At 44.1% G+C, this 142,404-nt stretch overlaps 1 protein-coding gene and 1 pseudogene across 3 annotated transcripts; one reads left to right on the forward strand and one right to left on the reverse strand.

Moving 5' to 3' along the window:
- Nucleotides 1-610: 610 nt before the first annotated feature.
- ARID1A (AT-rich interaction domain 1A) lies at nucleotides 611-69,762 on the reverse strand. 2 transcript variants are annotated; one of them, XM_080801135.1, is made up of 20 exons: nucleotides 68,622-69,762; nucleotides 43,662-43,874; nucleotides 41,861-42,313; nucleotides 40,513-40,620; nucleotides 17,156-17,396; nucleotides 16,783-16,872; nucleotides 16,085-16,252; nucleotides 15,116-15,428; nucleotides 13,380-13,525; nucleotides 13,178-13,287; nucleotides 11,744-11,953; nucleotides 9,054-9,261; nucleotides 7,587-7,719; nucleotides 7,239-7,411; nucleotides 6,739-6,889; nucleotides 6,523-6,657; nucleotides 6,342-6,438; nucleotides 4,990-5,881; nucleotides 4,507-4,637; nucleotides 611-2,704 (listed from the first exon to the last, which is right to left on the reverse strand). In XM_080801135.1, the coding sequence occupies exons 1-20, from the start codon at nucleotides 69,759-69,761 to the stop codon at nucleotides 974-976; spliced, it is 6,843 nt and encodes a 2,280-aa protein (XP_080657261.1). In that variant the 5' UTR covers nucleotide 69,762; the 3' UTR covers nucleotides 611-973. The 2 variants fall into 2 exon arrangements, with proteins under 2 accessions (XP_080657261.1, XP_080657260.1); XM_080801134.1 differs by having other exon boundaries at nucleotides 7,239-7,414.
- Nucleotides 69,763-90,269: 20,507 nt separating this feature from the next.
- LOC308342020 (transcription and mRNA export factor ENY2-like) lies at nucleotides 90,270-90,557 on the forward strand (annotated as a pseudogene). The gene has a single exon. The product of its transcript is annotated as a transcription and mRNA export factor ENY2-like (transcript).
- Nucleotides 90,558-142,404: the final 51,847 nt, after the last annotated feature.

Below are 142,404 nucleotides of genomic sequence, written 5' to 3' on the forward strand. Positions count from 1 at the left end.
TTGTGCAGGTCACCAACTTGTTAACTCGTCATACTATAAAGGGGCAGCTGGGAGGGGGACCAAACTGTGGGGATCCAAGGGTATGTGCAATGTACAACGTCATATATATACACACGTGGCAGCGCAGCCGCTGCAGCTAAAGGTTAAAACCAGTTCTAAGAGGTGATCTCAGGGTTATTCATACAATCAAGGAGGAGAGAAAGAGGTCAGGGTGTTGTAGGTTCACACATGATACTTTGGGGGAAAAGCCTTTTTTTTTTTTTTCTCCTCAACATTTAACTAAAAACATTTTTAAAAACTACAGCTTGCTGCTGACCCAGCGCTTCTCTTGTTTCCATGTGAGACATTATTATTACAGTATGTTTACAGTATCAGGTGTACAGTACAGTACATGGAAGGGTCTACACTCTACTGCACAGGCCTCTCCAGTGAACAGGGTCTGTCCACAGCTGCGAACTTCTCGGCTCCTGCAAGATTGTGAATGTACAACAATAAACCACACACAGTTCAGCAGTCACCTTTTTTGTCCTTCAGAGGTTTTTTTTTTTGTATTTTTTCCTTTTTTTTTTTTTACCATTAAAAACAGTTATGAAATGTGGCATCCCGTTGATGCAAGGGCCGGGAAAGCCATTTTTATTTTATTTTTTTTTTCCCCAAACTCACTGTAAACGACAGTAACTTTGGTTAAAATAAAAAAGTCTTCTATGTAGGCAGAGCTTTGTCTTTTCAAACAGGGTGGGGTCCTGAGGGGGGTAAGGTGAGGACAAGGAACAGAAAGGTGTGAGGTGGGGGGTGGGGGGTGTGGAGAGGAGGAGGAAAGAGAAACAGGAGAGACTTTTTACCCAAGGGAGAAGCTGGACAGCACAGGGTAAACTGGATTCTGAGGTGGTTTTGCATAAATAAAGGGCAACAGTCAGTTTCTAAGTTCTCCACACACGCACACACACACAGGGAGGGAGGTGTCCCACGGCTGTCATGACTGGCCAATCAGAAACAGTACATCACAAATGACTTGTGAAACCAAGGAGTTCATCAGCGGCGATACCGAGATGTCCAACAGCCGTGACTCGTACAGCGTGAACTCCGAGTGGTTCTCGTCCACCTTGGCCAGGGCCAGCAGTGCGCGGGCAGCCCGCCGCATCATGTCCACACTCGTCGGCTCAAAGGGCGGGTTCTGCATGTGGAGCAGGCTGGCCTGGCTCTGCTGGAACTGCGTGGCGGCGAGGCTGTCCTCCAGGAAGCCGAGGAGGTTGCCGATGCTGCCCTTCTGCACGGCGATGGCGCGGGCTGCCAGGCTGTCGCCCTGAGCCAGGTTGGCCAGCAGCACCACGGCCATCTCCCGGCACACTGGGTTCTTTCGGTCACTGAGGAAGCGCACCATGGTGCTATACAACTTCTCCAGGCGGCTGAAGGGGGGCGTGGCCAGGATCAGGTCCACATTGTTGTCCTGGATGCTGAGTTTGCTAAGGGTTTCCAAGACCAGTCTCTGGGGGGAGAGGACGGCGTTGGGGCCCAGGGTGGAGAAGGGGTCCTGGGCTTCAGCGGAAGGGCAGACGGCCCAGTGTAGGAGTCCGTCCAGGACAGGCAGGCAAATGCTCTCAGGGTATGGGGAGAGGTCCAACTGGCCCGAGATGTTGGCAAGCGTGACCAAGGTGTTTTCCCGGAGCATCTCCAAGCAGTCCCACCACCACTCCACTTTGTTGCAGCTCACCCCTTGGTCCTGCTCCTCCTCCTTCTCGTAAGTCAGTGGTGCCTGCTTCCGCTCTGGGTGCTTATGGTGTAGGAGGATCAGCTTGCCCAGGATCAGCAGCAGCCCTGGGTGTTTGGACATCTCAAAGTCGTTGCCGGGCACAAACGACAGGCTTCGGATGGTATTGGAAACACAGACACAGCGCTTGGCGAGGGAATCCTGCCAGTCCAGAAGGGTACACAGTGGGGTCTCATCTTTACTGTGGGGTTCGTCCTCTAGGATCTTGATGTTTCGGTGGCTCTGTGCCGGGCTGATGCCGAATGGAAACTTGCTGCTCTCCTTGGTGGCCTCTGCACTCTTAGCTCCCTCCTCGGTCAATGTGCTAGACCGGGTGGACAACATGTCATCCATTGTGGCTGTGATCCGTTTCTCTGGAGGGCCATCAGGCGGGGGGCCCTCCTGTTCTGTTGTCCCTGGCGTACCCTCTGCTGCCGTGACCTGTTTCCGGGTGACTGGTGGGCAGGGCACATGAGGCCGGGTCGGCAGCAGCTCTGTCTTGCTCTCAAAGTGGGTCTGGATATGCTCAGTGGTGTCCCCCCCACCAATCCGCCAGTGCAGCAGGCCACTGTCAAACTCCTGCACGCGCCCAAGCTTATCTGAGCAGTCCACCACAAACGGGTCATTCTTCTGCACGATCTTTACTGGAAGCTTGTCAAACTTACTAATCAGTTTCTCCTCACTACTCTCTGAGGCTGCCTTGTCCTTGCCCGAAAAGGCCATCTCCTCGTCATTTTCGACTACTTCCTCCTCCTCTTCCTCCTCTAGTTTAGGACCTAGAAGGTCTTCCTCCTCCTCCCCCTCCATGGGGGCTGGACTAGATGCTTTGCTGAGTCTCCCAGGGTCCAGTAGTGTTCTCTGTCCTGGGTCACCCACCTCATACTCCTTTAAAATGCCAAAGATCTCGATCAGGCAACGTCGGAAATATTCCACAAGGAGCTCTAGCAAACCTGGGAGCTAGAAGAGAAAAACAGGAAATAAATGGAGAAAAGGGGGGCCAAAGGAGAGAATCCGTGACCTGAGAGGCCTCCCGTGGTCTTTTACCTAATCTCCCCCTCTTTCTTTGTACGTCAGACAACCGTATCCCTGGGAGAGACGGAGTTGCTCCTTTCCCAAAGGCTCGCCACAGAGCAAATCATTCAATCTTTCCTGTGCCCAGCACACAGTTCTTCCTTCTGTTTGGCCGACCTTCATGTAAGCCTGCCTTCAGCAGGACGGACATGTTGACCAATAGCTCTGCACCTCACCATCTCTCGGCCTCCTATTCCCAGCCAATCCCTGCTTTTCCTCACCGGCTTTACCTCACCCTGCTTTTCCTCACCAGGCCCAGCTTCCTACCTGCTAGTCATTGCCAATGTCCCTCTTAGGACACTATACTCCATTGCCAAGCACAGCCCAAGGCTTCAAGACGAGCTGAGAAGGGGTAAGCAGTGTGGACAGATGTTCACCTGCTCTCTTCTCCAAGCTCCCCAACGATCCAGGAGGTGGACCTCCATGAATCAATCAGGCAACACAGTGAGTGGGATGAGGTTCAGTCCTCCAAACATGGGACCAAGCTGGTGCTAGGTGGGCCCAAGTTCCAGCTTGGATCCTGTATAGGCCATCTACCTCTAGAAAAAAACACTGAATCTCCAGTCAGATTCATCTCTGGCTGAAGAGAGTAAAGCAGAATGGAAAAAATAAGGGCTTTAGAATTAGAAAGATCTAGGTTTCCATTCTGGCTTTTCTAGGAACTAGCCATGTGACTTAAACTCTCCAACTTGTACTACTTTTATCTTTCCATTGAACATGAAGGCAATTCCTACACTTGACACGGTTGTTCTGAGGTCTAAGTGGAATATTCCAAATGCCTGGCATATGGAAACTGCTCAGTCAATAGCTGTTCCTTTGCCTTCTCATGGGGGGCAATTTTATGAAATGGACATAAAGTCAGGCTTTGGAATCAGAAAGACTGCTGACAGCAGTGTGAACTTGGGCAAAGATAAGACTCTGAGCCTCTTTACTCATCTCTAAGAGGCCACATTGTCTCGGAAGGCTGTTGTCAGGATGACATGAAAGAAAATACGAAGGACCTGGCACAAAGTAGCAGCACAAGAAACGGTTAACTCTTCAATGCCCCCTAGTCAGCTCGATAGATGGGCTGGTAGGTACTAAGGATGATCAAAAGAAAGAGTGGGACGGCGTAGCAGAAACTCTTCCCGGCTGTGGGGAAAACCCAAGGCGCACATCCTGTGGAGAGAGGACCTGGAGAATCGCCTCTGCAAGAGTGTAGTTAAGATACTGCCACCATCACCGCACACAAGCACTTCACTCCACTTCCCCTTTACACCTCAGGAGAAGGGGGTCGATAAGGACCTCCGACGTGCACAGATGAAGACAGGGCAGAAGAAACTGCATGGCTCACTAATAAACACCACAGGTTTTTCTCAGTAGTCTTGAAAGTTGGTGTCTTCACTCACATCAACCAAATCTGCATTTCGTACCAGTACCAAAAATTTCTCCCCAATTCCCTTTGAAGTCAATCCTCCTGATACCTTACACAAATTATTATTGTTCTCAGTGTTCTGGGCCCATGGCCAGTGGCAAAGTACTGGCATGGAATCAAAGCACTGGCACAGAAGATACCAGAGAGTGAGCGAGAGAGGGGAGACCATGTTGGCTGGGGCTGGCTTAACTCCCCATGTCACTTAGCACAGTCTACTTCAAGAAGATCCCAGGCCCTCCCATTCTGCCCATCTTTCCCAGGCACCTGTACTCACCTGACTGAGGTTGAAGGTCATGATGCTGTTGTCATCGTACAGCAGGATGTTAATGGTGTCTAATGCCCACGTGCTCTCGGCCAGCAGCCCAGACTTGAGGGACATCATTACCCGCCATGCCTCCGGGGTTCCTGAAATAAACCTCCATGTTGCCCATCTACCAAGCCCAGGTTGGCTGGATGCTCCCCCAGGGCTGCCCCATAAGTCCAGCTACTCTGAAGGTTAACACATGGCGGGAGGCAGTTCCTAGCTAGGAGAGGACATGCATCTGCTTCTAGGCCCCCTTCTAGGACATCACTGCATGGAGCCTGCCTTTTGGTAAAGACTGAAATAAGCCTTTTTCCTTATCCAAAGTTCTCTGGCTTTATTTTAGACAACACTGTACCGGGATCTTATTGCATCCAAAATACTAGGATTAAGACAGAAAAACAGACAAGATTTTTAGGGGCAGATGAAGCAACCTGATCAGGGAGGTCTCCTTACCGATGTCTTTCATTGTGAGCCGCCGCCTCTGCTTCAACACAGGCTGTGTGGCTTCAACAGAGCCAGGTGGGAAGGTGATGTCCCGCCGGATCATGGGTGGCTGCACGGGGGCGGGTGCTATGTGCGAGGCAGGTACCGGGGGACCTGCCTTTTGCATCTTCATCCCAGAGTGTAGGAATGGAGACTTGCTAGGAGAGGTGCGATTCTCCATTGGCCGGGGCAGGGGAGCGGGGCTGGATACCTGAGGAATGTGATTCTGCATGCTTGGCGGGGGCTGGTAGTTGGATGGAGGGGGCCTTGTCATGGGGGGCACGGGGGCAGAGGGACCATATGGAGGCTGACGCGTGCCATGGGAAGGCCACGGGCCTTCATGGTTGGCCCTCTGATCCGTATGCAGCATTTCATCTGTTCGGTTCACGCCATGATAGGCGGGGCCCTGGGGGGCAGAGCCAGTGCTCTGCCTGTTGGTATAATTGTAGGTCATGTCATTACGCCCCTGCCACATGGTGCCTTGCTGAGCGACCTCAGCCGATGCTTGGATGGGGCCGCCCATCATCTGCGGTGGCATGTTCTGCTGGGCATTGGAGCCGGGGGGTGCAGAGACACGGTCTCGGCCAAACTGGAATGGAAACTGGTTCTGGGGGCCGCCCGCTGGTCGGCGCTCAGTAGCAGCGGCAGCAGTGGCAGGATAGGCGTTGCCATACTGGTTGTACACATCTTGCTGAGGGGAAGGCTGGGCAGCTTGCTGCTGGCTGGCAGGCTGGGGCTGGGCTGGGGGCAACTGCTGCTGCTGGGGCTGCCCCTGCCCCGTGCTGTACGGCACGCTGTACATCTCCCCTTCGTGCCGCTTGGCGGGAGGGCCGTACGTGCCATCCATTGGCCGTTTGTAATTCTAAGACAGGGACAAGCAGAGGGGAAGTTAGTATTCTGCGCGCAGGGACCCAAGACCCACAGCTGCCAAGACGGCTACAGCAGACCCTTGCCGGGCTTACTTCTGTGCCTCCAAAAGAGGACATGGACTCCAAGGGAAGAAAAGAATCACCTTTACAAATGATCTTTTGAAGCTGTTTCTGAAAGCAAGAATCAGTCCCTATTTCCCCCTGGTTCTCCCTTGCTCTGGGAAGAAAAACGTAGAAAAGTTCAAAAACCAAAACACGGTTGGTTTCTGGCTCTTTTGGGGAACCGGAGAGACTGGACTGGAATCTAAACCGGGATGAGATGGAGGGCTTGGCTCTTCAGCAGAACTATGTGGGTGGGAGAAAACCGAAGTATCTAGAGCAAGCCCTTCTTACACTTTTCAACTTAGGCCTCGAACCGGCTCACTGTGTGTCAGTGTGCCCTGCTGTCCTCACCTGCTGCTGCTGCTGATACATTGTGGTCTGCTGGCTGGGGAAGGGGCTGCCGGAAGGGGTGCCTTGAGTGGAGAACTGATTGCCATAGGAATCATGTCTGTAGGAGGGAGAGAATCAGAGGATCAGGGTGGGAAATGGCAAAGCCTGAGCCACAGAGACACTAACACCAGCCTTCCCTCACCGTTGCTGCTGCTGCTGCTGCTGCGGGGGGTAGCGGCTGGGAGAATACATCCCCGAGTCTGGGTTGGAAGGCATGAGATTCGGCTGTGGGGCTCCAGTGCCCATGTTTCCCTCGGGTCCTATTCCAGGCTCCGTCCTAAACACAATTGGAGAAGTGGACTGAGTCCACAACAGCTGTGGGGGGCTGGGGTGGGACAGGAGCAGGGGCCATGCTCACCTCACTCTGTCATAAGGACCTCCATAGGGATAGTGCTGTCGCGGTCCCATCGCCACATTTCCCAGCCCAGGGCCGGCAGCTCGGCTGTAGGGGTCTCCCATTCCGCCATTGGGGCCCTGCCCTGAGGACATGAAGGGATCGCTCCCTGGCGCTGCACGTAGAAAGGAAAGCAGTGAGCAAACTGGTAAGCCAGCAGGCCCAGCAACCCACACCTTGCCTGCCCCAAAGACCAAGCCCTCTTCAGGGCTTCAGCTTGTTCCTACGGTTTCCCTGACAGGTTCAGAAGAGATCTAAAGAGGCTCCAATCAGCAAAGAGCTCCTACTTGTTGAGGTGTGATCAGGTGTAGCCAGGGAGAGGGAGACAAGGAAGGAGGTAGGGATGAAGAGTGGTACTTAGGTCTGGAAAGGCCGTATCTCCAAGAATGGCTTGACAAGAACAACCCTGAACCGCTCAAGATATCCCCCCATTTCCCTGGCTCTGTCCTCAAGCAGTTGGTCACCTTTCCTCATGCCGCCATAAGGATCCTTATTTGGCTCGTAGGACATGCGCCCCATCATGTCAGAGGTATTCATACTGGGCTGGTACCCAGGGTTTGGAGTCATGGAATTCCGCTTCTGGAATGTGGGGTCACTTCCATCAGGAAAGGCATCCTGGATCCCGACCGAATTGCTCCTGCTCCAGAGTGAGGAAAGCCAATTAAACCCCAAATAAAGCAATTCCTCCAGTAAGCAGGTCACGTGAGAGTCCCTCGCTGGGCGGGCAGAGCAGGGACACCTTGGGCTACACAGAAGCTCCTGCAGTTCCACCCAGGCCCTCCCAAGCCCCTTGCCCCTGCTCCTGGTCTTACCTCATGCCTGGCAAGGGCGGGATCTGACTGTGTGGTGTGGATGCTGGAGTTGGTGGCTTCAGGTCTCCTCCTTCTGCCATGGAACTGCTAGTTGACTGAGGTGTCTGCGGCCCCTGCATAGACCCAGATCCCGCTGTGGACAGAGATGTAGGGTGAGCCGGCAAGTCTTTAACTCTCACAGAAATACACAAATGCCCTGGGGTCTCTTTCGAAAGGATCGTTATAAGGCTAAAGCTGGACTTCTTTAAAGTCTGAATTGCCCTTCTCAGCAGGGGATATGTAAGGCCAGGTAATAAAGAAGGGAATTTGAGTTTTCTTTTCTTTTCTTTTTTTTTTTTACAAAGGCTCCGTGCCCATTGTGGAGCCTGATGTGGGGCTTAAACTCATGACTCTGATCAAGACCTCAGCTGAGAGCAAGAGTCGGATGCTTCACTGACTGAGCCGCCCAGGTGCCCCAGGGAATCGGAGGTTTCTGTTGCTCCTTGCTACTGTTCACATGTGGAGACTAGGAGTAGCGTGGAGATGCCATCACCATGCTAGGGATTTCCTTAAGTCTCTGCCAGCTTCCCTGACTACTTTTCTTTACTTCCCCAAGGACCACGTCTAACCTATTAAACCCTGTAATGCTGGTGTACAAGTTCCCAGTCAGAGCCCCTGAAATCCTAGGTAGGAAGGCTCCATCTTGTCCCAGACCTGCAGTGTACTTTAGGAACCTAGGAGCTCCCACTCAACAAACATCTAGCACAGTGTCACCTCTCAGGTTTCAATGTTCCTCCAAGCTGATGCGAGCAGAACTACCAGTAATTAATGTTTCCATGAGTTACCATTCCCAGCAGCAGATATCCCACTGCTTAGGCCTCCCCAGCTGATGAGTCATCTCAGGCACTCATTACACCCTCAGAGGTCAACACCAGGGCACATGTGTTTACACCCACCTTCTAGGAGCCCTGGCCTTCTTCCCTCCCCATGCTTGCTCAGGCCCCAGCCTCCTCTCAGAAAGGAGGGTGGGCAGAGGCACTCCCATCAGAGAGTTCCATTCATATCCCCTCCCCAACCCCTCCTTCCCATTCATTAGCATCTCCGCTCCCTGGGGAATTCAGGGCTCTAGTCTGAGCTGCATTCTAAGGCGCTGACATCAGTGGGCCAAAGCTCCCAGATGGCCCTGCCTCACTGTGATTTGTCAGACTTCCCCACTCCTCTGGTGTCCCTCCTACTCGCTAGTTTACAAACATTTGGCAAGACGCCAGGTGCACAACGAAAATTAAAACTTAAGGGCTGCTACAGACTACCTCTCAAGGGAGTCGCCACTGGCCGCTGCTCTTCAGTTCGATCACCGCGGTAAGGCCTGGGGTACGGCAGGGCAGAGCAGCCATCCCTAGGGCCAGGCACTGCCGTGTATTGGAGCCTGGACCCTTGAATGCTACCCGTGAAGGGTGAGCCTTAGTGGGCTGCACACCCGATCCTTACCAGGAGAGGGAGGCTGGATTTTGGGCTGGGACTTCTTGGAATCAGCAGCTGCAAAGATGTCTGGGGGAGGGTCTTCTCCCCGTTCAATCTTGCACTCAAAAGCATAGAGACACTGGATGTACTGCTTTTTCAAGGAGCTGGCAGCACTGCTTGAGGTGCCCACGTTGAGGTTGGTCGCAAGTTCCCGCCATTTTTTGTTCTTGTTGACCTGTACAACCAACCAGAAGAGTCGAGGTCCATCTTCTACCTGGTCTTCCTGCTCACAAGCCCCAAACCCTGTCAGGCTACCAGGCACTCATCTCTCATGGAATCGAAGTTAACCAACCAAAGTTAAGCCCCCTTGGTGCAGAGTCCACAACAAATGTTAAATCCATGGCTAGCTTCCCTCTACCCTCAGCAGGCTCTATCCACAGATCACAGCAACTAGCAGACGGTGCTTATTCAAAAAAGGGCAGATTTCACATCACTATTAATGGGAGAGAACAGAATTCAGAAGGTATGATGCTTAACACAAGTACAGTACTGAAAAGGGCTATGCAAGTCACCATCAGATCCAAACCCCTTCAAAGGCAACAATAAAAATCAACATTTTCCAAAATGGAGGCATGGCAGTATCAGCTACCACTCTGCTTGACTTACTTCGTCAAACTGGAAGTTTCCATATCGGGGGTGTTTTCTCACTGTGGGGCTCTTTGCAAATTTTACATTCTTGTGCCTCTGCTGTCCCGCTTCTCAGTGACATGTCACAAACCACAAGCTCCCTTTCCTCACCAGTCACTGTCCTGGTTGTCCAGGAGACCCTTCAGGCCCTCTAACTTCTCTGTGCCCTCCCAGCGGCCAGCCTACACTTGTCTCCTTTCCTAAGCTTCGGGACACACTGACCAAGACCATTCCCCAATCCCTACAATTAGATGGTCTTGCTGCTCTAGCCAGGCAGGTGTCCTTCTTCATGTATTCTCACGCTTACTCATCTACCTCGAAGGCTGGGAACACCAGCTTTCTAGTCCCAGCCCACATAGGAAGCTCAACATGCTGTGGTCTGTCTGCTGACCTGGTACCTACGATACCAGAGAGAAGAGTGATAACAAAGCAAAGAGAGGGACAATCTAGATGGTGGGGAGGTGACCAGGAACACTTCCAGAGCAGCCTACCATCTGAGCTGAAGCCTGAAGGTCGGAGATGGCGCTGGCCAGGTATACTCCAGACTGTCTTATATCCGTGCCATGCAGGCCAGTCAACTGGATGACCCCTCCTCTACTATACCCTACTAAGCCTTCACAGAGGCTCAGGACTCATCTTCTGCCTTCTTGGAAGCTTCACAAACTAACTCTCTCCTCTGAACTCGCACTGTCTTTAGCATTCAATTACATCCTAGCCCCTAAAAGGCTGGCATCCTTTCGCCAACCAGAAGACAGGCGCAGGCTTCGGGATTCCCTCTGGACCACATCCTAAGTTCAGTGAATCCAGAAGCCCATCCAATCGAAAGTATGCTGAACCTAACCCGACGCCCCCTCCCTTTCCCTACAGGCAGGAGAAGCCCGCTTTGGAGAACTCAATACCGGGGAGAATGGCAGGAATAAGCCCAGGGTCACCTCAGAAGCCTGCTGTGGCTTTGCTTCCCACGCCAGTTATGTGGCAGTGTGCACGTGTCTTGTTTTGTTTTGTTTTCCTTTGTGGGGGAGGGGAATAAAGCCTGAAGGGAGAAGGAATTCATAACTGACTGTTGGTTGGCTTCATTCCAATCACTTTCTTTTCTGCTGGTGACAGCTGTTTTCCTCTTCTGATTTAGAAGGTTTGGAATACGTCTCTCCCCGCCACGCCTCCCCCTGAGCTCAGCCACAAACTCAGATCCAACAGCAGGCTCCTGATCTGATGACTACAGAACACACATCGGAGGAAAGTTTGCAAAGCACAGCACTGCCTCCACTCTTCGCCTCCAGGGCTGAGTGTGAAGCAAAGCTCTAAGGCCTCAGAGCAGGGGCAAGGCTCAGGGAGGTATTCAGTTCAGAGGTTTTTAGCACAGACTAATGCATTCACGTCGGTATGCCATATGGAGCACCTAAACACAACTTTCCCACCTGCTTCATCCCTCATAAGCTATTTCTATCCAATAGCTCCTGAAATCCCATCTTCACTGGGATTGGAAGGAAAGGTCAGCAACTACTCTGGCTATGCCCATACCATCTTACAGACCAATTTACACGGCAGACATCTTGCTGCAAGCTTTGAGTGTTAGTTCTAGCTTCTGACGGTCTAGCAGGATACACACTCTCCCTACTTTACAAGTAAGAAAGTTAGGGCTCAGAGTGGTCATACACCTTGATTAAGGTCACATGTGTTGTTAAGTGGCTAAGAAAGAATTCAAAACCAGACCCATCTTTCCAAACAGACCCATCTGTCCGTGCTTACTATGCCAAACTGCCTCCCGCATTTTCCCTATCTTTGCACCCCAGTGAGACCCTAGACATATGGTAAACTCAATGCTAATACATCATACTACCCAGGCAGGTCTCAGCCTCCTGTCTTTGTCTTATCTTCTAGAAGCCCTGTGCTTCCAGTCTGTCAGTATGTGCCTCAGAGAGCAGGAGACGGTGATGTCCCTGTGGGAGGCTTGGCACCAGGTGAAGCCACTGAGTACCTAGAGAGAGGCTTGTTGAAACCACAGAGGAAGCCAAGTGCTAGGCACTCACCTGAGTCAATCCACCAATCTCCTTCACAGACACATAGAGGCGATAGAGGTCCAGAGGTTTCCTACCCACAGCAGGCAGATTTGTCATGCCCATGGCCTTCTCCTCCGTGAAGGCCAGATAACGGTCCACCCACATCTTCCTCTCAGGCTCACCACCCAGCTCATACAACTTGGTGATCTTCTCATTGGTTGTAGTAGAAGAACTGGATTTCTGGAAGGGGCAGGTCAAGATTCATAGGAACCGGTCAGATTCAAAGCCTATGCTAAGGGTGGTCTCAGAAGTCCTTTGATTAGGGCAGTGGTAAAGCTTCTTATTCTGGGGTAGTCACTAACATGTACCTTGCCTTTTGCAAGGTCAAAAGACCAAATGGGAGCTAGAAATTCTTCCTGTAAAGGAAGGAAGCTAACACTGCCTATGTATTATGCATTGGGTGCCATGCTAGATGCCTTTATATATTAAGCATTATTAATTATCCTCCTCTTAAAAGATAAGGAAGCAGGCACAAGGAGCCCATTCCTAAAACTCACTGCTCTTAAGTAGCAGAGCTAAGTGTCAAACCCTTATACACCTGACAACAATGTCACTATACTACCCCCGTGCTATTACCCAGGAGCCTGGGCATGCTGTCAGAGACTGTTTCAGAGAACTCAAGAAATTCAAAACGTGATTTCGAGACAATGGGATGGACTCAAATGAAAAGAAACTTCCTCCTGTCAAGAAAGGAAGGGTCTTCCGAACCTGCCTGAAAGGCTCTGGATGTTAATTGTCCTGTCCCAGACTGGAGGATGGCTACAAGGGCCTGAAAGCCAGAGGTGAGGGTCCACAGAATGTGGCAGCAGTACATTTTTATTTCCCCTGCTTTAAGAGATAGGGAAAATGGGGTATGACAAAGGGCAGAAATGTTTCGAACACTGAGCAGGTCCCCAGACTGCCATACAACCCAACAGACAGCACACTCAGGACCATCCTACTGGGAGGCCAGCAAGGACCCAAACCCCCACCTGCCTCATCCTCCTCTTTATAGAACACAGGGCACCAACCATTCCTGCTGCTCGGAGGAAGGTCCAGGAAGAGAAGAGCAACCAGTGGCCCATGGCACATACCACCTACCGATGCATGAGGACAGGGTGCACAGTTTCCCAAAGGGCAATACAGAGAATTCTACACTGCAGGCCTGGCATTTCCTCTATCACAGACAGCTGTGAGAATATTGTGTTATTTCTATCAGGATCCTTTAGGCTAACTGAAATCTAATTCAATGAGCTATTAGCCTGGGACCCTCCCTTCATGATTAGAAGAGGCAAGAGCAGACTTTTCTGAGATCTAATCCATGTCATAAAAGGCTAGAGTCTAGTCACCCTCTTTTCTTTTTCCTTCCTATTCCTGGAGAGGATGGGACAGAGAGGTGAGAGGAGTCAGGATATAAATCATTACCTTGGATTTGGATTCTGTCTTGGGTGTCCCATCTGCCTTATTGTTCATTTTGGTGGCTGGAGTTAACTTGACATCCCCAAGGCCCATCATCTCTGGGCTGGCTGCCATCCCTATAAAAAAGAAAAAAGATCACAAGTCCAGTAAGTTTGACATGAAGATCATTCTAGAAGAAATTCCTGGGTGAGCAAAGGCTTGGACTTACCTGCTGAATTGTTGGCCATGGTCCCACCCATGGGATACGGGGGTCCCTGAGGGTTGATCATGCCAGCCATACTATTAATCCCTTGTCCGTAGGGAGGTCCAGTTCCCATCATGCCCCCCTGATTCATATTGGGGTAGCCTGGTGGCCTGAGGAAGAAGATGGAAAGTGACAGACAAGAGTTAGAGACACTGAGCTTTCAGATTTGGACCTGAGCTAAATAGAGTTTGTGAACTAAGATCATCTAGTAAGGCTTACAAGGAAAAAGTTTATGGGTTTCCTAAACCACAACCATGTACCACTTGACCTAGACATTCCTATCTACTACCTCCCATGAAAGGTTCTAAGATGGTTCAGGCACCAAACAGGAAACCATAGCTCAATTTTAAAGGATACAAACCTTGAAGAAGGGACCCCTACTGTGTCTCTTAAGTACCACCTTCCTCCAGGCACTTCCAGTGTCAAATGTGTTTCCATTTAAGGGCCCTCTTTACGGCAAAAGGCCTAGATTTTACCACTTTGTCATGTCAAATCCCAACCAATCTGGACCCCTCACGGCATAGCACCTAGAGGTGCTTTTTTTTTTTGTTTTTAAGGATTTTTTAATTTATTTATTTGACAGACAGAGATCACAAGTAGGCAGAGAGGGAGGCAGAGAGAGAGGGGGAAGCAGGCTCCCTGCTGAGCAGAGAGCCCAATGTGGGGCTCGATCCCAGGACCCTGGGGTCATGACCTGGGCCAAAGGCAGAGACTTAACCCACTGAGCCACCCAGGTGCCCCCTGGAGGTACTTTCTTGATGTACCTACTGCTCTATGCTTCCATCATTCTGAAGTACTACCAAACCCATCTCTTTACCACTAATTACCCTATTCTACCTTAGTTCATCAGCATTCCAGTAAGACAAGAGTCACTGTAAGAACTGTAGCCACCAACAATGGGGTACACAGACAGAGCCTTCAAAAGCCAATGGAATCATATTCACTGAAGTGAAGAGCCACCAAAGTGAGTGTCCAAGGAAGAATGGATGAATCTTCAAAGTCATTAAACCAAATCACATGAGCTCTCTGCACTTTAGTGCCAGATCCAAACACAAAGAACCACACAGAACAGTAGAGAAATGGCAAACCACAACCCTACTATCCTCTATTTCTCACACTACAGATCCAAGTCATGTGTATCATTAAAATCCCTTGGGAAACAAAAAAAACCAGATTGACAGAAGAAATAGAGAAACTCTGAAAACTTATTTTACTCATCAAAATAAGCTATGCTTTTTTCTTTTTTTTTTTTAAGATTTTATTTATTTATTTGTCAGAGAGAGAGAGAGAGAGAGAGCGAGCACAGGCAGACAGAGTGGCAGAGGGAGAAGCAGGCTCCCTGCGGAGCAAGGAGCCCGATGTGGAACTCGATCCCAGGACGCTGGGATCATGACCCGAGCCGAAGGCAGCCGCTTAACCAACTGAGCCACCCAGGCGTCCCCAAAATAAGCTATGCTTTATAAAGTTCTTTACATATAATGTCTGATCATGTGAAATTTGATATCAACTGAAGATGCTTAAGAATCAGCACTTTTGTTGGTTTTCTTTCCACTGCAAGGAAACCCAGTTTTCTAAAGAGCTCTCAATAAAATACGCATTTACCAATATGGCATGGTTCAGATCCAGAAGCATCTCAACAACCCAAATAATTTTGAATTTATTTCCTTCTTCTGACACCCTCTTCACTTCCTAGGCCTTACCTGTTTTGGATAGAGTTGGCAGCAACATGCATGGCGACAGCAGTTTCTTGAGTTTTCCGGTTCATGCCCCCTGGTGGGGGACACATCCCTGACCCAACCTGAGGTGGCATATTGGCCATGTTAGGGCCATAAGGCCGGTTGCCCATGGAGGGATGACTTATTCTCCCTGGAGGGAGTGTGCCATAAGGTGGGATGCCAGGTTGCCCATGCATCTGACCTCCAGCACCCATAGGGTTCATGCTTCCGGCCATGCCTGCACTGGGGTAGTTAGCATTGGGCAAGGCGTTATAGTTTGGCTGCCTGGGGTAGCCTCCTGGAAAGGAAAGAAGAAGAGAAGATGCAGAGACTGGTTAGTGATTCACTAGCAATTCCTTAATCTTGTTCAGCTCTAAAACTCCACAGATAATAAATGATAGGAATCACTCGCTATTTGATTTGATAAAAGACCAACTTCATTGCAGCCTTCACCTCATTTTTTAAAAAGTGGGGGGTGGAGAGGCAAGGAACACAGAAAGGCAGGCCTCAGTTGTCCTCTCTTCCTAAAGCCAGCACAGCACAGAGCAAGGCTGGCTGGCAGGCAAGAGTGGCTTTGCTGCTACCCAGGCCCCTCACCTCCCAGAACTCCTTCCTTTGTACATAGGTAATCTGCCTTATCTCCCATGCTCTGCATGAGACATTCAGCTTTAGATCTGTCCAGAGCTCATTTTGAGCAAAGATACATTTTATTAGGACTAATTTACTTTAACGGCCATTAAGTGTCTGCCCAGTCTTGGGCAAAACGCCTTCTCCCCATTTTACAGATGAAAGAGAGGCTCAGGGATATTTAGGGACTTTCCCAGGGTGATAGTCCTGCCTTCTTTTAGGGCCTGGCTTTGGTGGATTTAAGGCAAAGGGCAGTCCTATTCTTAAAACCCAGAGAGCAGTGTATGTATACACCTCTGTGTACTCCTGACTGGGTAGCATACTCACCCTGTGGGCCATACTGACTCCCCTGGGGACCGTAGCTCCCCATGGAGTTCTGCTGGTAGGAGCCCATGCCTGTGTGCATCTGTCCACCTGAAGGCTGACGCGGAGATAAGGCCGAGCCGGGCTGAGGGGAACTGTACTGGGGCATCTGGGGGTTCCTCTGCATGTAACCTATTTGTGGGGAGTGTCCATATATTATTACCTCAGTACGATGAGAACAAATGTTCTCCCTTATCATAGGACCTCATCATCTACATTTTCTTTAGCAACTACTTGCACAAAGTCTGTATCTTATTTGCTATATAATTATGTGCTCTTTTAGGCACCCTCCAAAGTGACATAGCCATTAACCAGGGCATGGCAACTGTTTCTACTAAATGCGGGTCTGAAAGACAAACAGCACTGACAACAAAATGGGACAGCATTTAAAGAGTGAAGATTTGATGTCGAGTCTTCAGTATTTGCTGACCAAATTAGATGCCGTGTAGGGAGGAATTCAACAGAACACAAACAATGAAAAACAAGACTGGGGGTAACACAATACTGGAGCCACCAGCAGGCTCAAGCCCATTCTAACTTCACATTTCACTGCTGGGACTGTCCTAAGCTTCCTTGTCAGACAGTCCTCCAAAAACTATTGCACAGGATAACCAAATAGCTCCCTTAAACTTCCGCACCTCCCTGAAAGCCCAGGGTCTTACCTCGATCTTGGGCAATGCTCGATTGGTTCATGGAAGGATGCATTATGCTGTCCGACTGGCCACTGGGTGGCCGAGGTGGCATCTGGTTGCCTGCTCCAAACACAGAAAGAAGCCAATCATGGCTAAGCCTGGAAATTCTAGCTAGGAGGTCATTTCAGAGCTGAAAATGGCTCCTGGAGAGGCTAAATCTCCCAATACCACATACACAGAGGGACCCCACCAAGGGGGTCCCAACTCTCTTCTTCGAATGCTGAAGGGAAACTTCGCAGACATGAACCAGAGATGCTCTTTGTGGCAGGGGAAGGCTGGGGCCCTGCTATCACTGGGGGCCAGTCCCTTTACCCTCTCCCGGAAGTCCAGCACTTGAAGGTACCTGGCACTGCAGCAGGCGAGAGTGGTCCTGAGCGAGACTGAGCAACACTGGCGGGAGAGCCAACAGGGGATGGGGAGGGGCCTCGGATGCCAGGCAGGTGAGGGGAGGTATGAGGAGAGAAAGGAGACTGAGCTGGATTACTCTGCTCTCCTTGGCTGCTGGAAATCCCTGATGTGCTCACTCCAGGGCTCAGAGCTCCTTCTGTCCCCATGGGGAGATCGTCTATTGAACCAGACAGATCCTGAAACACACACAAGGATATGGATTAGCAATGTTAGGCAGAAAGACTCTCCTTTCAACAGTTGTACTACACAATTAATATTTTCCCTAGACAACCAAGAGCAAACACACTGCACAAGTTATATAGTCATGATACTAAAGCTTACAGATGGCAAACTATTCAGAGTCAGATAGAAAATATCTTAGAGACTGAGCCTTTAGTCTTTGTCACAACTATTCAACTCTGCCACCATAGTGCAAAAGCAGTCACAGATAATACATCAAAAAATTCGTGGACTGTGTTCTAATAAAACCTTATTTATAAAAACAAGTAACTAGGGGTGGCTTGGTGGCTCAGTGGGTTAAGCCTCTGCCTTCGGCTCAGGTCATGATCTCAGGGTCCTGAGATCGAGCCCCACATGGGGCTCTCTGCTTAGCAGGGAGCCTGCTTCCCCCTCTCTCTCTGCCTGCCTCTCTGCCTACTTGTGATCTCTCTGTGTCAAATAAATAAAATCTTTAAAAAAAATTTAAAAACGAAACAAGTAACTGGCCCATAAGATGTAGTTTGCTGACCCATGGTCTATCTACCAGAGCAGATCATCCAGCACTTTGATCTTCTTTCTTGTCCCCAACTTCTATAGTCGTAAGAAAGCTGCTCTTTCAGTAAGGCTTTAGTTCTTTCCGATAGGGAAACTTAACAAAATACTACCAGGATGGCACCAGGAGCTAGCTATAGGAGAATGTTAAACAAGTTTGGGCAATGTTCATGGATCCCCTCTCCATCAGATTCTTAAAACCTACATTTACCAAGGACACACTTGCTCCAAGTTACCACATAGTAAACATAAAGGGTAGGACGTGGGAAAGGGATATATTGTATAGGAAAGACAATTCCTTAACTGCCAAGGAGATTTGGAACTATATTCCTAACAACTGGCCCACAACAGGGATGAACAAATGTTTACAACTGAACAAATCAGTTTTCCTCCCAGCTTTTTCAGTGAGAACTTGATGTTTATTGGGAGGCTTTGCTTACCTTGAATTCATCAGTAAAGAGTTCACTCTAGGTCAGTAAACTCCCAAGATTAGCAACCAGGAGCTCAATATGAGAAATGTTCACCACAGGAAATGCACACCCAGCCCCAACCTCATTCTCTAGCAATATCACTGGTTCAACACCACACATTAACTTCAGGCTGGGAACTACTGTAAGCTGAACAAAGGATGAGAGCTTTGGGTAGGCGCTCAGATCTGGGAAACCCTAATGATGAAATAGTTTAAAAAGTTCTCAAAGAACTACACCTGAAGAGAAAGGAGATCCGAAAAGGCCTGAGTTAAGTCCATTCTTATTCCTACAACAAGCTCACCCTAAAAAGATTAGTTCAAGATGACACTCACCCTGGAGTCTGACAATAACACTGAAGGCCAGAGGGTATCTCTTGGGCTCTCCCCCCATGTATCAGGTTGGTATCAGGTTGGTTGGACTTCCTGCAAACCATGTGGTTACTTCACTAAACTGGGAACATTTCTGTTGAGTTCTATGGGAATAAAACTTGCCCTGAAGGCAAGGCAGGCAGGTAAGTATGCATTTGTGCCTGTGTCCAGGTCTCCAGTATTAGCTCAGAAGTCAGAAAATGCTAGCTTTCCTAAAAGAAGCAGACCTAGCACACCATAGCATGCTTTAAATACTCAGAGAGAATTAGTCCCAGCATGGACAAGAAGGCCGTCCTGTAGGTAACACCAGAGGGTGTCTTTCCTTGCAAAGGACTGAAGTACCTGGAGCTCTAAGAAGCCCTGGGTTCATCCCGAGGAGGGAGGATTCCACACTCATGTGGAGGGCTAAGCTATACCAGGGACATCTGGCTTCTGATACAAGGAGAATAAACTCAAAGAGGCAGCAAGAAGACAAGAGAAGCCAGTGGTGTATAGCTTGAAAGCCACTTGTTAGGCCCGGATCAGTAACAGAAACCATAGCTCAATGCTCTCGTTCAGGGACCAGTAGGTTCCCTCAGCATTCCTTCCCTCAGTACTCATTCCTTCCTGGTCTGCCAGCTCCTGGTGATATGAACGACTTGCTTACAGAGAAAAGAAATCAGTGTGTGTTTTTTTGTTTGTTTTTGTTTTTAAAGATTTTATTTATTTATTTGACAGACAGAGATCACAAGCAGGCAGAGAAGCAGGCAGAGGAGGAAGCAGGTTCCCTGCTGAGCAGAGAGCCTGATGCGGGACTCGATCCCAGGACCCTGGGATCATGACCCGAGCTGAAGGCAGAGGCTTTAACCCACTGAGCCACCCAGGTGCCCCAATCAGTGTGTTTTGAAGCAGAATAGGAATCAAAGATCCATCCATAAGAACTTGGCCCTATTCAAATGGCTTTGGAAAATTAAGTGTTTTGAACACCTTTGTTTTTATTTATTTATTTATTTATGAGGGAGGGAGGGAGAGAGGGAGGGGGGAGAGAGAGAGAGAACACGAGCAGGCCCCTCCTTGCACATGTAAGTGTGGGGGGTGGGGGGCGAGGGAGGGGGAAAGAGAATCCTCAAGCAGACTTGCCGTGGAGGGCAGAGCCTCATGCAGGACTCAATCCCAGGACGCTGAGATCAGACCTGAGGCAAAACCAAGAGTCAGATGATCAACTGAGCCACCCAGGCACCCCTGAATATTTCTGTTTCTAATTAAACAAAATAGGAATATTCTCATGGCAAAAACAGTTCAGACAGTATAGGTAAAGCCAAAGTTCCCCTCTGTTCAACTTGGTATACACCCTTGGAAATCTTCCAAGGAACTGAAGAGGGCGGGATGGGGCGTACCCAACAGTCCACCAAGCACTGCTATGGGTCGGGACAGGGCCTATGGACGGCTCCTTCAGCCACACTTCTGTTAAAAACCAGATTCTCCACAGATCCACAAGTGAATGTGCTAGTCCAGCTGAGAGATCCCAGGAGCATGAAGAAAACACTGGTGGCCGCTGGGACTGGGCTCTCAGGACCCTGGGGGTCTCTGCGGCAGCAGCGCGGTGGCCTCCCTCACAGAGGTACTCTGAGGAGCGCTGTCAGTTTTGGTAAAGTGCCCTGAGCTCCTTGGAGAAAAAGTGTTAAATAAACCACTGTCAACAGCAGCCCCACGTGGGCAGGGATGCCTGGGCACAGAGTAATAGTGGGGAAGGAAGCAGCGTTAATCTTCTTATCTCTCTGATTTGGTTGGTTTGAGGCCAATCTCTCAAACTGTCATTTTCAGCAGATGGCAACTGGTCAGCATGAGGGTAGTTGATTTAAAAGTTGGTTTTTTTTTTTTTTTAAGATTTTTTTTTTATTGGGGTGCCTGGGTGGCTCAGTTGTTAAGCATCTGCCTTTGGCTCAGGTCATGATCCTGGGGTCCTGGGATGAGCCCCACATCAGGCTTCCTGGTGGGCAGAAAGCCTACTTCTTCCTCCCTCGCTGTTAATCTGTCTGTCAAATAAATAAATAAATGAAATCTTAAAAAAAGAGAGAGAGATTTTATTTATTTATTGGTGGGGAGAGAGCTAGAAAGAACTAGAGAGAACACAAGCAGGGGGGAGGGGCAGAGGGACAGGGAGAAGCAGGCTCCCCACTGAGCAAGGAGCCTGATGTGGGACTCGAGCCCAGGACCCTGAGATCATGACCTGAGCCAAAGTCAGTCACTTAACCGACTGAGCCACCCAGGCATCTGTGTTTTTTTGTTTTTTGTTTTTTTTAAGAACCAGAATGTTAGCATAGGGACAGGGACAAATCATTTGCCATTTACCATTTGAGCAAGTATAATGTGCCAGGCACTTTATGGAGTTCCTTAATTTTCTACTATTCTTGGAAGCAGGTACTACTACCATTGACATGCTCAAGATGCGCACGCTGATGCTCAGAGGGACTGGGTTACACGCCCAAGTCATCCAACAAGTGAGCATCAGAAACTAGATTTTTTTTTTTTTTTAAAGATTTATTTATTTATTTGTCAGAGAGAGAGAGAGAGAGGAGCGAGAGTGAGCACAAGCAGACAGAGTGGCAGGCAGAGGGAGAAGCAGGCTCCCTGCCGAGCAAGGAGCCCGATGTGGGACTCGATCCCAGGACGCCGGGATCATGACCTGAGCCGAAGGCAGCTGCTTAACCAACTGAGCCACCCAGGCGTCCCCAGAAACTAGATTTTGAACCCAGGTCTGCTGAACCCCAAAGCCTATGTTCTCTCTCCACTATGCTGTGATACTATCTGGACTAAAAAAAAAAAAAAAAATCACACCTTTGAGTTAGGAGACCAAGGCCTGGTTCTTGGTACTTATCAGTTATGGCCTTGGACAAGCTGGCAACAAACTGGGCCTGGTTTTCTCAGTTACACAATAGGGGGACTGGACAAATCTGAGTTTGTGGTAACCCTGGGCCATATGCATGAAACTCCACTGGCACCATATGGTTGGGGCCATATGGAATATGCAGTACCAGCAGTTAACAGCCTGGAATGAGAGATATGACAACACATAAGCAGTGTAAGATGTAAGACATATCGATCAGTCCCAGTAGCTTAATCACAGTAAACGTCTTCATTGGGAAATGGCAGGGCCTGGTGGGGAGGAAGACTCCAAAATAAGTGTCTCCCCTCTATCTACCCGAACAGACACTGCTCTGAACTCCATGTCCTTTTATTACATGGGACACACCTCTGCTTTCTACCCCACAAAAAGCCAGTTTTTCAGGTCTTTTATTCCACAAAAAGCCGGATGTCTGGTTGTTGAGTCAGACCTCAGTGTGCTGAACAAGTCTGACCTTCCACAACAAACCTATCACACAAAGTTCAATCAGCCCAAGCCCCTACTCTCCCTGGCAGGGGCTACTTTTGCATTTCAAAACTCAGGGTGTCTTGGTTCTTCCTAAAAGGCCCACCTAACAGGTATCTTCCAGGAGGTCTATTGAAAGAACTGTAGCAATGCCCCTTAAGAGGAAAGATCTCTTTTCCCAGGTTTGCTCTCTTCCAAGCATAATCCTGCTGAGAGACGGGAGGTGAGGATCAGCCCACTCAGTGCCCTGCCAGCTCCAAGGAAGCAGCAGGGCCAGGGAGAATTTCCTCACGTGTTTCCAACGTGTTTCATGCATTTTATTGCTCATCTACCATGCAGATCAAAAGCGCTGGAGCACGTCCAACTATTTCACACAGAATCTCACACTCCAGGCTGGCTACAGCCCCGAAAGCCTTCGTTTCTTCACTTGAAATACTGCCCAATGTTATTTTGGGATGTGACCTGATAGAGGAAGCCCATAGGGACTCCATGACGATAACCGTTCCAGCTGTGATTGGTTGCCCAGCCCCAGCAAGTGCCAGCATGGGTTTGTCAGGCTCTGCTGACAAACAGAACTCGGCAGCTAACACCTTCTTTTCACACCACAACAAAACCATGCCTGAAATCACACAGTCCATACCTCGTTGGGGGGAGGGAGGTTGGGGGAGGCCTGCTAGTGCTCTCACAGGAAGGGCTGCAAGTTCTAACATGAATTGGCTGCCTCATGAAGTACATTTTCAAGCAGGAAGATACCAGATCAGGGTTAGAGGAAGGGGGTTTAAACAGTCTCCTGACAGAGCCTGAGGATGACATCAGTTCATTCTGCCGAGCAGATTAAATAACATCAACAGGCAGTTCTAAAGAACAGGCTCATGAAAATGCTCAACTCAGGGTTTTCTCGTAAATTTGGATGAGTCCTCGAGAAATGGAGATTTTGTTAACCCCCAGATGGAGTTCTCGTCCTCTTTCAGTTGAGAAGAGCTTCTGCCAAGTTGTGCTGACTACTGGCGGGGAAACCACCCACCAAGAGAACCAGGTAAATCCTACATACATACTTTTTTTTTTTTTTAAGATTATTTATTTATTTATTTGACACAGAGAGAGAGATCACAAGTAGGCAGAGAGGCAGGCAGAGAGAGGGGGAAGCAGGTTCCCCCCTCAGCAGACTGCCTGATGCGGGGCTTGATCCCAGGACTCCAGACCACGACCCAAGCGGAAGGCAGAGGCTCAACCCACTGACCCACCCAGGCGCCTCCCTACATGTATACTTACAGGGTGTGTGTGTGTGTGTGTGTGTGTGTGTGTTGGGAACCTTGCAATTCAGCCATACTCATTTAAATGACTTTTCCTAGAATGAAAGAAGCCCCAAGGCACAGCCTGAGATGACCAATCTGCATCTGCCCTGGCACTTCTCAGGTGCTCTCCAGCCACGCACCTAACAGATCCATGGCCGCAGCAGGAGGCTGCTCCCATGCAGGGGAGTGGGAGGAAATCCTGAAGAACACAGAAAAGGTTGGGAAACCTGACCCTTGAAGAAAGGCAGACAGCACTTCTGTCTGGAAAGGGGAGAAACTTCAAGGAAAAAGGAGTACGGCAAACACAAGGCAAGTAAATTTTGGGGAGACCTGGTTTTTCATAGAGACTTCGTTAAGCAACTTATTTGTCAAGTGTCAGGGGAGACGAGGCTACCTCTACCAAACACTTCTAAGAAATATTCAGTACAATAAAGCTCCATTCGTAGGTTCTCTTTCCCTTAGTCTTTGCTAAATGGAAGAAAGGGTAACCTGACCCCCGCCCAGACTGGCAGGGACTCCAGAGTTACAGAACTCTGATGAGCGGTCACGGCCCGAGAGGTGAGCTGCCATCTCTGTCCAGGGAGCGGGCTAGCTGGTGCTGGTGAAATGGCAAGAACGAATTAATACACAGAATAGGCTGCCTCCTACTACTGGTAGTACTTTCGAGTCAGGGGCTAAGCAGGTGGTTGAGAAGGGGAAAGGAAAGACACAGAAGCTGGCACCATCTTTCTAGCTTAGGACCAAACATCTCCTGCTTGAACTACACCCACTGTGTGGAACAGCAGAAACTGCTCTGGGAAAGAAAGACTAAGAGAACTTGATTTCTTAACTCCTACCCCAAGTTTCCCAAAACATAATACCATACTCCCTCTTCTCCTTTTCAACAATAGGCTATTATTTTGGGGGGATTAATGGGTCACTTCTTCCTGGTACCTTCTGGCTGCCTGATGGGGGATGCACAGTAAAGAAAGGTAGAACTCTTCTGGTCTCCAGAATGCTTTTCAGGGGCCCACCTCCAAGAGGAAATCCCCGAAATCTACACATCAGAATTCATAAATAAAACTCAGGGAGACCAAATCTCTAAATCCAAAGGATGCTGGAAAGAGGAATAAAGGAAGTCTCTTCGTGTCTCCCTCTTGAAGGGAAGCAGAGCGGAACACAAATGTGTCACTCTCATGTGCTTAGCCCTCAGGTACATGGCTGGCTCACATTTAATTCTTACAACCATCTTCTAGATGCAGGTCTCTTCCTTGTTTTACCAAAGCAAGAGCTCAGAAGTTAAATGGTGGCGCCTGAGGACACAGAGCTGTTACACAGAAGAACTCGAGTTCAAACCCACGTTCCTCTGATTCCAGAGCTTGCGTTCCTACTGTAAGGTGGAAGCTTGCCGCTATCAGAAGCGAGGTGCTGTGCTCCGAAGTCTGGCCACAACCTGTGTCTGGACATACTGAGTGACTACAGCCATGGCTCTAACAAGTTAACCTCACTAGGCCTTGCTTGGCTCCTCTACAGAAATAAAGACCAGAACTAGATAATTTAACTCTACTAGACTACAATGCTACATACTCCCCTCTTGCCTAGTCACTTTTCCTATCAAATCGTTCTTCCTTTCTAACCCTTCTTTCATGGTTTATTTCAAATCAGCCCTTTCACTTGCTACACTAAATGGTTTAGTACATTTTCTCACCTCTGGGCCCTTAGAAAGGTACTTAATGTACATGGAGTAGGGGGAAGCGGGGAGTGACTTAGAATCTAGGGAGACCCTCAGGAAGCTAAGTCCCATGTAGGTTGTTATCTGCTGGTATTCCTACTGAATGTGCTCTACCCCTATTATCGGGCACAGGGGTGTGGCCCAGAGAGAGAAGTCAAAACATCCGTGGCCTCTAGATGGCCTCATCTCAGGCAATTTCAAATCCTCACCCAGCCCCGCTGTCACCCTTCCCAACTGCAGGAAAATTAGGCCTTGTTTAGAGGGCCCATTCCCCAAACAAGCTTCAACGCCCTGTCCATAGCTGTGATCCACCAGGTGTGGGGGTAAGGGGAGGCACCAGAACTCTCCTCTAACACAGAAGTGTGGCCCATTTCCCAGTCACTGAAGAGAACTGGATGGGAAGGCCAACTACTTGAAGTCAAGCTACAGGTGCTGTAAGACTAAAATCACTTTTGCCTTGGAGACAAGACAAAGCCTCCACGGTCAGCACAATCTTCCTGGCCCTTCACCCCTCACCCAGGGGTGATGCTCAGAGTCCCTCCAAGGGGCTCCTCCTGGATCCACTGTTGCAGGACTGATGGCACTGTGCTGAATATGCCTGTGAGACCACAGCAGGACCAGGCTAGGTCCTCCTATGTTACTAGAGACCAGAAAAATGCCAGGCACACAAAAGACAACCTGTTTGAGAAGTTATTCAATGAATAATCTACTCAAAAGCATCCTCTGTAGACCCAATCTCTATCAGTCTTCTCTTTTTCCTTTAACCTTGATCCCCCCACCATAATCCCATACCTGAGCTCTAGACCTCCACATGGAGGGAGGGATTCTTGGGTGCTGACATCAAGGGAATGAACTCTCCTGTCTAAAACTGTCAGGTACAAGCCCGAGTAGGCCCTGGCCACTTGGGTAAGAGCAGCTGATTGAACTGCAGTGCGGGGAAGGAATGTCTGGAAAGGAGGCTGTCAGGAGGCGGGGCTCTGTGTCACTGGAGAAATTTCAATCTAATTACAAAAATACAAGAACCCGCTGTTCTAATCCACCTCAGCAAAATCTCTGGAGGTAGGTCTGCCCCTTTGGGTGGGGGCCGAGGGCGTTTCTGAGGTGAGAAAGGGGAGAAGAAAGACTGTGGGGCTGCCTGCACTCCTGCGGTGGGAGCCCCTGCACACAGCAGCTTGGCCACTGCGGCAGCCATTGATTTTCCAGGGGTCGATATTCTGCTCCCACAGATCTGCTCAGCTAGAGGTTTAATCACATTGAGTGCTTCTGCTCAACATCTCCCCTGCACTTCCCCCTCCCCAAACCAATAAAACAAACACCAAACACAAGCAGAGTTGGCAATGGGTAGATGTCTCTGGCCACAGCTGGCCTCCAACCTCAGAAAATCCTAAATACCAGCTCCGAGGGAGCCAAAGCTACATGTGCAGTCCACACGAAGCTGCAGGGACAGACCCACAGGTGCCAGAGAACCTTTTAACCCTTGGAACAACACTCTCATACAGATCCTTCTACGAATTCCGAGATTTTACATTAAAAACTCCCAGTTTCCCAACTCCTGAAAAAAATAGATCCTAGAACTCCCCACAGTGTAGCAATCAGTTGAAACCTTGTTTTCCAATTTTGTCACAGTCCCCACCAGGCCTGTAAAATACCATGTTACCGATCTGACCAGCCTTGGACACACACCCCCTCCTCTGCAAAGGCTTCTCACTTGGGTCAGGAGAGAATGTCTTATCTAGTCAGAAACCACCTCTTGGCCAAAAACGTACAGTGTTTTAAAGGTCACTAGCTAACTCAAATCTGGGGGGGAAAAAAAAACAACCAAAAAAAAAAAACAAAAAAAACCCTGAAACTGGGTCAGAGCTGGGCCTGAGTTAGAGCAGTCAAGAACAGTGCATATTTATGGAAAGGGGCTGTTCTAATCCCAGCAGGAAACAAGCACTGTAAAGCTTGAGAAAGCAAAGAAGTTAGGAACTCCCTACTTTCCCCAAGTTAAGCATTTCCTGTTAGGAAAGTCAACCACATAGACCTTGTTCCATCAAGATCATCAGCTGAAATCCTAGAACTTGATCGAGGAAGGCAAGGGGAGGGGTCGAGGAAAGGGAAGAGGAAAGAAACACAGAAAAGAAGGCAGAGTTCTAGATACGAGAAGTGTAAGGGAGAGGGAATGTGTGGCCTCAGGCTTCCACCTCACCTAGCTGCCCCTCAGCAACCAGAAAGCAAGCAAGGATATGACGTGCGTAACTAGTGAAGGCAAGGTTGGCACTGTGCTGAGCACAGCTTAGACCAAGGTCCAGGGAGCTCAATGGCCTTCTGGGTTTGGTATTTAAATCCCTAAATATGTATTTGCCAGTGGTCCTCCCTACCACGACCTACTGGTCTAGATAAAATCCAAAGGTTTGGGGGAAGGTATGCAACAAACAAATCTGAGAGTAGAGACTAAATAGCATCTTAAGCCAGAACAGACAACCATCAACCCCAAAGGCCTTAAAACCAGAAGAACAACTCTGAACATAGGGAAAGACACAGTAAAGTTCTAAAAGCAGATGAGGGGAAAATGACCAAATATTCTTGATAATAGTTCCTCTGAATACTGATTGATTCAGTTTATTTGGAACTTGATTTTTCTCCTACCTTCCCCCGAATGTCAGGAAATTACCTTCTCTTATCTCCGTAAACAATATTTAATATTCCTCCCACATCAAAGCTGGCCTTAAAGGGACAGGTTTGCCGACTTTCAGCTTGAGCCTTCAACTCTTAGTTTCCACTTTCAACAAGGCATGGCTTCTTAGCTTCCTTGGGAAAGGTCAAATGGGAAGCAAGCTAGGCGATTGAAGGTGAGCTCCGCCCAATGGCAATCAGAGACTATGTCACAATACCAGCCAATTCCGTGCTGACACCAAGTGGGGAAGATGGAAGAGCTTCGGGCTGTGGAAGTGGATGCCGCAAGAGAACAAGCCCAAGTCCCCAAAGACTGAATGCCAAATATCTTAAAAACATGGAAAAAAGACAACAGAACTAGCTCTATGCTTAATTTATCAGGTATGTTAACAAAGCTCCATACCCCGAGGTCCTCCCCTCTGCACCCAGTTTGGTGGAACAGTTTCTCGCTCTGGTGCAGGCGGGCCCTAGTGGTTCTGAAGGACAGCATATGTAGGAGGGCGTGGTTTATTTCTTGTTCAAAAAGCCCAAACACCCCTTTAGCCCTCAGGACAGATGAGACACAGCTTGGCAATCACACATCTGGGAGGCCCCGTTTTTTGATTTTGTTGGGTCTTTTTGGAGAAGGACAATGGCAGAAGCTGGGGCATGCACTTCACTGAGGTAATCTCCCAAAGAGCTCTGCAGAAGGTTTTAAAGCACCAATGGGGTGCTCCTGGGTGGCTTGGTTGGTTAAGTGTCTGCCTTCAGCTCAGGTCGTGATCCCCGGGTCCCTGGGATTGAGTTGCACATCGGACTCCCTGCTCATCGAGGAGTCAGCTTCTCCCTCCCCTCTTCTCCTGCTCGCTCGCTCTCTCTCAAATAAATAAAATCTTAAAAAGAAAAGAAAAAAAAAGGCACCAATAGGAGAGAAAGGGAAGTGGGGTGGGGGGGTGGAAGAAAGCCATGATCACCAAGGCAACGGAGTTCATCCATATGCTGACTCAGGAATTGCAGGAAATTCTGGTTTTTGAGGTTTCTTCCTTCCAAAGTATTTCCTACATCTTCCTGGAGAGTAGACCTAAACCCAGAAACTATAGTATCACTACCTTTGCCTAAAAATCTCAGCCCCACATCTCTATATACCTCCTCCTCCTCTCCAAAGCGAGTATGGCATTCTTCTTTCTCATAAAGGAGCTTTTCCCTGATCCTTTATAGGAGTTGGTCCTAATAGTAAAAGCACTGGACTGGAAGTCCAGAAATGGAATGTTTTCATTTACTGAATGACCTTGGGCAAGTCCTTTACCCTTTCTGGGCCTTAGGTTCCTCATCTGTAAGGTTAGGGAGTAAGAGGAAGGGGTGTCATGTTTGTGTTAGTGTAGTGAACTTTCTGTGGACCAGCTCATGCTGTCTCCATTCTACTCTTTTTATTTTTTTTTAAAGATTTTATTTATTTATTTGATAGGGAGAGAGATCACAAGTAGGCAGAGAGGCAGGCAGAGAAAGAGGGGGAAGAAGGCTCCCCGCTGAGCAGAGAGCCCAATGTGGGGGCTCGATCCCAGTACCCTGAGATCATGACCTGGGCTGAAGGCAGAGGCTTTTTTTTTTTTTTTTTTAAGATTTTATTTATTTATTTGACAGACAGAGATCACAAGTAGGCAGAAAGGCAGGCAGAGAGAGAGAAGGGAAACAGGCTCCATGCTAAGCAGAGAGCCGTATGCGGGGCTTGATCCCAGGACTCTGGGATCACGACCCCAGCCGAAGGCAGAGGCTTTAACCCACTGAGCCCCCCAGGCGCCCCCATTCTACTCTTTTCTTAATTGTAGGGGTTTAAAAGCTAAAAACCATGTTTCCCAAAATCCCTTGTGAATGGGTTTAGATATAATTCAGGTTCTACTAATTAGGAGCAAACTCAAGATTAGATCAAAGTATGGCAGAGACCGTATTTCTGTCTCCTTCACTTGTTTCTGCAACAGCATTCTGGCTTCCTCTTTCAGTAAACTGGGTGCTGGTTCTGGTGGCAGCAGCTGCTCCTTCTTGACTCTAGCTTACGCATCCCTGACAGCAGATGTAGAGCAATTAATATAATATGATAGTGGTTTAAAGGTAGGAGTTTCCCGGGTGAGTGAAAACTAGTTTTAGGTCCTGCTCCTGAAGGACAAGCCTAGAGCATGCTCCCTCAATCTTTCCAGCAATTCTGTAAGCCCAAATCCCTATACTAAATCCCTCTCTATTCAACATACCTAGGCCTACGGTTCACTGTAGAAACCACTCTTATCTGACGCGGGATTATCAGATGATCCCAAAAGAATAGTTGTGAAGGAAGAAAGGAGAACAGAGTTATTCACAAGGCATATTCTCTGCCAAGACAGCATCTTCTTGGGAAAAACGGGCAAGACGGAGGAGTTTTAGAACTTTAAAATACATTTGTCCAGAACAAGCTCCTTTACTTCTTCCCTTTTTTACAACCTCCCTGTACTTTCTCCCTCCCACTCTAACGCCAGAGTGGGGGTGGGGGGCTGCTGAGCTGCTCTCACGGGACAGAAGGCTGAGTCAGCACATGCTTTCTTTCCATCGCTATATTCTCTGCAAGCTTTTACTCTGCTGAGGATAGCACTACCTGCTCAACCCCGCGTAAGTGTTCTCCAGACTTTGGGAGGTCTGGGCTAGACGGGGTACCAAGTATCTTCTGCAGCGGCGAGAAACACGTTTATAAGCTCCAGGTGATAAAGCAGCAGTCCTGACAACCCCGCGCAGCTGGGGAGTGAAGACAGGTTTAACTGTCAAAGATCCCAGCTCGTCTTCTTAGAGCAATTTCTGGTCTAAGCAACGAGCCACCGGCTTCCTGTAGCAGGGCTGGGGACAACCTGAAGAACAAAGTCGAATCCAAGGGGTATGGTTTTCTTGGTGGGAAGGAGGTGCTTCCTGCCAGCCCTCAGAAGGGCAAACTCACCCCAGGGGCCATCACACCAGAAGTGAGGCTCAGTTCATTTTCAGACTGAAGTTGTTCCGAAGAAAACAAAAGGTTCTAGCAAGAGGAATCTGTGTGAGACACACAGGCAGGAAGCAGAGCTGAGCCACCAGTGACTAGAATAGAAACAGGAAATGGGCCCAGGAACAAGCATACAGTAGTGCGGGGCGAGCCGCACAGGCTCCAGCAGGCACCAGGCAGTATCAGGGCCCGGCAGCGTGACTAAGATGGAGAAGCGGATTGGCCAGCCCTGCCCGAGAACCAGCCGGAGAACCAGCGTTTGAGAGAAGGGACGGCTACTTGCACAAAGCACACGCTGCTCTGAGCAGTCTGGGCAGATCTGACAGAGGGGGTGGGGATTTCCTTTCTGAGACTTTTTGAGAGCACCTGGGCTACAATTCAAGGGGAACAAGCACAGATACACAGTCAGATATAAAGAAAACAGGTCACCAACCTCAGAAAGGCCCAGGTTCTCTGAGTACCAAAATTGCCAGTGGCATTTTTGTTATTAGCCCCTTGAAAATAAGCCATCAAAAAAGCCTAGGCAAAAACTGTTGGCCTGTTTCCTTTTACCATGAAATGTGACAAAAGGCTACACAGTGTAAAGTTTAAATCCTTCGAGCATTTCAATTTTTTAAGCCTTCAGAGGATTTCTGTCACTTCCCCCAGTAAACCTAAACAAGAAGCAGGCCGCCAAGCTTAGGTGGGCAGCAAGAACCTGGACTGCTCAGCACAGGTTTCCCGAGTAGCCAGCTGCCTGGCCCAGGTGTTGGATGTGGACCCAATGCCCATGCAGAGGCGTCCGCATGATGCCAGGCCAACAGGAAGAAACTGGGGGAGTCCCAGAGAAAGTATTTCAGCTGGGTTTTGAAGCCGAAGCAGGAGTTTTGCCGGACATTAACAGAGCGGGAAGGTGGATGGGCAGACATCTCAGTACGAAGACAATGGCAGGAAGGACTGGGCGCTGTGAGGAGCTTGAGGCACGCCAGAGTGGCTGGAGATGAGGCTGCACAGGTCTGCTGGGAGCTGCAGGTGGCCCCACAAAGGGGTCTGGGCTGCAGGCATGGGGAACCAGGGCCCCCTAAAGCACCACAAAACAAGTGGTGGTGGTCTCCCCCTCCTATGCCCCCCACTCAGAGTGTTTAAATGTTACTAGACAGTCAGTAAAACTCATTGTATTCCAAAGTCCCCAGCTTGATATTCATCTGAAAATTTTACTCTCCGTTCTCAGGGTCTAACTCCTTGCTTCTAAACCATTAGACAAATGAATCACCTGGGGATCTTGTTAACACTGCTGGATTCAATGAAGCAGGGTGGGACCTGAAAACCTGTGTTTTGGTTTTTTTTTTTTTTAAAGATTTTATTTATTTAATAGAGAGAGAGACAGTGAGAGAGGGAACACAAACAGGGGGAGTGGGAGAGGGATAAGCAGGCTTCTTGCCAAGCAGGGAGATTGACGCAGGGCTCGATCCCAGGACTCTGGGATCACGACCTGAGCACAAGGCAGATGCCCAAGTCTGAGCCACTCAGGTGCCCCAGAACCTGCATTTCTAAGACAATTCCCAGGTGACGTCTGTGCTGCTAGATAATGGACCACATTTTTTCAGTAACAAGGCTTTACCTGATCAGCATTAGCCTTAATCAGGACACTGTGCTCTAAGAAGAAAGGCACAGAATAGGACTTGCTCCTGTCCAACTCAGGGGGAACCAAACTCTAGTCAGCTTTCCACTTTTTGAGGGGATTCCCTAGTTGGTTAGTTCCTCTAGCAGACCTGCCCTATCGACTTGGACATGATCCCTCTCCCACCCTTCCCTGTACCACAGCTGCCCTTTTCACAACTCATCTGTGCCTCCCTGACAAGGAGGCCTGAGAAAACAAAAGTGAAATGGAAATCCTTTCAGGACAAGTCTGGTAAATATTAAACAGCAAAGGGGTTGAGGCTTTTGGCTAAACTTGAATAGAGGATCAGATTGTGTTTCTTCTGCTGGGTGGGATGCTATGGAAATATTTCATCTGAAATATCAAGAGATAGAGAGCTGGATTCAAATCCTGATTCTGACCCTTAGTTTCTTCTAATATAAAAAAGGAGTGGTTACTCAGTACATTTGAATTCCCGCTCTTCTAGGAGGACTGGTGGTACCTGTAAGCTCCCTTCCTGGCCTTACTCCTGCCCTCTTAAGATTTGGATTCTACAGGAACAACATAGTTCCTCCCATTTCCTCTTTCCAGATCACTGTAACCCAAGCTCTCTGGGTATGAGAACACCACAGTAGTAAAACATGAGTGCTAATAGCTACAGTTTTATTAAGTGAAATCTAAAGATGGCCTTGGAAATGCAAGTGATTTAAAAGAAAAAAACAAAAAACTACATATAATTTAATAGAGATTAAAAATCCTAATCCTATTCTCCACCTCATTCCCAGCATCAGTAACTTCCACGCCTACCTCACTAGAAGAAACAAGTATGATCCAGCCCTTCAACGGCAGCCTCTCAGACTTTTCCAGTCAAGGGTACAGTGTCCTTTGTGAGCTAACCCAGTGAGTGCCCTTGATTCCTTTCTTTCACAACTCCTGAAAGATAAGTCTGTTTATACCCTCCTAATACTCTGCCAGCATCTTCACCCTTCAATCCACCTGCCTTATACACATGCGGGTCTTCAGATGAAGCAGAGGAATGCGGGCTGATTCAGCTGCCCCTTCCTTTCAATGCCTTTCGAGAATTCTCTTTACCTTTATGCTTTTCCCTTGTTCATTTCCTTTCCTCCAGCCCTCAGACATCAGGTCCTCTCCATACGTAAAAAGGAACCCCATAATGGGCTTCCTGACAAATCCAACTTTATATTCTCTGAACTATAAATGTGATATGGACCATCCCCCCCCTACCCTGGGCTTCCATAAATAGACACAACTCTTCCTGGTCCTCCTCCAAGCTGACCAGCTATCTGCTGGGCGCTCCTACCTGGTGACCACAGACACTGTCCAGGACTCCTACTGGCTCCTCCCTCCATAAGCCAGGGCCTCGGAGGCCTCCTTCATTCCGCGGGTTAACGATGAATCACTCCACAGACTGCTCTATGCTGACTTGACACAGACTCAGCTCTTAACCCAAGGTGCAGTCTCCTGTCTCCAACTAGCCGCTAAGCATTTGTTTTTAAACATTCCACTACATGGAACTTAGCTGTTCCCCAAAATGAGTTTTCCTATTAACCTTTCTATTTCTGTCAATGAGATCTCTTTCTCCCCACCCCCCTTCAAGATCATTACATTTTTCTACCCGTTTTCTCCCAGTTCTACAGAATCCTTCCTGCATAGCTCAGAACCAGGATTAGCTGGCTATGCAAACGGGACAGAGGGGGCACAATTCCACACCTCTCACCAGAATTATTTCAACAGTTTAACTTCTCCCCTCACTTCCAGACTCTCCCCTTTTCAAACCACATTATACATGAATGGATTATTTTTTGTAACATTAATTTTATGTTACTGGACAGCCTATCTGCAGGACTCTAAGATCAAATTCAAATGGCTTACTTGGCCCACCAGGGCCCTAACCCCTGTAATCTAGCTTTCCCTCCTGCTACTCCCTATCCTCTAGAAGCCTGATCCTGACCAGTCCCCCAGTATCATCTATACTATACCTCACCTCCACCTGGCCTCTGCTCAGGCTATACTTTTCCTTCCCAACCACCCAAGTATGTCCATATCTAGGTCATTCTAAAACTTCTGCCATGTTTTTCCTCAACTGTTTAGACATAAATGATCATTGTCTTCCCCAAACTAGGAAAGCACCCATTGTAACATTCAGGCATACATTCTTCTGTTTTACTATATAAACAAAGAAGAATACTTGAGGGAAGCAACAAAGTGATATTCAAATCACAGGCTACCTCAGAAATCATCAAAGTCTAACCCTTGTCTAATGCCTGTCTGCCTTCCATAGATTATCACAGCAAACAGTGTACTAGCTTTCACTGGAGGGATGGGAAACTTTTTAAAAAATATTTTATTTATTTATTTGACAGGGATCACAAGTAGGCAGAGAGACAGGCAGAGAGAGAGAAGGAAGCAGCTCCCCGTGGAGCTCCCCCATGGAGCAGAGAGCCCGATGTGGGGCTCAATCCCAGGACTCTGGGATCATGACCTGAGCCAAAGGCAGAGGCTTTAACCCACTGAGCCACCCAGGTGTCCCCACCCCCAGTTTTGTTTTGTTTTTTTAAATATCCTTATCCTCCAGATCACAAAAGAACTTGTGTCACACTTGGGCTTAAACCCATAGGCAACAGGTAGCCAGGTTTTTAAAGCAGTAATGTTCACTCGCCAGAATTTTTTTTAAAGATCTATTTATTTATTTGAGAATTAGAGAAAGAGAGAGAGAGAGAGATAAGCAGACTCCCCACCGAGTGGGGAACCTGACAACGATGCAGGGCTCAATCCCAGATCCCTGAGATCATGACCTGACCCAAAACCAAGAGTCAGACATTTACCCGACTGGGTCACCCAGGTGCCCCTGGATTTGATTTTTTAAGATGAGTACTCTGGTGATTATGGTGAGGACAGACCTGGAAGGAAAAGGAATAAAACAGCCAGGGGCAAGACACTAGGTGGGAGGTAACAGGGTCCTTTAAAAAAAAAAAAAAAAAAAAAAAGGGCAATGGGTAGGACAGGGGGAACCAGATTCAAAAACCATTTCTGAGGTAGACTGTGATTTGGTGACCAACTTCTGGAAGGAATCCAGTGAGTGCCACACAGAGAACCCCCAGGGTGGTACTGCAGTCAAAGGCTGCCCTACCCAGGAACAGACTGCACTGGGGCCATGGCTGCAGGCAGTTTGTTTCGCCCAAGTCTCTTTTCTTTCTACCATTTTCAAGCCACGGCCTTCCCTCCAGATCACCAAGAGTTACACTACAGTTTAAGTCACCACTGTTATTCAGTTACCACTGTGGCTCCCTAGTCTTGTGATTTTTTTCTTCCCTTGTTAAAGGACTACTACTACCTAAACCCACTGTTATTCAAATATGGTTTCTGGAACTTTAGCACCATGTAAGAGCTTGCTAGAAATGCAAATTCTTACTCCCACCTACTGAACTGGAATCTCTCTGGGTAGAGGTCAGTAATCTGTGTTTTAATTAATCTCCAGATGATTCTCACTGCATGCTGAAGTTTGGAGAAGCACTGATCTAGTTAACCTTTCCAGATCTGGGCTTTCAATCCTGTATCTATTTTCCACCACTGAATGGAAACTCTATCCCAAGTATACTTTCAGACTATAATGTAAATTTACAAATGTGCCCCAGTAAGAAGAAAATTGGGAAGCATTCATTATTCTAGGGAAACCACATACACTTGAGTGAATCATTTAAACAGAACCTTTTAAAGATGCAACTCCAAGTCATTCCCTGAAATGATTATAATCAAAAGTCAGATACTAATTTTCAGATGAGACCCTTAAAGATTTTGCCCCAAACTAAAGGAAATTAAAGACTTAATGAAACACCTAGAGGTTTGCTTACCTATCCCTTACAAACCTTCTTACCATAAGGTGAAGTAGTAGCTATTTTACAAGATAAACGACAAACCCTAACCTCACTCCTTCCTAAAACCACTGTCAGGAGGCACAAATAAATTAATTTGTCCTCTAAAATGGAGTTTAGGCCTTCCCATAAAGGCTGTGATACTTGCCTTTCCCTCGCAGTGAAAACAACAATCTTACAATATGGTCAAGCTGTCCCCTGTCAGACGTACACTTTCTGAATGAACGACGTAATACATATTGTTCAGGTTCATTCGTTCCCAGAATTGGCGCCTACTTTATGCCAGGGACTATGATGGCCATGAGCAAGACAGAGACCGTCAGCCCTCACTGAGCTTGTGTCAAGTAAGTAATTGAAATTACACTTGAGATAAATACTGACAAAAAAACACGGGTGTTAAGACAGCCTATTTTAGCAAAGGAACCTGACACAGTTTGGATTAGTGGATCTCTACAAGGGCTACAAATCAGAATCACCAGGGACAGCTGGTCAACTGCTGTCAACCCCAAACAAGTCAGAACTCTGTGAACCCCAGCCACTGGTTTTTAAAGATCATTCACTCCCCAGATAATTCTAACACGTAGCCAAGGTAGAGAACCACTGGTCTGGGGCATCATGTGATAGATGTTAGGGGCACACAGGCCAGTAACACAGTGCCTGCTCTTCAGAAGCTTACCATCAAGTGACAGAGACCCAAGTGTCGAAGTATCAGCAAATTGCTCTGGTGATGTAAAGCAAAGAAACCTCAGATACAGGATAGTGTTTCTCCTGGTATAAGGATGGGGAAGTGATCCCAGAGGGCCATATAAGGTGCTTTTTTACCTATATTAGCAAGGTTTGATTTTTTAATATTTTATTTTTCTTTATTTGACAAAGAGAGACACAGCAAGAGAGGGAACACAAGCTGGGGGAGTGGGAGAGGGAGAAGCAGGCTCCCTGCTGAGCAAGGAGCCCGATGTGGGGCTCGAGCCCAGGACCCTGAGATCATGATCTGAGCTGAAGGCAGATGCTTAACGACTCAGCCACCCAGGCATCCCGCAAGGTTTGATTTCTAAAGGTGGGTCCTCAGGCCCTGAATCATTCTTTTTACTTTTTAAATTTTTTTAAAAATAAATAAATATTTATTTTTTCAAATATTTTTCAAATATTTATTTGACAGAGAGATCACAAGCAGACAGAGAAGCAGGCAGAGAGAGAGAGAGGGGTTAGCAGGTTCCCCGCTGAGCAGAGAGCCGATGCAGGGCTCGATCCCAGGACACTGAGATTATAACCCAAGCCGAAGGCAGAGGCTTAACCCACTGAGCCACCCAGGTGGCACCCCTCTTTGTACCTTTTAATATATCTTAAATATTGCAGTTTTTTTTGTTTTTTAAATAAAAACTGACTTTAAGTCAGTGAGGGCATCATCGAAGTTATTTAAGCTGAGTTTTGACATTTGATTAGGAAGGAGTTTTCTGAAGAAATAATCTTGAAGATGTAGCCTGAAATATGACTAGAGGAGTTAGGAGGAAATATGTCTTAGGCAAAGGGAAGGGTCTGTGCAGAGGCCTGGAAGCAGAATAAAGCATGGAGCCTTACAAAACTGAGACAAAGTCAATAACAAGGTAAAGGGCAAAACGGGATGAAGTACAGGTTCTCAAAGTGCCATCCCTGGCCTACAGCATCAGCAGCATCAGCAGCATCAAGGAATTTGTTACAAATGCAAAGTCTCAGGCCTCATTCCAGACCTAAATCAGAAGCAGGGGGCAGCCTACCTTATATTAAGGATTTTGGATTTTATTCTAAGATTAATGAAAAACAATTGAGAGATTTTAAACAGAGGGACAACATAATCAGGATAATAACAGCTAAATGGTTTGGCATTAACAGCAGAGCAAAAACTCCTCAAAATCTAATTTTTGTAATAATCAGGATCAGAAACCATAATGAGTCTTTACATCAAGGGTCACAATCATAAAGCCTTTAGGGCTATGTGGTAAGGTGAATGAGCAAAGAGGAGGACGTGGAGAACTGGAGAGGCTGCCCTCCAGTGAGCCCAGCTTCCGTTCCGGAGCCAAACACCAAGAGGCACCTCACAAACACCCGCTGAGAGAAGGAGCACAGCGGCAAACCTCAGGATCCCTTGACACAACTGCTTCGGGAAAGAGTGGGCCCCTTCTAGGGAATCCCGACTTCTCCTTTCTTCAAATGTGACCGTTTCCCAGCCTGGCTAGGCAAATCTGGCATCAAACCAAAATTTCAAAGAATAACCACCTTTTGTTTCTTAGTCCAAATAGGAGAGGGATAAAAAGCAATTCAACAAACAAGATGCCAATAACCCAGCCAACTCACCTCCCACATAGAGCTTCTACCACAGAGCAAATGACCCATTTGGATGAATCTACAGGAGAAGCCTGAGCTTGGGAAGGCTCCTTGTGATAGGCTGCCCAGGAACAATCCTCCCCTGGGCCCACGAAGCTGCCCGTGCCCTCACTTCGGCAGGTCGAATCAGAAGCTCTGGATGTGATGGTACAAGGCTCTCAACCCTGCTTGTACGCTAGGCTTCTCAGGACTGAAAAATGACACAGTTCCGCTGGAAGAGTACCAGGAGCAAGCAAAAACTTTCTGACGGGGAGCGACTTAAAGTACTGGCAAAAATCCACTGATTCGGTTTCTTGCCACAGTAGCACCTCACTCAGATTCGGTCGGCTACAGACCACAGATGAGGAGGGAGTAGGTACACACTTCTGACTGAATCAGGTTAAAAAACACATTCCAGTGAGGTCTGGGATGCAGAAAAGGACTGCAACAGTCCTTAATGAAAAGGGAACAAAGAGGGATTCCCTTATCCAGACACATCCTCACCTCATCCTCACTTTCTCAATTGAGAAAGTCCGCAGTCTCAGGGGGCCCATGTGACAGTGGCTACGCCCGTGGCCCCGGATGCCTGCACAATGGGTACCGAGGGAATCCGGAGACCTTGCCCCACGCAGGTTATGGCTCAGAGATCTTCAGGGGAAGCCAGGGGAGGCTTCGTGATGAAGAGTTCCTGCCTCCTACTTACTCCTTAAAGATCCAGAGACCATTTTCTCCCAAGTCAGAATAAATGAAGAGCTAGGCTTCAAATCAGAGTAGAATCAAAATTTCTAAAGACATTTTTTTTATCTAGACACGTGTGGCTGAATTTCTATTTACTAACCAAAGCAGGATTTGTAATGGACGGTTTGTCTACCAATGGTCTTACTAGATTTTAGAGCAGCCCATTTTATTCCCGTGCCCAGCAGATTAATTTTCAGAACCTGTGTGACTGGCCCGCACATAGTACCAGAGCTAAGACGAGGGGTAAGTGTTTCCAGAACCAGTCTATTTTAACTAGTTGGTGCAGTCTCTCACGTATCAAGTAGAGTCCCTATGTCCTCTGAGATGATAATGAGAATCTCTGACATTCAGGGAGTGCCCACAATGCATGAGCACTCTACTTTAACCTATCTCATGTTAGTAACCACTCCATGATAGGATCATTTTACAGATGCAAAAATGAAGGCAGGAGAAGGTTAAGTGACTTGCCCAAGGGTACAGTGTTAGTGGCTGAGTCAAAATGCAGACCAAGGGGCTCTGGCTCTAGAGCCCAAGCTCTTCATTAGCAGACTGTACTGCCTTTCTCAGGATACAATCAGTTCATCCATAAACAGCAATCAAGCATCTGGGCACCAAGCACTCTACTAGACAAAAGCACCTATTCACACAAAATAACCAGAAAAACTGCTTTTACTCAGCCCATGCTCAAAGGGACCATCCAAGCTGAATGCACCCCAGCTCGTACTTCCTAGCTAACTACTAAGACAAAAACCTAAAAATTAAACCCTCAAAAATAAGGTCAAAACAACCCTGAAACCTCTTGACAGAGAGTGAACAGTGCTTCCAATATCTTCATCTTCTCTGTCCCTTACCTGGTTCATCCCTCAGGGCCCAAGATTTTAAAAAAATAAAACAAAACACAGAACAAGAAAACTCTAAATAGAGATCATCAAACCTATTCCCCAGGCAGCCAGCCAAAACAGATATTCCACAAGATCAGTCCATAAATTCCTACTTAGAATTTTCAACCTGAATTCAAGGAATAGCTAATTGTTTATTTAGGTCATACCACCAAAACATCCAACCAGAAACCAGTTTTCTTTGCTTTCCTCTCTGCCCCATCATCTGTTAGAAGTTGGCAAGAATACTCACAGGCAAGCTTGAGGGTCTTGACTGAAGACTCAGGTTCATATCTTCTTGCCCTCCCTTACTGGAGGGGGCTGAGGATGCCTGAGACCCAAATGAATCTTGAGATAACTCCTAAAATAAGAAAAACAAAATGCTGTGAAGGCCTGGTATTGGTAAACCAGGCAAGCTTGCTTCATGGTGAAAGGGCTACAGGAGTGTATCAAAGAGGGCAGGTGGGACCAAGAAACTGCCCAACTACCCATGATATTATCTGAAGGCAAAAAAAATAAAAGGTGTGGCTCTTAAGACAGGAAGGTCAACGAGCACCAGGTGACGTATGGAAGGGTTCAATCACTACACTGTACACTTGAAACTAATATGATACTGTACGTTAACTAACTGGAATTAAAATAAAAACTTAAAAATAAAGTTGGTTTAATTAGAAGAAAAAAAAAGAACGTCAACAGTGCATTTAAGACTCTGAACAGCACTGCTGACCATTTATCAGCACAGACAGCTATTCCTTGGGGTTAAACGCTGAAGTACAGCTAACTACAAGGTTTTTTATAATCTATCAAGGAATGAAACCAATTAATTAAAAAAAAAACTCATGCTAGAACCTCTACAATAAAACGAGTACTGCTTCCTTCAAAATGAAACTGCCTTGGGATGAGATATTTATTCCAATACTGCCATCAATGCACAGAATCTTTAGTGGACCTGTCATCTGGTCACATCTCCTCTTTTTTGCTCTTAAAAGAATAAAGACCAAATTGTTATTTTTAGGCTTTATCACCTACCTTGCTCACAGACATGGCTACAAAGGAATTTTAGCTATTTCCTAAAATCAAATCCACCTTCAACAAATCAAACTTGCCACCACTGAGACTGTTCTAAAGAATGTTCTAAGAATGTGATGTCAGCTCTGATGGCAATTTCAAATGAAGGGGTCCAAACTATTCTGAGCAATGGCAGAATGTAACGGCAGCTGGAATGAACGTACAGTACAGCCTCCCAAAGTTAACTTTTCAAAAAGAACCAAACTCACTTGGATGCTCAGTTCTGAATGCTAGTTTATAAAAAAAACAAAAACAAAAACAAAACCAGTCCCATTATCTTTAATTTCTTATCGGTCTATGCAACTTCCCATTGTCCTATTTCTTCATCAGTAAGAAGAGCCACAGGTTTTTATGCAGTTAAGAAGGTTATGCCTTTATTAGTTCAATCAATCCAGTTAACATGTTTACCCAGAGTTTAATTGGTTTTTAAGTGCACATGAGAGAATAATTTGTACGGCAAAGTTCTCCTGACACCAAGCCCCAAGCTGACTGTGGTCACACGCAGGCAAGGGCGAGAGGCAGGGGCACCTTACCTGTGGTGGAGGGAAGCGCTGCTGGGAATAGGCAGTTTGCTGCGACTGCTGAGACTGGGGCTGAGGGTACGCAGCCTGCTGGGAGAGCGTCGAGGAGGCTGGCTGCTGAGGTTGCTGCTGCTGGTAGGGAGACTGTGCCTGCGGCTGTGAGTAAGGGGGCTGGCTCTGGGGGTGCTGCTGGGTGGTGGACTGCTGGGAGGGGTATGGAGTCGGGGACTGCTGATGTGGAGGCTGGGATGGCTGCTGGGAGTAGGGAGGCTGAGAAGCCTGGAGCTGTGGTGGCTGAGATTGCTGCTGCTGCTGATAGGAAGGCTGGGCGTGAGGGTTCTGGGACGGTGGCTGCTGGGAGTAGGGTGGCTGCTGCTGCTGGGGGTGAGGACTTTGCTGGTTGTAATATGGAGTCTGGCCCTGCTGACCATACCCACTGGGGCCTTGTTGTCCATAAGGAGGAATCTGTAGGAAAGGAAAGGATACTTTTAGCACAGACTCTTCTGGATGAAGAAAGGTATTCTATCCGACTACAGCCTGAGGATGGGTATAGGAGGCAGGCAAGCCCAGCCTCCCACTTAGAAGGCTCATGGTTTTTCCTACCATCCCTCTCTAAACTGAGCCAGAAGGACAGCCCAGCTGGGTTACTAGTTGGTTTGTTTACAAGTGGACTGCATTTCTCTACAGAAAATTGACACTATTATCTGGGCAACTTTTAAGAGTTCGAGAGCAGCCGTTTTCACCAGTGAACCTCTTCTTTATCACAGCCTAAACTGTTTTGTAAGTGCTAGGAATCTGTATCCTCACCACAACGAATGGTCAGCAGCAGCCTGGCTCAGCCGACTAAAAACACAGGGTTTAATAGCCCAGACAGTGTGCAAATCATTAAGCTACTCTGGTTCTCTTTTTCATTTAGTCTTCATTCAAAAAATATCTAAGAGCCTACTTGCTTGATTGTACCAGGCTCAATTCTACGCACTGGGGGTATATCTGGCAAAACAAAAAAAAACAAAAAAACAACCAACCCCGTAATACCCATCCATCTCTCCTCCATCTGCTCACCGGAAAAACAAAAACAACAAACAATCCCCCAAGACAAACAAACAAACCCCAGAGTGACATTATCCTATTTTCCATATTTAAAGAGCTACTTTGCTTTAAAGTCTTAGAAGTAAAGTTAGGTTTTATATTCTGTCCATCACCATTTTCAGTATGAGTATTACTCAAATATAAACGATAGGAAATGCTGTCAAAACAAAAAATGACAATAGATAATGGTGCAGATGGCCAGACAAAAGGAGACGAGGGAAATCTTAACATTTGTAACAGCACTGTTAGCATCGCTACCGTTCAATCTTCCATTTTTCTTCTATTCCCAGTCCCTCCTAATCTTTCATTTTGAATGAGACAGCTATATGTCGAAGGCCTTTGGAAACACAAAGGGCCTTTTCCATTCCCAGGGCACAAGGCACAAGAGGATTTTCCTGATTACAGTGGATAAGTGCCCAGCCCCTGCCTTTTTCCCCCCACATCCTTTGGAGATCACTATTCAGTGGGTACAAGCAGGCCAGCCAGGTCAAAGGACACAGATAACACAAGTAACCGCCTATGGCCAGAAAACAGTTTTTCTTTGAGCACACGTGGGATGATGCCCACAAACTTGGCCTTGTAAGCCACATACTGTAGACAACTGAGCCCACTGGCCTATGCTCCTGTTGAGGGGTTTAGATGCCAAAGACTCATTCTGAGTCTAGAGCTCAGACCAGATCATGGACAGCAACAAGGGTTAAGGTTAACTGGAGTCACCATCTACCTGCTGTGCATAAGAGAGGCCGCCCATGGCACTCTGCGCCCGGCCCTGCATGGCCATTGGGTACCGCTGCGGGGTCTGGGACCCATATGGCTGCCCTGGGTACCCATGTCCTTGCTGCGGTCCTGATGAAGGTCCCTGTTGTTGCGAGTATGGGTTAGTCCCGCCATATGGCTGAGGTCTCATCTTGCCCATCTGATCCATTGGACTGGATGGCTACAAAATAAAAAGCATTTCATTAACCTGAAGCTTTGATAGCCTCTGGCCAATATGAACATAAACCCAAGCGTACAGGTCTGTATGCCACATAGGAAAACAGTTACTGTGAAAAAGTAGTGGTACAGACCCAGTAATCCTCGGGCAAGTCATTTAACCTTCCTCATAACCTTGGTTTTACCCTATGTGAAATGAAAATACCACTATGAAAGCTATGTACTACTCTGTGAGTGTGGCACTACTTGAGATCCAAGGGACAGGCCAGGTGTGAACCAATGAATATATGCACCCTCTGGTGCAGAAAATCAGAACAAAGACACTTCAGTTGCGAGAGGACAGTGCTGCTATGCTCTGCCATCATCTTGTTCAACACCATCAAAACTAGTGCTTCAATACTGTGGTTGGGGATTCAAATACTTAAGTATCTAGATGCTTCCATTCTTTAAATGGTGGAATCTTTCTTCTTGCATGTCTGTAGTTTGTTTACACTATGGCACAAGCAATTACGTTTATGCTTTCTTCTCAATGGGTAACATGGCTAAGTTACAGCTGTTGACTCTGAATTTAGAGCCTTGGCCATCTCAACTGAGAAGTTCATCTCCTTTAATATTCAAAGGTTTGAATGTGTAAGGATAGAATTTTTATCTCCTTAAAAGGACAAGATATACAGATACACCAATAATGGAAGCTTAAAGTATAATTCACAAGTATTTGGCTACTAACATGGCTTTCTTTCAGCTCTATGTGGGACAACAGGTTCAATCAGCTCATTCACTTTCTGACATAACTCTATCCTATTGGAGCTATATATAGGACAGAGTCCAGCATGTTTTCCAGCCAGTGATGCTACCTATACTGATGGGCAGGGTGTGTCGTTAAAGACCTTAAATAGAGGGGCGCCTGGGTGGCTCAGTGGGTTGAGCCGCTGCCTTCGGCTCAGGTCATGATCTCAGGGTCCTGGGATCGAGTCCCGCATCGGGCTCTCTGCTCAGCAGGGAGCCTGCTTCCCTCTCTCCCTCTCTCTCCGCCTGCCTCTCTGTCTACTGTGATCTCTGTCAAATAAATAAATAAAATCTTAAAAAAAAAAAAAAAGACCTTAAATAGATACGCCAGAGTTGAAGAGTAGGCGTGGACTTGACACAAAACTTGAAAACTGAATCTTAAATTGGGAATGGGGAATAGATATTAACACTCTGGGCCTGAATAACATTAGCTCTCAAATTAAGGATTCAGTGGTTCTCAAACTTTAGAATGCATCAAAATCACCTAGAGGGCTTTTTAAAACACAGACTGATGAGACCCACCCCCAGAGTGTCTGACTCTACAGGTTCAGGGTCAGGCCTAAGCTATGCACTTGTAATAGTTCCCCAGTGATGTTGATGCTGCTGGCTCAGGGGCCACACTTTAAGAACCACTGGTCTAGATTACACCTAGGGTCCTTCCTCTTCTGCTTTTCTATAATTAATGTTCTATAATTTACGGCGGATAAGACCTTAGAAAACAACAAAAGCCCTCTAAGATAAGGGGAGGGAGGCACACTCAGATAACTGGTTCTCTGTACATGTCTTTTTGGGGGGACAGAGTACTACCTAAGTGTTTTATAATAGAGGGAAAGTCAAGCTGTTATACGGAAAATGTTAAGACAAAAAGCCACAGAAACTGTCCTAAACACCAAAAGAAAAAAAAGCAGAGGCAAAATTCTTAGGCTGCAGCAAAATCTCAGCTAAAAAGGTAACAGTGAGGATGGAAGTACCCTTCAAGTTTCTAGACTACAGTGAACCACAGTAAAACCGCATCCCAAATCACTACATGTCAATATTATTAAAGTGCTGTTTCCAACAATCATACCTACCAAATTTTTGCCCAAGTCCTGCCTCTGTAATAAGAAGCTCCAATAAAATCTCAGTCATTAATTTTGGAGCTACAGGAATTCTTTTGGCACTGTTTAGGAAATTCAAATTTAACAACTGGACTAGTAAGTAATAAATAGCATGGGGTCTTTCCCAGATATACCTGGCAATGAAGCCAAAACATCACGTCCCTCCTGCAAAGAGCTCAGGGGCATACACGGCCACACGATGCCACACATAGTGACGAGATCCTCAGCTCACCCCCAACTGCAGCTGCTGTCCATGTGGCCCCCAGGTGAGGAGACTACACTTGCTCAACTGAAAGACCAGCCCACTCTAGCTGTCAGACCAGGTCTCCCCCACAACACAAGTGGGGCGGTCATTACCATCGTTACTGTGGAACTTCTAGAGCAGTAGTTATCAACCAGGGCTACAGATCAGAATTTTCTGTCAGGCTGCACAAATGCCTGGGTCTCTCCCCAACCCCCTCCACTCCTTAGGATCCTTGAATGATTCTAATGTACACTACTAAGTGAGATCTGGAGACACACTGTCCAATAAAATTTTCTGTGACACGTGACTTAGGTACTTGAAATATGACTAGTGTGACTGAGGAACTGAATTATTTTTTTAAAAGATTTTCTTACTCATTTGAGAGTAAAAAAAAAAAAAAGATTTTCTTACTCATTTGAGAGTGAGAGAGAGCCAGCTAGAGCACAAGAGGGAGTGAGGGGGGATGCAGAGGGAGAGGGAGCAGCAGACTCCCGCTGAGCAGGGAGCCCAATGCTGCTCCAATCCCAGCCCAGGATTAAGACCTGAGTCTAAGGAAGACACTTAATTGACTGAGCCACCCAGATGCCTGCAACTGAATTATTTTTATTTACTTTTATTTAAATTCAAATAACCACATAACCACATGTAGCTAGTGACTATCATACTGGACTGCCAATTCTAGAGCAGTGCTCACAAATCATTTTCATCTTTCCCTGTTCACCAAGGGCTCCAAAATTCCTGTCTACATCCTGTACAGTATTGCACAGAAAGAACAAAGAATGTGTAAATCTACAGACCTTGGGTTCAAATCCTAACTCTATCACTGTCTAATCTTGAGCATAAGTCCATCTAAACAGTGAAAAATCTTTCACCTAAAATGCACATAACTTGGAGCGCCCGAGTGGCTCAGCTGGTTAAGCATCCGACTCTTGGTTTCATCAGGTCATGATCTCAGGGTTGTGAGATCCAGCCCCGCCTTGGCCTCTCTCTCTCTCCCCCTGCCCCCCCCAAATCAATCAATCTCTCAATAAATAAATAAATCTTTAAAAAAAAATAAAATGCACATAACACACTACACACAGTACTATTTAAATGCCCAATAAATAGTAGCTATTACCAATAACGATTAACAGTGCTTCTGCCTGGCTCTGAAGTCCACAGTGTGCTGCAGTTCTATACTCTTCAGACTCAACCCACACAGGGGCATGTCCAGCTCCACAGAGTGGTATCCTGCCCTGCCCTCCTGTCCACAATGGCTTCCACGAGCAGAAACCCAACCCTTCAACATAAAGGCACTTCCCATTCTTCAGCACACTCTGATCTCTCATATCTCTAAACTTCCTATAGTAAATTCAGAATCATAAGATTTGGTACTTAGTTGTCTAGTTGACTGCATCCGTCAAGACTACGTTCTAGGGGCGCCTGGGTGGCTCAGTCCTTAAGCGTCTGCCTTCAGCTTGGGTTGTGATCCCAGGGTCCTGGGATCAAGCCCCGCATCGGGCTCCCTGCTTGGTGGAAAGCCTGCTTCTCCCTCTCCCACTCCCCCGCTTGTGTTCTTGCTCTTGCTGTGTCTCTCTGTCAAATAAAAAAATAAAATCTTAAAAAAAAAAAAAAAGACTATGTTCTAGGGGGGCACCTGGGTGGCTCAGTGGGTTAAGCTTCTGCCTTTGGCTCGGGTCATGATCTCAGGGTCCTGGGATCAAGCCCCGCATCAGGCTCTCTGCTCAGCAGGGAGCCTGCTCCCCTCCCAGCTCCTCCCTGCACCACCCCCTCCACCGCCTCTCGGCCTGCTTGTGATCTGTCTGTCAAATAAATAAATAAAATCTTAGGGGACAAAAAAAAAGGACTGCTCTAGGAAGCCAGAGATCACCTTCAAAGTCCTCCCCCTCCACTCCCTGCTACAGAAAGCAGGTGCAGAGCTAGGGCCCAGTAACTTCAATGTGCCAGGCTGCCCTACTGTAAGAAGTAGGTAAGGGATACTATGGGGAGAAAGCCCAGATCAAACCATCTAGCCATAGGCCAGGGGCATACCCTAAACCAGGTTATGACTGAGGGAAGAGAAAAAAAAAAAACGTGGATTAAACCGAAAGAAAAAAGAGGGCAGGGTAGAACAAACAGCCAGGGGAGAAGCAGCACTTTTGAGAAGAATCTTATGTGCCATGCTGTACCAGAGAGGTCCTCAAACTGCAAAGGCATCCCCAAACACAGCTTAGAAACAAAAGGCTAAAGCAAGTTATCTCTTTCTACCTCTTATCTAGGGACCTGTACTCCCAGTGGAGAACAGTTACTTAGAGGGGCCTAGTTAATAAAGGCTTCAAGGATTCCTCCATCAACTTTAGGAAATCTTTGCAGACCAAAAATAAATGCAAGTCAAAGAAATCCTTATTCTAAAAATAAACTTTGGACATTGCCCCTCCTGGACATCAGATTTCTGACCCCCTCCCTTCACCAAAGGTTTATAATCAACAGAATATGCAGCTTTGCAAATTAAAACATATTCAGTTCAAATAATCCGACAACTCTGATCTCATGTCAAAGCTAAACATCTGCTCATATCAGAAGGGGAGGTAAGTAGAGACCTAACTCACACTTCTGACATTTCAAGCCATTGTGAAAGATTTGCGATTTGCAGTTATAGATGAAATGCCATTTTACAATCTCTCATAACAGAGAAGGGGCCTTAAATCATCACTAATCAGCTTTATTGGAAAATAGCAATTTCAAGCCAGAAAAATCCCTACTACATGCAAGACAGAAAAGCCAGTATCAGCAGTTTGCAGGCACCAAGGAAGAGGCAGGGAATGGGGAAACACCAAACTCTGGCTGCAAAGAGCCAGAGATTCCACTCTGGGAATGATGGAGAGGAAATCCTTTCAATGGGAAACCACAGGAGTAGATTACTGTGATTATACTTCAAAAGCAAAGGCTCTGCCACAAAGACACATAAATGAGAAGAAAATGATGCTCCCTTGATCAGGGAAGTCGGGCCCCTTGCTATATACTCTCCTGCATTCATAAAAAATAAAAATAAAAAAGGGGAAAGAGCCGTAAGAAAAAAAAACCATCTCCATCCACCACTTATCTCTTTCCAGATCACTGGCCATGTTACAAACCGCCTGCCAAATAAAATGCATCAAAAGATGCAGTTGAGGGGCATCAAAGGCAAAGATGCCTAGTAGGCTGGACCCTCTGAATATAGTCAGAACAGCGTGTAGACTAACCATTCGCACAGAGTCCCCCCCTAATCCAGGCAAAAGGAATTACATGCCCCTCCAGACCAGTGGGCTAATGGAATCCCTGACAACTTCTTATTGCACCAAGGAAAGCCGTAACAACCCTCAGGGATGCTGAAATATAACAAACTGGACTTCAAAATTCTCCAACTCCTGACCGTGACTGATTGTGAAGAGAGCAGGGAAGATCGCCAAGGCCCCCTCCTTCAAACTTCCAAGCAGAAAGATACTATTCACCAAAATGTATCACACCATGTTCCTGTGGTACCAAAGAAAGATCAACTTAATTTTCTTGAAATAGAAGTCCGAAAGCTACAGGCTTCAGTCTCAATCCGAAGATACAGAAAGGATGTGACCAGGCGGCAGGCAAACCTAAGGAGCCAGACTTGGTACCCAAAGATTGGCAAGAACAGGAGTAGAGAGGGATGGGCCGGGGCTGCGGAAAAGCTGTCCATCAGAATGCAGAAGTCTTGACTACCACTTGTTCTGTCATCCTAAATGCCAACTAGCTGGGGCCAGTATAAACTTCGTGCCATAACCTGGAATTTGGACATCTAAATATTATTCCTTACTCCTTGTGCTTTCAATTCATTCCTGGCCAGATTTGTTGTATGACTTTTAATAATAACAATAAAAAAAAGCATCCCTGGCTCTTTAACCGAAAGAACCCCCTAATTGATTCCCACAGTAATTAACCTGCATTTTACCTCAGAGAGCGGTAGTTAAGGAAGTCGGCACTGCTATTTATAACTCATCTCAAATTGAGGGCAGACTGCCTAAAATCTAACACATCCCAGCTGTACTCCTGTTTGAACTGGGGCCAAGGGAATTTTTTAAAGCAATCTTGGCACCGAATGAATGACACCAACAGTATGAGAGCGCGAGCGGTTGTGTTGTGGTGACGTAGCACTGGAGGTGGAATGGGAGGGGGCCAGTGTACTGTGATCCCTCCCGTGCATGCCTGCTGCTCGCTGAGTCCCAGTACAGTAAGCTGGGAACCGCCCACTGAGAGCCAAACACAGGAAAAGGCTTTTCCTGTGGAACGCCTTGAAGTGAGAAACACATGGCTAATCTGCATAAACGCGAAGCCACACCGCCCCTGCCAGGAAGGTTAGTGCTCGTAATCTCTGGCCATGAAGCTGGCTGCCTGGGAGGACTTGGACTGGCGCCTGATAACCCAGAAAGAGCCGAGAGAACAGATGGGTAAGGACCCCGGCAGAAAACAGCCCCAGGTCACGTGACTCGCCACATGGCCCCGCCAGCACAAACTATTGTCTGGCTGCGGAGCTCCCATACAAAGGCACCCGGCCTCGGCTTCCTGTGATCACAGGGACAGGCGGCAGCTGTTGATCCTGTTCCCGTTCGGGACCCTCCCCTGTTGAGGGGCATTCCAGGCAGGGACAAGTATAAAAGGTAAGGCCTCTCCCAATCAACGCTTTCAGCTTCCCCCAAGCTCCACGTGGCTCCACTGGGATCCTAGGATGGACAGAATAGACTCCCCTAAAAAGAATCACCCTTTATACCCTGGTACACAGCAGCTAACCAGAATAAATCATTCTCATTGTGCCCTCTTCCCCAGCCACACAGACATCTGTATCCAAAGCCTCCTCATTCTCTTCTTACTCTTCCAGTATTTCATGGCTTTGAAAATTGGTCAAGGACCCCTACCCGAACTGAAGAGAAACTGCCCAGAAACCTGCTTGTTTAGTTCCATCCCCAGACTCTGCCTCTTAAAATAAAGAGACTCCCTTCATTCTGTTTTGGATTTTAAACAGTCAGGTTTCCCTACTGTTTATGACCTAGGACAATAAGACATTCCTTAACCTCCTTTCTGGTCTCACCAGAGACATTATTTAAGATTTTCTGAAGCTAAACTGATGATAGGAAAAGAAAAATACCTCTTCAGACATACCAACACTTGACCTAAGAAATTAAATCCACTAAGCCCAAGATTCTTATCCTTCTTAACCTAAGAATCACCCCCCAAATTTTCTACAGGAGATGGAAAACATTCTAGTGCTAGTTCATCCAAGTACTAAATGAACTGGTCATCTGCCTATGGTGAGACAAATATTAACAACAACTACCTCTCCAGAGAGATTTTTTTTAAAAAAGATTTTATTTATTTATTTGACACAGAGTGACCCAGGTGCCCCTCTCCAAAGAGATTAAAAAAAAAAAAAAACTTTGAAAATTCTGTTAAGTGTCCAAATAGAATACAAGTTCAGAAATCCAAACTCAGGACACCTAGAAGGCTCAGTTGTTAAGCGTCTGCCTTCAGCTCAGGTCATGGTCCTGGGGTCCTGGTATAGAGCCCCACAGTGGGCTTCCTGCTCAGTGGAGAGCCTGCTTCTCTCTCTCCCACTCCCCCTGCCTGTGGTCCCTCTCTCCATCTCTGTCAAATAAATAAATAAAATCTTTAAAAAAAAAAAAGCGATAAAAATCCAAACTCAGGGGCGCCTAGGTGGCTCAATCAGTTAAGCGTCTGCCTTCGGCTCGGGTCATGATTCGAGTCCTGCACTGGGCTCCCCGGCTCCCTGCTCATTGGGGAGTCTGTTTCTCCCTCTCCCTCTGCCCACTTGTGCTCTCTCTCAAATACATACATACATACAATCTTTTAAAAAATAACCCAAACTCAATGAAAAGTTCTATCAACCCTACTCTGTTTACAGAAATAATTCTAGATTAGGGCATGTTCCTTTCTGCAGACTAAGAACTCATTTCAAAGCCACCACCTGAAGCACCAGCCTGACCAAACCTCTAGGAGGGGCTGCAACCAGACATCGGACTTGATCTTCCAACCCATACTCTGTCTCTAAAAGTGACAGAGAACAAGGGGCTTCTCTCCCTGGCTCAGAGATATTTAGGCTACTGTGCTCCATCCTTCTAGGTCAGATGATCACAGAAAACTTACGAAGGGTAGAAAAGAGACCAAAGGGGTAAGAGTCACTGAATCATCTAGCAAAACTCAAACAGATTATGAGAGCCAACTGTAATAACCACCTCACAGCTGTCCACCCAGAAGAGGCATGCCAGAAAAACCACAACCAGGTGGCTGTATTTTCTTTATTTCTTCTTTGGTTCCAGAAAGAGCCCTTCAAATAGTGCAGCAATAGCACCAAACTAATGAACAACAAATGATGAGTCCTTCTTAACCAGCGCACTTTCATTAGCCACGTTTCACAAAGAAAATGCTCTTCTGAAAATGATGAGGAGCACTTTTTTGAAAGACCAAATTTAGCTAACCAATCTCTCCCATTTCCAACGAATTACAAAAGCCTCTGAGGAAACCACACAACTTCTTGAGAAAGAATTCCTCGTTAGGTACTGCTTCAATCCCAGGTTTTAAAAACAGTTAAGGCCCCAAGATGATTAAACAGGAACTGAAATGCCATTTGATAAAATTAAACATCCCCTTCTTAACAACTTTTTAATCTCAAGAGTAAGGCAGCAGCACAACATGGTGAAAAGTACTAGACTGAGAAGACACTTGGGTTCCCATCCCAGTTCTCTGACCAGTTCCCTGGGGTGGGCTGGGGTTGGGGGGGATGGACAAAGCCCTATCCAGGTTGTACCTTAACGTCCTCAGCAACACAATGGAATCCGGCCCTCCAGATAGCAGCTCTGGGAGAGGGCCAGGAATCTCCTTAGGCAATTCTCCTGTCAAGTCTGGGAGCATTCGGCTACGTGCCCTCTTCCCCAAACTCCTCCCATTTCTAGTACCAAGTGACTCTAGAACTCAGATGCACATTCAGTTTCCTTAGCCAAACAATGGTCTTTAGAGGGCAGTGCCTGGCCAATGGAGAAACCACCAGGAATGCACCTCAGACTCCCATATTCCTAAATAAGCAGCAGTCTCAGTCAAAACCAAGCTTTCCGAAATTCATATACAGAGTCCCTGCGTTGTCTTGTTCACCTAAACACATATCACTAACATACTATATACTTACGCTGCTCATGGTCTGTATTCTAAGCTAGAAGATAAGCTCCAGGACAGTGAAGATGTGTGTGTAAAGCAACTTTCCTTCTTTAAAAGTAGGAAAGGAAAGGGGACTGTGGAAGAGAAAGTGAAATTCTAGAGGCCTTGTTAATTCCTAACCTCCTTCATGCAGAGGAAATGCTTTGGCCCTGGGTGGCCAGTTTTACACAATGGTTAAGAGCTCTGCCCTTGCAAGGCCTTCAACTTCTCTGTCCCTCAGCTTCTGCATCGAGAGAGCAGAGACAATAGTAGTAGCGCCCTTGGGGCTGAATGAATGACTTAATACATTAAAACAAGACCCTCTTCTTCAAACCAGCTGGACATGCTGCGGCCTCACCCATCTCTCCACCAGGAATACACTTTCTTTCTTCCAGTATTAGTATAGCTCTCTTCCACATCAAACAACACTTTAACGTGGCCTTCCCGGGTAAACCCATCCAATATCTCAATCCAGCTCTTAGACCTGGTCCACGATTAACTGTTCTCCCAAGCATGTATCACTAGAATACTCCATGGTTTACTATTTATCTTGTTTAATGTCTATATCTTAGACTAAAATATATAAGCTAGTGGGTATATGTCTAGAGATACTAGAGGTAGATATGTGTTTCATTGACTGTTATATCCTCTAGCACCCAAAATGTTAGCTATTATCCTGCACAAGTCCCAGATTTCTAGAAACAAAGCTTAGCAACTAGAACACTTAAGGTCTGGTCCTATACACTCAAGACCAGAAACCCAAAGTGGTCAATTAGAGGTTAGCTAACAAATAAACTGAAGTTATGCTTTTTAAAAAAAGAGAAAAAAAGCACAGGCTTTGATACTACATTGAGCAAGTCACTTCCCTTGCACCAGAATCATCTGTAAAATGGGGGGATTAAAAACTGTCTAGCAAAGATATGAGACAGTTGAAATAATTAAATATGTGAAATGCTTGTTAAACGTACAGGTTCATAAACTACACATACAACAGACATTACTTCCCTTTACCCTCAATGAGAGAAAAAGCAGAATGGGTTGTAAGCAGTTTCAAAATACCTGCTTAAAAATCAAGAACAACACAAGTCAGACATCGAAAGGGTTGATCAGTACAGTTTTCAAGCTCTACCTACTTTCAGTCTGTTCTCCCAAAGGAATCCCAAGGAAATCTCCTCCCAAGAATCCTGACAGTAAAGCCCAATAGTTTTCAACGAGAACAACACTAACCCCCTGAGAAGTATTTGGAAATAAATGTATAAAAGTGCCTTTTTTGTTGTTGTTGTTGTTTTTTTTGTTGTTATCACATCAACTCTGTGGTGCTACTGGCATTTATTACCTGGGGAGCAGGATGCCAAATGTCCTGCAATGCATCTCCACACAAAGAAGAGCCTCGATGAGAAACAATGGACTCTAGCCCATTACAAGTCCAATCTTAGATGGAGAATTTCCTGTAACACTTGACCCTGGAGCAGTGAAGGGAAAGGGAATCAGAACTGACCAATACCCATCCCAAGAGCCCAACATTACAAAGCCACCCAGTAGCCAAGGTAATCATATATAAAATTTACTTTAAAAAATAGTCGGAAGATAATTTACTGAAGGTCGTACTTCTCCTCCAGCACATATATCACAACTTCATTATGGTTATTTGTAATTATTTACTTACATCTTTCCCCACTAGAAAGTACTCCACGGAAGCAGAAATTATGAATCCTATGTTTACAACACAATAACTGATACATTGTAGAAGCTCAGTAAGTATTTGTTGCATTACTGTAAGCAACCTGCAAATGGAAGGTAGGTACTCACGGCTTTTCCAAAAAAAAGTTCTGCCATAGACTTCTTACATTGGCAAGTAAGTCCGTAACAGGATTGGGCAATTAAGTGAGCTAAAAAGTTATTATCCCCCCAGATTCCTAAGAGATGGGGAATAGGATCAAAGTCTAGGAACTCCTGATGGTATGCAAGAAAGACAGGTTGGGATGTCGCATCCCAGTACTGCACTTGATAATTAAAAACAATGTACAGACCTTGCTACCCACATGAGGTGGTCTGGGTTGACACCAGGAAAAGGTACTTCCTCCCACACACCATTCTTTGGTGTTTCTACTAGGGAAAGGACCTTAGTGTGGATGGACCACAAGCCCAATGGAGTGGCATGGTTTTTAAGACAGTTTCTGCCCTGCTTACTTGTCCCTTATCATGAAGTGATACGGTACACGTAAGGAATACAGAGAGAGCCAAGGGTCATGTAACCTTACAAACACAGCTTCACCCAGGAGGGCACATAGCTACTTTTCAATAAAGACAACACTTGTAAATCACGCTTACTTCTTCTGACCTAGTTTCTGAAATACTCTTCCTTCTTCCATATTAAACTGCTTTGCAGATAACTGCTTAAAAACAAACAAAAAAGGCAAAGGCAAAAACTGCTCATAGTCGCAAAACTTTAAGGCCTCATTTGCTTTCTCTTTAAGTTCTCATTTTCCCCCACTCCTTTTATTTTATCTGTAATTCCAAACTTGGACTGGTCTTGCATGGGTTATATAAAAAGATCCTAAATTTCTCTAAGTGCACAGTTCTACATCCTGCCAAAATTTCTCCTTCTGTACTAAAAAAGGTATCTGTGACACATCACTGAGCTGTAGGAACTTGATTTACATGCAGTCGGAGATTCCGTTTGTCATCAATCCAATCAAGTCCTGTAAAGACACTGTGAAGCAGCAATGCCACTGTTTATTTAACTCCTAGGGCTGCCTTGGACCACTTTCCAAAAATGCCAGTCTTTTTCCTGGTCCCCCAAAATCCACTCTGAACTCTAACAGGCACAATCAAATAAGTTAAAGAATGGCCCAGGGCACAGCCAACCTTATTAAGATTATAGATGCCTCTTAAATCCTCAGGCTTTTTTTAAGGTCAGCAATTCCCTGAATGAAAAGCCATACAGTCCTGTAAATTCTCCAGTTCTTTCCAAAGCTCCAAAAGCACGGTGGTACCAACCTCCTCTCGATACCACTGTTGACACAAATGTGTACAGGAGACCCTGGCTGGCTCCGTCAGAAATATGCCTGGGCCAGACCAAAGTTACTAGCTATCTTTTCTGAAGTTTAGTTGTCTCTCCTCTTTATTTGCTATCTCTGGCCAGTATAATCAAATTGAGATGGATACCTGGCAAGCTAAGTTATGCAAATCTAGCTAAAATTTATCTTTTCCTCACCCCCCACCCCCAAGTCTGTTTTCGTTTTAGCTCACACACTCTTTGGAGATTGTCTTATTCAAGGCACATAGAATTTCCTTTTGGTGAATACGTCTGGGTGGGTGAACCCAGCTATCTCAATCTCATTTTATTTTAACCCAAAATACCATAATGAGACCACATATTGGTCACTTGAGGTTTTATGTAGGGGTTTTAAAGAAGCCGATTCAAAGCTGCACTGGGAAAGCAGAGGATTCAAATCACAGACTAGAAAGAAAAACAAAAATGTTACAATCTGTCCTGTACCAACACAACCCCAAAAACAGATTGAGGAAGGCTAAGAAACAGTCTCCAGGCCAAAGGCAATAAAGTGGGAAAGAGAGTAGAAGATGTAGAGATCATTTAGGAAAACTTCTGCTTGTTCGTTAATTAGACAAAGGCACTTCCTGCCTCTCCTTAGGGCAGGTACCTCCAACTGAGGCACACACATACCAGTCGATCTCAAAGTGGTATAAATTGCATCTCCATTAAAGACATTTTACCAGCTCTAGTATGGTAAAGTTACCAGGTCTCCATGTGCTCTGCATTCTACCAACAGAATTAGACATCAAAAGAGGGAATGGAAAAGGTAAAAAACAAGAAATAGAGAAAATCAAGCTAGAAGGCAGAGGGATGACAAAGGGAGATTAAAACACACAAGCACACACAAAGAACATATGACTCCCTACTAGAATTATTTGCTGTACCCACAAATGTCAAATCACAGATCAAACTGTCAGTACACTGCCTCCTAGAAGCCTTGGCCTTCATCGCAGCCGGGTCACAGTGATCACAGCTTCACTCCTCAGACAGGAGGGAAAAGAGGCCTGGTACAAGGAAACTTGTTTTTAATGGGAACAATACAGAAACCACATCAGGTTTTCAGAAAGCGCAGGTGTACTAGAACACTGGTTCTACACTATGTCTTTGCATTGTTACTGCTTATTCCTGGACCATTTCTCAAACTTCCACTTCTGTGCCAAGCACAATCATTATTTATCAAGTCATACAACTGGGGACAGGTCTTGGCTCAAAAGTCCGCTTCTCGGAGAGATCTCAACCACTTCAAAGATGGGCAGCTTGTCAGGAGTTGACTTAGAGAAGCTAGGACTTTATGACAAGGGTCACAAGGAAAGGAATCACAGCAAAACTCTGGCTAGCCACTGGGGGGCTAAGGTGTGAGAGAAGGAGGGAGGTCATTAAGGATGTCCTACTAAGAGACCAGCAGATCACCAAAGGCCCTGTTCTCAGATCAGTTGGCCATCACGAGCAGAAGGGACATCGTGGCGTTTAACTGAAGCTCCCAAACTGGCCTAAATGCCATTTTCAAGAATCACTTTCTTAGTCAATTTACTTGCCTGGTCATACCTGCTGACCACACAGTCACAATCCTAAAATGAACTTTTCTACCTTCATCAAACAATCAGTACCACATGGGGCGCCCGGGTGGCTCAGTGGGTTAAAGCCTCTGCCTTCAGCTCGGGTCATGATCTCAGGGTCCTGGGATGGAGCCCGGCATCGGGCTCTCTGCTCAGCAGGGAGCCTGCTTCCTTCTCTCTCTCTGCCTGCCTCTCTGCCTACTTGTGATCTCCATCTGTCAAATAAATAAATAAAATCTTTAAAAAACCCAAAAAAACAAAAAACAATCAGTACCACTGATTTAGATTATCCTCATTCTGCATGTCACCAAAGAGCTAAGAAAAAGAGAACTGGAAGGCAGGGAGTCCCTAAGACCTATAAAGAAATAGACCTGCTTGGTCACTGGAGTTTATCATTACTGCATAGTAGAAGATCCATCTCAAAAGTATTTCCTTTCTTTTCCCCAACCCCACACATTTTTTACCTTTTCTCTATCCAGTAATTCTCTCACATCTTGGAAGGGCAGATACATGTGAAACATTAGCCTACGGTATAATCTGGAAGTCCCTCCCGTAATTCAGATATACTCTGTAGCTCAGCTGACCATAAATGCATAAACCCAGTAGTTCTAACTTGGGTATACATCACAAAGGCCTGGAGCGCTTGTTAAAACACCCTGCTAGAGTTCTGGATTCAGCAGGTCTGGGTAAGTATTTGCATTTCTTTCTTTCTTTCAAGTAGGCTCCATACCCAGCATGGAGCCCAATGTGGGGCTCAAACTCATGACCCTGAGATCAAGACCCAGGCTGAAATCAAGAGTTGGACACTTAACTGACTGAACTACCCAGGCGCCCCCTTACGTTTCTCAACAGGGCCCAGGTAATGCTGATGCTAACGGTTAGGGATCCCACAGAGAACCACTGGACTAATCTCTCAAATCAGAACAACGGATGCGCAATAAAATGTGTTATTTTTTTTAAAGCATTAATATAACATATATAGCTAGGAACTATGGGATAGCTTTTAATTCAGTAAAGACCAAGTGTCCTTAACCATTCGATACCATCCCCCTCTCAAACGGGCCCCTACCAACTAGGAGTCGCGTTCAAATTTTATTTGATAATAGTACCTTCATATATCTTATTAATATTTATTGAAACCTACAAGGTAGATCTTTTTCCTCATTATATAGTTGAGGATACAGATTCAGAGAAGTTAAGTGACTTGCCTAAAGTCACACAACATAAGGGAACTTTAAACCTTGGTTTTAGAGCTGACTCTGCTATGAAACTTTGTGTGAGATACTCAATCTTCATGTGTTCACTTTCCCTGAGTGGAAATTAAGACCATAATCCTTCCCTTTCCTGCAAGTGCTCCAAGTCATAGAAAGTAAAATCAATCCGCAAATACTCTCATAAGGCAAGCTGCTCTCACTTAGATCAAAGTGAAGGAGTCTTATCTTTGAGCCTCAATCTACCCCTACCCTCACTCCTCTCAAAGGTCCCTCCCAAAAAGAAAAGTGGCCTGATGACCAAATGCCACCAATTCTTAGCATTGGGAATCACATGGCCATTCATCAGAAACTTAAATAAAATTCTAGATGGACAGAAATCTAGGCATAATGTAAAGCTGTAACTAAAGGCTTTTCAGTCTTTCACCCCATTTAAGAGTCCCAGGCTACTGCAAAAATAATGTCCCAATAAGCCTTAGTGCTTAAATAATTTATTTTGAAGAAGCAAATTTAGTATTTTAAAATGTTATGGTGCTCAAGAATCAGACAAACCTTGATTCATATCAGAATTCTACCTTTTACTAGCTTTTTGCCCTAGGGCAAATTTCTCATTTTTACTCTATTTCCTCATCTGTAAAGTGGGAGGAGTAACAATAGAACCCACCTCTCATGGTTTTGAAGATTAAACAAGTAAATTCATAGAGAGACCCAGCACAGAGATTGGCACATGGTAAGTACGCAAATGCGTTAACAGTAACACTCACCCTCAGTATCCCATCATTTGAAAATTGGAATTTCAGTGAGATTCTCAGCCTATCCCCAGCCCAGGACAAAGTTATGGATCAACTACCTATAGAATTGCTCCCCAGATCTTTTACAGTAGAGCTATCTTTGGCAGCCAGATTCCCAAACAGGTAAAAAGTTTAGTTTTTACATCTACTACTGCTGGAGCAAGCGAAGAACTCCACCACCTGAGGATCGAACAGAGAGAGCAATCCATACGCACCAGACCAGACACAGTAGCAAAAAGCAACTAATTCCCGGCATTTCTGCTTAGGTGACTTGTTCACTAATGACAAGAGAAAGCCATAAGAAGGTCCACCCAGAGGGACAGCAAAATCACTGTGCAAGAAGAGCCCAAAGATGTATTTGTTTCCTCTAAAGGGAAGCGCTCAGCACTATGTAGCCTTTAATCATCTACCATGTGGCTGAACTCACACTTTGCTTAAAGTCAAAGTATACCAGGCCTGAGTCAGTTGAGAGCAAACAGCTGGACCCAGATGCACTCATGCCCAACAAGCAAGTTGTGACCTCAAGGAAAACAGGAGGCAAAATAAAAACACGCACACAGCAAATGGGTTTTTAAATGACTGATATCACACCAGCCCCTAAACTCCCCTGCTGCCGTCATGCTGGTGCTAGATCTTGAGCAGGGAGTTCCTTTTAACAGAGATGTCTATAAACAAGCAAGCTGAAAGCTAACAAGTTTAAGAGGGAAAAAGCATACAAAAATCTTGGCTGCTGGTGATGAGCCACAGAAAATCATGAATGTGCCCGTGCCAAGGGAGGAGGAAGTCTAATATCTAACATTGCAGACTTGGGAACCCAGAAGCAACGAAGCCATAAGGAAGCCCAAATGCAAAAGAGGAAAAAAAGCACATGGCACATTTCCTCTTCATATGGGTGGCAATTTAAGCAGCACTCCGGGCCTGCAGAGCACATAGCCCCGGTGCCCAAAGCCCCTTAGTATTTCATATCAACATTAGCTTCCTGGAGGGTGACAAAAATCTGTCCTGGATTACTGGGTGATTTCTAATATGTACCATAACCAACACTAAGTCAACATTTTAGGGATCAAATTTCCTACTCTGCAGCGTGTTGGAATGCATTCTTGGCATTGGACCTCTCACTGCAGCACACCCTTGGAATATGCAGAAGCCACTGGGAAATAAAGACTCAACCTGTCCCAAGACCATCTTCTGGCATGCACACATGACGAGCAAAAACACATGAAAGTTCACTCAGATGTCCTTTAACATTTAATAAAAACTAATCCCATCCCATTTGAATGGGGGAGAGGAACAATTTCAGGAAGAATATTCGAGGTAGTTAAGTCAACATTCACCCTAACCTGGATTCCTCTAAAACCCAGACGCCTAAGGAGTTCATCTCAGGCCCCTACTACCCTGCTATCCATCGCAGATGAGCCACCGAGCCCCAATTCTGAGTTCCTGGAAACTCACTTTGCAAAATGCCAGAATGGCAAGGCAAAACAAGTTGAGAGAGAGATTTCTAGACTAGAATCTGTACTCAGGACTCTATACTTTTGTACACTGCAACAGTGTAACCTAGCCTTCTCTTCCAGGTGAACGCACCGTAGTGGCCTGGCACTGGACTCTCCGGGCATCTTCAGTGGTTAAGCATCCACTTACAGCCCTTGAAAAGTGCCAGAAATCATGTGTGGTCCAACTGCACAGGGACCAGCAGGTAGAGAGAAACCAGAATCACTGCCATTTCAGAGGTTCCCGTAGGAATAAGCATGTGTTTGCAGCATTTATGAGCTTTTTTGGCCATGGCCAACCTAATCAAAAACAATATTAAAGGCCATTTCTCTGAACAGATGGGCAAACTGCACATGTACTGCCTTACCCACCCATCAACCCTCAGTATAAGGTCTGATCCAAGCAACTCAGCTTCAGCACAGCTCCCAACTCTTTAGAAATAGCAGCAGCCTAAGTGTCTGGACAGGTACTTCATGGCTCTCGTTTTAAGAAAAGTCGATTAGCTCTGCCAAAAAAAGAAAAAAACCTAAGCTCTCCAACCAAAGTTGAACCACTGTCACTGCAGAGTTGTCCAGGGCACACAACTCTGAAGGTGACACAACCTTCCAAACCCAAAATTACTACAAAAGAGCCCCTGAAACTGGCCAAGAACTTGGCAGGTTGTACTAAAGGCCCCACATTAACCACAAGAACCACTAAGACCCTGGAGCCACTCTCTTTCACAGAATTTTACAGTGACAGTCCAAATTCTCAAAGTCACCAGAATGAAGCAACTACAGGTCTGGAGATGGTTGTGTAACATGGATCCTATAGAGCCTGTGGCACTCAGGGTAGCATTATGAAAAAGCAAATTAATATTTTAACTTTCCCCCTCTTGAACATTAAGTTTCACGATTCACTGCCTCCGAAAAACTGTCCCAGGTTAACCCTGCCCAACTCTGACTGCTCCTTTTTCTTGAATTCCTTCAGCCCACACACTTAGTTTGGTCTATACCCATTTACAAAACCCTGCTTTGCAAGTTTTCCAGATGTGTGTACATAAGCATGCTTCGCCAAGAAAATGAAATTCCTCTGAAGCAGAAACTGTCTCTTTTAAGTCCCTTCCTAGTATTTAACTGGCATGTTCACATAGGGCTATTTCCTACTCCCATCTGAACCTCCAAATCCCGGAGCTAGAAATCGTACTCTCAGCAACAAGTCTGATGGTCTAATACCCTTATCACCATGACACTGAGAAAGGCCTGTGCAACCAATGTCCGTGTCAACCCAAGTTTTTGTATTTTGTTTTAGAACAAGCTGATAGCCTTTAGTAAGTTAGCGGAACCTAAAAATTATGGCCAGGGCCATAATGATATTCATATTCCCTACTACTATGCTAAGTCAAACAGGCACTTCCAGGACTCTGGTCTATAAAAACACTTCTTGTGAAGAAAACTGGTGTCAGAGTCAGTGGATTTTGTTTAAAAAGAGACTTTGAGAAGATAAATCTGGTCATCTCACAAGGCTACCAAAGCAGAATACTACAGGCACACAGCTAAAATAATTCTAAAATATTTCTTCCTCCACAAAAAGAATGTTTCACTGAAGGAACACAGAAATGTTTTTAATCCTAAAATGGCAATTTCAAAAACAAAGATTGAATCTACCCATATAACCCTTCAGGCAGGATTTAGTGAGTCCCCAAACATTTGGGCCTTGTACTAATCCAGGAACCTGGGAGCATTAATTTGAACATATATATGAAGAATGCACAGGAGTCCAGTGAAAACTATACAAATAAACCCAGCCCATAAAGTGGGCTTCTAATCCTGAGAGCCACAGCAAAACAGATGCTGAGGACGAAGCTGAAGCTGCAGTATCTTTTTCTCCCCCCTCCTTTCTGGTATTCCAAAAATGCAAACCCAACCCTAAAAACATCTCACCAAACTACAAAACCTTTCTGAAAGAACAAGGCTTTGAAACTCAGTGTCTCATAAACCAAGCTTTTGGAGCACTTACCTCACTATTGAAACTTAGGATCTTCTTTCCAAACTTCTGTTTATTTTCACTCTGAAACTGCAATCCATTTTGAACAGGGGCTCCATGTGCCCTAAACTTAGCCTGGAGCCAGGACCATGGAGGCTTCTCTTCCCGGAGAGCATCTTTTCACTTCCAATCTCTTTTAGATCATCTCTCCTTATCTCCACGTCTCCACACCCCCCTTACTACCCCCTTCCCTACCCACATTTCTTTTTCTCCAATATTACTTTATTCCCCCACATGAGAACAGACTAGCATTATCTTTGCTTGAAAACTGTTTATTAATTTGCCTGTCAAACATTCTATAGAGCCGTTTACATCTTACTACAGAAACCTCCTGGGTACATATTGACAGCTCAGCAAGTATTTACACAAAGCTCTGAAACATTTGGTTCCTTCAGAGAGGAAGAAGCTGCTGTGTCAAGCAGAGAATGATCAAACATCTTTTCCTCTACCTTTTCCACTCTTTCATAAAGGGAAGCTTCCTTTTAGCATACTTCGAAGATGCCTAAATTATCCTTCTAAACTACTAAGCCAGGAGGAGAAAGAAAGGAAATTCAGGTGTGCTGGAGAAGACAGAGAACAGCGTTTCCAGCATTTGGAAATCACACCATGTAGCTTAAAAAACCAAAGGTATGAGAAAAGGGCAACAGGCCTATGAAATTGACCCTGTAATGCTTGGCTTTTCCTGTTCCAGTCTCAGGAACGTTTGCTCCTCTCTCAGCAAAACTTACAGGGCAAGTTCAGGCACTCAGATTACAACCAACTGCCCAAACCAGACCTAGACCTGCCCAAACACCCGAAGAGTCTGGAAAACTTAAAGAGACCTCTCCCACCTTCCTAACCACCCCCTAAAAGAAGCAGAGTGTTAATGTTATGAATATCTATTCCCTAACCCCACCTTGAATCTATTCCCCAAATCCCCTCTTGGAGATTTTGAAGCAACTATTTTTAAAGTCTTGCTTTAATGAAGTCTGCCCAATTTTTCCATTAATGTTTAGTGTTTTAACCACCAGCCAGGTAGAATGATTAATGACAAAGTTTCAAAGCAAAATAGTTTGGTAGGGCTTTTTCTGTAAAGGGCCACAGATCATCGTGGTACCCAACTGTTCAGAGCTTGTTCCTGTAAATCCTCAGGAGGAAACAGCCTTGAGTTCTTCAGGCCCAAGGGAAGAAAAACAGTCTCAAGACCCCTACCGGTACATGTATAGGGAAAAGTTGCCATTATGGTAAGTCAGGTATGAAAGCACAGCCCAATGCGTAGCATCAGAGAAGAAGGCCATGCAATCCACCAACTTAACTTTACTGATGAAGAGACAACATCAACGGCTTGCCCCAAATCACACAGCTTAATCTAGAACTGAATGTGGAATCAAAGCCTCTTGCTCCTGAGCCTTGTGCTCTTTACCCCCACTACTATGTCACACACAACTCAGTGTGCATCAATAATAATAATGATCAATCTAAACAAGGAGAAACCCAGAGATAAAAGCCATGGGAAACAGGACTCCATTTTAGAGACTGAGGTATCCCAGCTCACTGGCAGGAAAGAACAATTCAGTGCCAATTTATTTTGAATATCATATTTTAACCATATATTTGCTCAGTTCAGTGGCTTCTACAATTCTATAATACAACCTTGGGGAGCGGGGTGTTGGGAATGGGCCCTGACCATAATTTGTTAGCCTATTTCCACATTTTCAAAAGCTCACTAACTTTGTTGCTAAAGCCTACTGTAGACATCACACCCTGAAGGAATCAATCCAACAGATGAATGTTTAATGCAACCCAAGACATCTTATTACAGCAGGTGCCACTTGTCATGGTTACTCTGTGTCACACACAAAGGAAAGAAACCTTGAAAAGTCCTTATAGAGCCCAATACAAAGAAGCCAACCTTGGTCCTGGATGCTTTCTCTTCTCTTGCCACCAACCCAACCCCCATCACCTCTAGTTCTCGCATGGACAGTAGAGAAACATGAAGCCTCACAACTAAGTACCGTTTCAGTGTGGTTTTCCTGGTCCCTCCTACTTGAGAGAGCTCCAAGAGTCCTGTATTTTAGCCAGCCCAGAATTCCTGCCAGCAGGCATTCCCATAATAAGCCCAAGATTCCTGTATTTGTTTCCCAGGAATCGGAAATATCATTTGATATTTCCATAGCAAGAACAGCTAAACTTCTATAATCAAATTCATCTTGATCCTGGACCACATATTCTACTTCATTTTTTACTTTGATGAGCTGATACTCCTCTCAAGGTACTACAGCTAAAAGCATCCCAAATAAAAAGCTTTACATGAGGTTCAAGTGCATAGGTGACCGAAAAATATTTCATCAGTAGCAGGATTCAACACCTTGAGCCACAGTGTTACATATGGAAAGCAATAAAGGAAAAGTTTGCTGGCTGGGATCTTCCTGCTCCTGTGAAAAAGACAGAGCCACAATACAAACACTTAGCTAATCTTTATTTCATAAAATCAGAGTCAAATGAGAACATTACCATCTTAGCTGTGTCAATCAATTCTCTGCAAAACAGTCTTAATCCAACACTGAGAAAGGGACAGAGCAAGACCCTCTTATTTAAGAATGCTTAAAAAGAAGGATTCATGGTCTGACAAGAGCTTTATCCTTAAGTAGCAAAGAGGAATTCATATCAAAATCTATCCATCTACATCCTTCATGGAGACTACCACAAAACTGAAAGTTGTACAGTCTCTTCCACAAGTGAATGCTCATCAGCCCATTCTCTGGACGTCAGGGAGTAGCAGTAGCAACTGAACTGAAATTGAACAGGAACCTTGCATTAAGTGCTAGGTATGGTGATGTTAAAAAAGTGAATCCAAAAATTCATCCAGAGGTAGCACAGACAAGCTTTCGGAAAGGGACGACATCTATTTTTCTACCATTTACTCAGCACAGAGCATAGTACCTAGCACACAGAAAGTGCTCAAATATTTAATGACTGAAAAACAGAAACCACTCTATGGCAAAAGTTGGTTTTATCCAGCTCCCCCCGCCCCCTCAAAAAACAAAGTGTTTGCCTGAATATTCCCAAACCAGCAGAATTCAAATTAATTTTTGCTTGTAAATGAGTCTTAACTTACCCCAAATTATTTCTTCTAATAGTTTAAGAAAGGTAAATGGCTCAGACTCCCTCCCCTCAAGAGAAAAGAGATGTAATGAAAGAAGAGTATGTTCTCTTCTCTAAGACAAAACTTATCCTCCAGAACTAGAAACTCCATTTAAAATTCCCGTTTCTTGCCCGAACACAGAACATCATAGACAATGTGGAGTCAAGGCACAGAGCTCTAAATCTGCCATTTAACACAACTATTTTCAAAACTCCCAGCTCAAGAGAAGAGAAAAGCAGTTCCAGGATGAGGAAGGAACACAGCTAATCAGTGAACAAAATCTCATAGCAGGAAGGTACAACTAGGTACTGCTGGGGGCTGGGGGCACGAAGAGCTTTTTCCCTTTCAAAAGATACCTACTCCACAGAATACCCAATATTCCTGACTAAAACACTGAAGAAAGAAAGATACTAAAAGGTACTAAGAGCAAAATAAAAATAAAATAGAATGCATAAAAATGTACCTAAAAGTCGTCATTTCTAAGCAAATACCAAGTATCATTATAGGTGATATCTTTATTACCTTGGAAGATAGAAAAAAATGGAACATACCTTAAAATGCAAAAAAAAAAAAAAAAAAAAATTAGATGACCTCTATTTCAAAGCTCTAAAGTGACTGATGACAAAACAGAAAACCAGCCTTTTTGATATCTCAGGAACAAATGATAAATTTCAACAAACCAGGCCTTTAGGACAAAGTCCCTCACAAGATCATAAAAGATGTCAGCTTCTCTTTAAATCAGAGCTGCTCTCCCAAAGTTCAATTAACAAAGTGTTAACGAGATTCAACATGTAAACAAAGAATGAGGCCAGTCTTCCTTAAAACAGAACACTTGAACCTAATATGAAATTCTCTCAGAAAGCTTCCAGTTTAAAAAAAAAAAAGTTTTCTCTTACCCCCCTCCCATAAAGATCCCACATTTGTCACTCAATAAAAAAACCCCAATAAAATAATTTCGATTCTGAAAAGCGAACACGGTCAAAATTACTCAAGACAAATGCATCTTCAGAGCCATCAAAGAAGTCATTTATACCATCAGGAAAGTCACAAAACCAAAACAAACAGCAAACCCATTGTAGAGAAAAACTCAGCTACTGTTCTGACAACACAGAATCTATTTCAGGCTGCATAAAACATAACAAGCAAAATAAATCCAAGGTACAAGCAAAATGCCACTGCCTCCTCTTTTGTTTCGGCACAATGTAACAAGGGCAGCCTGTCTGGGGCTCTGCTCCTGCTGATACAGTATTGCTGCTTAAACCTCCCTCCTCAAGGTCACAGCCAATTTCAGCTCTGGAATAAAAGGCAGATAGTGGCAGCGATGGTTTGGGTTATCACTGGCAGAAAAGCAGAGTGTAAAAGTTTATGAGCTCATCAGGATTGTTGTACCATTACATCAGAGGCAATTATAAATGGCCAAGAGCAGGAGATGGGGAGCCAATCAGATCACAGATAGGATGTCAACCTAAGACCAACTGTCTCCTGGCTTTGACAGAAGGATTTTACCTCCATAATTCAAATCCCAAACCAAAGCAATCTGCACTTACTACTCCAATCACTCAGCTGTTTACCAGCACTTCCAGGGAGAAGCCCAGGCCACTGGGCCGACGGAGACTAAGACAGGAGATGGCCCGGGCTGCCCTGGGTGAACCGCAGCCGGCCTCTAGCTGCCCCCAAGCAGGCCCCTGCCCTCCCCCGAGGTACCCCTGAGCCCGAGGGGCCCCTCCTTGAAAGCACAGATGGGGAACGGCCTAGAGGAAGGCAGGAGGGCGGGCAGAGAGGAGCGGCAGGTGAGCAAAGAATTGTCCACTCAACCCCCGAGCTCTTAGCACTGCACACCCCTAAGCTGAGCCCCCAGCACCCCCCTCACCCCGGGCCAGGCCCTTCCCCGCACATTCTGCCCTGCACCCCTCTGAAGACCCCAGGAGTTCGAACGGACCAGGGGAGAGGGAGAAGAGGAGCATACACCTCAGGGAAAGCCCCACACAAAGGCTGAAGGAGGGAAGGAGAGGAAGGCAGACAGGCAGCCATTTTAAGAGAAGAGCCAGACAATGGCAGCTCCCCAGCAGTGGGGGCCCCGGACTGGGGGTAGCCCAAGGCTGTGGCCTGCTCCCCGTAGCCGCCACCCACTCCCAGGACCCCGCTCACCCCAGCCCCCTCCCCACTCAGCTGTGTACCTGCGGGGTCCGGGCGAGCGGCTGCCCCCCGCCGCCGCTGCTCCCGGGGCTCATGGGCGCGTGGTGGCTCCTTTGTTGGGCCCCTCCCGAGGCGGCTGCTGCCGCCGCCGCCGCCGCCGCCGCAGCCCCCCAGCACTGCGAGGCCATGTCCGCCGGGCCCTTGCCGGCGCCCCCGTCCTGGGGCCCGCCGCCGTAGTCGCCCCCGGGGTAGCCCTGGTAGCCCCGGGCCGAGCTGGGCGACGTGAGCAGTTGGTTGAGGGTGGGGGTGGCGGTGGGCTGGGGGGTTCCCCCGCCGGCCGCTGAGGGGCCGCCTCCCCCCATGGCCCCGAAGCGCTGCTGAGCGAAGGACGAAGACGACGAGGAGGCGGAGGCGCTGGAGGAGGGAGGCGGCTTGGAGCCGGCGGCCGCCGCCGCGCCGGAGCCCGGAGTGCCACCTCTCGGGGAGCTCAGCGCGTAGGCCTGGGGGGGCGGGGGGTAGGCGCTGCGGTTGGGGTAGTAGGAGTTGTACTGGTGGTTGGGGAAGCCGTGGTCGTGCGAGTTCTGCTGGGGCCCCGCGTAGGGCTCCAGGCCCCCGCCGCCGCCGCCGCTCTGCAGCGCTGCCAGGCCAGGGCTTTGTTGTCCGCCATGTTGTTGGTGGAAGACGGCGGCCGCCGCGGCGGCGACGGCAGACGGGCTCCGGCCGTAGGGTTGCCCGAAGCCGTAGGCTGGGGGCGGCAAGGCGGCCGCGGCTGAGTGAGGAGGCGCCCCCACCCCATCGCTGCTGCCGCCGCCGCCGCCGCCGGGCGGCTCCGTGAGGTTATTGTTCAGGGCGGGCCTAGGGCCCGCGTTCCCGTTCGAGTTCTTCAGGTCCGGCTCCGCGCCGGGCCCGCCGCCGGCGCCGGCTCCACCGCCGCCGCCACCCCCATTGCTCTCGGCCCCGTCCTGCAGCTCCTTTCCCAGCGGCTGCGGCGGCCCCACGGCGGGGCCCTCGCTTTCCTGCCCGGCGGCTGCCTTCATTTCCCCGCGCTCGGCCGCTGCCGCCGCCGCCGCCTCGCCCCCCGCCTCCTCCCGCTGCTGCTGCTCCGCTTTCTTCAGCTCCGAGGGCGGCGGCGGCGGGTTGCCCAGGCTGCTGGCGGCGGCGGGGGCGACCTGCGCGGCCATGATCCCCGCTGTCTCGTCCGCGGAGAGACCCGGCCCTGTCTTCGTCTTCTCCCCCCCTCCCACCCCGCCCCGGGGCCGAGTCCCCCGGGCTGCCCTCCCCACCCGCCCGGGCGGGCCTCGCGGGGCTCCGCTGCTGCGCGGCGCTCGCTCGCTCGCTCCTCTCCCCCCCGCCCCGCCGGCTCAGGCTCCGGGCTGGCGGCGGCGGAGGAGGAGGAGGCGGCGGCGGCCGAGGCGCCGGCGGCTCAGCTGCTCCCGGCTCCGTAGGCTCGGGACCCGGCTCTCCCGGCTCATTCCCCCCAAGCCCTTGCCTGGGAATGAGGGGGGCGGTGGAGGCTCCGCTCCCCAGGGCCTGGCCCCGCTGTGACTCTCCGCTTTCTGCTGCCGGAGAAAGGAGGAGGGAGGGAGGGAGGGAGGCGAGGGGGAGGGGGCGGGGAGGGAGGGAGGGAGGGAGGGAGGGAGCGGGGGGAGGGGGACCCGGGACGGGCGGGCTGGAGGGCGCGCGGCAGCAGCCCGGGCGCCGGGAGGCAGAGTCGGAGCGCGGACCCGGCCGGGTGCCCTGCCTCCCCTCCCCGGCCGCGGCGCGGGCCGAGGCTGCTGCGCGGCAGCGGGCTGGCGAGCGAGCGGGCGGCCGGACTGAGCGGCTAGAGCGCCCCACTCTCCTCCGAGTCCCCCTCACTCCGACACGAGGCTCAGCACTGCCATTTTACCCAGCGCCGTCGCGGCCGCCTGGCAAACCCGGAACGGAACGCGGAGCGGGCGCAGGCCATGGAACGGACTCGCTCCCTTCCCCTCACAAAGGAGGAGGGGAGAGAACGAGCCGCGGCGGCGGCAGGCCCTCTGCCGCTTTCGCTCGGCAGCGCCGCCGCCGAAGGCTTCGGGGAAAACCCGGCCCGGATCCCACGCCTCTCCGGAGCCTGCGCCGCCTCCCTCTTGGCGTTCCTATCCGGGTCGGTCCCCTCCAGGCCGCACAGAGGGGAGCGGGCAGCGTGAACTTTACTCGCGGCTGCAAAATTGGCCTGAGCCCGAGACCGCGGCCGCCTCGGCCCAGGCCTGACCCCCTGGCAGCGGGCCTGGTCTCTTGGCTGCTACTTAGCACCTCTACAGCACTTTTCTTCAAAGCCTTTTACAAACCCGCTCTTAAAGACCCAGCTGAGTGAACGAGCGGGGCCTTACATTTTACCCCCTTTGCAAGCCCAAAGGAATTACAGATCATTGTTCAGACTTTCCGTTTTTCCACTCCCCTCCCTCATTAGCCGGGCCTCATAAGGCCCTGGGGGCATGAGGTTCCGATTATCCCCATTTTATAGAATCGGAAGACAGAGGGGAAGGGGCTGCTCTGTCAGTCAAAGCGCAGAGGAGGGTGATTTTAAAAAGTAGCAGAGTCCCCGTCCATTTAGCCTTAAAAGAAAAAATAAAATTTTAAAAAAGCCATCAAGTTGTCCCATATTCAACAATGTGATCAGAATATAAGAATGGGTTTGAGATCAAAGCTGAAAGCTGATCATCTCAACCTTAGATTATCTCAACACTAACATAAAATGACCACCACTGAAGCTATTTTGGGGGCATATGACAGCCTTCTAGCAGGAGAACCCAAGGCCAATTTTTCCTAAGAGAACTTAGGCCACAATGACCATAGTCCCAGTCTCTGAAGGTAATACTTATAAGACTGTGAACAGTTGACACAAGAGGCTCCAGGGACTGAAGGAAACTGAGTGTTCAAAGGAACCAGGGCAGAATGGGGATGGCCACAGGGAGGCCAACCATTTTCTCCTTACTTAAAGAGAGAAAAGGGGCAGTCTAACAGGTCACTTAAAAAATGGATGCAACCAAATTGTTTTCAACCCCCCCAGTGTAAAGATTCTTCAGAGTTTACTATTATATTTCAATATATGCCAATTGAGCTAGAGACATATATAGAAAACTCTAGATCTCCAGCCCTACCAAATCCCAGCAGCAGCCTTTTCCTCCTCAAGCTGATTTGGAATGCTCTGACGTGACAGGCTGCAAAAGCCAGAGGGGATTCCAGCTCCTCACCAGGCCCAAGGCTGCCTTGGGAGAGGCCCAGGCCAGTGTAGTCACTAGATACCAGGGCCTCTTTTCCCTTCAGATTTTATAAATGGAGACTTCATAGCCACAGATCCATTATCTTGGAACTTCCAGATCCCGTAGGCCCCTTGGACAAATTCTGGTCATGCCGCTGGTCACCGTGAATAATTAAAAAAACCTGAAGTCATTCCTACTCTGAAGAAAACTTAATATCATCTTACACTAAAAAGACAAAACCTTTCTGTTAATTTAAGCCTCGTGGGTTTTTTCCCCCCTTCAAGTCAAGAACCAAACTACCAGGCTCTAACCGACAGGAATGGGCTAGTGCCCTCCTTTCACTCACAGTCCTCAGGGGCAACTACTCTCCCAGTGCATTAGGTCCTAGAAACCAAATTATAGGCTGCCTCATAAATGGAGCTTGGCTATTTAATCAACTGCTTCTGAGCTGGCAAACAGTCCTGAGTCCTGCACACAAATGAGGAATTTTTACATGCAATTACCCTGCCATTTTCCTCAGAGCTGGAGTGTAATGGGAAACCTGGAGCCTAGTGAAAATCTGGAAGCCAGAATGGATTTGTCTCCAGAGAAAGCCCTCATCCCCCTTATTTCCAATGGCAGTGAAATTTGAAAAGTGCCAAAATCCCTTTCCTACACGTGGGCATGCTGTTTTGAAAACAGCCACCATTTCTATCTAGCAATTAGGTAAAGTGCATAAAAATCTATCCACTTGGGCTGGAGCACGTAATGTAGGATTTCTCCTTTAGATTTTTAAAAAATTCCAAATCGTTTAGGGTCCTCTCCCACCCCTACCTTTAGAGCCCCAGACCACTATCCCAGGGACTGCCGAGTTGAAGGGAACTTTCTTAGAAACTGGCCCATCAGCTTTCCCTAGGGGCAATGGCAGCGGGAAAGGGGGGGGAGGGGAGGAGCTGGGCACGTGGCTGGCCGGAGCTCCAAGACTCAGGTTTGGGGCTGCGGGTTCTCCCGGTGGAGTTTTCTCCCCCATAGCCCCAGTATTTTAACCCCACACCCAGGCAGCTCAGGAATCCCGGCGCAGATTGGAGAACTAGGACTAGGACAGCGCTACCCTCACGAAAGCGCCTCAGCCACCAACAGCCTGATGGCAAATATGGACTGAATCGTTGACATGGAAACCGGACTAAAGTCTTGCTCGCTCCCTCACAAGAGAGTTCTTATCGCCATCCCCGACCGCACAGCACTTGGCAAATGTGGACTGGATCTCCCGCCCAGCGGATCAGGCGGAGTTTCTCCGCTCAGCTTTAACTCCAGCGGTTGCGGCAGCCAAGGAGGGGGGCAGGGCTGCCAGGACAAACCGACTGAAAATGGCAGAGGATGTGCTCTCATTTTATCCGGCTTGTACAGTGTGCATGGATTGGGCCCGAAAATAAGGGAACAACCTATTAAAATCCACGCAGTCAACTGCAAAATGTGGAACCAAGGCCTGGCGGGCTTGCTAAGAGAGGGAAACGTCTGCTGGAAGAACAGCCCTTCCTTTCTCGCAATTTGCTTCCCCTAAGGGTCCGAAATATAAAACTCAACAAACAAAAAAGATCGAGATCGTCTCCTTCCTTTCCCCACTTCTTTTGGGGGGAAGACGTTTTAAGCCCCGGGATCCTAGTGAGGGTTTGCCTCGGTTCTGAATAAGGCGCGGGGAATCGGAGGAGCGCCGGATTGTGGCCCCCACACGCGTCCCCGCCGCGGCAAAGCAGCAGACACCCAGCGGAGCTCTCCCGAGTGCGAACTGGAGCTGCGAGTTTGAGCAAAAGGGCAACTATGTCAGTTGACGGAAGCCAGAAGCAGAGTTCAAATCCTGGCGTGGATTTCCATCTGGAACTGCCTGCTTCTTAAAGTTTGTAACTCCGTGTTCAGAAACAGCCCCAGCGGAGGCTTTGGGAGCAGTGTGAAAGTCTAGCACTACCATCTGACAGCGAGCAGCAAAACTTTGGGCTGCATATTAAGCGAGGAAAGTGGATTGAAGCGAGAGTCAAGGCAATTCATTATATTATCGGCTCCCAGACGGGAGCTGTAAGATACGAACTGGATCGCCAGGGAGAAAAATGGAATGGAGTCTAAATGGCGCTCAACAGCTCTTAGCGGTAAAATTGTGCCTGCCCAACACCTAGAATCCTGAAGCAGCAACCCCAGAAGCATTGAGCTTGCCAGGCGCTCAACAACTGCTTGTGTAGATGCTTTCTTCCACTAATCTCAAAGTTTTAAAATAGTTTGGAGAAATTCGCATGTAGAATAAAAAGAAACACATTTTGAGAAATGTTCATTTCTGAATAAGGCTTTCTTTTTTCCACTACCAGAAGAGTAGCTCTCCAAAAATACCCTCACCATCACCTCTCCAAAAACTAAAATCAGAAATAAAGTAAAGATCGAGGCTGGTCTGGTTTGTGGCAGATTTGAAACAAAATCTTAACAACCAACAATATTACCAAGAAAAGATAAGGTCATCGATCTTAATATTGAAGGCTATTGCTCAGGAACAGGAAAAATCTGTTATCTTTGACTTCCCATATTAAATCAATGTAGGCTGCTTTTGTTTTGCTTTATTTTAAAACCAATCTAGGAAAATTTCACACATGTAAAAATGATTGGAAGGGAAATTTTTGGACGTTGAGGGTAGAGTAGAAAATCAGAAAGAAAATCAAATATTCTAGGTGGGTATTTCCTTCAGCCCTGATTGCATAAGGCTTTCTTACCCTGCCATTTTACTGAGATAGGAGAAAGAGTCAGTGAGTGGGGAGGTTTCTCATAGCAACTCTGGAATGGATCTGGAATGGAGTCTTTTGCTCCAACACAAGTTCTGTGGAAGAGAGTGGGAAAGAGAAGGAAGAACTGTGTGAGCACTGACAAAATGGAGGGAGGCAGGCAGTCCTGTAAAACAGGATGGGAGGCTGAAACAGCAAATGTGCTGCCTGTTCTCTGCAACACAGCTACCTCAAGAGAATACTCCAGCATGATCATCCCGGGCTTTTTATGTAAGAATCAAAGAAAATCCAAAGGATCCTATTAGGCATAAGACAGGAAGTGAATGGCCCCTAAGGGAAAGCATTCTGACTAGCTTTAATAGAATTGAAACCCAGCTATCCCTACAGAAAGAAAATGGCTTCTTCCAAAGAGAAAAGAAAAGTGGACCAAACAAAAAAGGGAGCTGTGAGATACTGGAGTGGTAGTGTTCTGGCACTCCGGTGAAATGCAAACTTACCAATGACACCAAAGGAAAGCTGCCAGGAAAAACTACTGTGGGTTTTGGCGCTTTTCCAAATTATCACTTTCTGCCTGGAAATTTAACAAAATTGGATTCAGAAGCAACCGGAGGGGCTGGAGGATGGGGACTGGCAGGTTAGTGCTCATCGGCCTACCCCTCCAGAGAAACTCCTGGACACCTGTGTACAAGTGTGTTGTTCTGTCTTGCTGTGGAGGAAGAAGACAGGAAACAAAGGAGAAACAACCCAACACACTTCATCGAGCCTATCCTACAGGCCATTGAAAAACAGCACTGAACCCCCCGCCACACACACATACACATACTGCTCTCTACCACAGTGTGTTTTCATCAATAGAGTCCATCCACAAACTACACTCAAACAAAAGAATACACCATGCCGTTCAACATTAGGGACTATTTTTGCCCCAAACACCAAGACCAGGATATAGATTATACATTTCTTCAATGTGAGGTCACTTTTGACTCAGAACAGTCCAAGAGTTCTTTTTTTTTTTTCCCCCAACCAACCAACCAACCAACAGCTAACTAAGAATATGGATACTCTGGCCAGCGAAGGAGTTGATGTCTGATGTTGTGTCTCCCCTTTAGCCCAGCTAAAATTAGAAGTCCAAAGTATTCTAGAAAAGGAGTATTATAGTTGACTCCACACCTACTCTCTGTTTTTTTATGAACTAGCAACCAGTGTTTCTAAGATGGAATCGGGGATAATTAGAGTACTACATGGCCTTCAAAAAGATCTTCTCTAGGAAAAAACAGATATAAGGAGGTAACCCTGATTAGCTACTGAGGATTTTTAGTAATCCTTCATTAGCACGATTTATAACTGATCATGGAGAGGTTAGATAGAAACCATTTTTATAAACTTAACCAAATACTATAGATCAAGGGCACCCAGTTTCCTCCTTGAATACTCCCCTTTCATGATGAGGCAACTTTACCATAGGCATCTGACCTTCCTCAGCAATCCTTGAGTTGCATGTGCTGTTCTGACCTAATTTACACCAAAATGGGTCTTCTGAGGCTCAGTAATCTTGTGAGCATGTTATTCTTTCAACTAGAAGTTAATTAAATGACTATTGCTAATAATAAGGTCATTCCAAAGCCATATTTATATACTTCATTCAGCACCATGTTCCTTGCTTTTCTTTTCTTTTTTTTTTTTTTAAGGTTTTATTTATTTATTTGACAGACAAAGATCACAAGTAGTAGGCAGAGAGGCAGGCAGAGAGAGAGGGGGAAGCAGGCTCACTGCTCATTGCTGAGCAGGGAGCCCGATGCGGGGCTTGACCCCAGGACCCTGGGATCATGACCTGAGCTGAAGGCAGAGGCTTAACCCACTGAGCGACCTAGGCACCCCGCTTTTTTTTTTTTTCTTAAGATTATTTACTTATTTGAGAAAGAGAGCACAAGTTGGGGAGGGGAGACACAGAGGCAGAGGGAGAAGCAGACTCCCTGTTGAGCAAGGAACCCGATGCAAGGGTTTGATCCTAGGACCCTAAGATCATGACCTGAGTTTAAGGCAGATGCTTAACTGACTCAGCCACCCAGACATCCTTCTTGTTCCTTGCTTTAACTATGTCCTAGAATACTTATTAATGCTATCTGGCATAGACATTTTTTTAAAAGATTTATTTATTTATTTATTTTTAGAGAGAGTGAGCATGAGCAGGAGAGGAAAAGGGAAAGAGAATCTCAAGCAGACTCCACGCTGAGTGTGGTGTCTGATGCAGGGATCAATCTTACCACCCCGAGATTTCCTGAGCCAAAGCCAAGAGTTGGACACCACCCCGGTGCCCCTTTGGTATAGACATTTCTAAAGTCTCACAGTAAAACTCAAAGGACAGCCTTGTGATAGCAAGAGTGCTAGGACTAAATGCAGTAACAAACCGGAACAGTCATGCTGAGCCATAACCGTTCACTGACGTCACCTTTTGATTGCCTGTGTGTGTGTTCATATTCTCAATGATCTGCTAATTAAAGATTATGTAATTTAATAGGTTATTCACCACTGGACATTATAGGATGTGACCTAGTCTCTCCCTTACCTCTACCCCACCTGTGCACACATAACACACACACTCTGACATCACGTTTTGGTGTATGATGCCAAAACGAGAAATATTTAATAGGAACAACAGGGGAAATATATTTTCTAAACAACTAAAGGGGGACTGGATAATAAGGGATGCTTGTTTTCTACTTTATTTAAGGTTTTTACTTCTATACTTCAACCCCAGAACACACACAAACAGACACACACACACAGAGGAATATACACAAATATACGTATTCTACATATGTAAAGAATTCAGCAAAATTCTTTATAAAATAGGTTTTTTTTAGAAAAGGTATCTTCAAATGTGTGTGTGTGTGTGTGTGTTTTAAGGGATCACAGATGCCAGCCAGGATTAGGGTTATACCAAACATTACCAAACATATTCTATACTGCCATTTTCCAAACAGAAGAAAAACATGTGAAGTGAAACGGAAGAAAAACATGGAGAAGGAATTTACAGGAATGGAGTACTACAAAGACCATGGAAAACTCTGTGAGAAGTTTTATTTGGGAGATGAATGGGGGTAGGGATGAGTTAGGGAAAGATAAGATTTAAAGGAGGAGACCTACCTAATATTCAAGGCAAAGAGCTTACCATTTGAGAGCTATCTCAACATTTGAGACAAATGTCCAGACTTTCATTTTAAGTCAGATTTCCAAGTGGCTGTATTTGTTTGTAAACTGTAATGATCAAGATTTTATTTCTTTTAAGATTTTATTTATCTATTTGAGAGAGAACAGGAGAAGGTGGAAGGGCAGAGGGAGAGGGAAAAGTAGGCTCCCGCTGTGTAAGGAGCCTGATGCCCTGCGTTCAATCCCAGGACCTTGGGATCATGACCTGAGCTGAAGGCAGAGGGTTAGCCCACTGAGCCACTCAGGCGCCCCCCAAGATTTTAAATAGACTCAAGAAATCTAATCATATGAACTATGTGTGCTCAGATGCACCGGAAGAGAGGCTTTCCAGGAGTCAACTGACTGTCTCTGGACTATGATGCTTTGAAACCAGTCTAGAATTTTCCATTTTTGATTTTGGATATAAATTCTGTCATTGAGTTTACTCTAAATGGAAGGCCCATTGACATCACTCTGCTGTGATGTACAATATTGTATCTATACACAACCTTTGTACCACCTATAAAGGACATTGTAGGCTGATGTCTAAGAGGAAAGATAATGCCTTCAAAATAATATAGGCTTTTTTCATTCAAAATTTATAAGTTCTGAGCGCTCAGGTCAAGGTCCCTCATTTTCTTTTTTTTTTTTTTTTAAGATTTTTATTTATTTGACAGAGATCTCAAGTAGGCAGAGAGGCAGGCAGAGAGAGAGGAAGGGAAGCAGGCTCCCCGCTGAGCAGAGAACCCGATGCGGGGCTCGATCCCAGGACCCTGAGATCATGACCTGAGCCGAAGGCAGAGGCTTTAACCCACTGAGCCACCCAGGCGCCCCAAGGTCCCTCATTTTCAAAGAAAGTTGATGAGGAAAGAGAAAAGAGAAACAAACAAACAAAAAACTTAAGATATGGCAATACCCATTCTATAGGACCTTGAGATTTGGGTGAGTATAAAGAAAATAATGGATGATAAAAGTATTGCAAGATCACTGGCCTAGTTATCGAAAGTATTATTATTAATAATATTAATGCTCTTACATGCAGGTTATATTTTAGTCATTCTTTTCCCCTAGCGAGAATTAAGAGAAATGAATTAAGATAACTTCTGCTCCTCCCTCTTTTCTCTCTTCTCTCTTTTTTTGTCTCAGTGTCACATAGGCTCTCACATCAGGTAATTGTACTTGGACTAAACCATACAAAAATGTCCACGAGGTACAATGTATGCCACATGGCTGCTCTCAAAGCTCAAGTTCTTGTACGTAACAACGCTCATAACAGGGACTTCTGCATAGATTGGAGCCCAGTGCTCCTAAGGCAGCTGTGTGGAATGATGAGATGCTTGTTCTACCTACTTGGCTGACTCCAAGTTTAGAATGGTTCTTTGGTCTTTTTAACAAGAGAAGCAACTGTCCACCAAAACGAATGGCTAAGATGCACCAAATCAAAGAATATCCTTAATTGGACAGATGAGGATGAAAAGAACAAGTGGGACTCAACATCCATTTAATTGCAACTGTCCAACAGAATCCTGGTTCTAGATGAGGAAACAGAATACAGACTTCCAACCGTTTGATCCTTGCTACTGAGGACAAGAATTTGATCTTTAGGTCAGTGTTTGGAGGTTTCAAAATTAGTGATCTGGGAAGTCCCTAGCCAGCAGCTAGCACTTCCTCACTCCATGAACATGTGGCTATTCCTTTCCGGGGGCTGGTGTCTCCCGTTCAGACTTTCTGAGCACCGCATGCAGCAGAACTGTTAACAGAAGAAATCCTAAATATTCAAAACCGCATGGAACAGGTAGAACCCCTTGTTTTCCCTTTCAAATTTGAAAATATGTGTTCAAGAATATTCTTTATAAAATAGGTTTTTTTCAAAAAGGGGTGTCTTCAAAACCCGTTTTCAGTTGGAGTGATGTTTACCCTAAACTTTAAACATTATAAAAGTTGGAGTGATGTTTACCTTAAACTCTAAACATTTACCAGCCGGCAGCATTAGAGTCGTCTATAATTTAAAAATCAAATAGAGAAGAAAACAAATTCTTGTCTCCATACTGCTTAGGCCTTCATATAGGTAATGAAGAGTACATGGTGATAGAATGTGTTGGCAAGAGTTTAAATTTATAAAAGTGTAGAAAAGGGGGGGGTGGATATTACTAAAGCTGCATGGCAGGTATTTGCCAATGATAACGTTTGCCTCATTTTCTTTCACAAACCAGGAAAACCAAGGAGATGAAGTCAACCTAAAAGTCAAAAGCGTATGAAAAGAAAAGTGTTTACATACACATTGGGCAGCCTCTGTATCTCTGTAACTTCCAGAGAATAGACCAAGCGTGACGTGGAGGAACAAGGGACCTGGGCACTCACCTAGTGATCTAGGCCACGGACCTCCTAGGTCAGAGAGCCTCAAGAAGGAAGAAGCGGCAGTCCTTGCTCCAGCCCAAGCCATGTGCCTGTGATGTCATGTCATTTGCAGCAGGAATCCCTCTTCCATGGGGAGCTATTAAGGAGCAACTCCAATCCAAAGCAGGGTTTTCCAAATTGCGTCTCTCTGTAGGCTTCCCTGAGGGCCAGGCATTAGGAGAACTTGCCTGCTGTACCGGTAAACAAAAAGGAAAATAACAGAGGCCCTAAAATGAAATTAAGCAACTCAGTTTGAAAATTTTTTTCAACAAAAGTAAAGATCATTGTTGTTGAATTATTTCAGCTTCACACTTAAGAACCAAGGAGACTGGGGTGCTTGGCTGGCTCAGTCAGAAGAGCATGTGACTCTTGATCTTGGAGTCATGAGTTCAAGTCCCATGTTGGAAATACAGATTACCTAAATAAATAAAAGGTTAAAAAAAAAAAAAGAATCAAGGAGACCAAAATTCCTTATTAAATATCTGAACTTTTACTTTGAATTCCTTAATATCAGAACTAATAAAAAAAACCCATAACTCTATCTATGAAAAATTATATTCCATACGCATTTTCCTAGAACTCTAAAAAACACCTTTCTCAAAGGAATGAAGAAAAAGAATCTTTTTTTTAAAAGATTTTATTTATTTATTTGACAGACAGAGATCACAAGTAGGCAGAGAAGCAGGCTCCCTGCTGAGCAGAGAGCCCAACATGGGGCTCTATTCCAGGACCCCAGGATCATAACCCAAGCCAAAGGCAGAGGCTTTAACCCACTGAGCCACCCAGGCAACCCAAGAAAAAGAATCTTAAAGAAGCATCTCCTGGGGTGCCTGGCTGGCTCAGTCAGTTAAGTGTCTGCCTTCAGTTCAGGTCATGATCCTAAGGTCCTCGGATTGAGCCCCATGTCAGGCACCCTGCTCAATGGGGAGCCTGCTTCCCCCTCTGCCCCTCCCCTGCTCATGCTCCCTCTCTCAAATAAATGAGTAAATAAATAAAATCTTTAAAAAAATAGTAATCTTATGATTGACCACTATGTGTACACCATATAGTCTCTAGTACTCACAAAATCCACTAAGATAAATAGCATTATCTCCAATCTATAAATGAAGATACTGAAGCTCAGATAAAGTAATCCAAGGCCATGACTCTGGTAAATGACAGAGTCAGGATTCACAACGCAGAGTACTAACCACTATACGATCACGGCCCAGAGTCAGGATTCAAACCTAGCTCTCTTACAAATTCCAAATCCTAACTTTTCAATAAAAATAGGTAATAAATTCCACAGCGTACTTTAGTAACATGCTTTTTCAAGATACTAGTATTAACTGTTATTAGGAGCAATATATATATATATATGGCTATACATATAAATGCCACTACCAAGTATGAGGTAAAAATAAAACTATTTAATTGGTCTTTTAACTTTATTATGATTTTTAAAGACTTATTTACTTATTTCAAAGGGAGAGAGTGCTAGCAGGGAGAGAGGTACTGGCAGAAGGAGAGGGAGAGAGAAACTCAAGCAGATTCCACACAGCATGGAGCCTGATGTGGGGCTCAATCTCACAACCCTGAAATCAGACCTGAGCAGAAACCAAGGCAGACACTTTAGCCAATGGCGGCACCCAGGCACCCCAAATCTCTTAACTTTAGTTCAGAACTGTCATAATATCGATCTCAATCAGGCAATAAACATAATTTCACTGGGTGTCTTAGAGTCTCTTCTCTCTATTCAAAATGTGATTCTACACACAAAAATAGACTCAAAATGGATGAAAAATCTAAGGGTGAGACAGGAATCCATCAAAATCCTCAAGAAGAACACAGGCAGCAACCTCCTCAGCCTCAGGCGCAGCATCTTCCTGGACACATTGCCAAAGGCAAGGGAAGCAAGGGCAAAAATGAACTACTCGGACTTCATCCAGATAAAAAGCTTCTGAGCAGCAAAGGAAACAGTCAACAAAACCAAAAGACAACAGACATGGGAATGGGAGACAACAGACATGGACAGACAAAGACAACAGACAACAGAATGGGAAAAGATATTTGCAAATGACATAACACATAAAGAGTTGGTATCCAAAATCTATAAAGAACTTATTGAATTCAACAACCAAAAAAACAAATCACCCAGTCAAGAAATGGGCAGGAGAGATGAACAGACATTTCTGCAAAGAAGACATCCAAATGGCCAACAGACACATGAAAAAGTGCCCAACATCACTCGGCATCAGGGAAATACAAATCAAAGCCACAATGAGATACCACCTCACACCAGTCAGAATGGCTAAAATTAACAAGTCAGGAAACAACAGATGTTGGCGAGGATGTGGAGAAAGGGGAACCCTCTTACACTGTTGGCGGGAATGCTAGCTGGTGCAGCCACTATGGAAAACAGCATGGAGGTTCCTCAAAAAGTTGAAAATAGAGCTACCCTACGACCCAACAATTGCACGACTGGGTATTTACCCTAAAGATACAAATGTAGTGATCCGAAGGGGCATGTGCACCTGAACGTTTATATCAGCAATGTCCACAATAGCCAAACTAAGGAAAGAGCCAAGATGTCCCTCAACAGATGAATGGATAAAGAAGATGTGGTATATACCACATCATATATATATATATATATATATATACACACACACACATATATATACACACACACACACTATACACACACACACACACCACATCTTCTTTATATACACACACACATACACATACATACACATACATACACACATACATACATATATATGTATGTATATGTATACATATGTATACATATATGTATGATATGTATACATATGTATGATATGTATACATATATGTATGTATGTATACATATATACACACATACATACATATATATGTATGTGTGTATATATGTATGTGTATATATGTGTATATATGTGTATGTGTGTATATATGTATGTGTATGTATGTATAATGGAACATTATGGAGCCATCAAAAAATGAAATCTTGCCATTTGCAATGACACAGATGGAAGTAGAGGGTATTATGTTAAGTCAATCAGAGATAGACAATTATTGTATGATCTCACTGATAGGAGGAATTTGAGAAACAAGGCAGAGGATCATCAGGGAGGGGAGGGGAAAAATGAAATGACGGAACCAGAGAGAGAGAGAGACAAACCATAAGAGAGTCTTAATCTCAGGAAAGAAACTCGGGGTTGCTGGAGTGGAGAGGGGTGGAAGGGATGGGGTGGCTGGCTAATGGACATTGGGGAGGGTATATGCTATGATGAGCACTGTGAATTGTGTAAGACTGATGGATCACAGACCTGCATCCCTGAAACAAATAATACATTATATGTTAATAAGAGTAAATAAATAAAATTTTTAACTTCAAGACTTGAAGTTTCAGGATCACCTAGGAGTTTCTTAGAAATGCACAATGTCAGGTCCCATTTCAGACCTTCTGAAACATAATCTGCATTCTGACAAGATCCTTCAGTGCTTTGTATGCAACTTAAAATTTAAGTGGCACTGTCTTAGAGATGGGGGATTCCAGAAAAAGGGATGCTTCTCTCCCATACTGAGGCCGTCCTTGTTCTTAAGACCAGGGAGGGAGAGAATGGTAAGAATGCAATCACATTGTTACCTTTCCTCTCTGTTTGTTTTTTTTAAACATATGTTCAAATGCACTCACATTATTACCTTTCCTCTCTGTTTTTTAACTATATGTTCATCATTTTTTTAAGTGACAGGTTTATTGAGGTATATTAAAACTCACCCATTAAAGTGCACAATTCGATGGTTTTTAACTTACTCGGAGTTGTGCAACTGTCACTGCAATCACTTTTAGGACATTTCATCACTCCCAAATGAAACCCCATACTCTTTAAAAGTCACCCCCATTCTCCCCAGCCCCAACTGTAGGCAACCACTAATCTTTCTGTCTCTACGGATTTGCCTCTTCTGGACCTACAGTACAGTACAGTACAGTACAGTACAATACAATACAATACATGGTCTTTTGTGATTGGCTTCTTTCACTTACCATGTTCTCAGGCTTCATCCATGTTGTTCTTCGATGCGTCTTAATCGTTCCTCATAAGTGGTAGTTACTCCTTCCACAGAGGTGGGGGTGCCTGATAATGGGACCCATCAGCCACTCCTCCTTGTGCAACTCCTGAGGGCCACTGCTCCCCTAGGAGAAGCCTGGCACTTCCCATTACTAATGACCCTAATAAGGAGGTCTTTAACAGAGTCCCCTTTTCCCATCTTCTCCCTGGAATTTAGCAGCTCAAGTACAGCTGGTCCTAGGCCAAGTTGCTCTCCACAACACCTGCAGGCCCTACCAGTGCTGCCACCTTATGCCCATTTCTTGAAGTAGTGGACACTGGGTCGGGCACTGCCTTCCTCCCCAGAGCCCTGCCCTTTGCTGTTTCCACAGCAGTCAAGGTTGTGACTCATGACAGAGTGTGACCAGGAGAGGTCGAGGGTGTGCTGTGTGGGAACACATGCCTGGTACCTTCAGACAACCAAGAGGCAGAGAAAGAAACAAGTGCAAATGCACGTGGGGCTAAAGGGGACACGCTTTTGCAATCTCCCTTCCTGATTCTCTCAGCTTTCTTCAGCTACCATTTCTCTTCCTCTCTTTCAGCTCACTTTCATTTCCCTATGCTATTCTTCTCAGAATAGGGAACCTAAACATCTCTCCCCTTTCCTTTCTACCTGGATTGTTTTCTCTTGTGCTTCCAGCAGCACAACGGTTGGGTTCTTAGACATTTGGGTATGCTAAGTTACTACTTTAAAAAGACAGTTGGTCTAAACATTCTGCCCGACTGAACAGCAGATCAAGGAAAAGGAGTTTTTTGTTGTTGTTGTTCTCCAAAATCAAGGTGTTCTTTAATAAATGAAGAACTCTTGATATGAAACATAAATGATCAGTCCCAAATTAAAATCAGCATAATAACAAAAGCACTTTCCCTCATTGCTGGTGGCTGGACTTGGAACCTTGCCTGAGTTCATTTGGGGGTATGTAGCTTAACTACAGGTTGTTGTACGCTACCCTGTGCTCCCCGAGTAGCCCATGTGTCCCCAGGTCATGTCCTTAGTCCTGAGAAAGGCTTTCTAGTCTTAGGCTTCTGGAACCTCAAGCTTCCACTGTCACTCTATCGCAGTCGTCCAAGAAATGTTTGGATACTACTCCACACCAGTCCTGTGCTGTACGCAAGGCAGACAAGGATCCAGTTCTCTCTTGTTTTGTGCAGGGGGATGTGGAGGAGGCTCTATAATGGTACACCGCAGCCCGAATAGACCTGTCATGTGTCTGGCGGATTCCCTCAGTGTGTCTTAATGAATCCCGCTCTCTCTGAGTGAAAGCCAGCAAGAAAGACCTTGCTGTCTTGGACATCAAGGAAGAAAAGCAGATGGAGTCATGTGGACCTGGCTGGTAGCCTTGCAGAACCTTCTGCCTTCAACTTACTCTGACACTTGAATAAAACCCCGAGAGCCACAGAGGTACCACAAAGGCAAAGAACCATAGTATTAATGGACGTCATAATTTTACTGAACTCTTAAGTAATAACTTATACGTATCAGGCATTGCTTAGAAATTATTCTTATATATAACCTTTGTTAATGTATGTACTTTCATATTATGGGTTTGTTTGTATGAGCCTCCTTTAATTCCTGGGAACTTAGAAAAAGGTGTTGCATACCTTTTCTATTTTCTACTTTTTGTCTCCCACAGAGCTGGGCATGCCAATGGGAGCTCGTTAAACTTTTACTGTTAGTCAGCTTGTAGTGGAATGCATTATTTATTTTCTCTTGCTTGGGGGTCAAAGCAACCAACCAGATCTAAAGACACTTTTAGAAGACCTGTCAACACAAACTGGTGTGTATTTACTCTGTCTTTGCTATTACAATTCAGAAAAGCTCCATTTATCTTTGAAAAATATGAGAGGTATGAATCCGTTTTCTAAATTATTGAAAGTAATCCCTTTAAGTACAAAATGCTTAAAAACCACCTTTAATGAAATATTTTATTTTATTTATTTTATTTTTTTAAAGACTTTTTTTATTCATTTGAGAAAGAGAGATGGAGAGAACACAAGCAAGGGGAGAGGCAGAGGGAGAGGGAGAAACAGACTCCACATGGAGCTGGGAGCCCAACGTGGAGTTTGATCCCAGGACCTGGAGATCATGACGTGAGCTGAAGGCAGATGGTTAACCATCTGAGTCACCCAGGTGCTCCTGAAATATTATTTTAAATAAAATAGATTTCTGAATTGTTGAAACATATAGCAAATATAATTTAACTTCTTTCTTGGTCATCATTAGCATTCAGAACTAGAGTGTGGGCACCTGGGTGGCTCATTTGGTTAAGCTTCTGCCCAATTAAGTCCCCGCATTGGGTTCCCTGCTCTGTGGGGAGTCTGCTTCTCCCTCTATCCTTCCCCTCTGTTCGTGCTGTCTCTCTCTGTATCACACTCTTTCTCAAATAAATAGATAAAATCTTCAAAAAAAAAAAAAAGAAAAAAGAACTAGAGTGCAAAGCGATGCATCTTTAAGAAACACAGAAATATTCTAGACTTTTTGTTCTCCCCAAAATGATCCAAGGTTAAGTGTGTTTTTGTGTTCCTTTATGTCCTTCTTTTTTTTTTTTTTAAAGGTTTTTATTTATTTCTTTGTCAGAGAGAGAGAGAGAGAGAGTGAGCACTGGCAGACGGAGGCAGAGGGAGAAGCAGGCTCCCCGCTGAGCAAGGAGCCCGATGTGGGACTCGATCCCAGGACGCTGGGATCACGACCTGAGCCGAAGGCAGCCACTCAACCAACTGAGCCACCCAGGCGTCCCCCTTTATGTCCTTCTAATAATTTTCTTTTTTCTTTATATTCCTAATCTTCACTTTATTTTATTTATTTATTTTTAAATTTTAATTCCAGCAGAGAGTTAACATACAGTGTAATATTAGTTTTCATGCGTACAATGCAGTGATTCAACAATTCCATACATTTCTGAGTGCTCATTCTGGTAAGTGTACTCTTAATCCACTTCACCTGTTTCACCCATCCCCCCACCACCTCCCCTCTGGTAACCATCTGTTTGTTCCCTATAGTTAAAAGTCTGCTTTTGGTTTATCTATTTTTTTTTCTTTGTTCATTTGTTTTGTTTCTTAAATTCCACATACGAGTGAAATCACATGGTTTTTATCTTTCTCTGACAGACTTATTTCACTTAGCATTATACTCTGTAGATCTACCCATTTTTGAAAATGGCAAGATATCAATCTTTTTTTATGGGTGAGTAATATTCCATCACACACAAACACACACGCGCAAACACACACACATCTTCTTTATCTTTATCCATTCATCTATCAATAGACACTTGGGCTGCTTCCATGCTAATAATTTTCTTTCTGGCTTTTTGCCTCTTATTTTGTTAAAATGTTAGATAGTGCTACTTCCTGAGTGTCTTACTTTGGCAGTCCTCTACCTAATCTGTGTTCTAGGAAACCAGATAACCAAGTTTATTAGCTTTGTGCGTTAAATGAGAGCAAATAGGTTTTTAAATCTGGGAGTAGTACTGGCTTTTCAAAGCAGTTCAATGTTCCTTTTTACTTGCTCCAATATTCTCAATTCCCCTACAGATACCCTAGATTGTTAGATAAATTATTTTCTGTAGAAAAGTGAGGTGTTATCAATTTCTGCTAACACAATTCAGCCAGGTATGATTTTTTTCAACAAAAGTTCTTTGTGGGGCACCTGGGTGGCTCAGTGGGTTAGGCGTCTGCCTTCAGCTCAGGTCATGATCCCAAACTCCTGGGATTGAGCCCCAACTCAGGCTCTCTGCTCAGCAGGGAGTCTGCTTCTCCCTCTGCACCCCCCCCCCACCTCTCTCAAATAACAGATAAATAAAATCTTGAAAAAAAGTTCTTTGTTTCTAAACTGTTCTTTTTAAGTTCCTTCTTATTTCTGATTTAAAAGCCATTAGTCCTTCCTCTATGGGCATAAAGAAAACCTGGTAAAATTTCAAGATCTTCTTGTAGATTACAGAGAGATTTCAAAATATGATTTTTTTAAGGATAAGAAAAATGTCTGAGTTGTAGTTTTAGGTTAAACCCAATGTACTCAGGCACGTGGGTGGCTCAGTCAGTTAAGCATCTGCCTTCGGCTCAGGTCATGATCTCAGTGGGATCAGGCCCCACGTTGGGCTCCCTGCTCAGCAGAGAGATTGTTTCTCCCTCTCCCTCTGTTGCTCCCCCTGCTTGTGCATTCTCTCGCTCTGTCAAATAAATAAAAATCTTTAAAAATGAAAAAATAATAAAACCGACATACTCAGTTTTAAAAAGTTACAATTACCATCTTACATTGAATGTCCAATATATGCCAGGTGTACATATTTTCTTCCCTCTACTTAGAACATCTCTGCAAAATATGTAACAACCCTAATTTACATTTGTGGGAAGTTAAAGCTAACAGACTTTCAGTGACTTAAACAGGGTTATAGGAGTAATAGGTATAAGAGCTGAGACTCAAATCCAATCCTGAATAAAAAGTCTGGATTCTCTTTTCTTTTTTTTTTTTTAAAGATTTTATTTATTTACTTGACAGAGTAGGCAGAGAGGCAGGCAGAGAGAGGAGGAGGAAGCAGGCTCCCCACTGAGTGGAGAGCCCGATGCGGGATTTGATCCCAGGACCCTGAGATCATGACCTGAGCCAAAGGCAGAGGCTTAACCCACTAAGCCACCCAGGTGCCCCTCCCTTTTTTTTTTTTTTTTTTAAGATTTTACTTATTTATTTGACAGAGATCACAAGTAGGCAGAGAGGCAGGCAGAGAGAGAGAGGGGGGAAGCAGGCTCCCCACTGAGTGGAGAGCCCAATGTGGGGGGCTTGATCCCAGGACCCTGGGATCATGACCCGAGCTGAAGCCAGAGGCTTTAACCCACTGAGCCACCCAGGCGCCCCTTCTTTTTTCTTTTTAAAAACAGAAAATGGGCGTCTGGGTAGTTCAGTCGTTAAGCTTTACCCTCTCCCACTCCCCTTGCTTGTGTTCCCTCTCTTGCTGTGTTTTTCTCTGTCAAATAAATAATAAAGTCTTTAAAATAAAATAAAAACAGAAAACAGGAATTTATTTGTCAAATAACGGTCTGGAAGATTGTGGATTGCAGGCAGCTCTACTCCACCGGGTCAATCAAGGACTTGGGTTCTTTTCATATTGTTGCTTTGCCCTCTCCTATGGGGATTTCACTCCCATTGCATGGTCAAAACTCGGTCTCAGGCACATCTGTTCCAGCTTGCTCTGGATCAGCAGTGGCCAAACAGAAGTAGGCCAAGAAAACTTCAAATGTCCATGTATTGAGGGAAAGGAGAAATAGGGGATAGGATGCCCCTGGGTGAATGACGATTAATGACTAAGGATGCTCATCTCCTTACCTCTACCCACCTCCCTCCGCATTGTCATACCTAGAAAGCTATTCTCAAAGTCTGCATTCTTTCTATTAAGCCAAATTGCCGTCCTTATACTATTGCTTGAGAAGTAATAAGATATATTCAGCATGTATTTTGGTAATAATTGTGGTCAACTTGACCATGGACCTATTGGTAATAAATGTAACTAACCAGCCGTGTCTGTAATCAGCAATTATTATTTGAAGATCAAGTAGAAGTGGTTCTCATCAGCTGCTAATATCTCCCCCTGAAGGAGGGGTTGGGGATGACTTGGACTAGCCCAGCTTGAGCCAAAGGCCATATCTTTTAAAGGCCATTATTGGGTTCCATAAGAGCAGATCTAAAGCCACACGAGGAAAGCCATAGGGTCAAATATTAGGCTATCAGGGATACGAATACCCCATCCAGAGTGCAAAGGCAAATATTGGGTTGATGGAACATAGGGTTGAGATTTTGGTGAAAACAAGTAGAGAAGTAGTTCAAATAAGAAGAAATCTTAGGTGGAGTGCCTGGCTGGTTCAGTAGGAAGAAAGCGTGATTCTTAATCTCGGGATCATGAGTTTGAGGCCCCACTTTGGGTGTGGAGATTACTTAAATAAATAAGTAAGTCTTAAAAAAAAGAATAAGGGAAATGCGTGTTTTAGCTTTCTGTGTGCTTAGGTGCCCGAGCTACTGAGGGTCTAGGTCCAGGCAGCTGAAGAGTGTGGTTAGCAAGATGAACAAAGATGCACAGATGAGAGCAGCAAACCAAAAGTTGATAGAAACTGGAGAAAGAGAACACCTCAACGAGTTGCTGAGAGCTAAATTAATTGAGTGTGGTGGGAAGGCACAACATTAGTGGAAGGTGCGCTGTAAAGAGGTAATTAAAGAAAAAGGTCTGTTGATGACTTCGGTGGCTGAAACCACACCAAAAGGCAGAGCCCTGGTACCTGACAGTGTAAAGAAGGAACTCCTACAAAGAACAAGAACATTCCTTGCTCAGCATGTCAGGCTTTAAGATTGAATTAGATTGTGTTGTTTTGTGGTTTTCTTTCTGAAAGTAAAACTTGCCATAAATTAGGAATCAATTTCCCAAAATGAAATCCTCTTTTGTATGATGGTTAAAAAAAAAAGAGAGAGAGAGAGAGAAGAAAAGAAAAGAAGAAATAATCTTGGACAATCTTCTAAAATACATGTTTCTGGGGCGCCTGAGTGGCTCAGTGGGTTAAAGCCTCTGCCTTCAGCTCAGGTCATGATCTCAGGGTCCTGGGATCGAGTCCCGCATCGGGCTCTCTGCTCAGCAGGGAGCTTGCTTCCTCCTCTCTCTCTCTGCCTGCCTCTCTGCCTACTTATGATCTCTGTCTATCAAATAAATAAATAAAATCTTTAAAATACATGTTTCTGGAAGATATATAGAGGGTTAAAGGACAAGATCTTCCATGCAGATGTCTGAGATGACTTAAATCATAGGACTATTCACAAGTTCCATCAGCCGATGGCATGGGCCACTAATGAGTAAATGACTATAAGAATTGTGCTTTTCTGAGTTCTTATTTAATATTTACAGCAGCTTTTTGAAGCCTTTAATTCTTTAGTTTTTCTTCCTTATCCCATTAGTTGTGACAAACACCAATTCCGGTTTGCCTCAGTTAATTCATGTTTTCTCCCAGTTTCTGCTTCTGCTTTAGGTTGGTTTTATGCTACTTTATATATGCCATATATATTTTACTGTATTAGAGTTTCTATCCAAACTGCTTCTACCCAATTAGCTACAATATTCCACGATTCTTTAGCCCACTCCATCCTTAGGTTGGGTTTTCATTTTTTCCTTCAGATTTTCACATTTATTGTTTTGTCTGTTACTTGACCTTCCATACACCTAATACTTTTTGTCTAGGAGAGGTGAAGCAACTCATCTTCGATGTTGTAAACAGGGTTGAGATTCTAGGGGTTCTCCTTTCTTCAGATGCTCTACTCCACCAAAGTTGGGGCCAAAACTTGGGGCATTTGTGGTCAAAACTCAGTTGAACTAAGTGTTAGCTAAGGTCAATAATTTAGCCTTCAAAGCTTTGCTTTGGATCTTTGTGTGAGGAGGAGGGGAAAGTAGGGATGTGGGTTGGGAGCTATGGTGCCATGTTTGTGTTATGTCTCATGTTTTCCTGTCAGCATCTTGTTCCTTCAGTTCCTGTAGTTGTAAGCTGCAGTGATTGAAGGTTAACCCAATGTAGTCTTAGTCCACTAAAGACCCCTCTCCAGGGTATTAAGGTATATCCCTTCAGGGGCGCCTGGGTGACTCAGTGGGTTAAAGCCTCTGCCTTCAGCTCAGGTCATGATCCCAGAGTCCTGGAATCGAGCCCCACATCGCATCGGGCTCTCTGCTCAGTAGGGAGCCTGCTTCCCTTTCTCTCTGTCTGCCTGCCTCTCTGCCTACTTGTGATCTCTGTCAAATAAATAAATAAATAATCTTTAAAAAAAAGATATATCCCTTCATACCTTATCTCATGATGCTCCCTTCTGCAAAAGTACTTCTATGGCTCCTCCAAGTCTTATCTCCAATGTCACCTGTGTGGGTGACATTAATTCCTCTGGCCTGGGGTTGGCAAATGTTTTCAGTAAAGAACCCTGTAGTAAATATTGTATGCTATACAAGCGAAGAGGAATGAGAGTGCCACTTAATGCCTCAGTCTCAATGACTTCACTCTACCATTGTCGTGCAAAAGCAGTCAGAGACAATAGACAAATGGGAATAGCTGCACAGCAATAAAACTTTATTTATAAAAACAGGCAGTGAGGTAGATTTGGCCCATGATCTCTGATTTGGCGGCCCCTACTCTACTTAGATATTACTTAAAAAAAAAAGATTTTATTTATTAATTTGACAGAGATCAGAAATAGGCAGAGAGACAGGCAGAGAGAGAGAGGAGGAAGCAGGCTCCCCACAGAGCAGAGAGCCTGATGCGGGGCTCGATCCCAGGACCCCGGGATCATGACCTGAGCCAAAGGCAGAGGCTTTAACCCACTGAGCCACCCAGGTGTCCCTCTACTTAGATATTTCTTTTCCAACCTGATTGTTCATGCCTCTGTTATCACATTTGCATGATAAGTTTATAAACCTCCATCATATGAGCACTTGAGGGCAAGTGTTCTGTCTTTATATTTCTCTGAACTGAGCAAAACCGAAATCCTAATGATTACAGGTACTCTGTAAACATTTATGAAAAAAGTGGGGGAGAAATGTAGGAAGAGGTGGGGTTCTTAAATAAGTGGGAAACAGGATCACGCAAATCCTCTACTGATAGGCAATTGAATATGAACTTCTCTTAGTAACATAAACAGATGTTGTTTATAAAATGACTGTATTAGGCTCTTCTGCAAAGTTTGATTTCAGCAAGTTTGCATTTGGAGACTTATAGATGCAGTAAGCCAGCCTCCAAGATGGCCTTTAGTAATCCTTACATCCTGGCACTGGTGCCACATCCCATGCTGAACCATGACAACCTAGTAACCAATAAGATACTGTGGAAATAAAGGTGTACGACTTCTGGAACAAGTCATAAGAGTGATGTGACTTCTGCCTTGTTCTCTCTTGGATCACTCTCTTTGGAGGAAACTCATTGCTGTCTTGAGGACAAGCAAATGCATGGACTGGTCCATGGAACAAAGGAATGAGGCTTCGTGTCAACAACCATGTGAGTGAACCATCTTGGAATTGGATCTTCCCTTCCTCTGTTAAGTCTCAGAAGACTGCTGTTTCAACTGACATTTTGACTATAAACTGATGAGAGATTCTGAGCTGTACTACTTAGACTCTCCTGAAATCCTGACCCACGTAAACTATATGAGATAATGTTTATTATTGTCTTAAGCTGCTAGTTTGGGAAATTATTTGTTATACAGCAATAGAGAACAGACAATATGCTAAGTAGCTTTCATTCTATGTAAAATCCCTATAGTCTTGGGGCACCTGGGTGGCTCAGTGGGTTAAAGCCTCTGCCTTCGGCTCAGATCATGATCCCAAGGTCCTGGGACTGAGCCCTGCATCGGGCTCTCTGCTGAGCAGGGAGCCTGCTTCTTCCTCTCTCTCTCTGCCTGCCTCTCTGCCTACTTGTGATCTATCTGTCAAATAAATAAATAAAATCTTAAAAAAAAATAAAAATAAAATCCCTATAGTCTTTCAGAACACCTTGTTAGCATTTCTTCTAGCATTTAAAATATATAACTCTATATTTATTTAATGTCTGTCTCTTTCATTGGGGCAGAGACCACATCTAATTTTTCATTAAGTACAATTCCCAGCATTCAGGAGATATATATATATATATATATATATATATATATATATATATGTATGTATATATATATACACACACATATATATACACACACACACACACACACACACACACACATACATATATATATTAGTAAATATCTAGTAACAAACAAAATAAAGACTCTTAAACCGAAGAGTGATTTGCTCCCAACATTTTGTGTCCTTAAAGCATATTATAACGGTGTCTTTCCAAAAATTATCCTTCACATAGGATTAAAACATTTCTGTGCTTCTGTTGTAGCATTATCACACCAAGTAGGAGTTGGCTCGGTGCCTGGGTGGCTCAGTGGGTTAAAGCCTCTGCCTTGGGCTCAGGGTCCTGGGATCGAGCCCTGCATCGGGCTCTCTGCTCAGCAGGGAGCCTGCTTCCCCCTTCTCTCTGCCTGCCTCTCTGCCTACTTGTGATTGCTGTCTGCTAAATAAATAAATAAAATCTTTAAAAAAATAAAAAAGAAAAAAGAAAGACAATGCCATTCAAAGTACTAGAAAATTCAACTGTTAATAGGATTTGGATAATTCATGATACATGCAATAGTAAAGCCCAGAGCAAAATGCCTTGAGACTGTATAGTATTTACAGTAATACATACAAATGGTCATGTGTATAAATACCATTGTTATGGGTGTCAACAAGTAAGCAAATACTTTTAATTTTTCTTTTGGGGCACTAGCTGGTTCAGTTAGTGGAACATGCTACTCTTGATCTCAGGATTGTGAGTTCAACCCCAACTGGGGCAGAGAGCTTACTTAAAAAAAATAAAAAATTAAACTAATTTTTATTTTATGTTACTGTGAAAATTTGCAAGAGAACTATTAAAGTCATTCTCAGTAGAAAAGTACATCTAAAGTATATGTTATACCAGAACATGTAAATGATTCAACTAAATTCAACTAAAATTGATTATATAAATTATATAATAAGTATACACACTAATTAAAACTAGCAAGAGTATCCGTTGATTTAGAGATGACTGAGAATTGAATCTGTTAATTTTCTCTTGTTACTTATAGTTCCTACTTCAGTGGCTACTAATATAACTTATTTATATTAATGTATCTGTATAGAGTTCCATCATTAAAATAATGAAGTCATATCTTTCACTAGAGATCCTTCTGTTGATGCTTTCTCATGCCACATACAAAGAATTGCTACAAAACAATCACAAAAACAAGTCTATCTTAAACAGCCAAAGTATAATGACCATGAAACACAGATCCTAGTAAAGAACCCAAAACATTTAAGCTGCTTCTTTAAGGGTATTCCCATGCCAAAACGTTTTCATTTAGATCACCACGAAGGGGAGAGCACCATCATGCCAGCAACGGACCACAAGCTTTGAAGAGGACCTCCTAACAATGTCAGAGGAGTCACCAACGTATATGAAACATTCAAGCATGTTGCTTTAGGACTGGGCTCTGTTTATATGATGTTGACATAAAGAGCATCTCTGTCCCAATTGTGACTTGCTCACCAAGAGTCTTTCACGGCAATGGTCATGAGGGTGGGGGCTTTGTAGCTGCAATAGCTGTGGAAAACCTTCATGGAAGCAATGAGACTGAAAACTGAGAGTTTAAGGGAAGTGTGAAAGGCATTCCAGGAGAAAGGCACACCTGAACAATGCCCTCCTTACCTTGTCCATGACCTCAATACTTCACCCACACACATCCCACCATGACTCATGGGAACATTAAAAAAAAAAAAAGCTGTTCATTAACAGTTCCTAAGAAGTAACTATGAAGGCCTGAATTATCACTTTCACAGAAATAGCCAACTTCATTATTTTCCAATTTAATATATCCAATTTCATCATATATTCTCAAGCTACAATGGCAATCATTCATTAAACATATATATTTTTATTTTTTTAAAAGATTTTGTTTATTTATTTGATAGAGACACAGAGAGACGGGGAACACAAGCAGGGGGAGCGGGAGAGGGGGAAGCGCGTTCCCCGCTGAGCCGGGAGCTGGATGCGGGCCTAGATCCCAGGACCCCAGGATCACGACCTGAGCTGAAGGCAGCCGCTTAACAACTGAGCCACACAGGGGCCCCAAACATGTATATTTTTAAAAGCCTGTAATTGGGGCAATTGGCTGGCTCAGTCAGTTAAATATCCAACATTTTTATTCTTTTAAAGATTTTATTTATTTATTTGACACAGAGAGAGAGAGAGCATAAGCGGGGGGAGCTACAGGCAGAGGGAGAGGGAGAAGCAGGCTCCCCACTGAACAAGGAGCCCAACGTGGGGCTCGATCTTAGGACACTGGGATCATGACCTGAGTTGAAGGCAGACGCCCAGCCAACTGAGCCACTCAGGTGCCCAGCGTACAGCTCTTGATGTTGGCTCAGGGTCATGAGATTGAGGCCCACAGCGGGCTCCATGTTAGTGGGTAGTCTAGTTGAGGTTCTCTCTCTCCCTCTGCCCCTCCACCTGCTTGTGCCCTTGTGGTCTCTCTCTCTCAAATAAATAAATAAACCTTTAAAAAAATTTTTTGTTTGTTTATTTGCTTGAGAGAGACAGCAAGAGAACATGACAAGGGGCAGAGACAGGGAGAGGGAGAAGCAGACTCCCCACTGAGCAGGGAGACCAACACAGTGCTCAATCCCAGGACCCTGGATTCATGACCTGAACTAAAGACAGACCCTTAACCAACTGAGCCACCCAGGGGTCCCCTAAACAAATAAATAATAAATCTTTAAAAAAAAAAAAAAAAGGCCTATGATTTTCCTGGTACTGTTTTAGGTGTTAGGGTTACAGAGGTAAGCAAAGTGAACAAAAGATTCTACCCTTAAAAACTTACATTTTAGTGGTGGAAAACATAATTAAAAGTTAACTAAAATATAGATAGTATATATGTCAATTGATTCAATGGAGAAAAATAAAACAGGAAAGGAAAGACAATGCCGGGGTTAGGCAAGGTTGCAACTTTAAACAAGACAATGAGGAAATACCTCAGTGAAAAGGAAACATCAAGCAAAAATCTAAAGTGAGTGTAGGAGTTTATTAATTGGCTCAGGCCGCCATAACATAATATCATAGATCGTGGGGCTTAAACAACAGACATTTATTTTCTAACAGTTTCGGAGGCTGGAAATCTGAGACCAGGGTGTCAGCATAGCTGGGTTCTGATAAGAGCTCACTTTCTGGCTTGCCGACGGTAGCCTTCTCATTCGTTGTGTTCTCACATGGCCCTTCCCGGGTGTTGTACATGGAGGAGGGGGAGAGAGAGAGAGAGAGAGAGAGAGACCGAGCTCTCTGGAGTCTCCTCCTCCTATTGGATCAGACCTCCAACCTTATGACCTCATTCAACCTTAATTACCTTCATAAAGGCCCTATCTCCAAATAGTTTCACTTGGGGTTAAGGCTTCAACATATGAATTTGGGTGGGGGACACAATTCAGTCCATAGTAGGGAGTGAGCAGTGCAGATATCTGGGGGAAGAATGTTTTAGGCAGAGAGTTTGGGCCAGAGATATAAGTTAAGGAGTTATTAGCATACAGATGATATTTATCTTTTTTTAGAAGGTTTTATTTGTCAGAGAGAGAGAGAGCACAAGCAGGGGGAGCGGCAGGCAGAAGGAGAAGCAGGCTCCCCACTGAGCAAGAAGCCCAATGTGGGGACTTGATCTCAGGACCCTGTCCCATACAGATGATATTTAAAGCCATCAGGCTAGGGGCGTCTGGGTGACTCAGTTGGTTAAGCGTCTGCCTTCAGCTCAGGTTGTGATCTCAGGGCCTTGGGATCAAGCCCCACATCGAGCTCCCTGCTTGGTGGGGAGCCTGCTTCTCCCTCTGACTCTGCCCCTCCTCCTGCTCCCCTCTCTCTCTCTCTCTCTCTCTCAAATACATAAATAAAATCTTAAAAAAAATAAAGCCATCGGGCTAGATGAAAGAACCAACACAGTGACTGTTGAGAAGAGATACAAATCCAAGGTCTGCCTCCTGCTGCACTCCAATGTTTAAAGGTCAGAGAGAAGAGGTAGAAGCAGCAAGGGAGACTGGGATGGAGGAGCCAGTGAGGTAAGAGAAAACCAGGAGGGTGTAGTATCCTGGAGCCTAGTGAATAAACCATAGTATTTCAAGAAGGAAGGGGTGAGAGCTATGTCAAGTAAAAATGAAGGCTGAGTCCTGACTATTGGATCAATAATATGGAGATTACTGATGAGTTTATCAAGAGCAATTCTGATACAGTGTTAAAGGTTAAAACCTGGTTGGAGTAGGATCAAGAGAGACTGAGTAAAGACGAATTTAAAACATTGATTGGAAAAGCAACAAAAGGAAAAGTAGACAAATTGGACTATATCAAAATCTAAAACATTTTACTGCAAATGATAGACACCATCAAGAGAATGAAGAGACTGGGCACCTGGTTGGCTTAATCATTGGAGCCTGAGGCTCTAGATCTCGGGGTTGTGAGTTTGAGCCCCACACTGGGTGTAGAGATTACTTACAAATAAAATATTTTTTTAAAGATTTTATTTATTTATTTGACAGATAGAGATCACAAGTAGGCAGAAAGGCAGGCAGAGAGAGAGAGAGAGGAGGAAGTAGGCTCCTTGCTGAGCAGAGAGCCCGATGTGGGGCTCGATCCCAGGACCCTGGGATCGTGACCAGAGCTGAAGGCAGAGGCTTTAACCCACTGAGCCACCCAAGCGCCCCACAAATAAAATATTTTTTTAAAATTTTATTTCTTTGAGAGAGAGAGAGAGAGAGAGAGAGAGAGAACAAGTGGGGGAGGGGCGGAAGGAAAAGCAGACTCCCAGCAGAGCAAGAAGTCCCCTGAGGTCATGACCTGAGCTAAAGGCAGACACACTGCTGGAGAAATGCAAATCAAAACTAATGAGGGGCACCTGGGTGGCTCAGTTGGTTAGGGAGCCTACTTGTGATTTCCACTCAGGGCTTGATCTCAGGGTCGGGAGTTTAAGCCCTGCCTTGGGCTCCACGCCTGAGCATGGAGCCTACTTAGAAACAAAAAACAAAAAACAAAGCATAATAAGATATCAAATCACACCCATTAGGATGGATATAATCAGAAAGGTAGATCATAACAAGCGTTGGTGAGGATGCAGAAACTGAATTCTCAACTATTGCTGGTAGGTATGTAAAGTGATGTAGCATTCTAGGAAACAGTTTGGCAATTGCTTGAAAGTTGAAGACAGAGTTATCCTATAACCTGACAATTCCACTTCTAGGTATATAAAAGAGAAATAAAAATATATGTCTACACAAAACTTGTATGCAAAAAGGTGTGGGTGAATGTTCACAGGAGGATCATTCATAATAGCCCCAAATGGAAACAGTCCAAATGTTCATCAACTGATGAATGGGTAAACGAAAGTGATATATTCTGGGGTGCCTGGGTGGCTCAGTGGGTTAAAGCCTCTGCCTTCGGCTCAGGTCATGGTCCTAGGGTCCTGGGATCGAGTCCCACATCGAGCTCTCTGCTCAGCGGGGAGGCTGCTTCCTCTCTCTCTCTCTCTCTCTCTGCCTGCCTCTCTGCCTACTTGTGATCTCTATCTGTCAAATAAATAAATAAAATCTAAAAAAAAAAAAAAAGTCTAAGGGTGTATTGCCAGGGCTTTTTTTTTTTTTTCTTTTTTTTTGCCAGGGCTTTTATAAAAAAAAAAAAGATATATTCAAATAGTGGAATTATTATTCAGCAATAAAATGGAATCGAGGACTGATATATGCTACAACATGAATGAGCTTGAAGACATTATGCTAAATGAAAGAATCCGGGTGCAAAAGACCACATATTGTATGATTCCATCATACAAAAATCCGGAATAGCCAAATCCACACAGACAAAAAGATTAGTGATTATATAGGGCTCTATAGGATGGAGAGTGATCAATGAACAGGGGGTTTCTTTTGGGGATGATGAAAATATTCTAAAATTGATTGTGGTGATGGTTGCACAACTGTGAATATGGTTAAGCCATTGAATTGTATACTGTAAATGAGTGAATTTTATGGTACATGAATTGTATCCAATGAAGATATTTTTTAAAAATTGCATAATGATGACTTAAGGTTCAAAGATATAAATATTTTTAAATTGTTTTTTCAAGATTTTATTTATTTATTTGACAGAGAAAGAGGGAAAGAACATAAGCAGGGGGAGCAGCAGGCAGAAGGAGAGGGAGAAGCAGGCTCCCCGCTGAGCAAGGAGCCCGATGCAGGGCTTGATCCCACGACCCTGGGATCATGACGTGAGCCAAAGGCCGATGCTTATTCAACTGAGCCGCCCAGGCGCCCGGAGATATAAATCTCTAGTAGATACGTACTCAAGATCACCACCACTTGGGATTCAATCCTAGGTATATCTGACTCCAGAGCCTGTGTGTTCTTAACCACTCTTCTAAACTACCTCCTACGAATCATTTCCCTAGGTTAGATTTCCAAAAGCAGAATGCATTACTGAGACAAAGAATACGAACAATTTACTGGAAGGAGTCAAGGAGTCCATGCAGCCATCTGGACTTGCCAGGTACATGGCTCCCTTCTAGGCAAAGTGATCCAAACTGTTCTTTCCTCTTCAGGTGCTATGACTCATACAATGTGTTTTGAATGAGACAAACCTTGCTGTCACAGATGATTAACACATGAGCCACAGGCAACTACACATACATTAGCCAACTAAGGCATCGAGGCAGTAGTGGTAGCTGTGTTCAAAAGCAGTGCTCAGGGTGCCTGGGTGGCTCAGTCACTTAAATGCCTGCCTTTGGCTCAGGCCATAACCTGAGAGTCCTGGGATCGAGTCCCACATTGGGCTCTCTGCTCAGTGAGGAGTTGGCTTCTTCCCCTCATTCTCCCTCTCTCTCAAATAAATAAATAAAATCTTGAAGAAAAAAAAAAGTAGCACTCAGTACTGAATAAAGTCAACCCAATCAAATTCTCTCTTTAGAGACGTATAAATGCCAGGTGAGCAAAGGGAAGGCAAGAAACCAAAGCCTAAGTTGTTGAGATTTTAGCAGTTTTGTGGTAAGTATAGAACATGAATTTTTTGTGGGGAAGATTTCAGTTGTCATCTAAAGACTGAACCCAGGGTGCCTGGGTGGCTCAGTGGGTTAAAGCCTCTGCCTTTGGCTCAGGTCATGGTCCCAGGGTCCTGGGATCAAGCCCCGCATGGGGGGTCTCTGCTCCCCAGGGAACCTGCTTCCCTTCCTCTCTCTCTGCCTGCCTCTCTGCCTACTTGTGATCTCTGTCTGTCAAATAAATAAATAAAATAAAATAAAAAATTTAAAAAAAAAGAGTGAACCCAAACACCTCCTGAAGACAAGATCACCCAGAAGGAACCCAAGCACAGCATATCAAGATGAAGTCATTTACTAATGATACTAGTTAATTAGTAGTGATACAAATAATACTACTACTAGTACCACCCATATGATAAAAATCTAATCATATGAAGCAGTCTCCAAGGAGTTTTCGAAGAGAAATCAAGTCATTTCACCAGGTCAAATCATAGTATCAATAAAAATTTTAACTAAATTATCTTTTGTTCAAGGGAAGCAGAAATGAACAGAAGTTGGAACATCTAATCCAACAAGGCCACTAAACCTTATAAATCTTCATCTATCCTTAAACCTTATACCCCCTTCCTACCCTGCACTCAGCTAATGAATTTGCCTTCTATGTTACTGGGAGAAGAAAGGCAATCAGTTTGAGAAGTTTCTCATCCTCTCACCACCAAATCAACCATCCTACCTCCATCAGCATTCATATTCTCTGTCTTCTTTCCTGTGACAAAGGGAAATTGTCCCTATTCCTACTGAAGGCCAATCAACACACTTAAGCTCTGTGTCCCATCCCCTTTAGCCCAGTCACCAACTTTGCCCCTGAAATTTTCTCTAATCTCTCCTGCATCATTGATCCCTCCCTTTCTATTGAAAACATGTAAATATCCGCTAGTACCACCTTCCTCATACTTAAAAAAAACTCTCCTGGGAATTTTTAAAAAAAAGATTTTATTTATTTTTTGACAGAGAGAGAGAGAAAGCACAAGCAGGAGAGCAGCAGAGGAAGAGGGAGAAACAGGCTCTCCCATGAGCTGGGAGTTGATGTAGGGCTTGATCCAGGGACCCCGGGATCATGACCTGAGCCAAAAGGCAGACACTTAAACATGTGAGCCACCCAGGCTCCCTTCTGGGAATTTTTAAAAAATACTTTTGGAGTGGGGAAGGTTTTTAAAGTATGATACAAAATTCAGATAATTCAAATATGTAAAAATTTAAAATTTCTGGAGAGAATAACATAAAATGAAAAGACATATCTGCAACTCATATCACAGAGAGCTAATGTGCCTGATATATTAAGAGCTCCTACATATGACTAAGAAAAAGACCAACGATTCATTAGGAGAATGAACAAAAGGGAAAAAGAGACAATTCAAAGAAATACAAATAGCTTTTAAACTTTTGAAAATATATTCAACTTCACTCAAAAGAAAAAAATGTAAATTTAAGGTACAGGAAATCATTTTCACTTACTAGATTGGCAAAGATGAAAAAAATTGATAACACACTGTATGGGGAAACAAGTTTTCTCATCATTGTTGGTAGGAAATATACTGGAACAAACTATATAGAAAATTTTGACACCATATCTATCAAACTCACAAATGTACTTATGCTTTGACTCAGCAATTCTAAGTAGTTTTATCCTACAGATACATATTTCCACACATGTGAAAAGATCTATGTATAAATTTATTTTTTTGCAGCTTTATTTATAATAACAAAAGATTGGAAACCATGTAAGTGTTCATCAGTAGGGATCACTAGGGGATTGGATAAATAAATTATTGTATAATAACATAAGGCAACCATAAAGAAAGCAGAAGACCTTTTTATGTACCTTTATAGAACAATCTTCAAGATATGTTGATAAGTAGAAAAGCCAGGGGTAGAAACAGTATGTACAGTGAGCTACTATTTGTGTATTTGTTTAAAAGGAGGGAAGACAGAATATATATATGTAAATATTTGCTCGAATATATGGAGAATTTCCAGAAGGATTTGTAAGAGACCGGAAACATTGAAATGAGGGAAGAAAACATTGTGACTGAGGGAAAGTTATGGGAGTGAGATTTTCACTGTATGTCATTTTGTACCATATAATGTAATCTATTGAAAATTTTGTTTTTATTTAAAAATATTTTTTTCAAAGATTTTATTTATTTATTTGACAGAGGGAAACAGCCAGAGAGGGAACACAAGCAGGGGGAGTGGGAGAGAGAGAAGCAGGCTCCGAGCAGGGAGCCTGATACGGGGCTTGATCCCAGGACCCTGGGATCATGACCTGAGCTGAAGGCAGATGCTTAACGACTGAGCCACCCAGGCACCCCTTTATTTAAAAATATTTTTAAAGTTTTCCCTGTCCCACCTCCCTCCTATCACTCTTCTTCTTTACAAAATTACTTAAAGCATTTGTCTCTATTTGCTAGTTCTACTTTCTCATCTCCATTCTCTCATTAAAAAATAGTTTTTGCCCCTGCTTTTTTTTTCTTTTTTAAAAGATTTTCTTTTTTTTTAATTTTTAATTTTATTTTATTTATTTATTTGACAGACAGAGATCACAAGTAGGCAGAGCGGCAGGCAGAGAGAGAGGAAGGGAAGCAGGCTCCCTGCTGAGCAGAGAGCCCCATGTGGGGCTCAATCCCAGGAACCAGGGATCATGACCTGAGCCGAAGGCAGAGGCTTTAACCCACTGAGCCACCCAGGCGCACCCCCCCCCTTTTTAAAGAGAGGTTGAGAGAGTGGGGGAGAGGAGCTGAGGAAGAGGGAGAAAGATTCTTAAGCAGGCTCCACACCCAGCATGGGCCTGACATGGGGCTCAATCTCACAACTCTGAGATCATGAACTGAGCCAAAATCAAGAGTCAGAAGCTTAACTGACTGAGCCACCTAGGTGCCCCTGTCTCCACCATTCTACCGAAACTGTCTTTTCCAGGTCATTATAACCTTTATCTTGCCCAATCCAATGGCCATATCTCTACCTTCATCTTAACCTCTCAACAGTATTCAACACTGTCAACTACTCCCTCCTTGAAGTCATTTCCTTCCTCGGCTTGTAGAATACTTTGTTCTCCTAGCCTTCTTTTTGCCTCTTTGGTCATGTTTCATCTTGGTTGGATCCTCCTCTTCCTCTAACTTCTGAAGATTGTCTGCCTTTGGCTCTTTTCTGCTCTATCCACACTTTGCCCTAGGTGATCCTGTCTAGTCCCATAGCTTTAAATACTGCCATAGACCGCCTAATTTATAATCCAGCTCCACTTCTCTTCCCTAAGCTCCCAAACTCATAATTCTACTTTCAGTTTTTTAAGGAACATTAACTTGTTTTCTAAAAATATTGTGCCAGTTTACATTTCCACCAGCAATATATAAGGGTTCCAATTTCTCCATATTCTTTTTTTTTTTTAAGATTTTATTTATTTATTTGACACACTCAGAGAGAGATCACAAGTAGGCAGAGAGGCAGCCAGAGAGAGAGGAGGAAGCAGGCTCCCCGCTGAGCAGAAAGCCCGATGCGGGGCTTGATCCCAGGACCCCGAGACCACGACCTGAGCCGAAGGCAGAGGCTTAACCCACTGAGCCACCCAGGCGTCCCTCTCCATATTCTTATCAACAAATATTATCTGTCTTTCATAGAATAGCCATCTTAGTAGGTGTGATGTGATATCTCACTGTGCTTTTTATTTGCAACTTCCTAATGAAGAAGGATGTTGAGCATCATTCATGTTCTTGTTGGCAATTGTATATCTTCTTTGGAAAAATGTCTATTCTAGTCCTTTGTCCCCTTTTTAATTAGGGTTTTTCCAGTGTTTTTTTGTCCTTGTTGAGTTGTAGAAGTTCTTTATGTATTCTAGGTATTAATCTCTTATCAGATATATGATTTGCAAACATTTTCTCCCATTCTGTGTGTTGCCTTTTACTCTGCAGATAGTATCTTTTGATGCACAAAAGTTTTAAATCTTGATGAAGTTCAATTTATCTATTTTTGCTTTTGTTGCCTGTGTTTTTGCATATCCAAAAAATCATTGCCAAATCCAATGACGTGAAGCTTTCTTCTATTTGTTCTAAGAGTTTCATAGCTTTCACACTTACATTTATGTCTTTCATCCATTTTTAGTTAATTTCTGTGTATGGCATAAGGTAAGAGTCTTTTGCATGTCGATATTCAGTTTCTCACTACTATTTGTTGAAAAGACTGCTCTTCCCGCATTAAATTGTCTTGACACCTTGTTAAAAATCATTTCACCATATATCAAAGATTTATTTCTGGGTTCTCTTTTCTAGTCCCTTGGTCATGTCTGGGTGTTTGTTTGTTTTTTTTTAAGATTTTGTTTATTTATTTGACAGAGAGAGAGAGAGAGAGAGATCACAGGCAGAGAGGCAGGCAGGGATGGGGGGAAGCAGGCTCCCCACTGAACAGAGAGCCCAACGCAGGGCTCGATCCCAGGACCCTGAGATCATGACCTAAGTCGAAGGCAGAGGCTTAACCCACTGAGCCACCCAGGCGGCCCCCCCCCCAAGATATTCTTTTAATGCAGCATGTGGGATCTTTTTAAATAAATATAAAAAGACTAGTGGGGTGCCTGAGTGGTTAAGCACTGGACTGGTGATTCCTGCTCAGGTTGTGATCTCATGGGTCTTGAAATTGAGCCTCAGGTCAGGCTCTATGCTCAGTGAGGAGTCTGCTTGAGATTCTCTCTCTCTCTCCCTCTGCCCTGCCCCCATTCGCTCTGTCTCAAATAAATAAACTTTAAAAAGAAGAAATAAAAAAACTAATATGTAAGTATATGTGTACGCAGATATTTATTGTGGCATCATTTGTAGTGAGAAGGGGCTGGACTGAAAAATAGTCAAGTGGCTATTCTCTCTACATCTTTCTCTCCATGTAGTCACATGTTTTCTCACCTCTGTTTCGCTGTATATTTCTTTTTTTGTTTGTTGTTGTTGTTGTTGTTGTTTTTAAAAGATTTTATTTATTTACTTGACAGACAGAGACCACAAGTAGGCAGAGAGGCAGAGAGAGAGAGAGGGAAGCAGGCTCCCTGCTGAGCAGAGAGCCCGATGTGGGGCTCGATCCCAGGACACTGAGATCACGACCTGAGCTGAAGGCAGAGGCCTAACCTACTGAGCCACCCAGGCGCCTCTCGCTGTATATTTCTTTCTGGACTTGCAAATGGACCAACAAGGTCACTGGGTAGGAGTATCTCTGATCTTACAAATCTCAGTGCTCATCACCATCTTAGTCTAGAGTTTCCATTTTTCTCATTCACAAATCTGCTATTTTTAATCACTTTTATTCATCTATTTTTAAAGATTTATTTATATTAGAAAGAGAGCAAGTGGGGCACCTGGGTGGCTCAGTGGGTTAAAGCCTCTGCCTTCGGCTCAGGTCATGGTCCCTGGGTCCTGGGATTGAGCCCCACATCGGGCTTTCTGCTCAGCAGGGAGCCTGCTTCCCCCGCCTCTCTGCCTGCTGCTCTGCCTACTTGTGACCTCTCTCTCTCTGTCAAATAAATAAATAAAATCTTAAAAAAAATTTAAAAAAAAATTTAAAAAAAGAAAGAGAGCAAGTGTGTGAGTGAGTAGGGGGAGAGGCAGAGGAAGAGAGAGAATCCTAAAGCAGACTCCCTGCTGATTGCAGAGCCCAATGCACGGCTTGATCCCAGGACCCTGAAATTATGGCCTGAGTGGAAATCAAGAGTTGGCAGCTTAACTGGCTGAGCCACCTAGGCACCCCTTTTATATCACTTTTAATAGTTTCTAGTTGTCTGCCAAGTTTTTCAAGTTTGGTTTTTACCTCCTCGAACATAGCACACTGAGTTGTTTCATAGGTTGTGTCCAGTGATTGCAACCTACAGAATACCTGTGGGTTTGTTTCTATTATCTGTTATTTCTCTTCCTTCATGGTGACTTATCTCCTTGCATGTCTGGTTATCTTTGTGCTAGACACTGTATTTGAAAAAATATATATTTTTAAAGATTTTATTTATTTATTTATTTGACAGACAGAGAGACACCAAGAGAGGGAACACAAGCAGGGGGAGGGGCAGAGGGTGAGGGAGAATCAGGCTCCCCGCTGAGCAAGGAGCCTGACATAGGGCTCGATCCCAGGACCCTGGGATCATGACCCGAGCTGAAGGCAGACACCTAAAACTGAGCCACCCAGGTGTCCTGAAAAAACAACTTTTTATATAAATAATTTGAGACTGAGGATGATGATGTTTTCTTTCAAAGAGGATTTTTATTTATTCTTTATTTACTCTTGCTACTAGCAGTTAGGGCCAATTAGGGCTAATTGGCCCTGAGATTTTTCTGGACCAGCTAAATGACATGAAGTCAGCCTGAAGTCTGTATGAGGGTTAGTTTAATTTTGGTGTTCCCTTACACCTACAGTGCAGCATTCTACCTGGTCAAAGAAGACCATATGTCAGGGCCATCACCTTTTATGGCCCCTGGACTCCAACTTTTGTTCCCATCAGCTCTCAAGACTGCCAAAAGTATAGCTTAGTTTGACAGTTACTTCTTCTGGATTAGTAAATGTAGTAAATGCTTCCAGACAAAAGCAGCATGAGTGTCAGGCTCATCTCTCCAAATTTCTTACCTATCCAAAATCTTGGCCCAGTAATTCCTCACTATTTTCTTAGTTACTAGATGCTTTTAGAGGATGCTTTGTTTGTTTGTTTGTTTCATCTAGTTTGTTTAGCTGTCTTCAGTAGGAGGGTTGACTTGAATGATATAGTCTATCATTACTAACAAGGTAAGTCTATTCGGTTTACTTTATTTCTGTAAGAGAAATTCTCATTAGCTCCAGTCAGCGGCCCATTCCTGCTCTTGTGGCCAAGGGTCTAAGGTCATATAATATAAAGAGCAATCAATAGCTTTGAGAAGGGCAGTTTCCTAAGAAGGGGATATGAGCATAGAAGAAATGATTGGCATATTTAATATACCAAATTACTTGCTGTTCTCTAAATGTACTCTTGTATATCATATTCCTGTGCTTTTTCATGTGCTGTCTCCTCAGTCAGGATTTGTTCCCCTCTGTTCACTAGGGAAACTTCTATTTCTTTTTCAAGATTTAACTCAAATAAGACTATCTTATCTCAAAAACAAGCTAGCAAAAACAAACAAAAAGACACGTCTTCCATATGTGCTTTGTAATGTGCATAAATCTTTCCATAGCAATTATTCTATCCTGAAGGATATGAATTACTATTATTATTATTATTGTTTTGTTGATATGACCTGACATTGTGCCAGACACATTCAACAAATATTTGTTGAGAAAGGAATGAATGTGAGTAATAAACAACTTTTTTCTAAGTTTCCTCAGATCTTATGTTCTATGATTCTATAAAATTTCAACTCCAAAGAATTAACTTATTTCAGTGGTTTGTAATTCTCTAGACCTTACTTAATACTTACAAAAACCATTTGTCTTTTTCTGCTAGGAATAAATAATACAGGTATGTTTTGAGAGAGAATAGACAATAATATCATTTTAGAGGCAATTTCCTAATCTCTTTTACTTTACTAGATTTGGTTGTCTCAGATTCTGACTCGTTTTCTTTGCTTTCATGCTTGGAAGACAAGGCTTCAAACTCATTAATTAGCTTAATGGCTCCTTCGCACTTTGCCTATCTCCCTCTTCATTCCCATAACCATCTCCCTCCATTTTAATCTCTTCTTCCTTCTAATTTCTCATTCTTTCTTTATACAAAGGACATCCACTGATCACACAACTGGCCAAACACAGCAAAAGAAACACACAACTTTATATCTATATAGTTCTGTAACTTCTCCGAAAATCAGAGACCTAAGGCATGTATCAAGTTAATAAGAAGTCATAGCAATTTCTAATAAATTCAGAACATCCCTCAGGGACCCCATCAACCAGCTCTAATAGTTGCACTACGAGGGAGAAATAGAAAAATCTTTGTGAGTACCAAGAAGCCACCTTTCGAAGATTTTTTAAAGAAAGATTAGGAGGGCAGTGGCTAGATAGGCCACTCATTAGCAATCACCTTCACCAGGATAAGGAAAACAGAAAAGCATCTGTTTAACCATATTTCTAAAAAAGTAGAGACTAGGAAGAAAACAATAGTAGCTATTCCAGGAGCAACAAAAAGAGAGTTGAAGTGTAACCAGTTGTACAAAGTCGGAGGGATACAAGGAAAAAAAGTACCAGTAAGTAGTTGTTTCAACTCGTATGTGAAGATATCCAGTCTTTAGAAAAGAACCAGTAGCCCAAAACTAAAGAAGTAAAATGAAAATTATAAAGTTTTACCCAAAGAATGAATCACAAAGTGGATTTACTAGATTTTTTCCTAATATATCCTTATTCATTAACAACAAGAAACTTCTGATATTCTGTAGTTACTGATAATTGGAGCCATTTCTTTGTTCTTTTGAAAGGCTTCCTTTTCAATTGTTGTAGCCTCAAGGTCCCAGAATCATTATTGACTCTCTAAGTGGTTTTAATATAATTTCCCAAGGCCTGCGTGGGAATTTTCAGCCTGATATTGAAGAATCTCACATCCTCCAATCCAATATTTGTATTTTTTGTATACAGAAGAAGAAAATTGTTTAACTTGAGGGGAGGGCTAAAGAAAAGAGAGAGTAAACCAACACATTTTTAAAGGCTGCTTTGGCAAATGCTTGGATGAACAAATGGCTGGCGAGGAAGAGTTAGGAGGGAAACCAGAGATGGAGCAAGTGGTTGATCACTCCTTGAGAACTCTTTGAGTTACTCTCAAAGAGTAACTAGCCACTTCTCTAATATCTTTGCCCAAAATCTTTAACTTTAATCATAAAGAAATAATCAGATTCATCCAAATTAAGGTGTTGTCTCCCCCAAAATGGCAATATCATGGGGGAAATAAAAAGTGAGAATTGTTCTAGAATAAAGAAAACTAAAGAACTAAAGACACCTGAAGACAAAATGCAATCCTGAATTTAAAAAAAAAAAAAGCCATACAGTAAATTATGAGGAAAATTGGGAAATTTTAAATATGGATCAAATACTAGGTAATAAAATTGTGACTGTGTTAAATGTCTTAAGAATGACAATTGTATTATGGTTATGTAGGTGTATTGGGCTGAATGGTGGCCCCCCAAAAATATGTCCATGTCCTAATCCCCAGAACTTTGAATGTTCTTTGGAAAAAGAGTTTTGTAGATATAATTAAGTTAGAAATCTTGAGATGAGGAGATTGACCTGGGTTTTCTGGGTAATTGCTAAATCCACTGAGAAGTGTCCCTATAAAAGGCACATAGAGGGGAACCTGGGTGGCTCAGTTAGTTGAGTGACTGACTTTATTTCAGCTCAGGTCATGATCTTGGAGTTGAAAGATCAGTCCCTGTGTTGGGCTCCACATTGGGTGTGGAACCTGCTTGAGATTCTCTCTCTCCCTCTCCCTTTTCCCCTCCCCCCAACTCCCCATCCTTCACTCATATGCACTTGCTCGCTCTCTCTAAAAAAATTAAAAATTAATTTTTTTTTAAAAGAGAGGCACATAGAGGAGACAGAGAAGAAGATGTGATGTGACCATAGAGGCAGAGATTGAACGATGTGACCACAAGTCAAGGAACACAGAGAGCCACCAAAAGCTGGAAGAGGCAAAGAATTCTTTCATAGAGCCTCCAGGGGAAGTGTGGCCCTGCCAACACCTTGACTTTGGACTTCTGACCTCCAGAACTGTGAAAGAATACATTTCTTTTGTTTTAAACCACCAAGTTTGTGGTAATTTGTTAGAGCAGCCACAAGAAACAAATACAGTAAGCAAATATATCTATTTTTATTTAGGTGATACAGGCTAAAATAGTTAGCACATTTAAGAAAGTGCCATAATGCCTGCAACTTGGGGTGCCTGGGTGGCTCAGTCGTTAGGCGTCTGCCTTAGCCTCAGGTGGCGATCCCGGAGTCTTGGGATCGAGCCCCACGTCGGCCTCCCTTCTCTGTGGGGAGCCTGTTTTTTCCCTCTCCCACTCCCCCTGCTTGTATTCCCTCTCTCGCTGTCTCTGTTTCTGAATGACAGAGCTAAGCAGGCTTTATATCTTACTTATAATCTGGGGTGGCAAGGCGGTGGGGTGGCCAGTTTAAAGAAAGCCAGGACAAACTTGGAAGATAAATTTATTCCTGACCCTCCTCTTCTTCAGACTCATGATCATTTGCACTACCAATGATTCCCCCTGCACACATAGGTTCCTTCCCATCCTGTCTTTGTGGAGATAAATACACAGAGACCATTAACTTGGAAAGGTGCTAATATGATTAAAGCCCTCTGGAGAAGAAACCCAAACCTAAGGTAATAATTTTAAGAAATAAGACAAATACTATAAGCAGTATTGAGACAAAACAGATTCAGAGCTCCAGTTAAACTCTTCGTTCTCAAAGTTGAAAATTAAGTGAAAACAATTTTTTAAAAAAGATTTTATTTATTTGACAGAGAGAGACACAGTGAGAGAGGGAATACAAGCAGGGGGAGAGGGAGAGGGAGAAGCAGGCTTCCTACTGAGCAAGGAGCCTGAAGACCCTTAGATCAGGACCTGAGCTGAAATCAAGAGTCAAATGCTTAACCAACTGAGCCAACCAGGTGCCCCCCCCATTCAAATATTATTTGAGCACCTGCTACGTGTAAGGCACTGTGGTTGCCATGGGGTGGGAGGGATTTGAAAATAAAAGGTGCAAATGAGCTCCTAACTTTAAGGTAGGTATGTGTAAATTTTTTTGAACTAACATAATTCATGTACCATAAAATTTACCATTTAAATTCAAAGTGCACAGGGTTCCCTGGCTGGCTCAGTTGGTGGGGCATGCAACTCCTGATCTTGAGGTTGTGAGTTCAAGTCCTATGTTGGGTGAAGAGATTACTTAAAAAAATAAAATCTAAAAAAAAAGTACATTATAATTTAGTAGTTTTGAGTATATTCATAAAGTTATGCAAGCATCACCACTAATTTCAGAACATTTTCATCACCCCCAAAGAAAACCTTGTATCTTCTTAGCAACCACATCCCATTTCTACCTCCTCCTAGTCTGTTGTGGCCACTAATCTACTTTCTGTCTCTGAATTTTCTGACTCTGTACATTTCATATAAATGGAATCACGCAATATGTAGCCCTTTTCCACTGGCTTCTTACATTTAACATAATGTTTTCAAGTTTCATCCATGTTGTAGTAAGTTTCAGTAGTTCATTCTTCTTTATTTCTAAATAATAGTCCATTACATTTTTTTGCAAGATTTTATTTATTTATTTGAGAGAGAGAGCATGAGCAGAGGGGCAGAGGGAGAGGGAGAAGCAGACTCCTGCTGAGCAGGGAGCCTGATGTGGGCCTTGATCCCAGGACACTGGGATCATGACCTGAGCCAAAAGCAGACGCTTAACGGACTGAGCCCAGGTGCCCCTCCACTGCATTTTTTTAAAAAGTTTTATTTATTTAAGTAATCTCTACACACAATGTGGGGCTCAAACTCATGACCCTGAGATCAAGAGTTGCAGGCTCTCTGACTGAGCCAGCCAGGCATCCCCCATTATAAGGTCATACCACATTTTGTTTATCCATTCATCAATTGACAGACACTTGGATTGTTTCCACTTTTAGGCTATTATGAATATTGCTGTTATGAACATTTGGGTACAAATTTTTGTATGAACAAAGTTAATTAATATGGAATGATTAATTAATGTACTAATTATGTATGAATTAATGTGTACCAATGTATTGACACAGAAGTAATGGAATATAGTAATAAGCATCACATTGTGGATTTTTATTGGTTTTGGCTTCCCAGCACCTATTCCTCCTTCCTACTAGTAACAGTACCCATATTCTTTCATGTGTAATAACATAAAGCTTCCAAGGAAGCTGACGTTACACTCAAGTCCAAGGAAGAACTTTTTGACTTAAGTCCAGCGCATCCTATCTCCATGGACATTAATTAGTTCAGTGACAGATGAGTTACCTTAATTCAAGCTAATGAGATATGTAAAGATCTTTGCTGGGGCTTCTGAGAAAGAAGCTTCCTTATTATTGTGAAGTAGCTCCCTTGAGAGATGTTCTTTTACGACTAGAGATGAGGAAAGATATATAACCCTCCTAGAAACTGCTACAGCGATATTGAGATTGAGCATGTTGAGCCATATTGAGCAAATTTTAGAAAATCAAATATTTTGAAAAAGAAATGGAAAGAAACCAGGTCTTTGGTAATATCATGGAGCCTCAATACTGAGGACCAAACTTTGCCTGAGTTTTCAGTTAATGACTAGTAAATTCCCTTAATTCTTTAAGCCAATTTGAAGTGAGTTTTCTGTTGCTTACAATCAAAAGATTACATCATAATATTAATAGAAACTAAATTTTTATAGCACTTTATAATGTAACTCTGGGCTATGTGAATTCAGTGGTGGACACATTGGATACAGCCTGAGGGAGTCATTAAAGTCTTCATGCAGAAAGTGACATATGAATTGCAACTTGCAATTTAGAAAGCATTTACTAAGTACAATGGACTAAACAAAATTAGGCAGATTTCTTTTATGGCAGACCTTCTCAGAGACTTGAATATTCTTTCACAATATATCCATAAGGCGAATTATAAATATATTTGAGAGATATATAAAATTTGGTGTTTACTTAATTTATTTCACTCTGAACACCGAGTAATATCTCAAAGAATCCAGCTGGCTTGATAAACTGGTATGTATAATGTGTTAATGGGTGGCTAAAAGAGAAGAAAAGATCATCTTGGCCGTCTTACTAGAAAATTTTTATGAAGATGAAGACTTTTTTTTTTTTAAAGATTTTATTTATTTGCCAGAGAGAGAGGGAGAGAGTACACACAAGCAGGCAGAGAGGCAGGCAGAGGCAGAGGGAGAAGCAGGCTCCCCGCTGAGCAAGGAGCCCGATGTGGGACCCGATCCCAGGACTCCGGGATCACGACCCAAGCGGAAGGCAGCGGCCCAACCAACTGAGCCACCCAGGCGTCCCAAGATGAAGACATTTAAAACAAATTTTAAGGGGTGCCTGGGTAGCTCAGTGGGTTAAGCCTCTGCCTTCTACTCAGGTCATGATCTCAGGGTCCTGGGATCGAGCACTGCATCGGGCTCTCTGCTCAGCGGGGAACCTGTTTCCCCTTCTCTCTCTCTGCCTGCCTCTCTGCCTACTTGTGATCTCTCTCTCTGTCAAATAAATAAATAAAAACTTTTTAAAAAAGAATTTATTAAAAAATTTTTAAAAAATAAAACAAATTTTAAGAGATTGGCAAATTCTGAATAAGTAGAATGGATCTAGGTAGGTTCTTGTCTAAATCAAGTTCATCAGCTAAACCCTTTAGCCAAGAATAATTCTGGAAGCGTGGTCATCGAAGTGTCATTCTTTTAAGTTTATCGGTAAGGCTTTTTTTCCCTAGAGTCTTGGAGAAAATTCAACAAATTAAAGATAATAACTATTAGTAAAATAAGCTAAAGTGAAATAATTTTAAATGTATTGCTCACTGTATTCATAGGAAATACCTGCAGAATAGAGGCATGAGTAATGGGCAACTGATTTCTTTATATTTGATAAAGCAACATCTCACTTTCACATATGATTGTGAAAGAACCCTGAAATAAACACTACCTCTTTTCAGCTCTATCTATCTAACAGGAACAACTGATAGTTGGAGAAAACTCTGCAAGTTTTTAGGTGATAAAATTAGGAATCTAAGGGTTGTTATTTTATTAGACAGAATCATTAATAGTGTCTAAAAACCCTTTTACAATTATCGATGGTAACACCATTTATCACAGATGAACAGTCCTTTCTCTTTGTTTTTCCAAATCAGGTCTATGAATAACAGAGTTATTAAAGCTTGAAAAGTAAAAGAGACCAGAGATAGTCATATACATAACCATTTTTTATTTTCCAAAGAAAATTGTACAACTTTGCCATAAGTTGCTTTTGACAAAGGTTTGGTTTACACATAAAAAGATGGTGGGGAGATGAGGATGAGGGTGGGTTTGGGGATGGGATTGGGAGATTCACTAATAAAAGAAACCCAAAGGGGCGCCTGGGTGGCTCAGTGGGTTAAAGCCTCTGCCTTCGGCTCAGGTCATGATCCCAGGGTCCTGGGATCGAGCCCTGCATCGGGCTCTCTGCTCCGTGGAGAGCCTGCTTTCTCCTCTCTCTCTGCCTGCCTCTCTGCCTACTTGTGATCTGTCTGTCAAATAAATAAATAAAATCTTAAAAAAAAAAAAAAAGAAAAAGAAAAAGAAAAAGAAACCCAAAGATGATTTCTAGAAAAGCTACATGGCAGAAGGAAGAAAATACAAACACTGGCCTTAAGACAGTCTCCATTGACTTCTTTTTTTTTTTTTTTTTAAGATTTTATTTATTTATTTGACAGAGAGTGAGAGAGAGATCACAAGTAGGATCCCAGGACCCTGAGACCATGACCTGAGCCGAAGGCAGAGGTTTAACCCTCTGAGCCACCCAGGCACCCCAGTCTCCATTGACTTCTTACATCCATCAGTCAGTGCTTATCCAAATTCCTCGCTGAAGTAGCATCTTGCATACCACACATGTAACCCATAGAAGGTCAATTTGTCCTTAAGCATGTAAGGCACATAAAACCAAATTCCTGGGCTGCAAGGATGCAAATGATGACAAAATAAGGTGTTTATTTTTTTTTTAAAGATTTTATTTATTTATTTGACAGACAGAGATCACAAGTAGGCAGAGAAGCAGGCAGAGAGAGAGGAGGAAGCAGGCTCCCCGCTGAGCGGAGAGCCCGACGTGGGGCTTGATCCCAGGACCCTGGGATCATGACCTGAGCTGAAGGCAGAGGCTTTAACCCACTGAGCCACCCAGGTGCCCCCAAATAAGGTGTTTATAAGAAACTTCTTATCAACAGCTAAGTCTTTAAAGGTAGAAAAATTCTGAGATACTCTTCAGGTTACCAGATTCATATACCAAACATTTACTGCCAAGTTTTGCTACTTAGTGGCTGAGTCTCTAGTTGAACTATCTTAAAAATATACAAATTATAAGAAATTATTATTATTTTCCCTCTTCCTTTTAAAAATTGCTACATTAGGGAGTAATGACTGGCTCATTTGATAGAGCATGTGACTCTTGTTTCAAGGTCATGAGTTCGAACCCCATGTTGGTTTTAGAGATTACTTAAGGAAATTAAAAAAAAATGGCTAGATTACTACTAGGACCCCAACACTTGTTCATTACCTTAGTCTTTCACTTCCCTCATGACAAATTTTTTTCTTGATATTTTACTTTGTTCCTCTAAACATGATTCCCAAGGTCTTTTCAAATAAACAATTCAGTATTTTAGGAACAAAGATATGGTATATTTTTAGCAAAGTCAAACGCAATTCAAAACTCTGCTCTCTGGGGCTTAACAAAAGAATCACTCATTCATTAAATAATAATATTCTAATATTCTAATTACTTTCAATTGTTTCCATTGGACTATGGAATTTTTTATTGTATAGACAGATATTATCAACCACTAGTTTTTCTTAAATTATTTTCAAAATATTGTGTAAGTATAAAATAATGCACTGAAGATACACAAATACACAAGGGTATCTTTCATTATCTTAAAATAAAATGATCCCAGCTATTCCCCCATGGTATCACTCCAGGAAGTAAAATTCATGGAATATAACTACTTCTTCACCTTTCACGAATGGCAAAGATGAAAGAATGCATAAGCATGGTCTGCTCTGGAATGGTAAAAAGGTAAAACTGAGGAAATAAGATCCAGGTGATTGAGGAGAATTGAGAACTAGGTAAAAGATAAGGGTAAGAAAGAGAAAGAGATTGACAGATAGACACAAGTCCATACAGTGGGACTGCAGGAATATAAGATCCAGACAGAACATAGGTACTGAGATAGAAAGATCAATGGACTGGGAGTCAGGATTTTGCATTCTTGCCACACCTATCAGATATCAGCTTTATGATGCTAGCTAGCTTTTGTTTCCTCATCCAAAGTATAAAGAGATTGAACAAACTGCCTCTGATGGTCCATCTCTAACTTTCTAAGAACTGATGGAAGGCTCCCAAGTGCTGGAAGGTAATACAGGCCAAGACAGAAATTTGGAGGAATCCAAAGCCTAGCTAGAATCTCACAGGGTGTGAGGGCAGAAACAGCCAGGGTAGGAAAGGAAACTGAGAAGTTGAAGAGTCAAAAGCAGATGCCACATGAATATCTGCATTTTTCTACAGTGCTGTAAGAAAAGAAAAATAGCTTAATTTAACAACCTAAGGTAATCCTAATAATGTGCTCACTGCTATTAAGTTGAGCCATATAAAAGTGTTGTTGATAGTCAGCTGTTACAAAAATGGCAATTTCATATGGTTCAACTTAATATTTTCCATTATTCCATTTGGAGACATGGAGTCCTCATATTGATGATAATTAACTGATTTACCATGATTTACACAGAAAACAACAGATTTGAGTCCTTAATATTTTGATAAAGCTGATATTACTCAGAAACTAGTAGAACTATTAAATGTCCCCCACCATCTATTATTGTGGTTAGATTACTCTCTTTAAGACTATAATTCTAAGATCCTAGATCCCCCTTTTCCCCAGTATATTATGCCTTAATTTTTTTTTCTTTTTAAGACTTTATTTATTTGACAGAGAGAGAGATCACAAGTAGGCAGAGCAGCAGGCAGAGAGAGAAGGGGAAGCAGGCTCCCCACTGAGCAGAGAGCCCGATGCGGGGCTCAATCCCAGGACCCTGAGATCATGACCTGAGCTGAAGGCAGAGGCTTAACCTACTGAGCCACCCAGGTGCCCCTATGCCTTAATTTTTTACAAGAAAACTGAATTATAGAATCATAGAAATGAAAAATACAATTTTCTTTAGAGTACACAGTGTTGACAAGACCTTGAAATGGAGTGGCCTGTGGAATGAAGTTTTTTTTTTTAATTTTTTTTTAAAGATTTTTATTTATTTATTTGACAGAGAGATCACAAGCAGGCAGAGAGGCAGCCAGAGAGAGAGGAGGAAGCAGGCTCCCTGCTCAGCAGGGAGCCCAATGTGGGGCTCAATTCCAGGACCCTGAGATCATGACCTGAGCTGCAGGCAGAGGCTTTAACCCACCGAGCACCCAGGCACCCTGGAACGAAGTTTAAACAGTAATACATCATCACTCTATAGGAGAAGGGGTACAAATAATGCCATATAAAAGAAACCAACCATTTACGGAAAAGATTGGCAGTAAGAAAGATGTTGAACCTACAAGAGTAAAGCGATATTCCAACTCTACAGCTCAAAAACTTCAAATTGATCCTTACCTAATCATGAAGGAACTGAAAGAGGCATTTAGTTATGATTCTGTGGTTCTCTAGTAGAGGAACTATCTCTAAGGAACCAAGACAATAAAAAGAGAAGTAAAAAGGGGTGGCTCAATTTTTGCCTTCCAAACACAAACACCAAAGGATTCAGTTAGTGTTGTTAAAAGCAGACTGACATCTGGAGATCTGAGTTTTGCCCCTAACTCTTGTCACTAACTTGTTGTATGATCTTGAGCCAGTCTTCACCTTCCAAAATCTGAATTTTCACCTCTTCAAAGTGAGGAGATGGAGCAAATGATCTAAAGCAATATAATTTCAAAGTGTCAGAAAATTTGAAAGATAGTAGAAGGAACCCCCCTGTCCTTTATCCAAATCAAATTTTATTTACATTTGCTCCATTTGCTTTATTATTCTATCTTTACATATAGACATAAATATATGTATTTTTTGAACCATTTGAAACTTAGAGACATCATACTCTTTTACTGCTAAATATTTCAGTATGTTATTTAAGAACAAGGTCATTCTCTTACGTAGCCACGTATAGATATAAAAATTGGTACATTTAACATTGATTCAGTACTATTATCTGATTCACAATCCATGTTAGATTTTGTCAGTTGTCCTAAAAACATTATCTAGGGTTATTTTTTTTCCTGGTCCAGGATAACATCTAAGGTCACACTTTGCATTTAGTTGCCACATCTCTTTTGCCTCTTTTAATCTGGACAGTTCCTCAGCCTTTCTTTTTGTTTCCCGACCTTGACATTTTTGAAGAGTACAGACCAGCTATTTTGTAAAATGGCCCTCAATTTGGGTTTGTCTGACATTTCCTCATGATTAGATTCAGTCTGTACATTTTTGGCAAGATTACCAGTGAAGCAATGTTGTGTCCTCAGTGCTTCTTATTAAGAGATACATAAAGTCAGTTTGTCCCAATATCTGTGATATAAGCTTGATGACTTGGTTAAGGTGGTGTTAAAGATGTTCTTCCACTATTTCCCCTTTATAACTACTAAGTAGTTTATGGAGAGATACTTTGGAATGTAAATATCCTTCTCCTCATCAAACTTTCACCCACCAGTTTTAGCATCTGTGAATGAGTTTCCTCCCTCATCATTCCATTTATATTTATTAGTTGTCATCTTACTGTAGGAAAAGCTTTCAATTTTCCCACATTTGTATAATGATTATTCACTTATTTATTTCCGTGTGGACTCATGGACTCTTATTCAATTGTTTATAACCCATTACTAATAGTAATTATTTTTATTAAAGCAGGGGTTCTTAATCTTTCTTTGTACCATGGACTCCTTTGGCAGTGTGGAAAAACCTATAGACCTCTTGTCAGAATGTTTTTAAATGCATTAAATAATTACAGAGGATATTACATAGGTTTGCAAAGGAAACCTGGGATGCCTGGGTGGCTCAGTCAGTTAAACATTGGACTCTTGATTTTGGCTTAGGTCATGATCTCAAGGTCATGAGATAGAGCCCCACACTGGTCTCTGCACTCAGCAAGAGTCTGTTTAAGATTCTCTCTCCATCTCCCTCTGACCCCCCAAAATAAATAAATAAATCTTTTTTAAAAAGAGCTTTACAAAGGAAACCAAAATCGTTATCAAAATATTAAAAATTTATAGTACAATGTGTTTATTAACACATTAAATTACAAGATCTGTAGTAAAGTAAAGCAAACTATATCAACATGTCCACAAACAACTACGGTGTGATAGGAAATTATCTGTGATTTCTATCAGTGAAATTTACAAGTACCAGTATTGCTAATACTGCTATGATTTTGTTACTAACATTCATACTGAAAGGAAATGCTAGGGATGCCTGGGTGGCTCAGTCAGTTAAGTGTCTGCCTTCAACTCAGGTCATGGTCCTGGGATGGAGTCCTGCGTGGGGTTCCTGGCTGAGCAGGGAGCCTGCTTCTCCCTCTGCCTGCCATTGCCCTCGCTTGTGCTCTTTTCCTCTGTCAGATAATTAAATAAAATCTTAAAAAACAAAACCAAACGAAAACAAAAACACAAGAAAAACCATAGGTGAAGAATCCAGGACCCTGTAGCACGAAGGCAAAAATAAAAAAGTGGCCCCCTGGGGAACCTGGGTGGCTCAGTGGGTTAAGGCCTCTGCTTTCGGCTCGGGTCATGATCCCAGGGTCCTGGGAACGAGTCCCGCATCAGGCTCTCTGCTCAACAGGGAGCCTGCTTCCTCCTCTCTCTCTGCCTGCCTCTCTGCCTACTTGTGATCTCTGTCTGTCAAATAAATAAGTTAAAAAAAAACCTTAAAAAAGTGGCCCCCTGAAGAATGGCCAGGAACTGGTTGTGGATCCAGCAAGACCCAAGGTAGAGAAACTGAAGCCGAAATAAGAGGAGTGATACACCCAGGATCCCACAAAGAATGGAGTCAGAAACAGTGGCCAGAAAAGTCATCTTTAGAAGGCTTATTGAATGAAAAGACTTAATGGGTTGCTATTCAAACTGTGGCTTCTAAAATGACAGAAGAAACAGAAGCCTTGTAAATTCCAGCTTGGATGCAGGACTAACAATAGGGATCTGTTTATGCTATATGACACACAGGTTGACTGTTTATGCACTATGACACAGAAGATGACAATAAAGGCGGGATAAAAGGCCCAAATTCCATTGGGATAAAGGTGATAACTTGTGTCAATTTTTCTATAGATTTTAGTCTACAACGTGATTTTCCCTTAAGAAATCAGATAGTGCCACTGTTCTCACATATCAGTGATAACAAACCATAGCAGATTGACTTGTAATGTCTTTGTGGTACTATTGCAGGTTATGAGTAACAATACAGTCACATAGATGAATTCTTTTTTTTTTTTTACATATGAGAATTCTGAAAATCCTTAGACTTAATAAAAATATACATTTTCATATGTAATTTTTTCATTTTACTTGAGAAAGACTATGTTCTTGAGGTTCTCACAATTTAACTTCGGAACTTAAAAGTGAGAAACAAAATGAGATCGAGCTGAAAACCTAGTTACTTACCTTTTTTTTTTCCCTAAGATTTTATTTAGTTATTTGACAGAGAAAGAGAGAGAATATGCAAGCAGGGGGAGCTGGAGAGGGAGAAGCAGGCTCTCTACTGAGCATGGAGCCTGATGCAGGGCTAGATCCCAGGACCCTGGGATCACGACCTGAGCCGAAGGAAGATGCTTAACTGACTGAGCCACCCAGGTGCCCCCTAGTTACTTATAGCACTAACCCCATGAGAGGCATCAGTTTGCAGACTAGGATGTAACATCAAGGTGGAAGTTGCAGTGAACTCTGGAAGCAGAAGCAAGAACCCAGCACACACACTTAGAGTAGCTGAATAGAGCTAGAACTTTAAAAATCATTTAGAAGGGTAACTTTTTAAAAAAAGATTTATGTATTTGACAGAGAGAGAGAAAGAACACGAGTAACCGACTGCTCGAGTAACACGAGCAGCAGGCAGAGGAAGAGGAAGAAGGAGGCTCCCCACCAAGCAGGGAGCTCTGTTACAGGGCTCTATCCCAGGACCCTGGGATCATGACCTGAGCCAAAGGCAGACACTCAACCGAATGAGCCACCCAGGTGCCCCTAGAAGAGTAATTTTGAGTAAGAAAGTTCAAATACAATGCTTTCTAAATTGGTCAAAAGTATTTATTTTAAGATTTTATTTATTTATTTGACAGACAGATCACAAGTAGGCAGAGAGGCAGGCAGAGAGAGAGAAGGAAGCAGGCTCCCTGCCGAGCAGAGAGCCCGATGCGAGGCTCGATCCCAGGACGCTGAGATCATGACTGCTCTGAAGGTAGAGGCTTTAACCCACTGAGCCACCCAGGCGCCCCTGGTCAAAAGTATTTAGATTTAAGTTATATTTAATCTCGGGGTACCTGGGTGGCTCAGTGGGTTAAAGCCTCTGCCTTCGGCTCAGGTCATGGTCCCAGGGTCCTGGGATCAAGCCCCGAATTAGGCTTCCTGCTCAGCAGGGAGCCTGCTTCCTCCTCTCTCTCTCTCTGCCTGCCTCTCTGCCTACTTGTAATCTGTCTGCCAAACAAATAAATAAAATTAAAAAAAAAAAAGTTAACCAAACTCAGGAAGTTGTAAGATTATTTTTTTAAAAAGTTATATTTAATCTCTGGACTCGTAAGTGATTTCTTGGGGGTGGGTGGGTAAGAGTTTTGGGTCTGTCTAAACCAATCAAAGGATCTCTCCACTCCTGCTCTACAAAGTTTGAATTCCACTGGAAAGTAGACTCTACTTCTCTACCATTTGCCTTCCTTAAAACTCCTCACCAAATCTATGTGTGTGGCAAGTGCTTAAATCCAAGACACTTCTATCCTTCCTGAAATAAAAACTGTGTTTGTGAACACTCATGCAAAGTTAAACAGTACATAATTCCTAAGGCTTTCCCATTTTTCTTCAGCACTTAAAATCTGAAGACCTGCACATTCTTACACTTAAATTTCTCTTTCCTGCCATTCCTACGATCCTATTTTTCAATAATGGACTGTGTCATTATTCACATTTCCATTAAGTCACCACTCCTGCTCCTTTCTGTTTAGATGGTTCTTAACTATTCATTGCTCCCATCTCTTGATCCGCATGTTCAGAACCTGAGAACTGTACATGAACAAAGGGGGAGAATATTGTAAACCGCAAATTAATATATAACTTATATGATTTTTAAAAAGATTTTATTTATTAGACAGGCAGAGATCACAAGTAGGCAGAGAGGCAGGCAGAGAGAGAGGAGGAAGCAGGGTCCCCGCTGAGCGGAGAGCCCGATGTGGGGCTCCATCCCAGGACCCTGGGATCATGACCTGAGCCGAAGGCAGAGGCTTTAACCCACTGAGCCACCCAGGTGCCCCAACTTAGATGATTTTTAAAAAATGAATTTTCGCTGATTTGAGCCTATGATAAAGAGTTTTATCTCCACTACTATACTGCTTTTTTTTTTTTTTTTTTTTTTTTGACAGAGAGACAGATCACAAGTAGGCAGAGAGGCAGGCAGAGAAAGAGAGGGAAGCAGGCTCCCTGCTGAGCAGAGAGCCCAATGCGGGGTTCGATCCCAGGACCCTGAGATCATGACCCAAGCCAAAGGCAGAGGCTCAACCCACTGAGCCACCCAGGCACCCCAACTACTAGATTGCATTTTAAGAACAGCCCTGTTTTGGGGTGCCTGGGTGACTCAGTCATTAAGCGTCTGCCTTTGGCTCAGGTCATGATCCCAGATTCCTGAGATTGAGCTCCTCATGGACCTCCCCCCCAAAGGCCCCCCCCAAAGTCAGGCTCCCTCTTCAGCGGGAAACCTGCTTCTCCCTTTCCCAGCCCCCCTGCTTGTATTCCCTCTCTTGCTGTCTCTCTCTATCAAATAAATAAATAAAATCTTGAAAAAAAAAAAAAAGAAAGAAAGAAAAAAGAATAGCCCTGTTTTGGGGCACCTGGGTGACTCAGTCGGTTGAAGTTCTGACTTCAGCTCAAGTCATGATCTTGGGATCCTAGGATGGAGCCCCTCCTTGGGCTCCACAATCAGTAGGGAGTCTGCTTGTGTCTTGCCCTCTCCCTCTTCCCCCCTCCCCCTGGGCATGCTCTCTTGCTCTCAAATAAGTAAAATCTTAAAAAAACAAAAACAGCCCTGTTTTGTCCAACTTTATATCCCACAAAAGAAGTAACAGTGTTATCTATGCTTCTAGGAAGTATCCATTTGCTGAACAAATGTTCAGAAAGTGTTAGCACATAACACTCTTAGTCTACTTAACAAAAAACTCTCTTGTAACAAATCTGGACTGGTTCTTAAGACCATGGTTATGCTTAGGAGACATCAGCCCAAAATATAATTTAGAAATATTTACAAAGGGGCGTCTGGGTGGCTCAGGTCATGTCTCAGGGTTCTGGGATTAAGCCCCATAGGGCGCTCTCCTCAGCAGGGAGCCTGCTTCCCCTTCTCTCTCTGCCTGCTGCTCTGCCTATTTGTGCTCTCTCTCTGTGTGTCAAATAAATAAATAAAATCTTAAAAAAATAAAGTAATATTTACAATAGAGGGAAATCATGATAAAAGAGTCATTTTAAAAAAAAGTAACAAAACAGATCCATATTTACCATGCTTGGAATAAGGCTCAAATCATTGAATCTGAATTAATGGAATCTCTAGATACACATAAAATTACACGGGTCTCCTGTTTCCTTTTGTTCCCAGTTATATCTTTAAGATTTGTGGTACACAAAAGGTTTACAGTGCTTCCAGCTTTCTCTATGACATCTCTTGCAAGCCTCTCACAGATAACTCAAATTAGAGCTGAAGCCCATGGAAGAACTGACTTTGGGAAGAGGAGGAATTCAGGATAATAATAACCAAACACATTAACAAAAAGGAAAAGTTATCTTTTAAGATAAAATAGTTTTTTTTTTTAAATAGAGGAAACAAATTCCATCGCAATATTTTCAAAACCTTAAAAACTGATCTCGAATGGGGGGAGGAATAAGAGAATTACTAGACCTAGGAGAAAACATGACACATCACGTTAAAAAACGATTTTACATTGAACAAATAACCTCTTATCACCTCTAAGTCTAGGATCTCGAATTGGCCTTTCTTCTGACGTAGTAAACACTATATAGTTGATTTGGGGTAAATTGTTTCTATGGCTGTTGCTGACTGGTCTGTTGTGGCTTGCCCTGTAGGACTGAGGGTACCAAAGTAAAAACTGGGGGGCTGTCTTTCCAAGGTTGCTTGAAACTCTAGGAAATCGAGGGTTTATCTTTCCAGTGTCAGTTATGGTTCGATTCGGGGAAGAACTCGAAGAATCCAGACTGTCAGAACTCTGGGCCTTAACTTCCCCATCTGTAAAATGGAGCAGGCGATCGCTACTTGGAGGAAGAATCACAAGCCGTGGCTCCGCCAACGTGAAGGCAGCCACCCAGTCGGGGCAAGGAGTAGGCGGCGCGCTGAGAAGAGCGAGACCGGGGCAGTTCGCAGGAAGTGCTTCAGGGTTGGGAGGGGAAATAGAGGGCGGAGGCGGGAATGTGAAAGCCGAGCGCTCGCTGCGGAGTTTGTACCGGAGCTCAGGGGAGGCGGGGCGAAGCTGAGGTGAAGGGGTTAGTCAGTGGATAGGCAAGACGGGCCACCTCCCCCGAAAAGACAGGGCTGGGTGCGGGGGAAGCTCTGAGGTGGCGGCAGAGGAACGTGGGGGGAGGGGGAAAGCGAACGCTCTCAGGAAAGGGGCGGGAAGCGCGCGGCAGCGCGCGCATGCGCGCGCCCAGCTCCTCTGGCTCACAGGCCTGGGCTTCTGACCGCGCGCCGAGCGCCGACGGTGCGGACGTTAGAGAAGGAGGAGTCACGCGGCACCTCCTCGCCCCGGCGGGACCTAAGCGTCCTGCTGCGCGTACCCGTTGGCGGGTCGTCACTTTTTTCTTCAGTGGGGATTTAGGTAGCGGGGAAAGGAAACACGTTTCTCTCCCTTGCTCTTTTCGTCCCCCTCCCCCACGAAAAATGGGACGGGAGGTCCTGGGCGTGTCAGGGACAGTCCGCTCCGGGTTTTCCCGCCCACTTTAACTCCGTGAGCGCTTCGACCGCGCGGCGCTTCACTCCACCGGGCGCGCCCGAACCCTCCGCCGGAACTCGTTCCGCCTCCCCCACACATCTTTCTCCGGCAATGCACAGTGGAAGCTCGGACCTCTTTCTCTGTGCTCCTCAGGCCAGGCTGTCAACCGCTATCTTTCCGGGGTTGCGACCCTGACAGCCCCTGGCAGCTAGAATTCCCTATTAGTGTTGCTCTGAGGGACTACTTGATGTCTCCGTGCGCTCGGTGGTGCGGCCGCGCTCTGAGCTCTTCCTGGAAACTCCCGCCTCGGGGAGCCAGGAGAGCCCGGCCGGGGGGAGGGGAGCAGAGGGGACGCGCACGCCCCCTGTCCCGGGGGAGGGCTCCGCACCCCCGCCCTCCTCCCCGCGGGGAGGGGAGGGAAGGCGTGAGAGGGGGAGGGGAGGGAGCGGGGCGCGGAAACGGGGGGGGGGGCGCGGCTTCCCGCCCCACCCCCCGCCTCGAGAACAACGGGTTCCCGCTGCTGCCCCCTGCCGCCCACAGCGCCCCGCACCCCGCGCCCCTCCCCGGCCCCGAGAGGGGCGTCGGGGGCGCCGCCGCCGCCGGGGCCGTGGGAACCGGAGCCGAGACTTACAAGAACTGACCGGTTTCCTGTCAGAAAACTTGCAGTTACTTTAGAGAAGTCTGTTGGGCCAACTTGGTCCCAGCCGGAGTTGGCCACATTTCACTAAAGCCTGGTGACCTCCCTTCTACTTTAAAACAACGGAGAATAATCTTGGGGGAAGCAGTCGCTTGATAAAACCAAGAGCACCACCACGTTGCACCGCTCCGACTCAAAGGAAATTAAACAAAATACTGATTGTGAGGAATTTTTAAAGGGCTACCAAACAGAAGGAACTCGGGTTTTTCAAGTTAAAGCCCCCACCCCACCCTCGCAACTGTGTGTACACAAAGATTTAAGTCGTGAGCGTTTACTACAGCAGTACATCTGCTTGTAAGCTTACTTGAGTCTGTAGTCTAAAAAACCTTCGTGAACTTTTAAAAAGGCGTTTGTTTCTGAATCCAACAGGAAAAAAACCAATTCGAAAGAGCCTGAAAAAGTTCAATTAGAATAGCAGCCACATTTCAACATTTCCCAGATTTTGCAATATTAAACTGTGAGGGTTTGTGCCAAATTTTAAGGCAAGAATTCTTACTGCCAAATTACAAATTTCTCAAAATGAGGGGTGTTCAACCAAATTGCTGCCAGACCCCATAAACAGGCACTAACAGCACTGCTATAATTACACCTTATTATCTCCCTCTCAGTCTTCCTTGATTCACTGCCGGATAAAATCCTCATCCCGGGCGTCACTAGCTGGCCCTTTTCTGGGGCTGAACAATCACACACCTCCCATTCCTCGGTTAACCCAATGCCTCTTTAGTTGTATAACTGATCCTCTCTATTCCAGTCCCATCTCTTCCTAAAATGTAACCCAATCGGATAGGTTATTCTCACCCCAGCTTCCTTAGGGACTGAGAAATGAAGAAGATGAAAACAAATTTATCGGAATTACCAGAAAAATGTATTCTTTGAAGAAAAGGATTTAGGCCAAGAAACCAAATTTGTTGTTTAACTCAAGCCCCCTACAGGGATTTAGCATAGTGGGTTGAATGCAGTTAAACCAGCTTAATCACTTTCTTTGTTCTGGGCTCTTTGCATTTATTTAATGTTGTATTTTAACACGATTTGACACAACCTATACTAATTTCTTCTGTTAGTGTAGAGTGTACATTGTAGACCGTACATTAGCAAACTTAAGTTTCTGTGAAACCTTTGGCATTTTGTAGAATTCCGTAGGAAACTGCTATAGGACCAAGACTTAAGAAGAGGGGTGGTTTTGAGAGGGGGGAGGGGGATAGGAAGTCATGTTTTCATTTTTTAAATCCAGAGATTTTTAAAGCACAAAAGATTGGCCATTGTAGACCACTTACTTAATTCTTTTGGTAAGGTCTGTAGTTCCACAGCCCTCACTAGGAGTCATATTTACTCATTTTTGTCTGAAAGTTTTGTTGTTGCTGTTGTTGTTGTTTCAATAGGAAGAAAAGAAAGATAATGCTGGATCTCATCCCCGATAGATTTTAATTCTTCTAGCCTTTCTCCCTCTTCAATAACAATTCTACCCTGCTTCTCACCAGCCCCAGATTGAGGGGCATTCATTCACAAATGACTCTTGAGCCTCCTTCTGAAAGTCTGCTTCCTTATAAAGCCAAAACCTCAATACTAAGGCTCAGTGAATTAAGGCTTGTAAAGATGCAGGCGGAAAACTTAAATGCCTAGGAGAAATAATCTCCTTTCTGTTTTGGTGTTATCCAACATGAAGGAATATCTGTCCTTCACTATGTGTGAGCCGAACACTGTTCTAAGCTCTTTATACGAATTAACTCCTCACAACAGGCCTAAGAAGTGGGTACAATTGTTGCCACTATTTTACAGATGAGGAAATTGAGACACAGAGAAGTTAAGTAACTAGCACAAGATCGCCCAGGCTGCAATCTGCAGAGTCAAGTTTTGAACCCAGGCTGCTTCCATTATGCTTCTCGTCATCTGACCTGGTTAGTTATCGGTTTAGCTGTCCATGGAATGAAGAGTAAGCATGCATTCACCACCTTTTGCATTCAGGATGACCAAGCCCTGGGTCGTGTTTTTTCCTCTGGAACTCCTGTAAAGCGAAACTCGTTGAGATCTGCTTAGGAAAAGCATTTTCAAATCAAACTACTCTCTTGGCAGCCAGCCTCAGACTGTTAGCATATGTATTGTAAATGCTAACCAGGACAGACACATCCAAATACACCAGATTCAGAACATGCCTACCTCACATTTGAAAGAAACAAGATGGTTAGAAAGCAATTTGGATTCTCTGATTTTGAACTAGGTAGGAACCAGGAGGTGAAGTGGGAAGAGATGAGGTGATAGAAACCAAGAGAAAATAAATGTAACCTACGTGCCCATGCAGAGATCAGTACTATGCTACAAGGAATCGAGGATCAAGGTCATGCAGAAGAAAAGTATGTGCTCGTATTATGACGGAACCAGAAAAGGAACATAAACATCAAAACCAAGCACGTGGCAAGAGAAGGCGGTGGGGAGTCAGGCTGCGTTTTCCCCCATATGCAGTTCAGATAAATTAAGTGGAATTTTAGATTAGATTGATGGAAATATAGCATCTGGAACAAGCAGGGAGGGAAACTCTGCCTTATTCTGTTTAGACCACATCTAAGTAATGTGTTCACCTTTAGAGGAATATAATAAAGACCAGCCACCCAAGATGGTAAGGAGTCTTGACACCCTGGCTTATGAGGAAGAGTTGAAGAATTCATGAGAGATAGAAGAACCATCTTGAAATAACCAAAGGACTACTACATGAAAAAGGAATTAAACTTGTCCTGGGGCAGGGCGTTGCGGTGGGGCAAGACTAGAACTGATGATTAGGAGCTTTAGAAACACACATTTTAGCTCAGAATATGGAAGAAGTCATGTAAATATAAAATAGACAGTCTTAAAATGTAACAAGCTCCACATACTTCACTAGAAGCATGCAAAATGCACATGGCGGCTGGACTATATAATATTCAAGGTGCCTATCATCCTTGCTCTGCCATTCACTTAGACACTGTAAAAAGAGGGAAAGTAATATAACCCACCTCATTAGTTTGTTGACAAGCACTTAACGAGTGGTAAGTGATAGCACTCACTAAAAGTCAGCTGATTAAAACATCCCTAAAGCTCTAAGATTTACTATTTCTAAATTTATCAGTGGGCAATTATTTAATGCTTGTGTTTATAGATCACTTTTTGGCATTATCAATAATATCCTGAATGGTGGCTTGGGTATCACTTAGCAACTTTAGAATATCCTGATGCAACTAAAACTTATTTAGTAGCATCCAGGGAGCAATATTTTGAATTCTACACCATCAGGATCTTAAAAGTTGAATAGTAGCACTACATTGCAATTCCAGAGGCAAAAAAAAATGATAAGATAATGTGGGAAGGGTGGAGAAAATAAACTTAATAAAATCTGGCAGACTGAGAGAACTTAAGCAGCACAGCGTTGTGTTAACTGTTGAAAAGCAACAGCCGCTGAGGTCAGTCTTACATTTCACATACAAGATACAGATGAAATGGCTCATCTTGAGCAAAAGGTGTCACAAAGGTGTCACAAAGTCCATGAAACCAACTGGAAAAGCTGTGTACAGAGACGAAGACAGACAAGCCAGCCAGTGATCTGGTTATCTGCTTACCCTGGGAAACAAGTTCTGTAAAGACTTTGCTGTTTCACGGAGAATAAGGTTGATCTCAGCAGCATCTTCAACAAAAAGTAAATGTGTGTGACTGCTAAAAGGGCGAATGAAATCGTCTTAGCAATCAGATTTACTTAAGTTCTTGGTTCCTCCAACCCAGAAGCGAACATGGAGAGGAGACAGTACAGTTTTGGAGTAGGACAAAGCTGGAACTAGAATCCAGACTCTGCAGAAGCTAGATGAGTGACTACGGCAAATAACTTTACCTCTCCAGGCCTCAGTTTTCTCATCTGTGGAATGGAAATAATAGCATACGTAGCATTATTGTGAGGATTATAGCACTTCTGTGAGGGATTATAGGATCCCCCTCATAGCACTTTTGTGAGGATTATAGGATATATTATATGTAAAATATACTAGGGGGTACCTGCGTGGCTCAGTCAGTTAAGTGACTGACTCTTGATTTCAGCTCAGGTTGTGATCTCAGGGTTCTGGGATAGAGCCCTGGGTTGGGCTCTGTGCTCAGTATGGAATCTGGTTGCCTCTCCCTCTGCTCCCCCCCCCTCAAATAAATAAAATCTTAAGAATATACATAAATTTAGGGCACTGTGTGACACATAGTGACTAATACATTATCAGAATAAAGTTTTACTGGAGAAGGGGGAAGAAATTGGGGCCATATTACTGTTTGTGATATAGATTCTGCCATCTAGAGATAGCAACATTATACAAAGGGAATGGAGAGCCATGATCACCACCACAACCCTCTCAGGTGGTCACTAAAAGGCCTAACGCTTAGAACTTACATAATTTATAGAAGGCCAGAGGAAATAGAATTGCAAGTGTCCTTGCTCCAGATGCAAAGTAAATAATTTCCCTTCTCTCTCCTTTGGTTCTGTTTTTCTCTTCATGCTTTAATCATTTTGACACCAAGCTGTACAAAAGTAATTTAAAATTAACATGTCTGACACTTGGTAGCTAGCAGAACCTGATTCTGAACCCTGCCCCCTCTCCAGGGCAGCCAGAAGTCTTCTTTGATTGGCTACCCGTCCTGCAGCAGCTGACGAAGGGCCCAGGAAAACACATCCAACAATTAATTTGCTAATTTAGTTTTCTGTCTAATTCGAAACCAGAAAATCCTCAATCACTCAGGAGCTTGGCTTTCTGGCTCAGGCATTGGCTTCTGAAATTTCTTGCTCAGTAGTGACCAAAGAAACAGAAGGGGAGAAAGCTTACCTCCATAGGGTACATACCACCCCCTCGGTGCCCTGCTCTCTTCAAATGGTTTTCTATAGGTTCACAGTTCATAAGACCTTTTACAAGAAAAATTGGGAGCAATGCATTCATATTCAGTGTAAGTCAACTGCTTCCTCAGTTATGGGAATTTCCAGACCAATATGTTTTCAGGATAGGTAGAAAAACTACTTTAGGATTATAGACAAACAGGTAGAAAGGTTTCTTCCATTAGAAATAAGCATTGCCTTAAACGGTGAAGCAGCTTTCAGGTTCCCTGGAAGCTTTTCTGTTGATTTTAAAAGGAAGAGGTAAAGGTAAAGAGGTAAAGAGATTGAAAAAAAAATTTGTATAAGAGAGTTTAGTGAGAAGATACACACAAGCCCCTCTTGCAGTTTTCCCTTTCTGCATAGAGTCTCAGAATTAAGAAGAGACGGTAGGCCTCGTCGTCAAGTGTGCACCAGAATCCATACCCTTTCTGCCACTTAGAGTGGATTTTATTCAGTGGGTGGTTTAATTTTACTCCTTATTTTCCCACCTCAGTCAGGTTAAACTCTTCTGACTGATTTCTAAGACCTCCTATAATCTGGCCTAATCCTACCTATCAAACCCTATTTCTAACACTTCATCAAAGTATAGATTCTAATTTGGTCAGACTCCCTGTTCTAAGAACATGCTGTTATGTTGCTGCCTCTGAACCTCTCTTCATTTCCCTACTGATTTCCCTCACATGCTCCTCTTTCCTTTATTCAAGTCCTATCCAAAACTCAAAATCTTATTTCCTCTACTCAGTCTTCCCCCACTGACTTCTCTCCTTTTGGTCTTCATATTGGTAACATTTATATAATGTGCCACGGGTTCACCACTGTGATGAAACCATGCTCATTTATTTATTTATTTAAAGATTTAATTTATTTATTTGGCAGAGAGATATAGAATGAGACAGGGAATACAAACAGGGGGAGTGAGAGAGGGAGAAGCAGGCCCCCCAACCAAACATGGAGCCCGATTCAGGGCTCAACCCCAGGACCCTAGAATCATGACCTGAGCCAAAGGCAAACACTCTGACTGAGCCACCCAGGCACCCCTGCTCAGTTACTTCTTACTTCATTTCTAACTTTCCAAATAAACAACAAAGTTCCTAAATTGGGGGCCCATGTCATATACTTGGTGTCCCTCACAGGGGTTCTCCAACCTGGCTATCCATGATAATCATCAGGTACTTGTTTTAAAACACAGATTATTGGGTTGTATTCTCCCTGAGATTGTGTTTTGTTAGGTCTAACAGGAATGTGTATTTTTTGCAGGCGCTCCAGGTGTAGTCAGTTCCCTGATAGGAGTTGGAGAATCATTGTTCATAGCACATAGCAAAAGAGTCACTCAGCTTGAGTATGAACGTTTGGGTAGAAACTACAAAATATGTACTTATTTATATCACATGGTGACCTAATCAGTGGGCATTCACACTGCCAAATTTACACCTCAGGGCCCAAATTGAAAGGCAGATAACCTGTCTTACCTTCTGTGGCACCAGTCTGGTATGCTTGAAATCCAAATCTCCTTTTCCCTTATGATCTCTTTGTAATTGCAATTGCAGAGATCAGGTTGATAGAACTGATACAATTGTAGCTGGTTAGAAATAGGGACTCATTTCCCACCCTTTTCCATTAGTTGCAATCTATACTATTGGTGGAGTGATATTTAGGGGCAAAAGGACTTCAGCATGTGAAAAAAGCTAGTCAGAGTCTGCCTCTAGGCACAACTGCAAAATTGGTAAAATATTCCTGCCCAGTTCTCACCCCATATCCTAAATCCAACTCAAGTGTTAAATGATGAAGGATTAAGCTGTGATCCCCTCCTGGGGTACTTGTGTTTCAGAGGGAATCCTCTGGAAGTGATAGGAAAGGATTATCTTAATGACCTCCAACCTTATTTGATAGGCAGAGTGCCAGAGCCCAAGATTTGAGAGAGCATCTTCTTAGAAGATGACCCCCGAACACCTCTTTGCTACTTCCTGTACTCTACCATCTTCAATAAAGTAAACAGTGACCAAAAAAGTTTCTAATCATTGTTCTCAGAGCTGAGCAAACGGGACCCTTTCTGTTTAAATGTAAACATGCAGGGAGGCCTGGGTGGCTCAGTCAGTTAAGCATCTGCCTTTGGCTCAGGTCATGATCCCAGGGTCTTGGGATCGAGTCCCACATTAGTCTCCTTGCTTGGCGGGGAGTCTGCTTCTCTCTCTGCCTGCCACTCTGCTCATGCGTGTTCTTTCTCTCTCTCTGACAAATAAATAAACAAACTCTTAAAAAAAAAAAAAGTGGACATGTTGGTCTGCTGTGGCTAGTATTAGAAGAAGTAGCTGGCTCACAGAGTCCCATCACTGCTTTGTTGAAATGCTCTATTCCAAATTTTCCATATTTTTACACTACCAAATTCAAAGAGGGAACCCATGAAGTGTTTTTTTTTTTATTCATTCAACAGATACTTATCAAGTGCCTATTATGAACTAAGTACTGTCCTATATTCTAGAGATACAACAATGAACAGATAAAATTCATGGAGGCTACATTATAATGGGGGACAGGGTGAGGAACAGGCAAGATAAAAACAAAATAATTATATAATGTGTTAAATGATATGCTGTGGGGAGAAAAATAAGCATAGAATGGAAATGAGAAGTGTTGGGGAGAAGTTTTAAACTTTAAACTGAATGAGCAGGGAAGCTCTCACTGAGAAGGTATCATTGAAGTAAGGACCTCTGAAGGAGGTAAAGAAGTAAGCAAGCCATGTGGATATCTGGCAGAAGAGAATTCCTGATAACTGGCTTAATACCTCTCAGAGCATAGGTTAAGAGTTAGGACTTGCAAATTCTAACCTAACTTGAGTGTCTTTGCTAAATGCACAATAATTTCTCCTTTGAAAGTTACTGAGCCCTGGGGCACCTGGGTGGCTCAGTGGGTTAAAGCCTCTGCCTTCAGCTCAGGTCATGATCCCAGGGTTCTGGGATCGAGCACCACATCGGGCTCTCTGCTCAGGGGGGAGCCTGCTTCCCCCTCTCTCTTTGCCTCCTTGTGATCTCTGTCAAATAAATAAATAAAATATTTAAAAAAAAAAAAAAAAGAAAGAAGGTTACTGAGCCCTTAGAGCTAAGTATAAAGTCTTCTAAGAGTCAGTTGAAATTTTCACATCAAAAAGTAAATTTTACTTTTTTCCCCTGAAAGTCATTCATATAGTACTACTGTAGTCACTTAGGGATATGGAAATCCACCCAAAAAGCAAACAAATAAAACTTCTTAAAATTATCAGCTAAAAGATTTTCATTTATGTTAATTTACTTTAACTAAAAGCATTATTCACAGAAATAATTAGATGTTGGATTTTAAATGGATTATTTGTTTTAAAAAATGAAAACTACTTTCTTTCATTTGGTTCTCAGAACAAATTGTGAAAAGTGCAAGATTGGTATTATGCTCAGTTTACACAAGAGAATGCTAAGGTTCAGAGAGATTAAGTGCCTTGCCTTAGGTCACACAGCTAATACGTGGTTGAGCCAGTGTTAAAACTCGGGCCTTTGACTCTAAATCCCATGTTTCTTCCCTCTATCATAGCTGCCATTTCAGTTTCCAAATTAGGAAAATAGCTACACTACAGTATTTACTTACAGAATTTAAGCAACCTCGAGATGCCCTGTGAAACCACATCTGTCACATAGAAAAGAAAAATATCAACAGTATATTGGAAAAGCTAATTGTGAAGTTAAACTTAAAACCAAAAGGACAGACAGCTGGCACCAGTTCCTAAGGCCTCAGTTTTAAAGGCTAGAAGTCTAAATCACAGAAGAAATATTATACCTTTTTACCACTGGGCTCTGGTACAAGGAATGCTTTCCACCTTGGTCAGAGTAGATGCTGAAAAGCAGCATTTTGTTCCATTAAGCACTAAAATTTATCAATACCCTAGTTCAGGCAAAGGGAGATATAGATAAAGAAGTGGTTATATTTCTGGAATTTGGTTCTTTCCCCTCATTTCCAAAACCACTATGGTCAGAGCCCTTGTCACTTATTCCTCACATTTCTGTAAAAGCCTGCTATCTGGTTTTCCTAGCTCAGTTTCTCCCCCTTCTCTGACCTGTTTCTCAAACCTTTATTGTACATTCTTCAGATTAACCTTTCTGATGGATTGTCCCCCTTTTGCATAAAAACCTTAATGACTCCAAAATGTAAGTAATTTCAAGAAAAGAAATTTCAGTTTGGCATTCAAGACCTTATCTAATACAACTTACTAAAACTGACACAAGATGAAAGAAAAAATGTGAATTGCCCTATATCTATTAAAGAAATTGAACTTGTTTCCATGGCAGTTGTAATGTTGAGCTGCTATAGCAAATAAACTGGGCATTCTTGAGAAAAAAAAAAAAAAAGAAAGAAATAAAGAAATTGAGCTTATCAATAATCTTCCCTAAAGAAAGCTCTAGGCCTGGATGGTTTCACTGGCAAATTCTAGCAAATGTTTAAGGAAGAAGTAACATCAGTCTTATATATATTCTTTCAGAAAATGGAAGAAAAGGGAATATTTCCAACTTGTTAGATCTCTAGCCAGCCAGATCTTTGACTCTCCTGCCCCAACCATAAAAACTGTATGTTTCTTTTTTTTTTTTTAAGATTTTATTTATTTATTTGACAGACAGAGATCACAAGTAGGCAGAGAGGCAGGCAGAGAGAGAGGAGGAAGCAGGCTCCCTGCAGAGCAGAGAGCCTGATGTGGGGCTCGATCCCAGGACCCTGGGATCATGACATGAGCCAAAGGCAAGGCTTTAACCCACTGAGCCACCCAGGCGCCCAAAACTCTGTGTGTTTCCTAATTATCCCACACACAACATGGAGCATGCTTTTGCTGACACTTTCCCTTTCTTAGAATGCCCTCCCCACCCCTTTTGCCTATACAAACACTTTGAATGGATAAGAGTGATGGTTCTCAGATGATCTGAAGCTTAGGTTTATTCCTTTGCCATCTGCCTGTAAAGAAGACAAGTATAGCTTTGAAAAGTGAGCATAAAAAAATAGAACAAGTCATTGTCAGTACTATACATAGACATTAAGCCCAGCATAGTGTACAGAAAAGAAGAGTCAAGGGATTTTCCAATTCAACAGTGAGGAGTGTTTCTATTCATCAGTAAAATGGAATATAGAATTGTGCAAGATGTGAAGGAAGTGAGATTTTAAAGAAAGGAAAAGAATAGCGGCAGAATACCAAAAAGAACCTTTCATGTCACTCAACCTTTCCACAAATATTTATTGAAAGCCTACTATGAGCCAAGCATGGAGCCAGGCCTTGTGCATACCCTGCCTTCATAGAACTTACAGTCTAGTGGGAGATAAACAGAAAAACAGAATTATAAGTTGTGGGGCACCTGCGTGGCCCAGTTGGTTAAAGCCTCTGCCTTTGGCTCAGGTCTTGATCTCAGGGTCCTGGGATGGAGTCCCGCCTCAGGCTCTCTGCTCAGCGGGGAGCCAGCTTCCCCCTCTCCCTCTCTCTCTGCCTACTTGTGATCTCTTTCTCTGTCAAGTAAATAAATAAAATATTTTTTTAAAAAAGGATTCTAAGTTGTGATTCACTTTTCTGAATGAAAGGAACAAACCCTGAATGAAAAGAAGGAATGATAGTGGGAACTTATTTTTATTTATTTATTTATTTATTTATTTATTTATTTAATTTTAAAGATTTTATTTATTTATTTGAGAGAGAGAGACAGTGAGAGAGAGCATGAGCGAGGAGAAGGTGAGAGGGAGAAGCAGACTCCCCGTGGAGCCGGGAGCCCGATGCGGGACTCAATCCCAGGACTCCGGGACCACGACCTGAGCCGAAGGCAGTCGCCCAACCACTGAGCCACCCAGGCGCCCGGGAACTTATTTTTAAATCGATGGTCAGGAAAGGCCATTCTAAGGAAATGGTTTCTTGCAGGATGAAAAGGCAGCAGCCACTGGGGTGAGGGCCATTCCAAGCAGAGACAAGAAAGTGTGTGATAGGGGTGCCTGGGTGGCTCAGTGGGTTGGGCCTCTGCCTTCGGCTTGGGTCATGGTCTCAGGGTCCTGGGATTGGCGCCACATTAGGCTCTCTGCTCAGTGGGGAGCCAGCTTCCCCCATTCTCTCTGCCTGCCTCTTTGCCTACTTGTGATCTCTCTCTCTCTCTGTCAAATAAATAAATAAAATCTTAAAAAAATAATAAAGTGTGTGATAGTTCTGAAACTGGAAAGTTGTCAAGATCTATTAGCAGTCAGACAGAAGGTCAGTGTGGCTGCTGGGTTGGACAGGTAGGTGAAGCTAGACCATGCAGTATCTTTTTTTTTTTTTTTAAAGTAGACCAGGCAAGTGTCTTCGTGGATTTGGAAGGAGTTTGGATTTTATTCAAAATACAGTGGGAAGTCATTAGAGCTTGTAAGTTAATGAGGAGATAATTGTGAAGACATTGGATCCATAGTATTTTAAAAGGAATTATTTGCTCCCAGGATTCAAGTGACATGTATTGAGTATTGCTGTACCAAGTATTATTCTAAGAATTTTCACATCCCATTCAATTCTCACCATAGACCTGTGAGAGAGGTATTACTATTCTCATTATCACTTTCTTACTGATGAAGCAATAGATGCTCAGAGAGGTTCAGTAACTTGCCCAAAATTATAAAACCCAGAAGCCATGGATTTAAGATTTATTTTCACCTGATTCACGGCCTCTGCTCATTCCATTAGATAATCTAATAGTTGCTCAGGCCCCAACATCCACAATATTCTTGACTCCTCTCTGTTTCTCATATATCTGTATCATGTCCATTAGCAATTCCTGGCACCTTTACCTCCAAAATCTAACCACTTGTCACCATCTGCAGTGCTGCCACCCTGACCTAAGCCACCATTGCTTCTTCCCTACATTCCTACAATTGTCTCCTAACTGTTTTCTTCTTCCTTCTACCCTTGCATTCCTATCTTGTTTCCTACCCAGCCGGCAGAATAAAGCTTTTAAAACATAAATCATATCATAAAATATGCCATTCCTCCAGTAGCTTTCCATCTCAGAATAAAAGCCTACAATGACTTACAAGTCCTTACAAAGTCTGCCTCCTCCTCTCGCACTTCCTTGACATATCTCCTACCTCTCTCCCTTAGCTCGCTCATTTAAGCTACGCTGGTCTCCTTCACAAGGAAACTTTTGTCTCGGGGCCCTTAGATTTGCTGTACCTCTGCCTGGAATTCTCCTCCTTGTCATATTTGTATAGCTTTCTCCTTCCCTTCTTTTACGTCTCAGCTCATGGAGTCCTTTCTGACCATCTTTTCTAAACTAAAAAATTCTGCTCAAACCATCATCTCCATCTCCCTTAACTCCTCTCTGATTCTTCATAATCCTATTACCATTTGGTACACTATCTGTTTACTTATTTATTTATTATTTGCCCCATTCCTAACCCCCACCCTTTAGAACCCAAGTCCCATGAGGACAGGAACTTTATTTTATTTTCTGTTCTTAGAACATGGTTTTCAGCTCCTAGAACACTGCCTGGCACATAGTAGGTACTCAATGAACAGTGGGCAAGTGACTAAAGAACAAAACCTATTCGTTCGATGACTGAATGAACAGAAAGTCAAAGTCAATCTTCTGAGGATGGGAAAACACTTTGTAAACCAAGAAGTGGTGTGGAAGTTTATTTCTTTCAGTTGGTTCTTTGGTTTCTAAGCCTTAAGAACCACTTCTGAAATCCTTAACTAAATTGGGTGGACCCAAATGATCTTGGTTTATGAAATGCTGCCTTTTGGTAGGCCACCAACTACATAACTGGTATGGCCAGGGACTCCAGTCTTGTCTTCCTTGCCTTCTTTAGTTTACTGACACAGCCAACGAGAACCCCTTCTCTTTTCTAAGGCACCCTTGCATGCCTTTAGGTTTTTAGAGTTTTTATTCTGGGCAATGGGAGTGATGGTTGATGCTCTATCTGTGGTTGGGATTCTATACAGGGAAAGTCATTCAATTAAATCAAGCAGTATTGAATTCTTAATTGACACAAATGAGACAGACAGACAGCTGGAGGAGTGGGGGAGGGATAGGGAGCAGGTGCTCTGCATAATGGAGAAAGAAGAGGGACAGAATATAAATTCAAACTGATGTTGGAGAAGCTCACTTGTGAGTCTAGATTTTGTACCATGAGAACGGTTAAGTTTTGCCACAGCTTACTTTACATACAGTGGAATGGATTCAGTGTCATCTCTGCCAAGGTTAAGGCAACAGGTTTCAAATGTTTGTGCCATTTCAGCCACCCTGAGGGCCAAATCTGCCTCTTTTCAGGTACTGTCATTTGTGAGACTCACTCTTGGTAAAGCCTGGGTTTTTGTTTTGTTTTGTTTTGTTTTTCAAGATAACCTATCAGATCACGTTTGAATAAAAGAAAACACTTTTTAAATTCCGTTTCTCAAATAAAGGGATTCTCAGTGCCTGAGTTAGGAAGGTGAAGGAAAGCGTGTTTCCAGATCTTCAAATGCCAGATAGAGGGGGCATTCCTGCAGAGAAGGCATGTCCTTGACAACTCTGGAATTTCCTCTGAGAATGTTGGGGGCATTTTTCCTCTCAGCACCCTCTCGATCAGAGCTTTGACTCCCCAGCTTAGACAATTCTTCTCTGTATCCATGGGAATTGCTCCCATAATTAGCAGTGTCTCCTGCCTGGAACACAGACAAGTAAATGTTCAAACCTGGCAGCTGATCCTGGGAAGGAGAGCTGATTAAATCTTCCCTGTTGAGAGGCACCTCTTTGATTCGTATGTGACACCTACATCCTCCACCTCAGGTTTGTCTGGGGGAAGCAGTTTCACAGTTTCATGTCTTCATAACCAGAGACCCTAATATTTAAAGATGCATTTGATCTTAAAAGGAGACTACTGGTTTCCTAAGTCAAGCGACTTAGGAAAATGCATAGGTGATTTTTCCTCCCTCCTGGCCCCTTCTCCACTAAACACCACCCTGTATCTGCTGTGATGAAAGCTCCCGCTGCACAGGTATCATCAAATGCCAGGGGCCTTGAGAAATAAAAGGAGTTCAGAACCCAGCTAAGTACACATAAGTATTAACTACAAATGTAAGAGTGAAAAGAGTGGGCAAACTATTTCTTCAGAAGTTTTAGGAAGACAGGCTGGTACCGTCAAGCCGCAAAGTGAACGCTCCTGGTGATATTCCATTCCAGGAAAGCTTTCTACGGGAGGAGGTGTATTCTTATCTGGTTGGAGCTAGGATTATGTACTACCATTCAAACGCGTTCAGGAGAGACAATATCCATTTTCTTCTGACATCAAGGCAGCCTTTTAAGTTTATCCAGATTTATTTTGGTTGGTGCAATAAAAAAGCTAGGTTGGAGAATTATGTCTAACAAAAATAAAGCCATTGTATGTTTAAAGTTTCCCACTGAAAAGCCTGCTTTTAAAGCAGTTTGCTGCTTCTCAGCCTAGCCATCTCGCAATACTTGCATTCAGGCAGGTTGGCTGTGAACAAAGCAAATTTGCTTCACACACAACAGCCTAAACCTACACTCTCAGGACAAAAGTTTTCCTTAGCAGTGTTTTGTACATGGCTCTGGTTAAGGGCCATTCACTTACCTCCAACCTCTTTCTCCTAGGAGACAAAGGCACCTTTGGGTTGCAGTGACACGGGAGAGCTAGAATCAGATTTGTTATCGACATTGCAGCCTTCAATTTCAGTAAGAGGCTAAATGTGTCTATTCCAGCCACAGGAAGGCAGTCTTTATAACCCCTGGAGCACTTGGCCAATTATGCACCTGCAAATATACCATACAGGACATTTCAGGTTCCTAAGCACTTTGAAAACCGATACTTAAACAGTCTCGAGGGATCCTATCACCCACCTCGAATAATAGCTGCTTTGGAATCTGTTGTTGGCACCAGAAAAAGAAAGACTCCTCTGAAGTCATTCTAAAGCCATTTTTATTGTGCGTTTTCAAACAAAGAACCTCACCAAAAGAACTTCTGTTACAAAATCAGGGTAGAAAGTCAGACTCATCTCATCTAAGAGTCAATTACCCTGGCAATTTTGTGAAGGGATGGGAAATGAGTGCTAGGGGAGAGAATTGTGGGGAGGGGGTGGGATTGGGCTTTTAAAATTCCCTGGGTGAGAAGGGTGTTCCTACTGCCTCTAAACTCTAACAATTACAACAGAAGGGCCTCTGTGACTTTCTGGCTATAAACTTTTTTATGATTATTAACTGGGGAAATCTAGAATATGTGGAATTTCAACCTCCATTTCCTTCTTTCTGAGAAATTTGGTTTTGCACAGAGTGTAATAACCTAAGGCTCAGAATTTATATTGGCTACCTTGACATTCCTTGCTGAAAATCCACCTTCTTACATGTCTTACTTCTAATAAGGAAGCAGATGCCTACATGCTGTTTATCTCAGGAAAGAAATACATGTGGGAAAAGAAGCAATTTTCTTCTCATTGCAATTAAATTAAGTCATGACCACCTGTTGTGGGGTTATTCTGCCATCTGCTGTTCAAAAGAGAAATAACAGCAGACAAACGGGATGGATGAGGTAAGATGTCCTCAAGTTGATGAAGGGTATTGGCACAGCTAAAATCTTCCTTCTTTTCAGAGTATCACTTTCTTTTTATTATTGCGAGGTAGAGAAAATGGGATTCATAGAAGGAATGCTGATGGAGGGTCCCAGAAATGCGGGTATAATCCTTTTTGAAAACAACTGGCAATATTTTATCAAGAGTTGTAGAATGTTCTTCACCTTGACTTACTCATTCCACGCCTGGAAACCTGTTCTAGTGGGTGAATTCAAAATTCAGAAGAAGCCATGTGGGTAAAGTTGTTCATCACAATGATCATTTTATGTTGAAAAAAAAAAGTTTAAAATATGCAACCCAAATGTCTACCAATTAGTAAATGATCAAAACCATCCACTTGCAATATTCTGAAGCTATTAAAAAAATTATATTTAAAAATTGTGACTACAGGATGAAGTGTTTATATTACAGTGCAACATGAAAAAAAAAAAAGAAAAAAACTGATTGAAAGAGCAAATTAAAACCTAAGCATAGAAAATATTTTGGGGGGGAAAAAGCCACAGAAAATAAAACCAGTATTTCTT

The sequence above is a fragment of the Martes martes genome, assembly GCF_963455335.1.
Source record: "Martes martes genome assembly, chromosome: 4".
NCBI lineage: Eukaryota > Metazoa > Chordata > Mammalia > Carnivora > Mustelidae > Martes > Martes martes.

Bases quoted from the DNA above. Each gene is read 5' to 3' on its own strand.
- ARID1A (XM_080801134.1), bottom strand. From the start codon at position 69,761: ATGGCCGCGCAGGTCGCCCCCGCCGCCGCCAGCAGCCTGGGCAACCCG. The intron at 17,397-40,512 runs GTGAGTATTCTT...TGTGTGTTTCAG, and splicing joins CAAGACCCTCAAGCTTGCCT to GATCTGTCTGGTTCAATAGA. The intron at 9,262-11,743 runs GTGAGTGCCTAG...TTGGTTGTACAG, and splicing joins AGATTGGTGGATTGACTCAG to GTCAACAAGAACAAAAAATG.